The sequence below is a fragment of the Kogia breviceps genome, chromosome 1, assembly GCF_026419965.1.
Source record: "Kogia breviceps isolate mKogBre1 chromosome 1, mKogBre1 haplotype 1, whole genome shotgun sequence".
Lineage (NCBI taxonomy): Eukaryota > Metazoa > Chordata > Mammalia > Artiodactyla > Physeteridae > Kogia > Kogia breviceps.
In genome coordinates this window covers 200,993,646-201,099,193 of record NC_081310.1, presented here as the reverse complement: position 1 = coordinate 201,099,193, position 105,548 = coordinate 200,993,646, and the positions used below count along the sequence as shown (strand labels likewise).

General features: G+C 56.9%; 3 protein-coding genes across 5 annotated transcripts; 1 reads left to right on the top strand and 2 right to left on the bottom strand.

Moving 5' to 3' along the window:
* Positions 1 to 379: 379 nt before the first annotated feature.
* On the top strand, positions 380 to 3,482 carry PRXL2B (peroxiredoxin like 2B). 3 transcript variants are annotated; one of them, XR_010838560.1, is made up of 7 exons: positions 380 to 528; positions 749 to 953; positions 1,603 to 1,654; positions 2,206 to 2,269; positions 2,355 to 2,430; positions 2,738 to 2,824; positions 3,309 to 3,482. XR_010838560.1 is itself a non-coding variant. In XM_059065357.2 (7 exons), the coding sequence occupies exons 1-7, from the start codon at positions 466 to 468 to the stop codon at positions 3,333 to 3,335; spliced, it is 606 nt and encodes a 201-aa protein (XP_058921340.1). In that variant the 5' UTR covers positions 380 to 465; the 3' UTR covers positions 3,336 to 3,482. The 3 variants fall into 3 exon arrangements, 2 of the variants coding, with proteins under 2 accessions (XP_058921340.1, XP_066879027.1); XM_059065357.2 differs by having other exon boundaries at positions 2,706 to 2,824; XM_067022926.1 differs by lacking the exon at positions 2,355 to 2,430 and having other exon boundaries at positions 2,706 to 2,824.
* Positions 3,483 to 4,929: 1,447 nt separating this feature from the next.
* MMEL1 (membrane metalloendopeptidase like 1) lies at positions 4,930 to 46,504 on the bottom strand. Its single transcript, XM_059064804.1, has 23 exons — positions 46,354 to 46,504; positions 23,259 to 23,336; positions 22,490 to 22,549; positions 21,325 to 21,483; positions 21,068 to 21,148; positions 18,379 to 18,474; positions 17,892 to 18,010; positions 17,243 to 17,308; positions 15,493 to 15,627; positions 15,322 to 15,411; positions 11,110 to 11,246; positions 10,658 to 10,751; positions 9,163 to 9,291; positions 8,660 to 8,758; positions 8,173 to 8,256; positions 7,709 to 7,812; positions 7,376 to 7,434; positions 7,049 to 7,168; positions 6,450 to 6,583; positions 6,289 to 6,354; positions 5,623 to 5,718; positions 5,102 to 5,178; positions 4,930 to 5,029 (listed from the first exon to the last, which is right to left on the bottom strand). Exons 1-23 carry the CDS (start codon positions 46,502 to 46,504, stop codon positions 4,930 to 4,932), a joined length of 2,334 nt encoding a protein of 777 aa, XP_058920787.1.
* A 6,273-nt stretch (positions 46,505 to 52,777) lies between these two features.
* Positions 52,778 to 79,972, bottom strand: TTC34 (tetratricopeptide repeat domain 34). The gene is made up of 10 exons (XM_059039882.2): positions 79,779 to 79,972; positions 79,540 to 79,685; positions 75,440 to 76,264; positions 67,242 to 68,088; positions 65,560 to 65,785; positions 64,200 to 64,404; positions 63,173 to 63,339; positions 58,893 to 59,163; positions 57,896 to 58,110; positions 52,778 to 55,093 (listed from the first exon to the last, which is right to left on the bottom strand). The coding sequence occupies exons 1-10, from the start codon at positions 79,970 to 79,972 to the stop codon at positions 54,566 to 54,568; spliced, it is 3,624 nt and encodes a 1,207-aa protein (XP_058895865.1). The 3' UTR covers positions 52,778 to 54,565.
* Positions 79,973 to 105,548: the final 25,576 nt, after the last annotated feature.

The following is a 105,548-nucleotide window of genomic DNA, read 5'->3' as shown; positions in this document are numbered from 1 at the left end:
TGAGAAAACGCTGCATTCTCATGGATTTTCAAGATGAAACAAGACCAAGGGAAAAGCCCTTGGACTCCTCCACCAGATGGGACCCCCGCCGGAACCCCGGGACCCCCACAGCTCTGTCGCTTTTCACCCCGCACTCCACGACTGACCCCGCCCCCGGCCGGGCGCGGCACTCTGCGCAGGCGCACCGCGTGCCTGCAGCCCGGACGCCAAGCTCCGCCCACTACCGGCGACGCCATTGGCTGACGGGCTCATGCATATACAAAATGCGTGCCGGGGAGCCTACTTTGCTTACGGGCAGCTGCGGTAGGCGGGGCCGGGGCCGGGGCCGGGGCCAGCGCGGAGGGGTCGGGCCGGGGCGGCCGTCTGGGGGCGTGTCCGGGGCGGAGCTAGACCGCGCGCAGGACTGAAGCCTGAGTGGACTGCTGGAGAGCGGGCTTGCTGCTGGGATCCGGGGCGGCAGCCGCCATGAGCACGGTGGACCTTGCCCGCGTGGGCGCGTGTGTGCTGAAGCACGCGGTGACCGGGGAGGTGAGGCTGGACGGGCTCAGGGTGGTGTGTGCGCCCGGCACCTGGCAGCGGCATCCGAGGCCGGCGCCGGGGCACAGGGCGGAGCTGGGGGCGCAGGCTGGGCGCGCAGGCTGGGCGTGCGCGGCGCTGGCCGGGGGCATGGGGCGCGGGAGCGGGGCCGGGGGTGAGGACGTGCGCACGGGCGGTGGCCCGGCAGCGCCCCTCACCCGACCCGGCGCAGGCCGTGGAGCTGCGGAGCCTGTGGCAGGAGCAGGCGTGCGTGGTGGCCGGCCTGCGGCGCTTCGGCTGCATGGTGTGTCGCTGGATCGCCCGGGACCTCAGCAGCCTGAAGGGGCTCCTGGACCAGCACGGCGTGCGCCTGGTGGGCGTGGGGCCCGAGGCCCTGGGCCTGCAGGAGTTCCTGGACGGTGGCTACTTCGCGGGAGGTGCCTGCACTCCCCACCCTCCTCCCCCTGCAGCACCCCGCCCCCCGCCCCCAAATGCCCAACCCGCCCTGAGACCCCTCCTCAAACTCAGGGCATTCGCTGCCTCCTTCTTGCCCAGCCTAGGCCCTTCTTTCTCCAGGAGCGGCCTTGATAGGCTCCTGTGTCCCCCCCCCTCCCCTCCCTGGCTGTGGCCTCTACCCGCCTGCCCCAGATAAGATGTTCTTCCCACTGTGGAGGGCTCAGTTGTGACTCTGGCCTGCAATCCAGGGCAAAGGTCTTTACTGGGTCAGCAGCCAGTTCCTCGCCACCCCAGGAGCCAGATCCTGAACTTCCCCAGTTGCTTTCCCCAAGGAGTATCTGGGACCAGAGCCCAGGCTGCGCTGCCTCCCGACCCACGCCGCTGGACCCCTCCCCTCACAGAGCCCTGGGCCCAGTGGCAGAGTCCGGACAGGTCCTGCTTCTCCCTTTCCACCTGTACCTCTGGGCCTCTGCCTTTCCTCTAACAATGGGGACAGTCAGCCTTGCTTTGCCCCTCCTCGTCCTCGGTGGGCGAGCTGGGTATCAAGGGTGGACGGAAGGCCGGATGCAGAAGCGTGAGCCAGGGGGGCAGGTGGGCCTGGGGCACCCACCTGTGGCCTCTGCTTTTCAGAGCTCTACCTGGATGAGAGCAAGCAGTTTTACAAGGAGCTGGGCTTCAAGCGGTGAGCTGGGGGCTCGGGGCTTCACCGCTCCCTTCTTCCTCTTCTCCCCTCCCCCCTCTCCCCGGCCAAGCGGGCTCTGGGGGCACCCACTGCTCCAGCCAGCCCTGCCGGGCTCTCTTTTGGGTGCCAAGTGTCTATTATGGGCTGTAGGTTAGGCTTCTCCCCACAACTGGCTGCAGAGGGCACCTGGGCCTAGCACCCCAGTCAGGGGCCACCCTAGCCACCTCGGGTGCATCTGCCACCGGCTGGCTGCCTCCTCTGATTGGCAGTGCCAGCTGAGCCAGAACCCCTGCGCTCACCCAGTCCATACTCCCCACACCCGCTGTGGGGCCCCAGGCCTGCCAGCCCACAGGCTGGGTGCCCCGTGGCTCTGGCAGCCGCTCCTGGCTGGGCCGGCTGCTGGCCTGGCTGCCCCGTGCCTCCTGAGCCCCTGGTGAGATGGGCCGGGGCCTGCTCGTCAGAAGTGGTCTGTGCAGAGACTGGGGGCGGGCTCTGGGGCTCAGTCTTTGGTGAAGAGTCAGGGCCTGGACAAGCCGGCTGTGTCTTGGCAGGTACAACAGCTTGAGCATTCTGCCGGCCGCCCTGGGGAAGCCTGTTCGTGACGTGGCCGCCAAGGTTTGTGACGGCCAAGGTCGTGTGGGACGCTCAGGTGTAGGTGCTTCTGTCTAGGACTGACCTGGGCCTGCTCCCCTCCCCGCAGGCCAAGGCTGTCGGCATCCAGGGGAATCTCTCCGGGGATCTGCTGCAGAGCGGAGGGCTGCTGGTGGTGGCCAGAGGTGGGCCATCAGGGGCCACCGCATGGTCACGGGGTCGGGGGTGCAGGGCCACATACTCAGGTGGGAAGTTCTTGATGAACTTGACCCTGCCCTGACCCTCCCTCCCTCCGGCTTATTGATCTGGGCACAGTTACCCCCTTGGTGGAGTGGCCCAGCTTTGAGTGTCATCCTAGCTGGGCGGGCTGTGGCCAGAACAGCTCACTCATCTCAGTAACCAGGTGGGGTAAGTGGCCACACAGGGGCACCCTGACGACCCCGCCCCCCACCGGCTGCAGGTGGTGACAAAGTGCTGCTACACTTTGTCCAGAAGTCTCCAGGTGACTACGCCCCCCAGGAGAGCATCCTGCAGGCCCTGGGCATCTCTGCGGAGGTCTGTACCAGTGAGCCGCCCAAGGTGAGTCCAGGCCTGGGGCGGGCACTGCGGTAAGAATGCCCCCCCCCCCCCCCGCCAACTCCCCTGGGTTGAACACTTGCTGTGGCCAGATGTTGAGCTGGACCTTGCTGGCTTTAGGTGATTCTGGGCTCACATCAGCCCCAGGATGTCGCTGCCACCCCACCCTGCAGTGACGGGCCAGGGGCAGGGTGGCCAGACGGGCAGGCATAGCAGGGCACTCTCCAGGGGACAAGGGGCTGGTCAGAGGCTGCGAGGCAGAGGAGGGGCCCGTCCTCTCAGCCTGGCAGGGCTGGGGCTTGTCCCAGGTGGCCGTCGCCCACGTTAGTTTAGCACGGTGCTGGTGGCCCACCTCCTGTGCCCCGAATGGAGGGGACCGTCCAGCACACTCCTTCTCCCTGGGCCACAGACCCCTGGAGGGTGGGATCAGCTGCTCTTGGCCCCAGGGAGTGTGGCCAGGCTGATGGGGCCTCTGCTGGCTCCGCAGTGTGATGAGGAGGCGTGCTCAAGGTGAAGGCCCCGTGTCTCCAAGGATCTGGGCTGCGTCTCTTGCCCTGGGCACACTGGGAGTTGGATGTGAACGAATTCCAGAATCTCTGGGCTGGGGCTGAACTCTGCCTGGTCTGCAGGCAGCGATGAGCATTAAACTGCAGTTTCTGGACAGTGTTTCTTCATTGCCTCTGAATGAATCTTGCGTCCTTGGCGGCCCTGGCCACCCCGGCCTTGATCGCTCTTGGTTTCATCCAGGCCAGCGGGGCGGTCACGCATCCCGAGGCATCACCTTCCCCGCTAGCACAGTCGCTTTCCCCGGTGGGTTGGTGGTGGTGGACGCGCCCCTGCAGCCTCCCTGGAGACCTCAGGCCTTTGGCACATGTGGGTCAGGGGTCTGAGAACAGGTCCAGGGTGTGGGAGACGAGGGTGGGATGGGCTCCGTCTGATAGAGAGGAAAGTCCTCAAGCCCCAGGCGGGAGCCTGGCCTGGAGGGGTGAGGGTCAGAGCTCACGTCCAGTGGGAGCTAACTGGGTTTCCAGGGAGGAGATGGTTTCCATTCCACCCGCTGGAGTCTGGTGGACAGTCGGGGACTTTTAGGGAAAGGGCTGCTCTGCCAGCAGCTCCTTTACTCACGGGGGACTTGTCATATGTGCGCCCCGCTGGGGGTGGGGGTAGCCTGGGGGGAAATGTCCCGATGCCCCTGTCACGAGGTGGGGAGGTGACAAGCACCTCAAACCTAACAGGTCTAGAGCAGAACTCCTGTCCTGCGCCGCCAGGAGCTCTCTCGTCTGAGTTCAGATGACTTTCTCAGCACCCTCCATGCCCCCTGGTCCAGGCCTGGACAACCACAGGGGCCTCCTGGCTGGCGTCCCAGCATCCCCGGCCCCCAACAGAGCCTCTCTGTGGTCATTTAAAAACTCAGGGCAGGTGACAAGGTTTAACCCCTCACTGGCTTCCGGTTACACAAAACCCAACATCCAGATTCTGGGCTGCAGCTCGGATCCCCCCACCCCTCTCCTGGGACTCAGCTCCTTCCTGGGTCGGGAGCCCCTCTCCCTACCTGAACCGTCATCCCCGAGGGCGGGCATTTGGGGGCGTGTGGTCATTGCTGTGCTCCCAGCGCAGAGACCCTGGGGAGATTGTCGGGAGCGCCCTACCGTTGCCTCGCTTGGCCGCCAGCGGTCAGCGGCAGGTGCAGCGGGACAGTGGGGGCACTTCCTCAGGTTCTGTCGCCCCGACGGGCCGGCCCCGGGCCCTGCTACACAGACAAGGCCGCCGACTGCTTTAAAGCGTTTACTTAGCTCACGTCCGAAGCTCCCGGACATCTGGGGAGGACGCACTTTGGAGAGTGGGCGGAAGACCGATAACCGTGTCTACAGGGCTGCGGTGGTGGGCGGTGTAGATCCTCTCGGGCGGGCGCGGAGGGGGCTCAGGCCCGGGGGGCGCTCCAGGCCGGGCGCAGAGGCGGGGCGCGGCGTGGGTGGGTCGGGCGCGGGTGTGTCGGCCGCCAGGAGCGGGGCGCACGCCGGGTCCCCGCCGGCAGCACCGTCTCCGCGCGGACGGGACACCTCGGGTCGGCGGGCGGGCGTGGGCCGCGCAGCGCTGCTCGGTCTCGGCTACCAGACGCGGCATCGCACCTTCGGGTGCATGGGGGAGCCCCGCGCGCAGTGGAACGCGTCCGCGAAGGCGGCCAGGTTCTGCAGCGAGCCCAGCACCCTGCGGGTGGACGGAGGAGGCTGAGACGGCGCCGGCCCGGGCGCGGGGCGCGGGGGCACGGGGGCCACTTGCCTGTACTTCAGGGGGCTGTGGACGTCAGTCCTGATGGACTGGATGGCGAACTCGGGCCGGTAGGACCCGCACCACACCTGTGGGTGCATGAGGGGCGTGGCTGCGGGACTTGGAGGAGGGGCAGGGGGATGGGGTTCGGGGGCAAGGAGGACCAGAGGGGATCCTGGAGGGGGTGCCGCGGGCCTGGGGAGGCGGGCGCCCCTAGGGCTGTGGCACGGAGGGAGTGCGGCCTGGTTCCCCTCTGGGCACAAAGGAGTCCCGCCAAGACCCCCCTGCTCCTTCTTGGGTGGGGGGAGGGAAGCCAGCGGGTCGCCCCTCTCCCTCCACAGCTACATCTGAATCTTCCCCAGCTCCAACGCCGCCACCATCCTTTCCCTCCAGGAAGCCTTCCTGGCTCGCTAGTTCTGGTTCTGCCTGGCTTCCGGCCAGGGTGTCCCTGGAGGCATGCGTTAGTGGGGGCTCGCCAAGGAAGCAAGTGGGGAGTGGGTTTCCAGCCAGTGGGGCAGGGGACGGACTCCCACCTGTGCGTAGCCGAGGAAGAACAGCTGCTTGTAGGTCAGCTCCAGTCCTGGCAGCTGCTGGTCCTTGCCGCCTTCCGCCACCCACTTTAGGTAAGCCTGCAGGCACCAAACGGGTGCTGGGCCAGGGCCTGCCCTCCTGGGGGCAGCACCGGGCTGGCCAGGGCTCCGGGGTCCTTGGATCGGGGAGGGAGGGAGGTCTGGCTTCCGGGCCTCCTCCGGTGGGGGGGGGGGGGTCCTGCCCCTGCAGCGTGGGGCCTCTGAGAACCCCAGGGACCATCTGAGCACCGACCCCGGGCTCGGTGGGAGCCCACTGTCCGGGCAGCCCGCCACATGAATGATCGCCTGACACCCAGTGCCCGAGGCTGCTGGTGCAGGGGTGTCACCGAGGCTGGCGGGTGTTCAGTGACTGTCACTGCCTTACTTGGCACTGGACAGTGGCCTCCCCAGAGCGCGGAGTCCTCAGCTAAGGTGGAGGTAAAGTGTGGCCCCACCCGCCTCTGGCGGGCAGGTTCCCCCAAGGCTCTGCTGCCTCCCCGTCAGATGGAGAAGGGTCCCAGGATCTGCCTGGGCTTGGGAGGGGGTCAGTCCCTGCCGCGCTGAGGGGCTGTCCCTGCCTGGACCTGGTCGCTCCCCGCCCCACCTCTCGGGGGCCCTGCTTGGACGCACCTTGTAGGCCTGCCGCACCCCTCCATTGTCTGCGATGTTTTCCCCGAGGGTGCTGAAGCCATTCACCTGCAGGCGGGAGGCAGGATGGCGGGGGCGCCCGGGCTCCCCTCCTCCGCCCTCCCCCAGGCCAGGGCTGCGCTGCGTCCCGCTGTGCCGCTTACGGTCTGGTTGCCGGCCAGGTCCCAGGAGTAGTTGCCATACTGGTAGACCATGCACTCCGCCTGCTTGCGGAAGTGCCGGGCCGAGAAGTTACTCCACCAGTCCAGCATGTTCCCGTCCTTGTCGAAGTTCCGGCCTGGACGGGGGCGGGGGGCTGCCCACGAGGCCCGGCCTGCCCAGCGCCAGCCTCTGCCCCACGTCCTCCCGGGAACCCCGGTGTCTGGAGCTCATGTGAGCAGAGAATGGGCCCCCCGTCACGGGGCTGCTCGGGCCCTGGGGGACGGAAGGCTTCAGTGGTGTCCATGCCGTCCCCAAGGTCAGGGCCTGGGCTCTTGGGTCACAGGACCCCAGCGGCACTGTGGACTAAGGAGCCTTGCTGTGGCGTCCACACTGTCTAAACCCCAGGGGAGGGGAGCGCTGGACCCTGGGGACACGGGGCTGCCCTCAGGTTTCGGTGGTCTAGCCTCATGGGAAAGCCAGCCTCGCTGGGTGGCAGCTGGAGGCCCCTGGAAGCAGGCGGGAGCCAGGCAGGGCCCCGCGCAGCGGTGGGAGGGGTGTTTGTGACTGGAGGTGCAGCTCGGACCCCCAGGCAGCCCCGTACCGTTGTCATCAAAGCCATGGGTGATCTCGTGCCCAATCACCATCCCGATGCCTGCAAAGTTCAAGGCCTGTGGCTGCTCCTTGCTGAAGAAAGGGGGCTGGAGGATCCCGGCAGGAAACACTGGTGAGGAGGCGGTGGGGGATGGAATAAGGTGCGGTGGGCACACCTGTGTGCCAGGCTCGGGGTGGGCACACCTATAGGCGTCCTGTCATTTCACCTCACGGTCGGGGAGGTAAAGGTTATGATCCCCTGCCCCATCTTACAGAGGAGAAAACCGAGGCTCGGGAGGCAAGAGGGCAGGGCTCACGGGGGGCGGGGTGAACATACCAATCTGGTTTCGGTTTGGGGAGTAGAACGCGTTCACCGTGGCGGCCCCGGTGATCCAGCTGTGATAGACAAGTGGGTCATTCAGAGCCCAGGTCTCCTGGGCCTGCCCTCCAGGTCCCCCTACTCGGCTGACCAGAGCCCCCCCCACCCATGCACGGCGGTCTTGCCATGAGGCCAGCACGGCCAACGGCCAGGGCAGGGTCTAGGCCAGTCCAAAGCCCTGGCTTCTCCCTGGGACCCCACGAGCAGAGGGCGGGTGCAGCGGGGCTCTGAGTCAGACCCACCACCCTCCCCCGCTGGCCCATTCCCCCCCCCCATGCCATCCCCACTCACAGGTTTTGGTCCACCTTCTCCCGAAGCTTCTTGAGGCTCCGCTGGGCGCCAGCCTTGAGGTTCTGCAGTCCGTTCTCAAAGTACAGGTGCTCCGAGAAGTTCAGCTACAGGGGACGGGTGGGCATGCGTGCGGGGTCCTCGAGGGGCCCGGGGGTAAGGGAGGTCAAGGGCGGCTGTGGACTGGCCTCAGGATTCGCCAGGCAGTCCCAAATGTGGCCCACAGGCTCTGGAGGCAGGCGGACTAGGGGCCAGCCCTGGCTCTGTGCATTTGCTGGGCAAGATCCAAGTCCCTCCCAGCCATGGTTTCCCCACCTGTAATGGAAGGTGATGCTAGGGCCCCAGCCTGTGACCAGGCGGCTGAGTTACGGATGGGGTCCGCCTGCGGCAGTTGAGGGCCCAAGGCCCTCGGGGGCGGGTTGGGTTGGGGCGCGGGGACAGGTGGAGCTGTCTGGGGCGTCGCGCACATTGGAATACTCCTCGTCCAGGCGTGTGTTCCCCTCGTCCAGGATGTACTCGGGGTACCCGACCTGCTCCCGGATGCTCATGGCCTAGGGAGGAGAGGGGGGGCCGGTCCATGCCCGTCCCACGGTGGGCATCCCGGCTTTGTCCCCGCCACGCGGGTAAGGGGCTAAGGGCCTCGCCCTCCTTGCAGGCTGTGGGGAGGCTAATGGGGGCAGAACGTGGACGGGCTCGACCAGAGACCGACCTCCGCACCCGGCCGCCGGCCAGGGCTCTGGGGCCGCCGGGCAGAGCTGCGTGGCTGCTGTGTCTGTCACACTGTGGCCGTGGCCGCCCCCACCCATTGCCGGGGGGTCTCCCCTCTGCCCGCAGCCCCTTCCCGAGCGAGCCCCGCACCCCCCAGCCTCACTGTCCTCGTCTCTGGAGAGGGGGTGGCTGTGATTACCCTGCACCCCTCGCACTGGGGCCACCCTCTCCCAGCCTCCTGCCCACCTTCTCCTGGGCCTTCTTCTTGGATGACTCATCCATCCAGCTCAGCTCGTCTAGGCTCTCCACGAACACTGCCCGCAGCTTGTCGATGAGCTCTCCGACCTGCGGGGAGCGCGTGACCCTGGTGCCTGGCTGACCGGCACTGGGGTCTCTGCGGGGGGCCACTCCGAACGTGGTGGGCGCTTGGGGGCGGGATCTGACCCCCTGGGACACGGCCCCCACGGCAGCACTTTGTCCTGGGTGGGCCTAGGGCCTGCCAGGCCCCGGACTCACGCCTCGTACAACTTGTCCCCTTCCCGGGCAGGCCCGCAGGGCCGGGGGTCGGGGCCAATAGCTGTTGGGGGCCAGAGGCCTGGGGCGGGCAAGGCTTCCCCGCATCCCGCTGTGTGATGGGGTGCCGGGCGAACACGTGCTCCCCGGTACCGCTGAGCACACAGGCGCTGCTGGGCCGAGAGGTGCCACAGGCTGCTGTCCCCTGGCCCAGGGCGGGGTCGCCGGGCACGCACCATGTTCTTGCTGTCCCCGGGGAAGGCCTCCTTGACGTAGAGTGAGCCCACGGCGCTCTCCATGTTACTGTTGACGTAGCTGACGCACTCCCGCCAGCGCACCTCCTCTACCGTCGTGCCGTACAGCGCCTGGCACGTTTCATTTCACCACGTTTACCAATGTCTGCTTCCCTGGCCTCGGCCCCAGCGGGCCCAGGGGCCAGTGGGGGACATTGGTGAACTCAGACACTCCCTTTGAACACCGGCCCTGGTGTGGGAGGACCGGGTGCACAGTTTGGAGGGCTGGGCTCCCAGCCCGGGCTGACCCCGGGGTGCGGGTGCCCTGCCCGGCCCCGAGTTCCTCCTTGTCCCCTGTCCCTGGCACCCTGGCCTGGCTGTCTGGCCGACTCTGCTCTCAGGGACTCCAGCCCTACCCCGAAGCACAGGCTGGCGTTGACCTTGGGGGCCTTGTCTAGCTCAGCCGTGAGCCGCCAGCTGCCTGGGCCCCGGTTTTCCCATCTCCAAAATGACGATGAGAATGTCTGCCCGTCTGTCCCTGGAGACACAGGGCACACGATGGAAATGTGTCCCCCGTCAGATTTCTGGCCCCAAATCTCGGCCACCTCGGAGCTCTGCCCAGCATCTGGCCACACGTTCCGGGGCTGTGGGGTTTCCTGCCGCTGAGGAAGTCAGTGTGACTCATCCTCTGTCCTCTGAGCTCTGGGATTCAGCTCCCTTCTCCACGCTTGGCTCGTAGCGTTCTCAGTCCAAAACAGCAAAGCAGGAGGCCCGATGCCACAACCTGTTCTGCCCCCACCTCCCCGATCAGGGCCGGACCTCTGCCCACCCCACGTCCCTGGCGAAGAACCTCAGAGGCCCCCGACTCCCCCGTTCCTCGTCCCCCCTTCCACACCTCAACTGCCTATTGTCAGCGCCTCCATCTAGTGCCGACACCCTGGTCCACCCTCGCCCCACCCCCCACCGCCAATGATGGCACCTGCCTCCACTCGGCCTGTGCTCCCGCAGCAGCCAGAATGACCACACCAGGCGGGACGTAGGACTGTGGTTCCCACTCTTAACACCCCAGTGGCTCTCAGTGCACGTGGAATCCACATGCTGCTCTGGCCCATGGTTGCCTCCCCCTCCTCCCCGACCTCATCTCCTTCCTCCCCACGTGACCCTGGGGTCCCTGCCCCAGGACCTCTGCACCGGCTGTTTCTGCTCCTGGGAATCTGGCCTGGGTCATTAGTGCCTTGAGGTCTCCATGGTCACTTTCACAGAGAGGCTCTCCCTGCCCTCACCCCCTCCCCTCACATCCTACTTGCTGGTCTTGAAAGAGCAGATTGTGCTTTGTCGATGGCTTATTGTTAGGCTGCCCCAAGAGGGCGTGTCTCATGAGCCTGGATCACAGCTCTGATCCCAGGGTGGACCTTGGTGCTTGGCCCACAGCAGGGTATCAGGTCAGTGTTGTCAAGGCAACAGGCCAGGCTCGGTGCAGGGGCAGGGCATCGCTCACCTTACGGTAGTTTGCACGTGCATCCCTGAATCTCTGGCTCAGGCTGCTGATGAGGTCCAGCACCAGGCGCCAGACCAGGTAGTTCTGCATGGTCCTGGGGCAGGAGGCAGAGGGCAGCGGATAGAACAGGTACGTGCTGTTTGCCCAGGGAAGGGGTGTGGTTTATGGGCCCTTGGACAGCAGGCTCCACAGCAAACAGAGACTTCAGGGTGGTGGAGAAAAAATCTCTAAGACGACCCACAGATACATCCTGCCTGCCCCTGGATGACTCAAGGAGGGGTTCGCATCTCTAATGTAAGGTTCCACTGGCCACAAATATTTGACCCTGTCATGTCCCTCACGCCTCAGAGTAATGCTTTATGGGGTCCTCTCCTGAGAGCAGGAGCTGTTGGGTATGAGGAGAGAGCAGGGGAAAGATGCTGACACCTCTCGGGACCTTCCTTGAGCCTCACCTGGATGAGTAGACGTCGATGATGTCTTCAAGATTCTGGAGGTAGGGGATGCCATAGACCACCACTTCTTCATCTGGCAGCAGCTCGATTTTGACAGAGGATAGCACGGATTGTATGAAGAGAGTCCAGTTAAATCCCTGGAGAAGGAGGGAGTGAGGAGAAAGAGGGAAAGATGGAGAGGTAGACACAGTTCTTGGGCATCCAAGAAACCCAGCCCCCTCTAAAGAATACTCAAAAAATAAGAGAGAAGGTGCAGGTAATCAGAATCAGGAAAAAGGTGGGTGACATTACTACAGAGCCTACAGCGAAAAGAGATTATGGCAATATATTGGAAAATTCAAGTGTAATGGAAGAATTCCTGGAAAAACACAACTTAGCAAAAAATGAAAGAAGAGATAGAAAATATAAATAGTTTTGTATGTAAGAAACTGGATTATTTAATTTAAAATATTTCCACATAGAAATTTCCAGACTCATCTGACTTTTCCAGTGGATACTATCTGACATTTAAGGAAGACATACTGTCAATCTTAAACTTTCCAGAGAAGGAAAAAAGGGAAAACTCTTTCAACTTGATTTATGAGTCCAAGAATAACCTTCATACCAAAATAAGGACTTAAAGAAAAGAAAACAATAGGCCAGTCTCATTTATGATAATTGATACAAAAACTCTAAGCAAAATATTAGCAATCGGAATTCATCCACACCTATATAAAGTGGATAATGCAACACAGCCAAATTAGATTTACTCAAGGAATACAAGTGTGGTGTAACATTTGAAAATCAAATCAATATAATTCACTATGGTAACTGAATACAGAAGGAAAATCACACGGTAGTTTCAGTAGATGCAGATAAAGCATATTAAAATTGACTATTCATGAAAAAGACGCAGCAAATCGAAATAGAAGTTCTGTAATCTAATAAAAGGATCTATACAACAGCAGCAGTGGCAACAAACAAAATCCCACTCTACAGCAAACAAAATTAAATGAAAGCTTGCAAAATGTTGCAAGCTTTTCTTCTGAGATCAGGAGGGAAACAAGATATCTACTGTCATGACTTCAGCATTATGCTGAAAGTCCTAGCCAGTTCAATAAGACAAGAAAAAAATAAAATCAATGAGGATTAAAAAGGGAAGAAATAAAACTTATTTTTTACAAAGGACATGATTTTGTGTCTATAAAATATTAAAGGATAAACTATTAGAACTACTACATGCTTTGAGTAAAATTGCTGTATACAAAGTATTGCTGTATACTAGCAACAAACAATAAGAGAAATTGCAAAATGATACCATTTACAATAATATTAAAAAACCAAGCACCTGGGAACAAATGTAATGAAAGATACGTAAGGCCTTGAAGTAGAAAACTATAAAACTTAATGAGAGAAATGAAAGAAAACATAAATATGTGGAAGTAAATATATGGAAGTTTCATGGAACAGAAGACTCAACCTTGGAAAGATGAGGATCTTCCCCAAATTGATGCTTAGATTTCAAGCAATCCCTGTCAAAATCTCAGCAGCATTTTTTTTTTTTTTTTTTTGTGTGTGTGTGTGTGTAATTGACTAGCTGACTCTGAGTCTTGTAAGAAAATGCAAAAGATCAAGAATAATCGATTTGAAGAACAAAGTTGGTAGACATCAAAACTTATCACAAGGCTATAGCAATGGAGACAGTAGGTTCCGCCACGTGAATAGACAGAGAGACCAATGGAGCAGAAGAGAGTTCAGAAATACACACACAGGTACAAACGCACAGATCCGGACATGCACACAGGCACAAGTGCACAAAAAGACACTCGGTCTTTAATCAAGTTGGCACACAGCGCAATGGCTAATGGGGGAGTCTTTTCAATAAGTGGTGCTAGATCATCTGGACAGCCACAAGGAGCACATGAAACAATTCCTTCTCACTGTACATAAAAAATCAACTCAAGGTAGACTGTCGACCTAAACAACCTTGGCAGGCAAAGATTTCTTAAGCAGAACACAATGAACACTAGCCATAGAGAAAGGATCCATCCGTCTTTGATAAATTGGACTATTTTAAGCCCTCCTTTAAAAAATAGAACCGGTATGAAAGTAAACCAGCAGGCTGCCCACTGGAAAGGACATTTACTACACAGAAACTGACCACGGGGTCACATCCAATGTATCCAAAGAGCTAAAAATCAGCGAGAAGGCAGATATCCCAGTAGTACAGATGGGCAAGAGACTTGAGCAGACACTTCACAAAAGGGGGCCACCGCTGGCCAGCCAGCGTGAAGCAGTGCTCAGGGAAAGTCAAATCCAGCCCAGATGAAATTCCGCAACACGTTCATCTGCGACACATCCATAGATGGGCCAAGACGGGAGGAATGGGCCCCGCCAAGCATTGGAGGGGGTGCTTCACACACTCCTGTTGAGGCGTGTAAATCTGTAGGATGATTTTCGAACAACCGGTGTCCTAAGACCTGGCCACTGCATCCCTAGGTGGACACCTGACAGAAATGCTCGCGTGTGTGTGCCAAAAGACGTGCATGAGAATGAGTGTAGCAACATCGCTCAGAAAAGTCCAGAACTGGAACTGAGCCAGAGGCCCAGCAAGAGTAGAAGAGGAGCACAAAACTGTTGTGTGTTAATAGGGTCGATCGTACAGTGATCGGGACGAGTGAGAGGTTGCCGCTGCCCCAGCGAGATGAGATGGAATGACGCTGAGATGTAGTCTCGCCTACAGAATGTAGAAGAAAGCAGCGGCCCAGCGCACGCGTGTGGTGGAAGCCGGGTGGTGGCTGCTTTGGGGAGGAGGGCAGGGAGGGGGCTGTGTGGATGTGCTCACGTGTGGCAATTCGAAGCTCTAGAAACGCATTATAGTCCGGACACCCCGAGCCCTGGGTTCCTGCACGTGGCCACGCCTGCTCCGGGGCGTGTCCACGGTGCCTTCTGGCCGTCTGCGTCCCCCCTTCCTCTCACTTCCCACGTTTGGTCCATTTGCAAGCCCTGCTGGTTCTCCCTTCCAAATGAATGCACGAGCCACACCTCTCAGCACTCTCAGCACTCCGGCGGCCGCTGTCCCAGGCCCCCACCTGGTCCCGCCTAGGTTGTGCTGTAGCCTCCTGACCCGTCTCCCTGCTTCTGGCCCTCAGTCCCTTCCCTGTGTCCTCAGCAGCCGGGTTCTCTTCGCTATGAGTCAAGTCCTGTCCCATCAAAGCCGGTGCCTTCAAAATGGCCCCGGAGGCCCGACAAGGTCCACCCTCCCTCCCTGGCCTCGGCTCATCCCCGGCCGCAGGACCTTGGCACTCGCTGTTCCTCTGTCCCCCCCCTTGCCTGTCCTCCGACACACTCTGCGGGCCACACCTCTTTCTCCCCGACCCAAGCCCTGGGCGGGGGCTGCCTGCTTCGTTCATGGATGGAGTCGGTGCCAGAGCACGGCTGCCCCCTCAAAGTGCCCGCCTGGGAGGGGGCGAGCTGGCGGGCGGTGCGGGGTGGTGTCACAGCAGGCCAGCACGGAGCCGGGAAGGAGGCGCGCGGGGCGACGGGGCCTTCTGCAGCGCCAGGTGCAGGAGTCCTGGGCAGGGTCCCCCGAGTTCTCCCATCTTGTTCTGTGGCTCCAAGACACTTAGGTGTTCTAGTCACAGGAAGGAGCTTCGGGCCCTGCCTCTGACGGTGGGCTCCGTCCCCAGCTGCACCCTCTCCCTCTGGCCTCGGTCACCACAGTCAGCTGGCGGTGGCTAGAGCCACGTCCGGACCCTCCTTCCACAGGAGGAGGCCCCTCTGACTGCTCAGGGCAGGCTGAGTGAGTGCGGGGCCTTGCGGGGCGCAGGGCTGAGCTCCCCCTTCCCGGGCTGGGCCGCCCCTCCCCAGCCCAGGCCCCTGAGGCTACGGCCTGGCCAGCGGGAGGGGGAGGGTCCGAGGGTCCGGCCGTGGGGCCCTCTGTCAGGGGCAGAGCTGCGCTGGGGCCCCGAGCCGGGCCTGGGGACAGGAAGCCCCGGGCGGGGGGCCGGCCCGACTCGGGCGGGTGAGGAAGCAGCCCCTCGCAGGCCGCTCTCCCACTCCGAAGACTTGGGGCGCCACAGCAGGCACCTCACAGGCGGGTGGCCCCGCAGCCCCAGGCAGCCGGCTGACGCCTGCCGTCCTCGTTGGGTGACCGGTCCCGTGGGCCCTGCTTGGGGTGGGCGTATTTGAGGCTTAGGGGAGAGAGGCGGGGCAGGTACGGCTGGGGCTCACCTTCAGACCGAACTTGTTCTGGAGCTGCTCCAGGCCCATCCTGTGGTACAGGGCGGTGACGTCGCGCCGCTCTTCCTGGGGGGCCGTGGCCTGCAGCGGGGCGGGTGGTCACAGGGGCGGGGCAGCGGGCCTGATCCCCCAACCCCGTCCGCCCCCGCTCCGCGGCCTCACGTTGGCCAGCTGCGTCTCCAGCTCCAGCACCCGGGCCATGTCCTCCCGCACCAGGTCGTTATTCTTGGGGAGGTGCATGTCCGCGCGAATCATCGTGGCCACCGACACCATGAACTGCAGGTAGGCTTCCCGTACCTGAGCCAAAGGGTGCAGGACACAGTCTGGCGGCCTTAGCCACCTTGAGCTGAGGAGCTCAAGGAGCTCTCTGCTGGGGGTGGGGTGGAGCTCTCTGCGGGGGTGGAGCTCTCTGCGGGGGGTGGGGTGGAGCTCTCTGCGGGGGTGGAGCTCTCTGTAGGGGTGGGGTGGAGCTCTCTGCGGGGGTGGAGCTCTCTGCGGGGGGTGGGGTGGAGCTCTGCGGGGGTGGAGCTCTCTGCGGGGGTGGAGCTCTCTGCGGGGGGGTGGGGTGGAGCTCTGCAGGGGTGGAGCTCTCTGCGGGGGTGGAGCTCTGCGGGGGTGGGGTGGGCATATGCCCCAAAGCAGCCCTCCGGATGCTCATCGGCTTGGGGGTCCCAGACGGCCCACGCCTCCCAGACCAGGGGCCTCAGCGCTGGGACTCATGCTCCACGGCAAGCCGGTGGGCGGGGAGGCTGTGAGCCCCGTGGGTGGACGGCGCCTGCTCCCCAGACCTGCCGGATGGGCTGCTCGCCGACCCACAGCCAGACGCTCAGCGCCGGGCTCCCTGCTGCACCCCTTCTATGTGTGACCCCGTGCCCGAGCAGCTCGCACGGGACCGGAGACCTATTCCAGCGGACTGCACGGCTGCCTATAAACTGCGGGGCACACAGTAGGTGCTAGTAAAGGCCCAGAGCCATTGGGCGCCAGGGTTCAGGTGGGCCGCCCTCGCCAGGCTCGCCTAGGCCGGGCGTCAGGAGCTGGGTCCTGAGGCTGTGTGCCCCTCCTGGACCCGCCTTCTTGGGGCCTGTTTTGCCGGGGGGGGTTTCCTCGTTTGCAGGCAGGGACCACCGAGGCCACGTCTTCCCAGTCTCTTGGCATCAGGCGGGGCTGATGCCCCCAGGTCGGGCCTGGTCCCTGGCTGCCAGGCGTGAGTCCTTCCGGGGGCCCCAGTCCCTGCTGCTCTGAGTTGGGTTCCGTGGGCTGTTCCCCCAGCCCCACTGCCCGCTCCGCGGCTCCTTCTTTTGGCCACGCTTGTCTTCCCTCTTGGCTGGGCCCTCCCAGCCCACCTCCTCCACGAGGCCCTCCGCACCGCTTCCAGGCCGTGGGTCATGTCACCTCCTGTCTTTCAGCCTGCTCCCCGTCCTCCGCCCCGACCCCTCCTTCCGCAGCCCCTGGCCCTGTTCCGCGCGCCTTGCTGCTGTTTGGTTCCCCGTCTCTCTTCTCCTGGTGCAGGAGTAGGCTGGCTCAGGCAGCAGGCTCAGGGCCTGGGCGGCCTGCGTTCAGATCTCTACAGGCCACGTGCAGCGAGCCGGCGGTGTGGACCGCAGTCCTGCCCTGGCGAGACGGGGATGGCAGGGTGTGCCCCTCGGGGCTGCAGGGCTGAGCGGATCCCCCAGGGACGCCCCTACGATGGTGACAAAGGCAGGGCTCCACGTCTGCGCGTCCAGCCCTCAGCGCCGGCCTTGAGCCGCGCAAGTGCCCACAAAGGCTAGCTGTGGGGTTAGTGTCGAGCGGACACGCAGGGAGCTGGGCCACAGGCGGGCCCTGGAGTGACGGGCCGAGACGCCCGGAGCGGGAGGGGCCGGCGGGAAAGCGCCAGCGGGGGCAGGTCCGGCGTCGCGCTGCCCCGACTCACCTTCTGGTCGCTGCCCTCATGGAAGTAGTGCTCTCGGGACGGCATGCCCAGGGTTGGCTGGTCTATCTGGAGACAGAGCGTGGGAACCTGGGCATGGAGCCGGGACACCCCTAGCCTCGCCGAGGTGGGCCCAGCCCTCTCCCCTCCACCGCGCTGTGCCTGGCGGGAACGGGCGCTCCGTCCGGAGCGTGTGCAGGTACTGGGCCCCGGGCCCTGCTCTGCGGCTGCACTGCAGGTGGGCTGAGGGGTGGCCAGGGGCTGCGGGCCACTCACAGGGCCTTGGCCAGCCCCCCTCCCAGAGCGGAGTGTGGATTCCACGCGGGGTCCTTTGTGGCCTCTCTGTGGCCAGTGGTGGCTCTTTGAGGTTGGGCTTTCTGTGCTGGTGCCAAAGGCCCGGACGGACCGTCCCGAGGACCAGCTCGGCACCTGGGCCGCCCCTCTGGTCAGGACACGGGCCCCGGAAGGCCCAGCAGAAACCCAGACCGTCGGCTCAGGTCCCCTGAACCGCAGGTGTGGATGCTGGCAGGGCCCGGGGAGCATACGTGGGCCCCCCGCCCCCTGTGGTAACAGCTGTCTCCCCGCTGCCCTGCGGGAGCCCCCAGCCAGGCCCAGGGGACCCGGCGCCCCGGCGCCCCGGCGCGGCCCGTACATAGATGACGTGCCGGCTGCAGTTCCGGTCGTCGTTCCAGATGAAGAGGTCGATGAGGACCCGCCGGTCGAACTGCGCGCTCATCACGGCCAGCTGCTGCTCCAGCTCCCACCGGGGGCCTGGGGGCCAGCACCCCGTGCCGGAGACCTGCCAGGACCTGGGGTCCTAGCCCAGCCCCTCGCCCCACAGGGGATCCCGGAACTCTCCCCACAGAGCCCGCGGGGATCAACAGGGCCCTGAGGGCAGCGACCCCCCCCCCGCAACCCCCGCCCGAGTACAAGGAGCAGAGCCCACGCCGGGAGCCAGAGCCCGGGTCCTTCCCTATGGGGCTCTGGAAGGGATGTCCCTCTGCAGAGCGGAGGGGACCGGCCGCTGGGAGCCCGCCAGCAGCTGCTGCAAACTCTCCGGCTCGGGCCGGAAAGGGCTCTGCTCCCAGGAGCCCCAGGGCCAGCCGCCCATGCGAGGCTGCCACCAGGCCCTGCCTTACCTATGCTCTGGTTCCACTTGTCCATGGCCACTGGCCAGCCTCCTACCACCTCCAGGATGTCCAGCAGGGGCTGCGAGTCTCGCTTTTCTATCTCACCTGAGACAGGAGGGAGCGGCCGCTCACCCGATGCCCTGGCGGGGAGGTGGGGGGGGGCGGGCGTGACACCCGCCGGCACGTGGACCCGTGGGGATGCTGACGGCGGCGCGGAGCCTGACCCTCCCGGTGCCGACTCTGCAGCACAGGACATGCAGGGGCCTGGGAAGAGCAGAGACGGACGCAGGCGGGAAAGGGGGCTGGGGTTGATGAAAGCACAGGCGCCACCGGGACAAGGGTGTGGAAGGGAGGCCCCAAAGCTCAGAGAAGCCCAGGCGGTACTCTGGAAGGCCGGGAACAGGCCAGGGGTGGGGGTCCAAGCCGGCGCTGGGAAGCCTGCGTGCCCTCCAGCTCCAGCATCTGGTGGACTGAACTGCTAACCGAGCACGGAGCACAGCTTCCCAGCACGGGGGCGCCCAGGAAGCTTGGGCGAACTTGGCACAAGAACCCGCAAAAGTGGGAATAGAGCTGGCCCGCTGCTTTGGGGCGGGGAGGGCCTCGCCGGTTGGTCGCTTGACCTGGAGGGGGGGGCTGGGAGCGGAGGGGTCCAGGGGGAGGGGGGCGGCTTCAAGGGCGCCCTGATGGGGGCCGGGGCCTGGGGGAGCGAGAAGCAGGGTGTCCCACGTGGCTGGTGGGGGCACACTGGGCTTGCTTTCTTGGGTCCTGAGTCGGGAGCAGGGACAAAACCTAGGGAGCTGCCAGTGACAGGTCAGGTCGGCCGTCTCGGGCAGATCATTACAGGAGTTACTGTTTGGCTTCCTGGGCTGGTTCCCGTAGGTGATGGCCTGGCCTCCTGGCTGCAGACCGGGGGTCAGAGTTGTATTTTTATACACGGTCAGGCCATTGTCCTTTCGTACATTTGGTCTCTCAGGCCAGAAACTCTATACAGGTGGGAACACAGCGCATCTCCTTCACCTGGCAGGTGCTGGCCAGACTGGATCACGTGACCTCCTGTTTCCATGAGGAGGAGAGGAGTGTGCCAGCCCAGGACCCCATGGAGACACCCCGATAATGCTGAGGGCCCTGCAAGTCTTGCTATTAGGTACACCAGAAACAAACCCCGCCCGGCAGGAGACCCCCCGGGGAAACAGCCAACCTCGAACCCTGGTGCTGAGGAGGGGAAGCGGCCCCCAGAGCAACCGGAACCACAGGCTGGGTTTGCAGGCCCCTAGGCAGGTGCCTAAGGGAAGACGGGCCGGAGGGGCCCAAGTGTGTGACTCCTCTTAACAGGAACCAAAGCACTGGGAAACTGCCCCCACCCCTGCCGCACAACACACGCACACACACACACACACACACACACACACACTCAGACATACACACATACACACATACACACACATAGACATATATACCCATATACACACATACATACCATAGGTATAATGCCCATATACACACAAAACACATAAACACACACAGACACACATATACACACATACCGACACACACATACACACAAACCCACATATGCCCCCCCAGACATACATATGCACACACACACATATATGTACCCACATACACACATGCACATATAGACACACAGACATACACATAGACGTAATACCCATATACACATATATGTACTCACATACAAAAACGCATACACATAGACATACACACACACACAGGCATACAGACATATATATATGTATACCCAAACACACACACACATAGACATAATACACATATACATGTATACACATATACACACATAAACACATACGCATACATACACATATTCCTACACACATGTGCAAACACACACACACACTAGACACGCATTTGCGTCTCCACACACACACACACACACACACACACACACACACAGTAAGATTATCTCTTGATTCCGCCTTCAGTCAGGCTCCTGAACCTTCTGCTGGGCCCGTCACTGCACCTCCCGGTAAAATCCAGTTTTAGCGAGAACTCCGAGTGGCCATTTTAGCCAGAACTCCCCCCGCGCCTCTCGGTGGCCGAGCCGAGCCCTCGTCCCTCACTGTCCCCCAGCTGCCTGGCTGCCTGGCCGCCTTCAGCAAGAATCCCATTAGGTGAGAGTCGCCAGACTCGCCCCCACCCCCGCCCCATGGTTCCTGTTCCTAATCTAACATTCGCCGCGCCTCTCCTGCCCCTCGGCTACGAACCCTCACCTGCCCGCCTCGCCGTATTTGGAGTGGAGCCCGATCGCCTTCCCCTCTTGCTAGACGCCACTGCAGTGATGCCTGCACCTACTCAGATGGCCCTGAAGAGTCTGCCCTTTACCATCTTTACCGAGTGTCCTGAATAATGTTTCCTTCAAACCACACACAGGCACGCGCGTGCGCGCGCGCATTTTCCCTGGGCCTCCCAGGCAGACTCCGCGCTGCCTTCCTCCTGCCTGGCCACAGCGTGGCTGGCTGGGGTCAGGGTGTGAGCCGGTCCCGGGCAGCTGGCAGTCAGCCTGGACCCCGTAGGGCACCTGGGCCCGGTGGCCAGCCAGGCGGAGCACACAGCTCCCACCGGCACGAGTTTGGAGGGGCGCCCACTCCACCGTGCTCTGTCGCAGGGCCCTGGGGTCCTGGAACAGGGTCCCGGGGGGGCAGCTCCATTGGTCACTCACTCTCGTTCATGCAGGAGCGGTACAGCATCTTGGCCTTCTGTACCGCTGGCCGATCCTTGGTGGTAGAATTCTCCAGCGCCCCTGTGGGCAGAGGAGAAGCTGGACAGAGGCCTGAGGAGGCTGCTGGGGAGGTCCAGTCAAAGGTGCCCGTGTCCCTGGTGCACCCAGTGGAGGCCTTCATCCCAGGGGACTCCCTCTCCCCTGTGCCCACTGGCTCGACGGGCTGTCCCCACTCCTTCGGTGGAGGCCGCGCTCACCTTTGAGAATGATCTCCAGCTCATCCCGGAGGATGTCGAAGACGCTGTATCTCGAGTTGGTCTTGGGGATCACGTGCCGCTGCCAGCCCCCGCACGCGTACTGGTAGAAGTCGTCACAGGGCTCCTCGGACGGGTCCATGTTCTGGAGGATCCTGGCGGCTGCTCGTCCACGGGGGGTGCAGAGGAAGAGGGGAGATCCGGTGTGGACAGCCCGATGGGCTGTCGGGTATTCAGTCACGGCCCTGTGCCCTCAGAAGCGTTCGTCTCCCCGGGACCTCAGGGAGGTTGGCAGCAGGGCCTCCAGTTCAAAGGACCCCACTTATCAGCCCCATGAGCTTGGACCCCGTGACCTCTCCCATCCTCCACTCATACATCTGCGAATCCGGGATGCCTGTGGTCCCACAGATGGCCAGGTGTTGGCTGAGCCCGCCCAGCTCACAGCCAGTGCTAAGCACTGGCCCTGCCCCTGGAGCCCCTTTACCGGTCAGTGCGTCCGCGGGGGCGGGCAGCTCTCACCCACCACAGGGCTTTGTTTTCTGTTGGAGCAGATGGGTTTGCTCCCAGAACCCCATGTGGCAGGGACAGTGGGGCCCCCAGGTTGCCGGCAGGACGCTTCCAGCAGAGGTGGCCAGGCTGCACCCCAACCCAGCACCCTCCCTCGCCTTGTGTTCCACTTGGCTGGGACCTCGCAGGGGGCAGCGCCACAGGAGCCCATCCACTCGCCCAACGTGGGCAGAAAAATCACATTTCTGAGTTTTTACACTAGTGTTTCTTCATACCATTTTCACTGTGTTTTATCTGCAAACGATGGCACATGGTGCCCAATTTTAAGACAAATTCCTGGGAGAAAACTTGAGAGTGTGTGTTTGTGTGACCTTCTTTCTGTAAGTGCAGAAAAGAGCGCCTGGGGTCCCTGTGCTAGCTTCACTGTGGTCACGGGGGCCTCTGCAGGCAGGGAAGCAGCTTCCTGGGGGGCAGGGGAGGTGAGACACCCGCAGTAGAGTCCCTGCCCCCAGGCACATCCAGGGTCTGCCCACCAGCCCAATGCCACGTCTCAGGAGTGCGGTGGCTCCCCGTGGCCTCGAGCAGTGCGGGTGCCAGCATCACTGGGGGCCCCGAGCCCGCTGGTAGGGCTGTGGAAGGCTCGGAGGGAAGGGGGGCTTACCTGCCATCACGCAGCCAGGGGTGGTGCAGGTTTCGCCCGTGCCCTTGGGGTTTTGGATGTCTGCGGACAAGGAGCGGTGTGGGCACTCGGCGAGGATGATGGGTGCCGGCGGGGCTGGCGGGGGGTGGGCGGGGCACAGGTGGGGTGGGGAGGGATAGGGCGGGCAGGGTTAAACTTCGGTCACCCCCACCCCCATGGGCGGTCCTGCCCGGGCCCTGAGGGCATCTGGAGGGCAGCCTGCATCCTCCTTGGGTGGCCCAGGCCAGGGGCCTTAAGTGAGGGTAAGCTCTTTATGGCTTGACCCCTGCAGTGACCTGGGAGCCCCTTTACACCCTCTGATCCCCACAGCTGAGGGCTGAAGCTGGCCATTCTCCCCTCCTGCCTGTCGGCCCAGCCAGCGCTCACCCATCAGGCGTCACCTCCTCCAGACAGCCTGCCTGTGCTGCCCCGTCCCTGCACGCCCTCACTCTCTCCCAACCCCCCACCCCCTCTCCTGCTGGTTGTATCAACGTGCACCTGCCGGATCTCAGGAGCAGCTCCCTGAAACTGCTGGTTCCCAGGCGCCCAGGAAGCATTCTGCATCCAGCAGGTGCGCACGGCTGCATCCCTGCAACTGCCCTTTCTTCCCACGGGACCCTGGTGCCCTGGGCAGGGTCCCCTGTCCTGCCGCACACCCCGGGCCTGCGGTGGAACCCAGCCTGGCCATGTGGGGTGCCATTTCCTAGCACCCCTCCTGCTCGGGTCGTGTTGGGAGGGGAGACAGGGCTACCTCGGGGTGTTCGTTTTACAGTGGTCTTCTCTTCCTTTGAGAAGCAAAGCCGGCTAGTAAAGAGTAGAAGCTGCTTCCCTGGGGAGAAACACAGCACTCAGCTCTCCTGCCGCCGCCACTTCCCGGGTGCCTTGGGGCTGACCTGGGGCAGCACAGGCATTCTCCTGCAGAGGGGGATCCTGGGGGCTCTGGGGATTCCTTGTGTAGGACTGCGGCCCCTTCCCGCTGTAGTGAGGGCTTGTCACCAGGCAATCAAGACACAGGGGCTCCAGCAGAACTCAAATCTGAGCAGAGGGGGAGGCCCACCGGCCCTGGGGCCGCAGCTGCCGGGCCCAGAGGGGTCCTGAGGCAGGACCTCTTCCCCTAAGAAGTGCCCTCTGACATCCTCCTCTACCACGGGGTCATGAGCCTCACCCAGGCCAGGGTCGGCAGCTCCTGGGGTCTACCAAGACAGGGACGATAGGCCCCTTAAGGGGGAAAGGATGTCCTCTGGGGGGTCATTTTCTGACCCACTGGCCTCAGCTCCAGCCCCTCCACCTGTGTGGGCAGCTGAAAGTGCAAAGCCGCCCTCCCTCATTTGTCTACTACGTAGGGGGGCGGGCACTGCCTGGTCAGCGTCGGCCTGGAGGGGGTGCAGGAAGGTGGCGTGAGTGGAGGGAAGGGGGAGGGTCAGGTCCAGGGAGAGAGCCCACCAGGCCTGGCCACCTTCCCCACCAGGGAGACCCACGGAGAGTTGGGCAGGAGGGAACAGGGCCTCATCCAGGTCAAGGCCGTGGGCAAGCCTTGGGCCCGGTTCAGCCCGGCCCCTGAGACCGCAGAGGGGGTAGGAGGCCCTGAATGTGCTGGGTGTCCCCTGGGGGCCTGGCCATTGGAGGGAGTGTTTATGAGACGTGTGATCTGGGGGCGGCGGGCGGGGGAGGTGTTTCTCCTCCACCTGTTAGTGGCTGCTCTTTCCACCCATCCATGAATCCAACATTTGCTAATATTATCAACCAGCCCTGGTGCTGGGCTCTGGAGATTCAGATCTGAGCCCCACATGGGCCCTACCCTTAAGGGGCCCCCAGTCCAGTGGAAAAGGAGAAAAGTGATGCATAGATTGAGGCAAACCGTGGACGGTCCCATGGATCAGAAACAGAAATGCAGTGCTTGGGCTTCCCTGGTGGCGCAGTGGTTGAGAGTCCGCCTGCTGATGCAGGGGACGCGGGTTGGTGCCCTGGTCCGGGAAGATCCCACACGCCACGGAGCGGCTGGGCCCGTGAGCCGTGGCCACTGAGCCTGTGCGTCCAGAGCCTGTGCTCCGCAATGGGAGAGGCCACAACAGTGAGAGGCGTGCATACCGAAAAAAAAAAAAAAAAAAAAAGAACGAAATGCAGTGCTCAGTGGGTGCTACGTCTGTCTGCACCACGGGCATCTGCCGGTCTCAGCAACCCAGGGCCTCTGGACAAGGGCCACGCCCTCGGTGGAAGAGTGGACTAGGCATCTGAGCTCTGGCCAAAGAGATGGTGGGGGAGAAGGTGTCTTTGCTTCTGATTAGGATGCAGAAAGTCTAAGCAGACTGTGGCTACTACCTAACAAGGACAGCAATCTGGAGAAGCGACATGAGAGCTGAAGACATCAAGAAACCTGAGTGAACTGAAGTCCAGAAAGGGCCGAGCCCTCCCAGGACCAGAGGGACCTGTGGCTATTTCACCTGCAACCAGGGCAGGAGGAGGGGCAGGCCTCCTCCAGGAGGGGCATGGAGTGGGGGGATTTTTAACAAGCCCTTTGCTCCTGCCCGTGGGCTGGAGGGAGGGATTCGGGTTCCAAGGAGCCAAGGCTCTGGTTCTTTCTCTGGGGCCTCCCATAATGCATGGCGGTGATGCAGGTGAAGGCTGGACCAGGGCAGGAAAGCTGGGAGAAATCCTCCTTCATGAGGAAATAGGCAAATGTGACCCATAACCAAGAAAAAAACCCCAAAACAGTTCAAAGTGGATTCGTTGGTGACCAGATGTCAGAGTTAGCAGACAGTCTTTAAAATCACCATGATAATTAAGGTAAAGGGTCTTGTACAAAAGACGGAAAAATATGTAGATAGATGGTGAATTTTACCAGATAAATGGGAGCTCTAAAAAAGAACTAAATGGAAATGCACTAAAAAGAGTGCGGAATTCATTTTTTAGGTTTAACAACACACTGAATACTGCAAAAGAAAGTATTAGTGTCAGCATATATAGGTCAGTATCAATGATCCAACCTGAAGCACAAAGGAAAAAGATGAAAAAACTGAACGGAGAATAACATCTAAAGAACACCCAGAGCTGACATGGCAGTTAACAGTGAGAGACTGGGTGATTTCCCCTAAGACTGGGGACAGGCAGCACTGTCCTCTCTCATCTCTCCTATCCAACATCACATGAGAGGTCTTACTGGTTCAATATGACAAGAAAAGGAAACATAGGTAACACAGACAGCAAAGGAAGTAATAAAACTCTATTTGCAGATGACAAGGTCATCTATGTAGAAGATCCCAAAGAATCAAGCAAAACAAAACAAAACAAAACCTAAACAAAACAACAACAACAAAAAACTCCTGGAACGAATAAGAGACTATAGTAGGTGGCAGGATACAAGATTAATATACAAATTGCTTTCTTATATATTAGCAATGAACAACTGGAATTTGAAATGATCAAAGAAATACCATTTACAATAGCACCTAAAAAATGAAAAAGTTAGGTATAAATCTAACAAAATATGTACAGGACCTATATGTGGAAAACTATAAAACACTGATGAAAAAAATCAAATATGTAAAGAAATGGAAGGATATTCCATGTTCACAGACTGGAAGACAGTATTATTAAGATGTTGATTCTTCTTAACTTGACCTACAGATTCAAAATATTTCCAATCAAAATCCCAGCAAGCTATTTTGTATTTATTGACCAACTGATTCTGAAGTTTGTATGGAAAGGCTCAAGTAGCTAGAGCAGACAACAACAATGAAGAAGAATGAAGTTGGAGAGACACATGACTTGATTTCAAGACTTATGGTAAGGCTACAAGTAATCAAGATGGCATAGTAGTGGCAAAAGAAGAGACACATAGATCAATGCAACAGAAGAGAGAGCCCAGAAATGGACCCACACAAATACAGTCAACTGCCCTTTGACAGAGGAGCAAAGGCAATTCGATGGAGAAAGTATAGCCATTCAATAAATATTCCAAAAGGAAAATGGGACATTCAAATACAAAAACAAACCAAAAAAATTAGACACAGGCCTTATGCCTTACACAAAAATTAACTCAAAATAAACCACAGACATAAATATAATATGCAGAACTGTAAAACTTCTTGAAGAAGACAGGAGAAAATCTACATGACTTTGGGTTTGGTGATGACTTTTAAAATACGACACAAATAGCATGATCCATGAAAGAAAAAATCGACAAGTGAGACTTCATTAAAGTGAAAATTTCTGCTCTGTGAAAGTCTTGTTAAGAAAGTGAAAAAAAGAGCCACAAACTCAGAGAAAATATTTGCAAATACATATCTGATGAAACACTGGTATCCAAAAAATACAAAGAACTCTTAAAACTCAAAAATAAGATAACATAATCCCAATTAAAAAATGGGCAAAAGATATGAAGACACCTCACCAAAGAAAATTCACAGTTGAAAAGTAAACATATGAAAAGATGCTTAACATAATTTTTCATTAGGAAATTGTAAATTAAAACAGCAGTGAGATACCATGACTTGCCTATTTGAATGGACAAAATAAAAAACTGATGATGTCTACTGCTGGTGAGGGTGCAGAGCCCTGGGAACTCACTCATTGCTGGTGGGAATGAAAAACGGTACAGTTGGAACCGTTTGTTGTCTTGGAAGACACTTTGTCAGTCTCTTAAAAAACCAAACACTGTCTTACGATATGATCTAGCAACTCCATTCCTAGGTGTCTAGCCAACTGACTTGAAAACTTATGTGTACACAAAAACCTGAATGTGAATGTTTGTAGCCGACTTATTTATAACTTCAAAAAAACCAAAAAACTAGAAGCAACCATGATGTCCTTCAATAGGATTATGAATAAACTGTATTACATTTATTGAATGGAATTATTATTCAGCAATAAAAAGAAAAAAGCTTTCAAGCCACAAAAAGACATGGATGAATTTTTTTTTTGAATGAGAAGGTAGTTTAATGTCAAGAATATATATCAATAGATTGAAATCACCACATTTTATTTCTTTCATCTGTCTCTTTAAAAAATTGATAAGTACTTATATCGATCTCTCTTGTACTTGGCACTGTCCTAAGTCATTTACATATTTACTCCTTTAAACCTTCTGTTATCCCTGGGGGAAGGTTTATTTTGCTTCCATTTCTTAGGTAAGACTTTAACCCCCAGGAAAGTAAAGCAACATTTGCAAGTTTTTGTGGCTGGTCAGTGATGGGACCAGTACAGGAACATCCAAGGTGTGTGCTTGGAAACACTGCCCCATATTCACACTCACATTACGGATGAAAGGAAAAGAACCACGGACGTACAATATAGATTAAATCTCACATTACAGGTTAAAGGAAAGGAACCACGCACCTACATTATAGATTAATACCCACATAACAGGTTAAAGGAAAAAGAAACATGTGCTTCTCTCAAAAGTTGTAAAGAAAGCATATCTATTTCTAAATATATTTCCCAATTTCTTTTGCTTGTTTTCTGAGCTTTGTAGTGCATTTTACCATGAGGGAAATTTTAATTCTTATATAATTAAATGTATCTTTTTTTTGTAACTTAGAAAGGTATTCCTCATGAATAATTTACTTCAAGTCTCCCAGGTTTCTGATACTTTTACAGTTTCATTATTTTTTTACATTTAACTAGTTGTTATATCTAGAATTTATTAATGATAGCCATATTTTCCCACTTTTATTGAATAAGTTTTGCTACTGATCCAAAATGTACCTTTTATTTTAATCTCAATTCCCTTATGCTCTTGCATCTAATTTTTTTAACACCTTTATTAGAGTATAATTGCTTTACAATGGTATGTCAGTTTCTACTTTATAACAAAGTGAATCAGTTATACCTATACATATGTCCCCATATCTCTTCCCTCTTGCATCTCCCTCCACCCCACCCTCCCTATTCCCACCCCTCTAGGTGGTCACAAAGCACCGAGCTGATCTCCCTGTGCTATGCGGCTGCTTCCCACTAGCTCTCTATTTTACGTTTAGTAGTGTATATATGTCAGTGCTACTCTCTTACTTTGTCCCAGCTTACCCTTCCCCCTCCCTGTGTCCTCAAGTCCATTCTCTAGTAGGTCTGCATATTTATTCCCATCTTGCCCCTAGGTTCTTCTGACCATTTTCGTTTTTCTTTATTTTATTTTATTTTATTTTATTTTATTTTTTTTGCTGTACGCGGTCTTCTCTGTTGTGGCCTCTCCTGTCGCGGAGCACAGGCTCCGGACGCGCAGGCTCAGCGGCCATGGCTCACGGGCCCAGCCGCTCCGCGGCACATGGGATCTTCCCAGACCAGGGCACGAACCCGCGTCCCCTGCGTCGGCAGGCGGACTCTCAACCACTGCGCCACCAGGGAAGCCCCGTTTTTCTTTTTTTTTTTAGATTCCATATATATGTGTTAGCATATGGTATTTGTTTTTCTCTGACTTACTTCACTCTGTATGACAGACAGTCTCTAAGTCCATCCACCTCACTACAAATAACTCAGTTTCGTTCCTTTTTATGGCTGAGTAATATGTCATTGTATATATGTGCCACATCTTCTTTACCCATTCATCTGTTGATGGACACTTAGGTTGCTTCCACATCCTGGTTATTGTAAATAGAGCTGCAGTGAACATTGTGGTACATGACTCTTTTTGAATTATGGTTTTCTCAGGGTATATGCCCAGTAGTGGGATTGCTGGGTCATATGCTAGTTCTATTTTTAGTTTTTAAAGGAACCTCCATACTGTTCTCCATAGTGGCCGTATCAATTTACATTCCCACCAACAGTGCAAGAGGGTTCTCTTTTCCCCACACCCTCTCCAGAATTTATTGTTTGTAGATTTTTTTGATGATGGCCATTCTGACTGGTGTGAGATGACATCTCATTGTAGTTTTGATTTGCATTTCTTTAATGATTAACGATGTTGAGCATTCTTCCATGTGTTTGTTGGCAGTGTGTATATCTTCTTAGGAGAAATGTCTATTTAGGTCTTCTGCCCATTTTGGATTGGGTTGTTTGTTTTTTTGATATTGAGCTGCATGAGTTGCTTGTATGTTTTGGAGATTAAACCTTTTTAAGTTGCTTCATCTGCAAATATTTTCTCCCATTCTGAGGGTGGTCTTTTGGTCTTGTTTATGGTTTCCTTTGCTGTGCAAAAGCTTTTAAGTTTCATTAGGTCCCATTTGTTTATTTTTATTTTTATTTCCATTTCTCTAGGAGGTAGGTCAAAAAGGATCTTGCTGTCATTTATGTCATAGAGTGTTCTCCCTATGTTTTCCTCTAAGAGTTTGATGGTGTCTGGCCTTACATTTAGGTCTTTAACCCATTTTGAGTTTATTTTTGTGTATGGTGTTAGGGAGTGTTGTAATTTCATTCTTTGCATGTAGCTGTCCAGTTTTCCCAGCACCACTTATTGAAGAGACTGTCTTTTCTCCACTGTATATTCTTGCCTCCTTTATCAAAGATAAGGTGACCATATGTGCATGGCTTTATCTCTGGGCTTTCTATCCAGTTCCATTGATCTATATTTCTGTTTTTGTGCTAGTACCATACTGTCTTGATTACTGTAGCTTTGTAGTATAGTTTGAAGTCAGGGAGCTTGATTCCTCCAGCTCCGTTTTTCTTTCTCAATATTGCTTTGGCTATTCGGGGTCTTTTGTGTTTCCATACAAATTGTGAAATTTTTTGTTCTAGTTCTGTGAAAAATGCCAGTGGTAGTTTGATAGGGGTTGCACTGAATCTGTAGATTGCTTTGGGTAGTAGAGTCATTTTCACAATGTTGATTCTTCCAATCCAAGAACATGGTATATCTCTCCATCTATTTGTATCATTGTTAATTTCTTTCATCAGTGTCTTATAATTTTCTGCATACAGGTCTTTTGTCTCCTTAGGTAGGTTTATTCCTAGATATTTTATTCTTTTAGTTGCAATGGTAAATGAGAGTGTTTTCTTAATTTCACTTTCAGATTTTTCATCATTAGTGTATAGGAATGCAAGAGATTTCTGTGCATTAATTTTGTATCCTGCTACTTTACCAAATTCATTGATTAGCTCTAGGAGTTTTCTGGTGGCATCTTTAGGATTCTCTCTATATAGTATCATGTCATCTGCAAACAGTGACAGCTTTACTTCTTTTCTGATTTGGATTCCTTTTATTTCTTTTTCTTTTCTGATTGCTGTGGCTAAAACTTCCAAAACTATGTTGAATAATAGTGGCGAGAGTGGGCAACCTTGTCTTTTTCCTGATCTTAGTGGAAACGGTTTCAGTTTTTCACCATTGAGGATGATGTTGGCTGTGGGTTTGTCATATGTGGCCTTTATTATGTTGAGGAAAGTTCCCTCTATGCCTACTTTCTGGAGGGTTTTTATCATAAATGGGTGTTGAATTTTGTCGAAAGCTTTCTTTGTATCTATTGAGATGATCATATAGTTTTTCTCCTTCAATTTGTTAATATGGTGTATCATGTTGATTGATTTGTATATATTGAAGAATCCTTGCATTCCTGGGATAAACCCCATTTGATCATAGTGTATGATCCTTTTAATGTGCTGTTGGATTCTGTTTGCTAGTATTCTGTTGAGGATTTTTGCATCTATGTTCATCAGGGATATTGGTCTGTAGTTTTCTTTCTTTGTGACATCTTTGTCTGGTTTTGGTATCAGGGTGATGGTGGTCTTTTAGAATGAGTTTGGGAGTGTTCCTTCCTCTGCTATATTTTGGAAGAGTTTGAGAAGGATAGGTGTTAGCTCTTCTCTAAATGTTTGATAGAATTTGCCTGTGAAGCCATCTGGTCCTGGGCTTTTGTTTGTTGGAAGACTTTTAATCACAGTTTCAACTTCAGTGCTTGTGATTGGTCTGTTCATATTTTCTATTTCTTCCTGGTTCAGTCTCAGAAGGTTGTGCATTTCTAAGAATTTGTCCATTTCTTCCAGTTTGTCCATTTTATTGGCATATAGTTGCTTGTAGTAATCTCTCATGATCCTTTGTATTTCTGCAGTGTCAGCTGTTACTTCTCCTTTTTCATTTCTAATTATATTGATTTGAGTCTTCCCCCTTTTTTTCTTTATGAGTCTGGCTAATGGTTTATCAATTTTGTTTATCTTCTCAAAGAACCAGCTTTTAGTTTTATTGATCTTTGCTATCGGTTCCTTCATTTGTTTTTCATTTATTTTTGATCTGAGCTTGATTTATTTCCTTCTGCTAACTTTGGGGTTTTTTTTTTTGTTCTTCTTTCTGTAATTGCTTTAGGTGTAAGGTTAGGTTGTTTATTTGAGATGTTTCTTGTTTCTTAAGGTAGGCTTGTATAGCTATAAACTTCCCTCTTAGAACTGCTTTTGCTGCATCCCATAGGTTTTGGGTCATTGTGTGTTCATTGTCATTTGTTTCTAGGTATTTTTTGATTTCCCCTTTGATTTCTTCAGTGATGTCTTGGTTATTTAGTAGTGTATTGTTTAGCCTCCATGTGTTTGTATTTCTTAAGGTTTTTTCCTGTAATTGATATCTAGTCTCATAGTGTTGTGGTCAGAAAAGATACTTGATATGATTTCAATTTTCTTAAATTTACCAAAGCTTGATTTGTGACCCAAGATATGATCTATCCTGGAGAATGTTCCATGAGCACTTGAGAAGAATGTATATTCTGTTGTTTTTGGATGGAATGTCCTATAAATATCAATTAAGTCCATCTTGTTTAATGTATCATTTAAATCTGGTGTTTCCTTATTTATTTTCATTTTGGATGATCTGTCTATTGGTGAAAGTGGGGTGTTAAAGTCCCCTACTATGATTGTGTTACTGTCGATTTCCCCTTTTATGGCTGTTAGTATTTGCCTTATGTATTGAGGTGCTCCTATGTTGGGTGCATAAATATTTACAACTGTTATATCTTCTTCTTGGATTGATCCCTTGATCATTATGTAGTGTCCTTCTTTGTCTCTTGTAATAGTCTTTGTTTTAATGTCTATTTTGTCTGATATGAGAATTGTTACTCCAGCTTTCTTTTGATTTCCATGGATTTGCATGGAATATCATTTTCCGTCCCCTCACTTTCAGTCTGTATGTGTCCCTAGGTCTGAAGTGGGTCTCTTGTAGACAGCATATATACGGGTCTTGTTTTTGTATCCATTCAGCCAGTCTATGTCTTTTGGTTGGAGCATTTAATCCATTTACATTTAAGGTAATTATTGATATGTATGTTCCCATTACCATTTTCTTAATTGTTTTGGGTTTATTTTTGTAGGTCTTTTCCTTCTCTTGTGTTTCCTGCCTAGAAAAGTTCCTTTAACATTTGTTGTAAAGCTGGTTTGGTGGTGCTGAATTCTCTTAGCTTTTGCTTGTTTGTAAAGGTTTTAATTTCTCCGTCAAATCTGAATGAGATCCTTGCTGGGTAGAGTAATCTTGGTTGTAGGTTTTTCTCTTTCATCACTTTAAATATGTCCTGCCACTCCCTTCTGGCTTGCAGAGTTTCTGGTGAAAGATCAGCTGTTAACCTTATGGGGATTCCCTTGTGTGTTATTTGTTGTTTTTCCCTTGCTGCTTTCAATATTTGTTCTTTGTATTTAATTTTTGATAGTTTGATTAATATGTGTCTTGGTGTGTTTCTCCTTGGATTTATCCTGGATGGGATGCTCTGTGCTTCCTGGACTTGATTAACTATTTCCTTTCCCATATTAGGGAAGTTTTCAACTATAATCTCTTCAAATATTTTCTCAGTCCATTTCTTTCTCTTCTTATTCTGGGACCCCTATAATTCGAATGTTGGTGCGTTTAATGTTGTCCCAGAGGTCTCTGAGACTGTCCTCAATTCTTTTCATTCTTTTTTCTTTCTTCTGCTCTGCAGTAGTTATTTCCACTATTTTATCTTCCAGGTCACTTATCCATTCTGCTGCCTCAGTTATTCTGCTATTGATCTCTTCTAGAGAATTTTATTTTCATTTATTGTGTTGTTCATCTTTGTTTGTTTGCTCTTTAGTTCTTCTAGGTCCTTGTTAAACGTTACTTGTATTTTCTCCATTCTATTTCCAAGATTCTGGATCATCTTTACTATCATTATTCTGAATTCTTTTTCAGGTAGACTGCCTACTTCCTCTTCATTTGTTAGGTCTGGTGGGTTTTTGCCTTGCTCCTTCATCTGCTGTGTGTTTCTCTTTCTTCTCATTTCGCTTAACTTACTGTGCTTTGGGTCTCCTTTTTGTCGGCTGCAGCTTCGTAGTTGTTTTTGGTGTCTGTCCCCAGTGGCTAAGGTTGGTTCAGTGGGTGTGTAGGCTTCCTGGTGGAGGTGACTAGTGCCTGTGTTCTGGTGGATGAGGCTGGATCTTGTCTTTCTGGTGGGCAGGTCCACGTCTGGTGGTGTGTTTTGGGGTGTCTGTGGCTTTATTATGATTTTAGGCAGCCTCTGTTCTAATGGATGAGGTTGTGTTCCTGTCTTGCTAGTTGTTTGGCATAGGGTGTCCAGCACTGTAGTTTGTTGGTCATTGAGTGGAGCTGGGTCTTGGCATTGAGATGGAGATCTCTGGGCGATTTTCACCGTTTGATATTACATGGAGTTGGGAGGTCTCTTGTGGACCAGTGTCCTGAACTTGGCTCTCCCACCTCAGTGGCACAGCCCTGACGCCTGGCTGGAGCACCAAGAGCCTGTCCTCCACACGACTCAGAATAAAAGGGAGAAAAGAAAGAAAGAAAGAAAGAAAGAAAGAAAGAAAGAAAGAAAGAAGATAAAATAAAATTATTCAAATAAAAAATATTACGAAAAAAAATTTTTTTAAGTAATAAAAAAAAAAAGGACAGACAGAACCCTAGGACAGATGGTAAAAGCAAAGCTATACAGACAAAATCACACAGTAGCATACACATACACACTCACAAAAAGAGAAAAAGGGAAAAAAAAAATATCATTGCTTCCAAAGTCCACCTCCTCAATTTGGGATGATTCATTGTCTATTCAGGTATTCCAAGGATGCAGGGCACATCAAGTTGATTGTGGAGATTTAATCTGCTGCTCCTGAGGCTGCTGGGAGAAATTTCCCTTTCTCTTCTTTGTTCGCACAGCTGCCGGGGCTCAGCTTTGGATTTGGACCTGCCTCTGCATGTAGGTCGCCTGAGGGCATCTGTTCTTCACTCAGAGAGGACGGGGTTAAAGAAGCATCTGATTCGGGGGCTCTGGCTCACTCAGGCCATGGGGAGGGAGGGGTACGGATGCGGTTCGAGCCTGCGGCAGCAGAGGCCAGTGTGACGTTGCACCAGCCTGAGGTGTGCCGCTTGCATCTAATTTTAAGATGCTTCCTACTCCACTGGTTGTTTTGTCTACCTTTTGCACCGCCCTAGTCTCGAAGCTCCGCCACTGCTCCTCAGGCCGGTCCCCATGGGAGGCCAACATGGATGAATCTTAAGTGTATATTGCTAAGTGAAAGAAGCCAGGTTGAAAAACTACGTACACTGATTCCAATTATATGACATTCTGGAAAAAGAAAAATTCAGAGAGAGTAAACAATGATTGCCAGGAGTTTGGTGGGGGATGTGATGCAGGGGTGGTGCTGGTGGGTATGAAGAGGTGAAGCACAGGAATAGTTAGGGTAGTGAAATTATTCTAATACTGCAATGGTGAATACAATATATTAGGCACTTGCCAAAACCCACAGAACTTTATAACACAAAGAGTAAACCTTAATGTATGCAAATTTTACAAGAACATTTAGGAGGTCAGGGAATCCCAGGGTGAAATGCAGCATGAGAATCTAAATATATCACAGTGTGTGCAGTAACCTCACTAAAAAGGGGTAGAGGCACAAGGTGCTGAGCTAAATCAATTTGAAAATGCATAGAAAAACTGTAAAACTGAAGGCAAAGGAGCTGTATGCAGTGCTGTGCTCTAGTTGATAAAGTTGTCCCCCATGGGAATACAGGTTAACAATTCTGAAACCACCACACATGTATCTTGGAATTTAATAAGTAGGCAAATGGCTAGCAGAAGGCCAGGCACATTACTGCTACAAGGGTAGTTACAGATAAGCAAGGGAGGAGGTAGAATGATCCATGTGGTCATGGATTAGAGGTGGAGACATCAGTATAAACTCACAGTTAGCTTATAGACACAGATGGATACATACACAAATATTTATAGATCATCAGCTGAGAGTGACCAGAAGCAAAAACAACCCAAAAGCAATGAGCAAATAGGCACCCAGATCTTGGTTTCTAACACCTTTGTCCAAAAAAAGGAACCAGCGATCCTTGGAGAAATGATTGATTATGTAATTGGGGCAAGAAGTATACAAGGTGAACCTGGAACATCTTATAGTGCCACAAAGTAAGAAAGTGTTACCCTCCCCGCCAAACCCCAAACACACAATGATAGGGTATGTTGAACGGGCACAGAAGCCAACTGACAGAGCTCCCAATGGCCAAAGTTGGAACTATTTGAGCAATAAAATGAAGTAGTATTGTATTATAACTCAAAGTAAAAAATAAATATCCATGAGTCCGTACTGACAAATTGTTTTTTAAAATTGTTGAATAAATAAAAAATGAGGGTGGTGGTGGAATAGACAAGTCTTCCAAACAGAAGAATTCCAAATAGATTACATAGATACTCCATCTCTAAGGATGTGTAGTGTAACTCCCCACCCCTTAAGTGTGGGCTGCAAGTGCTGCCTTCCTTCCAAAGAGGACAGTGTGGAAAGAGAGGGGACAAAGATACCTATACAGTGGAAAAAGCTGACAAACACTACCTCAAGCCATGTGATCAAGGTTGAAATCAACATGGTAAGTCACTGAAATTATGTCCCCTTGGTCTGTAGGCTTCCTCCCCAAAACATCACCCCAGTCTGAACATCAGACAAATGAGAGACATTCTACAAAATACCTGGCCAGTCCTCCTAAAAACTGTCAAGATCATAAAAATCAAGGGAAGCCTGAGAAACCATCACAGCCAAGAGTCCAAGGAGATTTGCCAACTAAATCATGTGGGGTTCTGGGATAGAAAAGGACATGAGGGGAAAACTGAGAAAATATGAATAAAGCATGGACTGGGTTAATAGTAATACATAAACATTGGTTCATTACTTGTGACAGATGCATCACACTTATGTGATATAAGATGTGGTATGAAGTATATGGGAATTGTGTACTCTCTTTGCAATAATTCTGTAAATCTAAAGCTGTTGTAAAATTTAGAAAAGTTGGACTTCCCTGGTGGTCCAGTGGTTAAGACTCCATGCTTTTTCCAATGCAAGGGGCGTGGGATTAATCCTGGTCGGGGAACTAAGATCCCACATGCCGTGCAGCATGGCCAAGAACAAAAGAAAAAGGAAAAGAAATTTAGAAAAATTACTTTGAAACAACATGAGCAGAGGATCTGAGATCTGTGGAACCATATTAAATAGCTTAACATCCATGCAGCTAGAGCCCCACAGGAAAATGGTATGAGTCAGCAATCTTTGAAGAGATAATGGCTAATAATTTTTCAAAATTGATGAAAGATATAAGCCTACAGATCCAAGAAGGGCAGTATATCCCAAGCAGGCTGAATACAAAGAAAACCATGCATGCAACAGCATCAAGTCAAACTGCTGAGAACTACAGAGAATGAGATATTCATAAAAACAGTCAGAGGAGAAAAAAGACATTAATTCATGGGAGGCACTTGCCAAAGAAGAGTGACGGCTGGCTTCTCATCACAAACAATGGTGGTCAGAAGACGATGGAACAAACTCTAGAATGGATGCTTGAAGAAAACAAACTACCAACTTAGAATTCTATATCCAGCAAAAATGTAGTTAAAAAGTGAAAGTGAAATAAAGACATTTCAGGCAAAAGCTGAGAGAATTTGTCTCCATTACACAACACTCACTACAACAAATAACTAAAGAAAGTCTTCCCATAGAAAGAGCAGGTAACCAGTTGGGAGTCCAGGTTGGTGGGAAGGAATAATGACTAGGTCCAGAAAGGGGACCACAGGGTAAACAGGGTGAATGAAGCATTGTGAGAACCCAAACAGTTCATCTGATTGATCTGCTTCCAGTCTAGTCAGACAAAACCAGAAGAAACACCCAATACTGGGGAGGTAAGTTCATGCCTTCTCTATGCTTATGTCCCCCTCCCATTTCCTCCACTGCATTCCCAGCATGGGCTGCCATAACCTTCTGATTGGGGGAAATTTCTGAGATAAGTTCATCTGATGCTACAGCTCAAGAGTTTCCTGAGGATGCAGTGGGCTCTTGAGAAAACATTTCCAAAACTGAATGAGATGAGATCACCATGTTTGCGCACTTTGCCTTTAACTTACACCACCTCATTTGTGAGGGTCACCACCTCCATTTTTCTGATGAGAAAACTGACAGGCATGTGGGGTGATGCACCCACGGCCGGTCACTAGCGACTGACGGAGGTTGGACTTCCAGCACCCATATTCTCATTCAAAATCTGTTCTTCTGAGCAAGAGAAGAGGCAAACAGCAAGGCCTTTGACACAAAAGCTGAATAAAAATGACGTCTTCCTCTAATGCTAAAATAGGATCAACAGGACACACAGCAAACAGACCCCAAACAGGGATATTTCCCCCCCTTCATGATTCCAGAAGGGAGTAGACTTCCTTGTACGCAGTTGACATGTGTCTACTCTTGTTCTTTTTTTATATTTGCTTGAATAACTTTTGTAATATGCCAATTATTTTCACATAGACTCTCTACATTAAAAAAATAACCTGATATTTCCTTTGAAAGATCTGTTCTCCTAAAGGTTGGCCTTGATGTGAATAACTTGTTTCCTCTTTCTGTCTCTCTCTTCTTCCTGTCTCTGTCTCTGTCTCTTCCTCCGTAACAAAAGAGGGCTACAAAGAACTTTATTGGGTGGAAAATAACCATCCTCCCTGGAGAATGTATCAACACAGGCTGGTTGTCATGCAGGTGTGGGATGTGAGCTTACATGACCCTGTGGTCAAGGAAACCACAAGCTGAGAAATTAAATTTAGGCTGGTAGCATTCCCAGGTGCCTGATGGAAACAAACACACATATTGTCTGGAGGGAAACTTAGCCCAAGTAGCAAAGGATTCTCGCAGATAAAGCCAATTTGAACATGGACTGAGGTTTATGAAAAGACCAGAATCCATGAGTAAGAAACAGCAAACAGCAGGACTAGAACCCCAAGGATTCATATTTTGGGATTATCTGACCCATAACATGTGGAAGCTGGCATCAGAGGCCCCAAACCTCAATGTCTCTCTGCATCTGTGCCTTTGCACATGCCATTGTAGTTGCTTCCCCTGAAGGGGCAGAGAATATTTCCTCTCTCTCTCTCTTTTTTTTTTTTTTTTTTGCGGTACGCGGGCTTCTCACTGTTGTGGCCTCTCCCGTTGCGGAGCACAGGCTCCGGACGCGCAGGCCCAGTGGCCATGGCTCACGGGCTTAGTTGCTCCGCGGCATGTGGGATCTTCCCGGACCAGGGCACGAACCCATGTCTCCTCCATCGGCAGGCGGACTCTCAACCACTGCGCCACCAGGGAAGCCCTTTCCTCTCTCTTTTCACTGTGGGTTTGCCCCTATGGCTTTGGTAATAGAATGAGTTGGAAATAATGTACTCCAGCTCTGAGCCTAGGCCCTAAGTGTGTTTCCACTTGTCCCCATGAGCTTCTGTATGGAGAGGGACATGCTTGCTGGTCCTTGTAGGAGGATGAAATTCATGGAACAGCTGCCCCAGTGGAGGCTGACCTACATTAGCTGAGCCCTGAAGCCTACTGATGGATGTGTGTCTTGATAAATAAGTGTTGTTTTAAGCCCCTGAGTATTGGGGTGATTTGTTAGGCAGCAGTGGCTAGCTGGTGCAGAAATAACCCAAGTATGTTTGAATCATTGAAAGAAATAAAAATTAAAAACAAGGGCAAAGAAAAAATTGAAAAAATCAATTTGTAAAAGAATCACTTGGAAACTCTAGAAATAGAAAACATGAAATTGTTGAAAATAATTTTTCTTTAGAAAAAATCCAAAATGGATGGGTTAAGTGGCAGATACAACAGAGCTGAAGAGAGATTTAGTGAACTTGAATGTAGTGCTAAAGAATTTACCCAGAATGTGGGGCAAAATCAAAGAGATGGAAACTTTTCTCTAAAAGATATGGAAGATAGAGCGAGAAAAATTGAGTGCATATGTAATCAGAATTTTAGGAGAAAATAAAGATAATGTGGGAGACACAGTATTAAAAAGACAGTGGCTATAAGTTTCCAAAATTAATAAATGTCATTAGTGCTTGGATTCAAGAATCACAAAAGATGCAAAGCAGAATAAATAAAAAGAGCTTCATAGTTAGACACCTCATGGTAAAAATGCTCAGTACCAGGGAGAAAACAGCTCAGAGGGGAAAAAGTTCATCTGACAAGAAGGCCAATTAGATTGAACCAGATTTCTGAACAGCAGCAATGGAAGTCAGAGACAACGAAACTAAATCTTCAAGATATTGAGAACATAACTAAGCCCAGATTTGTGTAACCAGTTAAACTATCACTGAAGGATGACTACCAAATAAAGTCATTTTCAAGTAAACAAAAATGAAGGTTTATAGTTGAAAGAGTATTTTAACGCTGTGCTCCCCAAATCTGCCTGATCACAAGAAAGGCCTAACATGCTGGTTACAGTACAGATTCGGAGGTCTTACCCTATAAGATTTCTTGGTTCTGCCCAGGTTGAGTCCTGTTATGGACTAAACTTTTGTATCTTTTCTCCCCAACCCACCATTCCTATGTTGAAGTTCTAACCCCCCATGTGGCTGCATTTGGCGTTGGCACCTGTGAGGAGGTGAAGAAGGTTAAATAAGGTCATAAGGGTGGGGCCCTGATCCAGTAGGGCTGGTGTCTTATAAGAAGAGGAAAGACACCAGAACTTGCTCTGTCCACCACATGAGGACACAGTGAGAAGGTGGCTGTCTATAAGTCAAGAAGAGAGTCCTCACCAGGAACTGAATTGGCTGATACCCTGATCTTGGACTTCTAGGCTCCAGAACTAGGGGAAAATAGATTTCTGTTGCTTAAGTCACCCTGACTTATGATATTTTGTTACAGTGGTGCAAGCAGATGGAGACAGGGTCCAAGGTCTGGATTTTTAACAATTGCCCCAGCTTACTCTGATTATCAAGCAAGTTCAACAAATGCTGTGTCCTAATCAGTGTTTCCCAAACTTTAGTGCAGATGAGTTACCTGGGGGTTAAATGCAGATCCTAATCCAGTAGGCCTGGAATGGGCTCTGAGTTTCTGAATTTCTAACAAGCTCTCAGGTGAGGCCAACACCACTGGTCCATGGACACATTTTGTGTAGGAGTCTCCAAAAGCATGTACTTCAGAAAGAAGGAAAATGATTTCATAAGGGCTACCTGAGAAGTAGGAAGAATGATGAGCAAAGAAACTGATAAGGGACTTCCCTGGTGGCGCAGTGGTTAAGAATCCTCCTGCCAATGCAGAGGACACGGGTTCGACCCCTTGTCCGGGAAGATCCCACATGCCACGGAGCAACTAAGCCCGTGCGCCACAACTACTCAGCCTGCGCTCTAGAGCCCGTGAGCCACAACTACTGAAGCCCTTGCGCCTAGAGCCCGAGCTCTGAAACAAGAGAAGCCACTGCAATGAGAAGTCCACGCACCACAATGAAGAGAGGCCCCCGCTCGCCACAACTAGGGAAAGCCCGCACGCAGCAATGAAGACCCAACAACGAAGACCCAACGCAGCCAAAAGTAAATTAAAAAAAAAGAAACTGATAAGGACTTGGGAAAATCAAAATTAAATTGAGTATATTAGAGAATGTTGCCTGTGTGCAGTAAATAAAAAATAAGATAGAAACCACGGACTTACCCACAATAACATGTGGTCAGGGTGGAGGATGAGTCAAACTGTTCTAGATGCTTGTTTGGAAGAAATATGAAGATGTTGACTAGCTGAATACTTTAAGTTACATATGCATATAAAATTTCAGGCATATTACTTCTGCTTTCTGCTTATGACATCAAAAGCCAACTAGAGTATCATTCCCTTTCTAACAACAGGGAAAATCCAGATAGTCTACAGAAATCACAGCTTTTCTGGAGCTCATCGAGGACCTGAGGTAAGAGGGTGACCAGGAAAACAGAGTGACACGTCCCACCAAGCAGCACTGAGAACTCTGACAGGACCTAGGAGTAAGAGACAGTCACCACACAGGTGGGTAAGAAGAAATCAGCTAACATTTTAATGAATTCTTGAAGGCCAAGTGTGAGTTAGCTTGTCAGTGTGGAACAGCTGGAACCTCAACACGGGGGCATTTTGCACTCATTCACCAGTTATTTCCATGGATCCTTATCAGGTGCCAATGAGAAAAAATGGGGCAGGTCTCAGAAGACCAGAGAGTCCCCCTCCGTGGTACAGGCACGCAAGAGGTTATCTGCTTCTGCTGAGGTGCCAGTACGAGGCGTCTCCTGCTTGCCTGGACCCTCCTCTTGTAGGAGCAAGAGCTTTAAACCACTGAGGGGAGGGTAGTAAACCCTCTCACTCCCATGGACTAGATGAAAACCTACTGGCCCGGAGGAGAGTCAGACGTAAAATTCCCCTGCTCATGGGAGAGGCACAGGAGACCGCTGTGGGTCCAGGATCCTAGACTGACATCCAGCTGAGGTCTGCTGCCACTAGGAGAGGGGTAGGGGACTCAGGCATAAGGCAGAGTTTGATGGACATGGGAATCGGGGCAGGGATACCGAGACACCCCCACTCCAAGACTGAGATGCGGCCGGGACACCAGAGATCCCCCACCCCAGCATGAGCCAAGCACTACAAAGCAAGGGCAACCTACCATCTGTGGCGGGGCAGAGGCATGGAGAGAAGCCCTCTGTGTTGCACATTCAGGGACTGCTGAGAGCTGAGGCTGGAGCAGGAACAACGGGGAACCTCTGGCCCCCCCAGGCCCATTTCTCTAAGCACAGGTAATCATTGCTCACAGCCAGAGAAAGGTGAAGTCTGTGGTGCACCGAGGGTGACAAAAGTGAAAACAAAACCCCAGATCAGTTGACTCCTGACTAGATGGATTCCATCTCTCACACTAACAGAGCAACTGTGCTTGTTTCTGGGTGCAGATGCTGTTGACCTCAGTCTCTGCTCTTCCTCTGGATGCTTAGCATTCAGTAAAAATGTGTGACACACACATACACACACACACACACACAGAGGCAAGAAAAAACAATCTATTGCCATGAGATAAAGTAATCAATAGAACTAGACTCAGAGATAGCTCAGATATTGGCATTATCAGAGAAGGACTGCAAAATAACTACGGTTAATATGTTTCCATCTAATGGAAAAGGTGGATAACATTCATGAACAGACAAGAAATTTCAACAAAGAGATGGAAACTATAAAAAAGAGGGAAATAGAAATATCCGAAAGAAAAAGCCTGTTATGAGAGATGAAGACTTCCTTTGACTGGCTGACCAGCACACTGGATACAGCTGAGGAAAGAACCAGTGAAACTGAAGACTAATTAAGGTCAAACTCTTCAAACTGCATCACAAAGAGTAACAGAATGAACAAAATCTGAACAGGGCATCCAAATACTGTGGGATAATATCAAACCATCCCACAGATATGTATATAGAGTCTGAGAGAGAGAGAGAGGAGAGAGGGAGAGAGAGAAAGGGGAAGGAGAGAAATGAAACTCCTTAAACAAGATAGCTATTAATGATAAGAAAACAAAATAATAACAGGAAAGGAAATGTAATCCAACTATTCTTCATAGCTCAGCTGTGAAAAATACTCGGTAGAACTATTGTAATGATGCATATGGATTTATCCAAAAGCAATGATGTACCTATACTGGGACAGTGGAAGCCTGGGTGGCTTAAGGAACTAAATCTGCCTCCCATTTGGGATGTCAGTAACAATATGGATAGGAAATCAATGACAAATCTAATGTTTTATTATTAAATCTGATCATAAACAGCATGACAGACAGTTTTCTAAGTGTTATTGATGTATTAAATCATTGAACCCTCCAGTAAGCCTCTATGTTATGTTCCATTTTACAGATAAGGAAACTGAGGCACAGAGGTGCGAAGAAAACCTTCCAGGGTCACACAGCTGGGATCTGGGGGGGCTGTCAGATTCAGGAGCCTGGGTATTAACCACAGCCTTACGATGCCTCCCTGCGATCTAACACTGACAGTAAAGAGAGAAGGGTCCAAAGATGAGGCTTAGACACTCCAGTCCAGGGGTTGGCAATATTTTTCTGTAAAAGGCCAGACAATATATTATTTAGCCTTTGTGAGCCATATACAGACTCTGTCTCACCTATTCAACTTAGTGCTTGTAGCCTGAAAACATCCATGGACAATACATAAGTGAGTAGACACAGCTGTGTTCCAATAAAGCTTTATTTACAAAAACAGGCAGTGGGCCACATTTGGCCCACAGGCCATAGTTTGCAGACCTCTGCACTAGACAACGAATATGGCTCTTTCTGAGGAGCAGACTTCCAGGAGGCAGGATTGTGGGTGTAGGATTGTGTTTCCCACCCAAAGTTTTATTTAAAAAACACTCAATTTTCTGAAAAAGGTTTATCTATAACTTTTGAAATAAATATTAAGACAAAAAATCTAAGGTAACCATTAAAAGGATTAGAAATATAAAACCTTCAAGATAGTTGCAGGAAAACAGAGTGAAAAATAATAGATCAATCCAAAAGAAGGCAAGGAAAGAGAAAGAAGAGGCATCAGAAGCACAAAAGAACACAATAGAAAAAAACCATACATTTCTGTGTGAATACACATAGACTAAACCCTCCAGGTACAAGATGGAGACAAAATCCAGCTGTACACGGTTCCAAAAGACACACCTAAAGCTAAAGAGACAAAGTCTCAAAGAAAAAGGATGAAAAAAATAGAGAACAAATGCTAATTCATATCAGACAAAACAGAATTTAAAACAAAACATATTAAGGCAAAAGGCACTCTAAAGATATAAAGGGGCGCTACATAATCATACAGAGTGAAGATACACTGATTCTAAATTTGCATCCACATAATAATGTGGACATTTTTTTTTTTTTTGGCTGCGTCCTCGTCAGTGAGAGCATGGAGTCCTAACCACTGGACAGCCAGGGAATTCCCATAGTTTAACCTTAAAATACACAAATTAATACTTGGTGTAACTACAAAGAAAATTGATAGTTCTCTAGGGCAAGGTTTTAGCACACACATCTTTCAGTAATTGAAAGGTCAAGAAAATGGAAAAAAACAAACATATAGACGATTTGATTGACCTAATGGATGCATCTAAACCTCTGTCTGTGTCTCCACTTTCATCTAACGGTGTTGTGTGTACTGCACGTGCACGTGGATTATTTATAAAACCGACCGTGTATTAGCCTTAAAGCAAGCCTCAGCAAATACCAAAGAATCCATATCACATAAACCACGGTTGCTGACAAGGCAGTTAAATTAGAAACCAATTTAAAAAGGTGACTAAGAAAAAGTCTCCAAGCATCTAGCAATTTTAAAAAGAGAGATTTCTGAATAACTCCTAAATCAATGAAAAAAGCAACACCACCATAGTGGATGAGAAAGTATTTAAAAATAAATAATAATGCAGCATTTAAACTCTTCCACGGGCTCCATCAGGACCTGAGGCCAAGATCGGCTTGGGTCATTTCCGGGGGGTAGGGGCACGGGAGTCCTGCCTGAGGGGCCCTGGCAGAGAGCCCACTTGTATTTAGGGGACCACGAGGCGGAGGCAGGCTGGGCAGGGAGGGTCCCTGCTGTCAGGCTGGTACCACCTAGATGAGGACTGGGGTGGGGTGGGGGTTCAGCCCTGTCCCCCGGAAGCCTCTCAACCCGGTGTCTGCAGCCCAGTGGTCCTGAACAGAGGTTCCCTGGGGTCTGGGCTCTCCAGGGCTCTCCAGGGCTCTCTGAGCAGTGAGTGGTCCCTCCCCACGGCCCGTGCTCATGGAGGTGAAGTGTCCATCGACCCTGCCAGGAGGCCCGGAGGGGCCAGAGACAGCAGCGGCTGGCAGGGTCCGGCCAGGCATCTGGTCAGGTGGGAGCAGCCCTGGGCAGGGCCCGCCCACCACATCTGCAGGCAGCACCCGCTTCTGGTTCTCAGAAACAGCCTTGCCCAGTGATGGATGGATGGTCCCACCACAGCGCAGGTGGCTCTGGCCAGTGAGGGAATGTTCTAGTAACAAAGCCTGTGCTGCCCTACTGTTGGGGCCGTGGGGAGGGCTTCTCCTGCAGATCCTCCTGAGTTCTGAGCCCACCTGTCCACCACCCCCACCCGCAGGAGGAACCAAGTGCTGGCCCCCACCCACCATGTGCAGAAAGCAGAGCCTGAAGCCACGAGGCCCCGGGGACCCAGGCCTTCAGGAGGCCGCGAGCGGGGTCCCAGCAGGTTCTCTGCAGGATGGCCGCCCGGGAGGCGGCAGGCGAGCCCCGCTGGCTGGAGGGCTGCTGTGCCGCGGGTCCCCAGCGCTGGAGCGCGGGCTCCTGCTGCTGGGCCGGCCGGGAACTGCAGCGCCCTGTGCGGCAGGGGAGGGGAGGGGGCCGCGCAGATGCGGCGGGGGGGACCGCTCTGCCGCATCTCGGGAGTCCCGCGGTGCCCGCCAGCTCAGAGCCGGCAGAACCAGCCTTGTGCCAGCCGGCCGGCGCCTGGGCAGAGCCTTCTGGAAGGGCCCCGGGCCCCACAGGCCAGTGCCCCTTCTCTCCAGGCTGCAGCACAGCCCGGCAGCCCCCGGTGCCCCGAGCAGACCCCACGTGCCCGCTCGATGGCTGGCTTATCCACGTGGGCGGGCACGCAGACGGGACGGGGCCGAGGCCGCGTGGGGAGGAGGCGGTGAGCGGGGTGTCGGTGGCGGGCCCGAGGGGAGGGGCGCCCTCACTCACCTCTTCCGTCGGCGTAGAGGAGGCCCAGGGCGACCAGGGCACCTGTCACCAGGAGCAGCAACGGCAGCCCTCCCTCCAGGAAACCTCGGTGCTTCCGCCGTGCGCGGCCTGCGATCCCCAGCAGCCCCGCCGGGCTCTCGGCCTTTCGCATCGCAAGTCTCTAGACGCGGAAAGCGCACAGCTGAGAAGCCCCAAGACCAAGGCCAGGGGCGGCGTCCACCCAGCCCGGGGCGCCCGGAGGCCCTGCCTGAGGCTGGCGGGTGCGCAGCCCCTGTCTCCATCCCAAGGCCACAGCCGGCCTGTGCCTGTGAGCTTTCCTCTCTCTCTCCCAGGGCCACAGTCTGAGGGCCGGGGCTGGGGCAGGGCTGGCCTGCCGGCCCTGGCGGCCGTCCCTTCTGGAGGCAGTCCCCTCCGAGCTTGTTCTCTGGCCGGGGCCGCTCCGCTCCCAGCCTGCGGTGGGCACGCGGGACCCAGAGGCCCAGCTCCCAGGCTTGTCGAGGGGCTCCTGCAGCGGAGCCTGCCTGGGGTTCTTGTGCTGAGAAGCTGTGGGCCTGGGCGCATCAGGGACACGCTCTGGGAGGTGGCTTGGGCCACGGGGCTCCCTGCCCACTGTTCCTGCCTGGAGCCCAAGGGGTGAGGGCGAGCCGAGAATGACTGGAACCCACGCAGCGGTGACCACGCGGGCCGCGACGGGCCCCGCAGGGCGGCTCCAGGAGTCGCCTGGCTGGCGTTCCCGCCGCCTCGCCACCCTGTCACTACAGAAGGGTCGCCTTCTCCAGCCAGCCGGGCGGAGACCGCCGGGGGGGAGAAGCGGTGGAAGACGCCCCGGGCCGCTGCTGTGTGCGGGAGAGGGCGTGCCGCCCCGGTCACGTGGGGACAGCGGCCCACGGGCTGCGCTGCTCCCCGGTGCGTGTGAGCGAGCACGTGTGCCCGCGCTCCTGGGTGTGTGCGTGTGTGCTCGTGTGCGCGTCTCTGTTGCTGCCACGCAGAGCCCTGACCCAGAAACGTGCCCGGGCCCCGGGGGAGAGCTGGCTGCCCTGCCGAGCTTGTCCTCACACAAGCTCACACTCCTGACGTCGGGGTCGGGGTCGGGGTCGGAGCCCAGCCCCGCCCCAGGGCAGAGGGCAGACCCTGTGCCACCCGGCCGCGGGCAGGTGAGCGCAGCCCGGAGATCGCCCAGGGCTGGCTTAGCTGTTCTCACCTGCCAACACCTGTCCCGACTCACTGGGGGCTGAGCCCCTCGCCCCCTGCAAGTCCACGCTCAAGGTCACCTCAGCTAGGCCTTCTCCGGGTCCGGCCCCCACCTGCCCCCACACCGGACCTGCTTCACCACCTCACCTACGCTTCAGCCTCTACGGCCCTTGTTTCTATTTCTGTTGCCCACCGCCCCCTTGGGAACGTCAGGGCCGGGGGCAGGGGCCTCCTTCTGCCTGGTCCGCAGGACTTAGACGGGTGCTCACGACCTTGGCGGCGTCCATCGACGACTGTCGAATGAATGAATGGCCGGGCCTGAGCCCTGCCTGGCACTTGTGGCTCTGGGCTGACCGGCGCCTCCTCTCTCTGGTCAGAACTAAGGAGTCCGCCCATCACTCAGTTAATCTACTTCACTCCGGGGTGCTGGGCTGCCCGCCCCACGGCCTGGGAAGTGGGCCGGCGCTTGGAGAGCGTTCCCCCGGCCTCACTGCCCAGGAAAGCTGGCCCGGCTCACCTGCGGGTCACTCAGAAAGGCAGCTCCCCACAGGCAGGTCTCGGAAGGCTGGGTCCGGAGGGCTCCCAGGGGTGGGGCTGTGAGAGGCCTCCTTTGTGATGCGGGCATGGGTTCTCTGGAGGCCTGGACCGCCCCCCAGCGCTCACAGCGGGCAGGTTCCATCGGGTTTGGCGTGGGGGGAGGGGGCACGAGGCTCCCTGCTGAGCTGTGTCCTCGGAGGCTGAGGGCCCCGCCTCCTGCCCCTCCTCCCTCCCTCCCTCCGGAGTCCGAAGGGGCCTGCAAGGCTCCTGGGAAGGAAGGCCAGACTCCTCTCCTCACCCTGCCTCCCTTGCCCGAGAGAGGTCGGAACCAGAGAAGCAGCCTGGCCGCGGGGTCCTTTCCCTTCCATCTCCAGCGAGGCTGGTGGGTTCTGGGGGTCTTGCCGGGGTGTCAGGGGAGGAGGCGTCCCTGCTCATCAGATGGGGGTGGTCCCCACCCAGAGACACCCACATTCAGCTGGCGTGGGGCTCGGCTGCCTCTCCGCCCCTGGGGGGTCTCGAGGCTCAGACCCTCACCCCTAGGAGGCAGGCGGTCCTGGCTGGGGGACAGGAGGGGCCCTCCGGGCTTCGCAGAGCGTTAGGCAGGCGCCCCTGGCCCGGGGTGGGGGCCGGGCTGTGGGGGGCTCTGTGTGGAGTAGGCCCCAGTCAGGACCCAGATGTCCCCTCTTTGGGCCTGACTCAGTCATCAGTACGGTTCCGCCTCTGTTTCAGAATCCCACGGACGGAGGGATCCTCCCAGGCCCCTGGGACTCTGTAAGGGTGTCCGAGGCCAGGGGTCAGGCCACAGAGCCAGGGGTCTGAGGGTAAACAGCCGCTCATGCCAACCCCTCACCAGAAGGCCCGCGCTGGGTCTCGTTGGAATATTCCAGTCCACGTTCAGGTGGCCTCTTAGGTTGGCCGCCTCCCTGGGAGGAGGGCAGCACTTCAGGGTCTCAGATCCAGAACCCACCCCTGACCCCCAGGCAAGGCTGTCCTCAGCCCCCTGACTGCCCTGGCAGCCCTCCACTCCCCCGAACAAACCCGGCCAGAACGAGGGGCTGGCAGCCTGGCCTGGAGGCTGTCTGAGCTGCTGGCCTGAACGGGGATGAGGTCAAGGTCAGGGGACTGAGAAGCTGCAGCTGCCCTTCCTGGGAGCCAGAGATGGGTCAGGGTCCAGCCTGCCAGCTAGAGACTCCTTCCCGGAGTGTGACGGCCCTGGGGACCCACGCTCGATGCAGTGCGGCCGGAGTGGCCCCCGTCCCTGCCGGAGGCCGCTTGGATGCAGGGGCTGCCCGGTCTCCGGGGCTCAGCGGCGCTTTCCCACCCACACGGCCCCGTTCTGGGTCCTCCCCGTCTGTAGCTCCATCAGTGAAAGATAGAGACTTTGAGGGAGCAAGGGGCCTGGGGTCCTGTCCCGGCCTCCTAGCAGGTACTGCGCTGAGGCCGGCAGGTTCTGGGGGGAACCAAGCCTAGCAGTGCTGGCTGCCTTCCAAGAGAAGCTGGGAAGTGGGGCGGGGGAGTCCCCAGACCAAGGAGCTACAGAGTCCCGGCCCCCGCCGGGTCCCTAGACAGACAGCGACCCAGCTGCTGAGGACATCTCCCCCAGGTGGATTTTAGTCCTTTCTCCTAGGTGAGCTCAGGGGCCAGTGCGGGCTCCCTGCCCACCCCCCCGGTCTCTCAGGCAGTAGATGCGGGATGTGGAGGTCTGAGGCCCAGCCTCAGCTCTGGGGTCCAAGAAGGCAGCCCCCCCATGAGGGTAGGGGGTGGGCCTCCGTTCCCTCATCAGCCCTGGCACCATGGTAGGCAGGGAGTGGCCTCTGTTCCTGGGGCTACCCTCAGACGCTGTAGACGCCTGCCCTTTACTGCTGGGTCCGGTCCTTCCCTGCCCCGCGCTCTCGGGCTGGGTGGTCGGGGGCGGGTCCTGTCCTCTGCAGGAAGCCCAGCACCCCCTGGCAGGCGTGTTTCTGGGCCTCAGCGCGACGGGAACCGGACCTCTCCTGGCCCTGCCCATCCACACTCCAGGCAGGCACGAGGTGCCCCGCTTGGAGAAGACCTCCAGGCTGGAAGAGGTTAAATGGTTTTGAGGCAGTTGGAGAGCTGGGATGAGAGCCGGGCCTCTGGAAGCCCCCGCACCCGCTCCCTGCTCGCTGCGTCCTGAAGCCAGGCCTTGGGCCTCCCGGGCAGAAGGGAAGGGGCCAGGGCGGTCCGACTGTGCCCCAGGGCTCCGTCACTGAGCGCCCAACCCAGCCCCAATAGCTGGAACATTGGTCCCCTCCCCTACAAGGTTTGCCACGGAGTCAGAGGAGAAGACAGCTGTGCAGTGCCTGGCCCAAAAGTGTGGTTGGGAAACACCCGGGGGCGGGAGGGCCCGGGCCGAGGGCCGGGTTGCCTGTCTTGGAGCTCGGCTGCTGCTTCCGGGATCCCTAGAGTTATTTTACCCCCGTAACTAACTCTTCTTTGTATTAAATTCTCACTATTTGAATCACTGGGTGTGGTTTCTGTCACCTGAGTGGGCGCTGATGACACATAAATGGGCACTAGGAGTGGCCCCAGGAGGTGCCTCCAGAGATGGGGTTTGGGGACTGGTCTGCTTGTGCCCTTGGGCCTGAGGCCGTGGGAGTTGTGACTCGTGGCACGTGGTGGCTTTGGGAGTGACCGAGCTGCCACCGGCTGTGATGTGACAGCTGAACCTGGGCCTCGGGAGCTGAGGGCTGCCCCCACTGTTGACGGAATGACAGCAGCCTTGGGGTCCCTGGTGTCCCGGACACTCGCGAGCTCAGGTCTGCACTCAGCTCCAGCCACAGCCCTGAGTCCTCGTTTCTCACCAGCACAGGGCTGATGTGGCTAAAAGTCAAACACAACGTTTGATCCTGTGAGTAGTACAATTCCAGCAGCGTTGGCGCCTTCACAGCCTCACCGAGTTTCTTACGAGAAAGTTCGGGCATTGATTGGCAAGGAATGGGACCCTGAAACGAGGAATGGGATGTCTGGTCGGGCTCAGATGACGTGAGAACCTTGAACCCCCAGGGTCCTCTGGGCCCCTCCAGGGTCTGAGCGGGTGAGCCCCTCTTCACTATAAACCCTGCGAGAACCTCAGGTGGATCAGGTGCCTGGAAAGAGGATCCTCATTCTACCCAACCCCCCCAGCCCCTGTTGGCCCCAGACCCATAAGCAGGGTCCAGCCTCAGCATGCTCACGGTGGGTGAAAGTACGACATCTGTCCCAGAAGGAAATAGCACATCCACCCAGAGAATTTCAAGATATAATTAACTGACACAGAGAAACCTGAGGATTATGTGTGGGGACTGGGTCTAGGGGTGTCAGACCACAGGGGAGGGAGCCCAGCACTGGGCTGGGTTGACTCCATTCATATGGGTGCACCTGCCAAAGATTCTGAAATTGAGTGTTGGCTCACGGCAGCTGCGGGTAGTGACTCTATCTGGACTTAATGGTGGTCTGTAGCTAATGAAGCCGAGATGCCAAAACCTCCCTTGTGTGCCAGAGAGGAAGGAACGCACAGGCACAGGGAGATGACATGTTGGAGTGGACTTATCATGCGTGACCCGTGCCCCCGCTACAGACCCAGTAAGGGTCATGGGACTTACTTTCTCCTTAGGTCTATTTCTGTGATAAACTACATGAACACCTTTCCTAATTCTGAACCATCCTTGCATTCCCGTGTACGTTGCTTGTGGTGTGTTATTCTTTTAACGTGCTGTTGGATTCAGGTTTGTTGGTATTTCATTTAGTTGGGTTTCTGAACTGGAAATCTCTAAATGAAATTGGTTTGTGGCTTTCATTTGGTTGAGATCATGCTTTCTTCAAAAAAGAACTTGGAAGGGAACTGTATTCACTATCTTGTAATAAACTGTAATGGAAAAGAATCGAAAGAATACAGATATATACATATATATGTATAACTGAATCACTTTGCTGTATACCAGACACTAACACAATATTGTAAATCAACTATACTTCGATAGAAAAAAAAATAACTTGGAAGCTTTTCTTCTTTTTCTTGGCTATGAAGGAGTTGAAAGCAATTACGAGTTGACTGTTCTTTAAAGGCTGGCAGATCTTCCCTGACACCATCTGGAACTGGAGCTGCTTCGGGGAAAGCTCCCTAACAACCTTCTGTTTCCCTCCACGGTAATTTTCCTGTGTAATTTTTACGTCTACTCTGGAGTTAGTTTAGTTACATAATGTTTTCCTAGGAACCTATACATTTCATCCAGGCCTTCAAATTTATTCGCACAGAATTGAGAAGAGTAATGCCTTATGATTCTTTAAATTTCCTGTTATTTTGTCCTTATTACCTTAAAAAAATGTCTTTGTGCTTTTTCCATCTTTCTAGATTAAGTTAGCTCCTGGTTCATCTATTTGATTTGTGAAGAATTGTATTTTGGATTTCTGAGTTCTTCCATTTTTCGATTCCTAATTCATTAATTTCTGCTCCTATTGTTACTAATTCCTACCTGCTGATTTTCTCTATTTTATTGTCTTTTTTTTAACTTCTCAAGATGCGGATGTGCTTTATATTCATTGGTCAGTTATATACTCAGGGCGTGAACTTCCCTTGGGACACTGTATCCCTTAGGGGCTTCCCTGGACTGTTTTTGTCACTATTATTTTTTCCAATATTCTGCAATTCCAGATTTGATTTCCTGTTGGATCCAAGAGGTGTTTCACCTGCAGGGAATTTTAAAAAATTAATTTATAGCTTTATTGTCTTGAGAGTAGGTAATGCTCTCTATACCACATCATAAACATTTTCTTGGTAACCTGAAATGTGATTTTGAGAAAACAAGGTGCAGCATCTGCTCTGGGGGAAGAGTCTGATTTATATCAGACCCACCTGATCGTTCTGCTATGGAGGCCGCCCGGCACCCGCTAGTCCTTGTTCACCTGAGTGCACGACGGGAGGCTGGGACAACGGCCTCACGTGTACCTGCAGATGTGAGAACGACCCCCTACCCAGGTGGAGGTGCGTGGGGACGACTGGGGGCAGGGCAGACTTTGCCCGTGGAGCTGGGAGGATGCGCCCTTCTCTGCACGTCCCGGAGGCCTGTCTTCTGTTGAAGCTGCCCGGAGAGCCGGGAGCTTGGGAGTGGTCCCCAGACAGCCCAGCTAACTTGACTGTGACCATCTGTGAATCTTTGGACTTTTCCAGCCTCAGCTTGCAGAACAGGACGAGCTTACTTCAGCCTCCGGGGAGAAAAAGAAAGCAGTAACACACGTGAAAAGCTTCTGGGAGATGTGCTCGGTGGTGAGGGGCTTGACAGCAGTTAGCTCCACCTTCCCAGCTTCTGCCCTGGAGGAGGGGGGAGAGGAAGCCCCGGGCTGAGAGGCCCACTTGTGAGCAGTCCTGGCGCCCAGCAGGGGCAGGCGATGAGGCCAGGTGGCCAGGCTGCAGGCAGAGGGCTGCCCGCTGTGCCTTCTGTCGGGACACATCAGGCCTGGCTTCTCAGCCCCCAGCTCAGCAGTGAGCAGCCGGGGCTGGGAGGCACGTCGGGGGCTCTGCAAAGAGCATCAGGTCCTGGAGAGCTGTGGCGAGTCGGGCACCTGCGGGCTCAGCGTGAGGATCTCTGGCCTTAAAGGGAAGGACGAGGGCAGGACGTCTGGGGGGAGGACAGCAGGGGCGAACGCACCCCCTGGTCCCCGGCTTCCCCCGATGGCCTGTCCAGCAGTTGCATTTGGGAACAGGAGAGAAAAACGGCGTAACTCGGACCTGGCTTCTTTGAAACCCCTGGTGATGGGACAAGGGTGGGTGTCTCCGCTCCCTCCAGGAGAGGTTTTCCAAGCAAACTGTGGTGGGTGGGGGCGGCTAAGCTTAATCCACATAGGAAGCGCCTTGACACCAGGCAGCTTTGCTGGAGACCTGCCGAGGAGACGCCTGGATGCTCTACCCATCAGGGACCCCTCGGGGGGGGCGGAGGGCTCTGCATGGCAGGTGGCGGAGGAGGCGCTGGGTTCCTGGAGAACAGCCTTGATGAAAGCGTGGGTTTGCGGCCCAGCTTGGGAGTTTTGTCCTTGAGGGGGCCCAGGCCCTGCAGGAGGCTGGCCCGAACGTCAGGCCAGGGTCAAGGGCTGCTTCATAGCTGGAGAAGGTGCCAGCTGGGCTGGCACCGTCTCCCCAGGGCCACGAGGGGCCGGCCTGAACCCCATCCAACCTGCAGGTCCCAAGCCAGGGACAGGACTGGGGTTGCTCTCTGAGGCCCGAGCCCCACTTGGGGGCCAAGAGGGACGCAGCTTTGGAGACCAGGTTGCTGTTGAGGGGAGGGTGTCTGAGCCTCCTGGGATGGTGACTCAGGCAAGTGGGGAGCTCTCCGCTCTGCTTCCCGAGGCTGGCTGTCACCAGCCCACCCCAGGACGGGGGCAGGGGAGGGTGGGTGAGCACCTCCCCGATCCGGGACGGGGTGTAGCCCAGGTCCGGATGAGAAATGCTAACGACAGGGCGGCCCCACGGCTGGGCCTGGGGAGCGCTGGGTCAGTGGAGCCGGCAGCCCGAGGACGCCTCCCTCCGGATTCTCGCCTTCAGTCTCTTCAGGCCACTGTGCTCCGGGTCCACCAGGAGGCCGCCCTCGGCTGCCGTCCAGGCCTCTGTGTAGCGCTGCTCATCCAGGCAGTGCTGCGCCCTGCACAGGAGCGCGTGGGCAGTGGGGGCCCGGCCTGGCCGCTGCCACAGGTTGCTTTGGGCTAGGGCGGGCGCCAGCCTGAGGGCCTGGGCAAAGGCCCCCGCGGCCCCGGCCTCGTCCCCCAGGCTCAGAAGCAGGCGGCCCCGGGAGCAGAAGTCCTCCGCCCGTGCCTGGAGGTCACCGTCCCCTGAACCCTCTCGGAGCACGTGGTCCAGGTCGCCGAGTGCCCGGCCAAACTCCCGTAGCTCGGCTAGGCAGGCAGCCCGCCGGCGCAGGTGACAAGCGCTACCGCCACCCGCCAGGATGGCCAGCGAGCAGTAGCCCAGCGCCTGGCTGGGCCGCCCTGAGTTCATGAGGGTGTCAGCTTCCTGCGCTGCGGCCTGCACAGAGAGGACGGAGGGAGGCAGGTCAGGCCAACCCAGAACACTGAAGGCCCCCCACGGGCTGGCCGCTACTTGAGCCCCAGGCAGAAGCTGCCCGCTCCCTCTGGAAGGGGTGGGGGCGCAGGGCAGAGGCCACCTGCTGCAGTCCCTCCGCCCTGCAAGATCTCCCAGAGAAGGGCCCCGCTCAGAAGGCGCCCTCCCCCTTCGCACAGCCCTACTGCCCCACCTGCAGGCCCAGCTTCTCTTACCTGGGCGACCCCCTCCTTTCCCTCCCCTTCCCTCCGCTCTTCCCAGCCTCCTGCCCTGCCTGCCCTCCCGAGGCTGCCCTGGCACCGAGGACAGAAGCAAACACCGCCTCTGCTCAGCCTGCTCCTGAGGCTCCGCCTGCGCCCCGGGTCAGAAAAGCAGGGTCTGCTTTGCGCTACTGTGCTTCTCACTTTGCTAACCAACGAGCTGCTCCCGCAGGCCCTGTGGAGCCAGAGTCAAGGCCAGGGAGACACTCTCCGGGCGCCCCCTGCACTGCCAGCGCCTGCCAGCATGACCCAGGGGCTGGGGGTGCGTTTGCTCCCCTGAGACGGGCAGAGCGGTGCGTCCAGGAGGGCTCTGGTGGACTCAAGCCTCAGCCTTGCTGGATGCTGCAGGGCAAGGCCAGAGATCAGAGGGCGCTGTCCACCCTAGCACTTCTCTCCCCGCGGACAGCTGGATTGAGTCCCCTGCTGCCCCCGTCTGGATGGCGCAGCCCCGAGGGCCGATGCCTCTCCTCTGCCCCCCAGGCTCACTCTCCTTTTCTGAGTGTGACTGAAGCCCACTCTCCAAACCTGCCAAAATGCCTTACCTCTTCCCCCGAACTGCCCCGATAAATCCGCTTGCCTCATTCGTCTCCTCCTGCTCCCAAGAACCCACAGTGGCTCCCCACGGACTGAACGGGCACATTCCAGACCCTCCCTCTCCTGCTGACCCTCCCTCTTCCATGCAGCCAGGTGGTAGCAACGCCCCCGCTCCCCGCCTGTCCCCAGGAGAGCACAGGGCACCCAGCACCCGGCGGGGTGAACGCGTGGTCCCGTCTTCCCACCAGCCCGACCGCGCACACAGGCTGGCGAGAGGCCGGAGCCCGGGCTGGAGCCGGTTCGGCCCTGCTGGGCGACGAGGACCAGCAACCCGTCCTTTCCGTGCAGCGCCCTCCCCACCGGCTCTGCGTGGTCCTCCCGGAGCTGGAGAGAAAGGCGGAGCCACCCGCCGCGCCGCCGTACTATCGCCGGAAACGGGGCGCCACTACTTCCGTCTCACTTCCGGGTCGGCCCTCGTCGCCCGGCCACGGCCTAACGTCGAGCGAATTCTCGCGGCACCGAATCTGGGCTCCAGGCGGCCCTGCATAGTGCTCTCCTCCGGGCCCAGGCCGTCGTCTGAACGCACGGACACAGCCCTGCCCAGCCCCGCCTTGTGAACTCATAGACGCTCACCTAGCTCCCCGCTCCCAGCTTAGAGCCCCCCCTTCCCCCGCCTCAAGGTTCTGAGTCCCCAGCCAGGCCCCGTCCTCCGACAGACATCCCCGGGCTCCGCGGCCGCTCCTCTGTTCTAGGCCTCGTTAACGCGCTGCTTGGCCCCCTCGGCCCTACCAGGGCTGTCCCCCTGCATGACCAATTGCTCGCTTCACTCCTTCCGTCCGTAATGCTCATTTAGCCAACTCCCCTATTGACCCCCTCGTGGAAACAGTGCGGTTTTAGTTTTCCTGAAGGACCCTGAGTGATAAGAGCCCACGGAAGCATAAGGAGGTGAAATACTTGCCCCCCCCCCTCCCCGCGCAGGGGTCAGATTCACCGGCTGATGCTTTTGGCCCCTCCCTACTCCAACCTGCTGGTCCCTTCACCGCCCACCCCCTCCAAAAAAAAAAAGATTAAATTCAGCCACTGCAGGGAAAGCCACTGTGCAGTTTCCATTCCCCCAGCCCTGCCTCTCCTGCTCCTGCCTCCAGCAAGTGAAGGGAATAAGGTGGCCAGACCAGAATGGAGGACACCCTTCTCTCTGGCCCCCACCGCAAGCCCCTCCTCCTGCGCTCCACACCAGCTGCATTTTGCCCACTTGTTTCCTGAACACTCTGAGATCTTTCCTGCCTCCAGGCTTTTGCCTTGGCCTATCTGTCGCCGTGGTCTCGCCTCCAGAGCCCCCTCGCACCCCCCTGCCCTGTCTCGGGGTCTTCCTTACACTTTCACCCTCTGAAGTGAACTCGCCCTCCCCCAAAACGCCCCCCCCCCAAGTTGCCAGGGCCACGGTGCAGGCAGTGGCCCCACCCAAGGCCCGGTGGAGGGCGCGCTTTGTTCGTGTCAAATGGGCAGCGGAACGATCACCCACCCGAAGAGGCGGCAGCCGCAGCCCAACATGCCTTCGGGGTGGCCCTCAGCTCACCAGGGGCAGGAGCTGGCCCGCCACCCATGTGCTCACTGGGAGGGACACGCCTCTCCTGGCCTGACCTGGGGGTTGGGGTGGGCTTCCAACGAGGGCCCGGTGTTCCTGCCTGGCTCAGTCTGGCTCTGAGGATGGGGTCCCCTCCTTCTCCCTGACCCCGAGTCAGCCGTGGCTTATATGCCTCATGTAAAGAAGCCCTGAGGTCTCTGGGGGTGACAGGGCTTGAGCTGGCCAGATCCGGGTGCCTCCCGCTTGAACCTCCATCCCACCCCATGTCCAAGTGAGATCAGGCGCACGGGGAGGTCAGCGCTACCCAGAACCCCGGGCCTGGGGGGTCTCCCACCCGAGGTGCTGGAGAGGGGCTGGGCTGGGGCCTCCGTGGGGTGCTGTGCCCACCTGGGCGAGGCTCTGCCTCTCCGAGGCCTCCAGGAGATGCAGCAGGAAGCCGAGGTCCTGGGCGTCTGTCTCTGCCAGACGCTGCAGGTCCTGCGTGGCGGCCGGCACATCACCCTTCTTGAGCCGCAGCAGGCCACGCCGGGCCCGGGCCGCCTCTGAAGCAGGGGCCAGGTGCAGGACTTTTTGCAGGCGGGCGCCGGCCTTCTCAAAGCTGCCTGTCAGGGATTGGGGAAGGACAGTCAGGGTGGAGCTGGGGCAGGGGGGCCACTGGGAAGCCCAGTTCAGCCTTTCTTGGTGCCGGCTCTGGGAGTGGCTGGCTGATGGAGGGGCTCAGCACCAGAAGGAAGGGGCAGGGAGCAGAGGGGCACGGTGACACCATGTCGCTCACCCAGCACCACCTGATGACCCAGCCCCTCGACTCGGGGGCAGTCACTAAACTCTTTGAGCCCCAGGTGGGGTAGCAGGACTCTAAGCCCCTCACCATGGCCACTGCAAGGACCTGCTGTCTCTCCTGAGCAGAGCTGCACGGGACTAGAGCAGCCCCGGAGGCCCTGGAGGCCTTGGCGGGGGCATCTCACAGGCTGGGGAGTGGTGATCACAGGCCTGTGAAACGCAGGCTGTGGAGAGGTCTCCCTTTCAAATTAGTGCTGAAATATTTTCAAGATTTTGCAGGGAAGAGCGACACGTGTGGGCCTAAGACAATCTCACCTAGAACAGGGCACTCAATAAACATCTGCCAAATGAATGCGTGAGTTAATGAGGAGGCCTGAGCATCTGAGCCTTTTACGAAACCCCAAATCACTCCTTTGTCTCACCTCCCAGTGGGCAAAGCCACACGGAGGACCCACACGGGGACCAGGCCCTGGGATTTAGGGTGGAAGGGACCTTACAAGCCATTGAGTCCTGAGTCTCTTCCTCCCGTTTTACAGAAAAGGATCCAGGGGTGGGAGGAGCAGGGACAGGCACCCATGTTCTTCATGTCCGGGCTGACACATACCCACTGCAGCCAGCGCGTCTGCCAGGAGGATGTGCCAGCTGGGCTGCCCGGCATCGATTTCGATCAGGGCTTCCCCCGCGGCCAGGAGGCTCTGGGTGTCCTCGTTGCTCAGGCGGGCCCCTGTGTCCGGCAGCTGGATCAGGAGGGCCCGGCAGCGGGATGAGAGGCCCTGCGTGATGAGGGCCTGGACCTCTGGCTTCAGAGAGCGGATCTCAGGGACCGCCGTTCTCGGGCTGAGCTTCAGAGCCGAGAGGATGTCGTCCACAGCCTCCTGCGAGGGGAGGAGGGCAGGGTGGGCGACAGAAGTGGTCCAGCTGGGTGTCTGTCGTGTTCCTCTTGGTGCCGGGTGTTGGTGACACCAGAACGGGCAGATGGCCCAGCTCCTGCCCTCCCACCGTGGGGTGGGAGTGGGGGTCAGCCAACAAGAGGGCCCGTATGGTGAGCATTCAAGGAGGGCGCGGTGAAACTGGGGCAAGCGTATCAGAGTTCTGGACGGGGGAAACGGTCTGGAACCCCAGAAGGGCCACACTGATAAAGAACCCGCTATGGCACAGAGGTGGGCTTGGGCTGCTACCAGAAGGGCTATGGGCCAGGGGCTGAGTCTGCAGCTTGGAGTGGTGGGGGAGGAGTCTAGAGGCCCTGACTGTGCCGTGGAAGCACACAAGGCCAGGGGGGAGGCTGGGCCCCTTTAGGAGAGCCTTGACCCTGGTGAGTCCTTTGCATCTGACCTCTGACCTGGCCAACAGTCGGGAGCCATGGAGTCATCTTCAGGTCCACCCTCCTATTGGTTTTCTAGGTGTCTTTTGTTTTGTTTTTTTCCCTCCCTTTCTGCCTTCTTTTGGGTTAATTGAATAGCTTTAGTATTTTATTTTAGTTCCTCCATTGGCCTTTTAACTCTGCCTCGCTAACATTTTTTGGCAGTTGTCCTATAAGGTGACAATATGTACCTTTATTTTTTATTTTTTGGCCCTGCTGTGTGGCATGTGGGATCTTAATTCCCTGCCCAGGGATCAGACCCGTGCCTGCTGCAGTGGAAGCGTGGAGTCTTAACCCCTGGACGGCTGGGGAAGTCCCCAAAATATGTATCTTTAAAGACACCATTCCATTGTCTTCTGGCTTCCATTGTTTCTATGACAAGTCAGTCATTTTTTCATATTGCTGTATGTAATGTTTCTTTTTCCCACTGGCTGCCTCGAATATGTTCTCTTTATCTTTTGTTTTCAGAAATTTGATCAAGGTGTGCCTAGATGTGGTTCTTTTTGTGTTTATCATCTTGGGATTTGTTGAGCTTCTTGGAAAATTTTCTGCCATTATTTCTTCAAATACATATACATATATGCATATATTTTTGCCCCATTCTTTCTTCTCTGGGACTATAGTTATACATATACTGGACTGCTTGGAATCATCCCAGAGGTCACTGAAGCTCTCTTCATTAAAAAAAATCCTTTTCCGGGCTTCCCTGGTGGCGCAGTGGTTGAGAGCCCGCCTGCCGATGCAGGGGACGCGGGTTTGTGCCCCGGTCCGGGAGGATCCCACGTGCCGCGGAGCGGCTGGGCCCGTGAGCCGTGGCCGCTGAGCCTGCACGTCTGGAGCCTGTGCTCCGCAACGGGAGAGGCCACAGCAGTGAGAGGCCCGCGTACTGCAAACAACAACAACAACAACAACAAATCCTTTCCCCTGATCTGTTCTTCAGACAGGATAAACTGTATTGGTCCATATCCGCAATTTTACTAACCGTTTCTCCGGCAGTTTCCAACCAGCTGTTAAGTGCATCCGGTAAATTTAAAATTTTAGATATACTTTTCAGCTCCAGAATTTCCACTTGATTCTTCTCAATAGTTTCCATTTCTCTGCTAGGATTCCCCATCTGTTCACTCATTATGAAAAAATTTTCCTTGACGTTCTTCACATGTTTACAATCACTGTTTTAACATCCTTGTATGCTAATTCCAGCATCTGAGCCGTCTTGAGGTGGCTGTTCAGGATCAACATCTGTTTCTATCGAGTACTTAGTTTCCTTATTATTGGTCACACTTCCCGGTTCTCTGTGTGTCTAGCAGTTTTTGATTTGGGGCTGGACATTGTGGATGGTACATTGTACAGAGTCTGGACTATGTCACCCTCTCATTAAGGAGGTTGTGTTTTATTCTGGTGGGTCATTTTGGTTCTGCTAGACCCGGTTTTGTTCCTTGCGAGGGCAGGTCCATTTCAGTTTTGAACTTAGTCCTAAGATATGACCTTTACTTAGGATGTGGTCTCAGCTAAGTGTCCAAGGTATTCAGAAAGGTCTCTGCTCTGGCAGGGTCAGAATTCCAACATCTCCTGCCACGGGCGAGCTCTGCTGGGCCCCTGCATGTGCAGCCCAGACTCAGACAAGAACCACTTGGAATCCCATGAAGACTTCTCTGCACAGCCCCATGTTCTCCGTTGCCTTTCCTTGCAAATTCCAGCTACTGCAGCAGGCTGGAACCCCCGTCTCTGCCTCCTCAGCTCAGCAAGCTGACTGCCCCACCTCCTTGTGCAGTAACAGGAAAGCCTCCCCTGGCAGAAAGGTTATCGTGGGGCCCCCCAGGACTCCCCTTGTGTGGTCTGCCTTTCTCTCCACTGCCTGTTGTTCAGGGCCGGAAGACAGTTGTCATGTATTTTATCCAGATATTTTGTTTTCAGCAGCCCAATACCAGCTACCCTCTCCTAGCCAGCACTGGAAGTTTGCCTAGATACTTTTAAAGTCCAGGGATGGGGTCCTCCTGGAGCAGGTGTGTGGGGGATGAAGGTCTTGGAGAGACAGAGCCCTTAGATGGGTGGATGGAAAGACGGTCCTCTGCGATCCTTCCTAGACTATGACCGGGGCCCTACGTGACTCGGGGGCTGGCCAGTGGTAAAGCTGATCAGCTTGGCAAGTCCCATTCTGTGCTGCCTCACGGGGGTTCCAGCTGCCACATATGGAGCCCTCAATAGGGACCAGGCACCACGCTGAGTACGTGACAGCACTGAATAAACAACCCCCTCAAGGCTGAGCATTGATGGCCTTGAACAAGCACCCTCCCCCCCCTTATTTTACTGATGTTGAAACGAGGCTCAGAGATGGTACAGGACTTGATCAGAAAGTTAGGGGTGGGGGAGCAGGGCTCTGGATTCTGGAGCCCGGCCGGCGGGCTCAGAGCTCCTCTCGGTGAAGGGCCAGGGGGTGTGTGGGTGCTCGGCCTCAGCCCACCTCCAGGACGAGGAAGTTCACGGGTGTGACGACGTGGGGTTGCCCCTGCTCCCTCATCCTGACTCACAGACATCCAGGCTGACTTTCCCTGCCACATGCCCCGCTGCCCTAGACAGAGCAGCAGGGGGGATGTTTCTGGGGCACCTCTCGGGGGAGCTGCTGGCATGTCGAGATCGCCCAGGGGTGGGTTTCCAAGGGGTCCGCCTCCTGCAGCAGGGCTCTCCTGGCTGAATCCCATCTCTGTTTAATGGGCTTGTCCCTGAGAACTACAGGTGCTTTCCCAGAACAGGAAGGGGCCTGCAGAGGCTTGGGCTCCCAAGCACAAGAGTGCGCCCGGCTGGAACAGAAATCAGGCTGCCAGTGCCCTTGGGGGAAACACAGACCCCCTGACAGGCAGAAGTGCCATCTTGAAATGCTGTCATCCCAGTGGCATCTTGGATCATTTTTCCTTGTCTCCTAGGACTCCAGCCCTTAAGAAATTCAGAAACCTGGCAGGCAGGATACCTCTGGGCTGTACTTTGGCCCAGCGAAGCATCAGGGCAGACAATCGATTTCAGTTATTCACCAATGACATTGCCCTTGGCTGCAGAGTGCCCTTATCCAGGGCTGTTTGTTTGTGGCTGCACATCTTCCCCTTGGAAAGTATGTGCCCTGGGCCTGCAATGGGCCACTTCCCACCCCTGCGCCTGCACGCTGACCACCCAAATCCACAGGCCCTGTGTAGACAGCTCAGAGTGGCACCCAAGGGGACAGCGGAGGTCTCCTTACCGTAAGGTGGCAGCCCCCCTAGTAATCCTGAGGCTTTGCACATCAATCCATGCTGACTGAAGCGGTGTGTGTGTGGGGGCACGGGGACTCTGCAGATGGAAGGGAAAGACTCCCCCAGACCAGGGGTGTGATGGTGAGGCTCCCGTGAGCCCCGGTACAGGCGGGGTTTTGACGGATGACTGACGCTTAGACGGCCTGGCCCTGCTTCCTCTCTGCGGGGCGCTGAGAAGGAGGGCAGCGCCTACCCTAGGCACCCGCACGCGCCCAGCCCCAGGTGGGGAGGGCGGGCCCGTACCTTCTGCTGGTCCAGGGCCAGATGCAAGAGCGCCCGTCCGCACAGCGCCCGCGCGTTCCTCGGCTCAGCCCTTAGCACGGAGGTGAAGTCGAACATGGCCGTCTTCTTCTGGCCCAGGAACCCGTAACAGCGGGCGCGGGCGAGCAGGGACTCACTTGCCTGACTCCCTGGAGGAAGGGGGTGTGGCATCAGGACGCGAGCTCGGCGGCTGGGCACGGCCAGGTTCAGTGTGCCTGCCCTCATCCAGGAGTCACTGCACCCGTCCTGGTGCTCAAAGGGGCAGGGGGAGGGGCTGCAGCAGCTTTGGGGTCACCTGGGAGCTCACAGACTGCTGGCCACCCGCACACACCAGGGAGCAGCAGTCTGGATTGATCCGGGGGCCCTGGCTGAGGGACGCGGGGTGGCATCTGGGAGGGTTGGTGGACACTCAGAGGGGGCTTCTGAGAGGAGGGGGCACTGCGGCCGCATCTGAAGTGAGGCCAGGGGAGGGGCGGGGGTGGGGGTGGGGGGAAGGGTCCACGGGGCAGGTCACAGAACGGCTGCAGCCGTGAAGGTGCCAGGCCGAGAAGGCCCAACTCTTTGACCCTCCTGCGCCTAGGGCAGGGCGTGGTGGGTGGGCTGGGAGAGCGGGGAGACCAGGCGCACACACGGAGCCGCCCCCGCTATTCCTAAGAAGGGCTTAGGGGAGTGGGGCTCTCATCCCCCACGGATGGAGAGAGAGGGGTTGAGCTGGGAGAAGGGCCTCAGCTGAGTCTGGCCCTCCCACCCTCAGGGCCCTGGGTGCGCGCCATGGCGGCCCAGGTTTCAGAAGGGGTCCCAGCTCAGGTCCCAGCTGGTTGGGCCCTCTCCTAGGCGTTAGCGCGCTCCCTGCAGTGAGTGGCCCCGGAGCGCACCACACCCCTGAGCCAAGCACTCGCCCAGACTCCCCGGTGCCTGACCACACCCCTCCCCGCATGGCAGAGGCTCCCCTTGCCCCCGGGCACCTGGCACAGGGTGGGGGCCCCGGGGCTACGAAGGCGGCTCCTACCTGCAGCAAAGATGGCCAGAGAGAGGTAGGCGATGGCCTCCCTGGTGTGGGCCCTGCCCTCGGCGCCGCCCGGTCGCGCCTGCAGGATGGCCAGGGCCCTCGCGTGGCAGTGGCCCTGCAGCAGCTGGCGGTCCTCGTGGCGGAAGACGTCCAGGGTGGGCTGGAGGCAGGCCGTGTCTCCAGACTGGACCACCTTCTTCACCAGCTGCAGGGGCAGAGGCGTCACCACTGGTCCTCCCTGTGCCCCAGGCCAGACCAGTCCACCCCCATCCTCCGTGCAGAGGTGTGGCTCAGGGATGCAGCCCGCAAGGGCGTGGCTCGTGGGGGGCGTGGCTCGTGGGGGGCGTGGCTCGTGGGGGCGTGGCCCACGGGGGCAAGGACTGCGGGTTGCCAGAGCTGAGCACAGGGAAAACTGGGTCGGGAGGTGTGGGTCCCGCTCTGGGCTGCTCCTCTGCTGAGTGTCAGGAGGCTGGGTGGGGGGGCGGCCCCAGTGTCCCTAAGCCGTGCCTCCTCGGTGACATGGAGACCTCGCCTCGCCTCACGGGCCCATGCGCCACAGGTCTGAGAAGCTTGAGGAAAGGGGGCTTTCAAGTCGCAAAGTGACAGAGGGCCCAGGGAGTCCTTCAGAAGGTGCCGAGCAAAAGCCCTGGACTCAGTCCCTGCTCTGGGCGGAGCGAGACCCTCGGGGAGACAGAACTTCACAGAGGCCTGCCCGATGCTGCCCCCGCTGGCTGCACCTGTGTGGACACCGCTCCCAGAGCATCCTTGCCTCCCAGCCCTGTGGCCCAGCGCAGGGAGACCAGAACCCAGACCGGGCCAGGGCGGAAGAGGGAAGCTGACAGGCCCCGCAGCCCTGCCCCAAAGCCTGAATCTCCCCCTGGAACATCAAATTCTGCCACGTTCCAACAGGAAGCCCTCATAACACCCGAGGGAGGGGAGGCAACAGGGCTTGAGGGCCTGGGGCTCCTCTGCTCTCCCCCCTCCCCGGGACAGGGTCACCTCCAAGCCTAGTTTACTTGGGACTTAGCTCTGCTTACACCCAACTCATGGCCCTTTTTCTTCACAGCGCAAGAAAAGCAAATACAGAGCACCACTGCATGCTGGAGCCCAGCTGGGCCCTGGGGTACCTGCTGCAGCTAATTCTCCTGGGAACCTGAGAGAACGGGGCACAGATGAGGAGACGGAGGGTCAGAGAGGTGAGGCACCTGCTGGAGGTGGCAGACCGGGGTGGGACGAGCTCTGCCTGTTCTCAAGTCTGGGCTGCGGGGTGTTGGGCAAGGGCCGCTGGACGCCTGGTGCCCTCGACAGAGCTGTGCCCTGTGTCCGTCTGCCCTGCTGTGGCCCACCGGGGCCCCCTCACCTGACTGGCATTATAGGAGAAGCCCCTCCGGAGCTGCAGCAGGGCCAGCCGCACCAGCACAGGGGCTGCCTGAGGCCTTCGGGAGAGGGCCACCAGCAGGGCCTTGTGGGCGTCGTCCAGGCGGCCCAGGCGGTACAGGGCATCGGCCGCCAGGAGGCGCGAAGCCTCATCCTCCGTGTCCAGCTCCATCAGGAGCATGGCCAGCTGGTACACGCCACGGGCGTCCCTGTGGAGAGAGCAGCTGGGAGAGGGCTGACCCCTGCCCTCACCCCTTTCACCTGCCCAGGGAGGCAGGCTGCTGGCAAATCCTATCCCCTAAACCTGGTCCAGGCAGCGCCCTTCCCGCGGGACCTCAGAGACCAGTTCCTTGCTGGAAGGACCCTCGTGCCGTCCCCAGAGTACACGGCTGCCCTTTCCGACATGCAGCCCTCGGCCCTCACCTCCCATTCTCCCCAACCCTGTAGGGTAGGCATTTTACAGATGAGAAATTGAGGCTGTATGCTGACCCCCAGCCAACCCTGCCTTAGTTTTCTTTTCTGCAAAAACAGGATAAAAATGTCGGCCTTGCAGGGCTCAAGGGTGCTGGAGGCCGAGCTGGATATATTAACACCCAGGCTGCACGTGGAATGATCCTGGTCCTCTCTTGGGAACGAGAAGGAGCTCCCACTGGGAAAAGGGGCCAGAGCCTCAAATGTTACAGTTCCCAGAGAGAAAAGCTATAAAGGGCCCCACATCTCTGACAAGAAAGGTCCTCCTCACCATCAAATCAAAGCAATGCACGTTAAGGAACTAGGGGACTGAGGAAGCCTGCGTGCGTGCGTGCGTGCCTGTGCGTGCGTGCGTGCGTGCCTGTGCGTGTGTGCGTGCCTGTGCGTGCGTGTAGGGGCGAGGGGGCTGACGTCAAACATGCCCCCCCCCAGGGGGCCCTCAGCTCAGTGCTTTTAGCTTTGCTAAAACACCTTCCTGCCACCTCCCAGCTACCAGAGAAATGCAAGTCCAAACAGCTGCAGGTTCACCCACTGGGCTGGCAAAGAATTTTGCAAAAGGAGCGTGAGGGCTGGAGCGTGTGGACTGACGGGCAGGTGGGCAGCTCCAGAGTCAAGGGCCTCACGGGGGCTGTGTTCTCTGACCCGGGAGCTCCACCTCTGTCTCCATCTGTAGCGCAGAACATTGCATAGGCTGGAGATTACCCGGGATGCGTTATAACTAAGAGCAGACATACTGGAATGCCCGAAGGATTGATGGCACATTTACAGGATGAGCTATGGGGCTGCCCAAGAAACGTATCTAGTGACCAAAGAAGTGTTCATGGTCTAGGGAGTAAAAAAGGTGGGATGTATTTGCACATAGAGCACAAATTCAGTTTTGTGGACTCTCTATGCACAAGGAGAAACAACAAGGAAATGTAACAGTGGGATGACAGGTAAGTTCTATTTTTTCATTCCCATTTTTGCATTTCTAATTTTCTTTGACACCTAAATCCATCATGCATCCTGCCCTTTGGGACCGAGGGTCCTAAGATCCGGGCCCTGGAGCTAAAGCTGCCACCAAAGCTTTAAGGAAATCACCTAGCAGCTCCCTGCCTCAGTTTACTGTAAAGTAGTAGGAAACACACCGCGACTAACTTGGAGGAGACCAGAGTGAAGCAAGCAGCCCCCGGCGTGCACGGGTCTAGTTTTTACCCTTCCTGCGCAGCGCGGCTGTCGGTCTCCGCAGCCTTGCTCCTGCGGCCCGGCCCGCTCTCGGATCCCGGCTCCGGCCTCCGCTGCAGCATCCTGCGGCCCTCCTCCCGCAGCACGGTCATCAGCAGCCCCCGCTGGTTCCAGGGCACGTAGGCCTTTGTGACGAGCAGAGCTTCCTCGGGCCGCAGGCGGCAGGCGGTGACATAGTCCAGCGCGCCCAGGAACGCACTGCCCGCCAGCACCCGCAGCAGCCCGCGGCCGCACAGGGCTCGCACGCAGCTGCCGGGGTGCGGCGGCCCCAGCTCCACCACCGCCTGGAAGTCCTCCTGGGCGCTCCCCGCGTCGCCGGCGTGCAGCGCGCAGAAGCCGCGCAGCGCCAGCAGGGGCGCGCGGTCCCCGGCCCGGTCCCGTGCGCGGTCCCCGGTGCGCCAGGGCCGCAGCAAGCGCTCGCACAGAGCCCGAGCGCCCACCGCGTCCCCCCGCAGCAGCAGGCACTCGGCCAGCCGGGTGCCCAGTGCCGGGAGCGCCCCGGGCGGTGCCAGGCGCCACAGGACCCGGAGCGCGCGGGTCACCGGGGCCAGCAGCTCGCGGCCCGAGTCCTCGCGGAGCTCCGGGCGGCTCCGCACGGTCTCCTGGAAGCGCGCGAAGCCTACGTCCGCGGCCTCCTGCACCTGCGCCCGCAGACGCTCCCGGTCCCCGGCAGAGAGCACGGCCTCGAACTGCGTCCGCGCTGCTGAGGGCCTCTCGCAGAAGGCCTCGTGCAGGTCCCGGAGGAGGTCCTGGGCCCCGCTGTCCAGGAGGAAGGCCGCGGCAGCGCGGGTGACCAGCAGGGTGGCCCGACGCTCACCTGGGGAGAGAACAGAGGTGTTGGTCCTGCCTTTTGGGCCGCGTCCTCCAGGGGAGCCCCCGGCAGACCCCAGCCCTCCAGTGCTGGGACCTTCTGAAGCGTCTCACGGCGATTCCCTTGAGTCTCCCAGAAGCCCAGGGTATATGGCACCGGAAGGGTGAGTGCTGGCAGGAGGCCCTGAGCCCATCGGGGACAGAGCAGGCTCAGGAGGGGGCAGCCAGGGTGGCCTCCCCAGCGCTGCTCGCCACGTGGGTTCACAGCCGGCCCAGCCGCCCTGGACGTTTCGTCACAACACCCCTGGCACTTTCAGGGATGGATTTTAGGGCCGGGTTCTGCCTTCGGAGAGCAACCCCAGGTCGGAGCTGAGGTTCTGTGACGTTTTAGGGGCCAGGTGTCACGGCAGCATCTTTGTCTCATGCCTTCTTTGGCTACAGTGGGACCCAGGGCTTCCCTCTTTGCAATGAGGTCACCCCATCAGGTTCCGGAAAAAGAGGGATCACGCCCCCAATGCCGCTTCAAGAGCGGGGTACGTGGGGATTCACAGCATCTTGCAGGGCCTCAGTTTCCTTTTCTGCTTTATAGTGGGAAGGAGGATAGTCTCCATTCACGGGCCTGCGAGGAGTGAGCGGATTAATGTGTGTCCAGGCCTGGAACCAGGGCTGGTGGGTGGCGTCACTCAGTGAGCTTTCCCGCCAGCAGCGGCCTCGCCTCCACCGTCCCCGTGCTCTGTATCCGAGCAGCGGAAACGTGTGAATGGGGGCTTTCCGGCTGGTAAAGAAAGTCAAGCCGCCCCATCCCTGCCAGGCAGGTGCACATGCCGTTGCAAGAATCACAGACAACTCAGTGCTGGTAGGAGCTCAAGGTCAGGGGTGCCCACCCGCATGGTATTATAGGTCAGGGGTGCCCACCCGCATGGTATTATAGGTCAGGGGTGCCCACCCGCATGGTATTATAGGTCTCGGGGCAGTGCTGCCGGGGAGGGGAGTCCTCCGGGCCCGGCACGTCACAACGCTGGGCCCTGGACCTCCACTTCAGTGCCTTTTGCACGGACTCCTTCAGAACCTTTCCTTATAACCTGACTCAACAGCCGCAACAGTAATAAGCCTTCACACGGAAACAGGAGGGGGCAAATAACCTTCACGTCTGCACGGAAGCAAAGTTGCTGCTGCCCCGCCCTGTTGCCATTGTGCGAAAGTGTCACGACACAGCACGTAGCCACGTAAAAGAAGCATCTTGCACCCTGAGATCAACCAACCAACCGACAACAAGGTCACCCAGTCTACTCCTGGTGGCCAAATTTAAAGAAACTTTGAGACTTCCGTGTCATTTACTAAGTCCTGAAGAGAACACCTGTGTCCCTGACTTTTGCAATAGCTCATGGATCCTAGGGAGAGCCCAAGCGGCCTGGGGGGCCGGTGATTATTTACCCATATGGAAGTGTGTTCTCTGCTCTGTTTCTTTTTTTTCTTTTTGTTTTTTTTTGTGGTACGTGGGCCTCTCACCGTTGTGGCCCCTCCCGTTGTGGAGCACAGGCTCCGGATGCGCGGGCTCAGTGGCCACGGCTCACGGGCCCAGCCACTCTGCGGCACGTGGGATCCTCCCGGACCGGGACACGAACCCGCGTCCCCTGCATCGGCAGGCGGACTCTCAACCGCTGCGCCACCAGGGAAGCCCTCTGCTCTGTTTCTGAGACGCCAGTTGCTTTTTCATTTCAGTTGTGTTTTTCAATTCTGGAATCTCCATTTGGTTCTTTTTTTCCCCATAGTTCCCACTATCTACTGAGAGTCCACAACTGTTCATTCACTATGACCATATTTTCCTTTAGTCCTTGAATATATTTATAACAGTTCCTTTAAAGTCCTTCGTCTGCTAATTTCAGCCCTGGGATCATCTTGAGGTCGGTTTCTGTTGACTTCTTTTTCTCCTGACTGTGGCTCACCTTTTATTTTCCTGTCTCTTTGCATGCCTGGTAATTGTTTAAATTGTACACTAGACATCTGGTTGATTCTTTGTAGAGACTCTGGGTTCAGTTGTGTTCCCCTGAAGAGAACTGAATTTTGTTTTAGCCGGCAGTTAAATTGGCTAGGATCAAACTCCAAATTCTCTGTCTTCTTTATCGGACAGCAGCTGAAACCTCCATTTAGTTCTTGCAGCTTCCAGTTGTTGCTTTTTTAGGCTACCCAGTCTCTCCCATGTGTGTATAGTTCAGTGGTCAGCTGAGGATTTAAGTGCCTTTAATACACAGATTTGGGGTCTTACCTCCCTTCCCCCTTGAATGTGGCTCTCTCTTTTTCAGGATTTCCCTTCTAACTTTACAGTCACTTTTCTCATCCCCAATTTCTGTCATATGATATCTCAAGCCAGTAAAATGGCAACTTTCTGTCCTACATTTACAAAACATGGCTTGAGGAGGCAAAAAGCTGCAAGCTTTTGTTGTATAGAGTCTTCATCTTTTAGGGGTCTGTCTCCAGTTTCTCCCCGCATTTGGTCACTGTTCGGTTGCCAGATATTTGCATTTTATATTATGCCCCAATTTTATAATTATATGTGGGAAACACAATTTAGTCCAGCGACTTCACCATTATTGAAAGCCAGAATCTTTTATTGTTAGAATTAAAAATTTTGAAAATCTGGCGGTGGGGGAATATAAAATGCTATAATGCTACCCCACTGTTGTTTCAATTTTCATTTTCCTGATTGCTGGTAAAAGGCTCATTTATTTAAAAAACCTTGCTTGCCAATCTGGCGGGTAGAAAGTGGTGTCTCATTGTTTTAATTTGCATTTGTATCATTACTCTGATGTTGAATATTTTCTGCACGTTTATTAGCCATCTGCGTTGTCTCTTTTGGGAAGCGCGTTTGCCAGTTCTTGTACTGGATTTTCCCTTATTGACGCGCAGGAATTCTTCAAATATTCTGCGTACTCATCTTCTGCCCACTGAATATTTTGCAAATATCTTCTTCTGTTGTGGAGTCTCCTCTCACTTTCTATAGTTATGGGCAAAACAGAAGTTTAAAATTTTCAATTTAATCAAATGTATCAAATTTTGCTTTACTGTTTCCACTTTTTTTGTATCTTAAGAAGCCCAGCTGTACACAGAAGTCTTAAGATGTTCTCTCATATTTTCTCTTAGAAACTGTAAAACTTAGCTAGTCACATGATTCACCTGGAATTTACTTTTTTTGGCATGGTTTGAGGTAGAGAATCAGCACCATGCATTGGATAATGGTCCTCTCTTCCCCATAGATTTGCAATGCACACTGTCACATATTAAGTTCCAGACAACTATAGGTCTATTTCTAACCTCTCTATTGGTTTTATTAGTCTATCTATCTGTCCCTTAAGTCAGTATCCTTCTGTATTGATTAACATAGCTTTGTATTAACTGGTAGGGAAGATCCTTATACCACCACTTTCTTCTCCATCTTCTCCCCTCTCCCTCTCCCTCGCCGTTTTATAGTGTTCTCCATTAAGTCATATGACTCATTGAAAGAAATTATTTTCTTTTGCTACAGTAAATGGTGTATTTTAAAACCATAAGGTTTGCTAACACATACATATGGAAACTTAAAAAAAAAAAAAGGTTCTGAAGAACCTAGGGGCAGGACAGGAATAAAGACGCAGAAGTAGAGCATGGACTTGAGGACGCGGGGAGGGGGAAGGGTAAACTGGGACGAAGTGAGAGAGTGGCGTGGACATATATACACTACCAAACGTAAAACAGATAGCTAGTGGGAAGCAGCCGCATAGCACAGGGAGATCAGCTCGGTGCTCTGTGACCACCTAGAGGGGTGGGATAGGGAGGGTGGGAGGGAGACGCAAGAGGGAGTGGGTATGGGGATATATGTATATGTATAACTGATTCACTTTGTTATAAAGCAGAAACTAACACACCATTGTAAAGCAATTATACTCCAATAAAGATGTTAAAAAAATAAATAAATCTAAAGAAACAAACAAAAACAAACAAAAAAACCCATAAAGTTTCTATTTGTTGCTGGTGCCTATAAACATAAATACTTTTTGTATCTCCTGTTAAATTCTATTCCTATATCTAATACATTTTTGTTGTTTCTGTTGGGGTTTCTACATAGCTAATTACATAGTCTGAAACAATGGTTGCTTTATCGCTTCCTTTCTAGTCTTACATTTTTTTCCCTCGTTGCCTCGGCTAGCATCTCCAGAGCAATTATGGATAAACGCGGGAGTCGGCAGCCTCCGTGTTCTTGATTCTAAAAGATCACATTAAGTGTGATATTTTGGTAGGTTTTGATAGATTTTATCTTTTGCAATTAAGTAAGCTTTCTTCTGTTCCTGGTTGTTTACATTTTGGAGATGTTAAATATTATAAAATACTTTTCCCTAATTTATTGCGATGATAATATATTCTTCTTTCTTCCATTAATGAATGTAGTAAATTGTGTTATTACAGAAACATAAAACTATAAGTCTTGTATTATTTAACTCAGTTTTGGCTAAAGGATGCATCAAAAACCAAGGCTTTGACTCAGTATGCAGTTGTATCAGCTACTATTGCTGTGTGACAAGCTACCACAAAACGTAGTGACTTAAAACAACAACCATTTCTATTTGTCTGCGGTGCTTCTTCAATCTGGGCTGAGATGGCACTTCTTCTGTTGGTCTTACCGGGGGTCACTCCTGTGGCTGCGGCCACCTGGTGGCTCGACTGGGCAGGAGGGTGTAAGGTGGCCTCACTCACATGTCTGGGGCCCTGGTGTTGGCCGTGGGCTGAGCCTCCCTATCTGTGTGTGCCCTCGTGGTTCACTAGTTAGCATCTTTGCAGAGCGCTGGGAATGTTGCAAGAGGATGGAGGTGGGGCTTGGCCTCCAGAACCACACAGCATCACTTGCACTATTTTCTGCTGATCCCAGCAAATCTCAAGGCCAAGTGAACTCTGTTTCCATGCTGGGTGGAGCTACAACCATGGCTCTGTCTCTCACCTACCCCAGTAGCTCTTAATGAGGAACCTTGAACGAACTGGAGATGTGCCCTGGGGACTTTCAGAGGATAAGCAGTCAAGGAACTGAGGCCCCTGGGGGACGTGGGTTAAAGCTACTCTTGTTCTGCATCTCGTCCTTATACACCACCGAGTGTCCTTGTATGGCCACGTACTAAGAAGGGCTGAGCATATTCCCAAATATGGGAGGTTTTATTCGATGTTTCCAAGGACTTTGGATAAGTAACCTGGAGATTAGAATGCATTTGTAATAGGAATCTACATTTGTAAAACGTTTGTTACAGGAGAATTTATTTGTTCACATGGTAAGCCATGCTCGTGTGGGTGGGGATGATAAGGTGACTCCCAGTGACATAAGTGACTTTGTCCTAATGAATGCAGCGATCCATAGTGAAGGCTACCCTGTCCGCTTCAGGGCCCAGGTGGAACAGACAAGCCTCCTGCAGTCTCTGGGGGTGGGAGTGGGGAGCCGAGTTTTTCTAGAACACTGTTCCTCAAGGCTGCAGCCCTTTGGGGATTCTGGATTTCTGCAGGGGCTTATCTGGCCATTAAAGTGGAAGACCCCCTCCACCCAGGGGTTGCTGAACGCCCCCAGCGCACAGGCCGCTGCATGTTTGTGCTTTGGGCACCAAGGGTCTCTTTCCTACTTGGGATTCTCTGTGACTCGAGCGTTTCTAGGTAATTTATAGCAGGAGGGTTTCAGCGTATCTGGTCTGGCATATTTCCAGAAAGAAATTGGCCCGCTCAGTTTTCAGTTCTGTCTGGCCTCCCTCTCACCCTGGGGTCACCAACAGCCTCGCCCTCCACGTGGACTCTGCAGAGGCAGCTCTGAGCTGGGTGCAGCTCTGAGCTGGGTGCAGCTCTTTATCTGGCAAGCACCCTCTGTCACTGCCCTGCAGGCTCCTGGTTTCCGCCTGCTTCCTGTCCTCCTGTCCCCTTTGCTGGGTCCTCTTTTGGTGGAGAGCAGTGCGGTGGGCAGTTAGGAGCGCCCGGGGGTCAAATTCCAGCTTCTGTGAACACCTGTGTGCCCCTGGTGGCCCCACGGGCACGTGGGGCGAGCCTGCACCCTCATCCGAGGGTTGCTGTGTAGATGCGATGAAAGTGCGTACCAAGCCCGCACAACGGGTCCGCCCACGGAGTGAATGGCAGGGCCCCTGGCCCCCCACCTCCAGGTGTCCGGCTCCCCCACTCTCTCCCATGCTCCCTCCTGATCTAGACCTTGACTTTAAACCCCTTCCTTGTGTGGATGATCCGCAAACACCTTCTTCAGACCAAGCCCCCACTCATCTCGGGAGCTGGCTCATGTGTCCAGCTGCCTAATGACACATCCACTTGATGGGCTCAAGGGACACTTTTGGGGAGCGCTTAGCGGGTGACAACATTTTCAGGGCTTGATACACAATTTCACTGAATCTGCACAGCAACCCTCAGAAGTGGGTGTGGCCACCACCTCCACCTGCGCACAGGGAGCAGGGAGTGTGGCTGCAGGCTGGCGGGTGGCTCCGGCGGGCTCCCAATCACACGCCCCACTGCCCCCGCCCCCGCCGTGAAGCAGGACCCAGAGAAGGGGCCTGGCAGGAGCAGCATCTCAGACTGGGGGTGTCTCTAGCCCCTGATGCCCCCTTTCCCGTCCGCTCCTCCCCGGCCTCTGCAATCCAGTTGCTGAAGGCGAACTCTTGAAATCATTGCTGATCCTCCTCTAGGCCCCCGTCCTCTCCCCATCATTACATCTGGCCACAGTCTTGTCGTTTCTGTCTCAGTGATAACTCAGACCTGGACCGCGTCCCAGCCTCCAGCAGGTTCTGTTCTCAGTCTGGCCCCTGTGGCACATCCTGCGCGCAGCAGCCAGAGGAAACTTTAAAAATGCAAATCAGAGCACCTCACTCCACCGTTTAAAACCCTCCCATGGCTTCTTGCTGCCCTGAGGATAAAATCCAGTCTTTCAAGGCCAGGAGGGCTTAGCCACCGCTACTGTCTTTAGCATCTCCCGGCTCCCTCTCCCCCATCGCCGACCCCCCGCCAGCCATTCTGGCTCCATTCAGCGGCAAGGAACCCCACGTACTTTCTCACATTCTGTTTCTGCTGCCTGGAATCCTTCAGTCTCAGCTCAAACGACACCTCCTCCAAGAAGCCTTCCCTGACCATCAGGCTAGAGCAGCACCTCTCATAGTCCATTTTTCAAAGCACAGATTTCGTTTTGCTGCTTTTCTTGGTGCCACATAAGGTCAGGCGTCTTTCTGTTTCGTTACTGTGGTGTCCCCAGCCCCAGCACAACTCCCACCCCCGCCGTAAGCAGGACTTAACCACGCAGTGAAGCGATGGTGAGAGCAACCTTTGCCCCGACCCTTAGGGGGTGTGGAGGGCACGCCTACCTTGGGGTCTGCTGCCCGCTGAGGCGGCTTCCAGGGCCCGGCTGCAGGCCGCCTGGCAGTCCTCATACCTGCCACCTTGGAGCAGGGCTTCGGGTGACGGGGTGTTGCTCCAGGTGCCCACAGGGTCCAGGGCTGCCAGGAGTCTCCGGCAGTCGGTCTCCTGCTGGCTGGCACCGTCCCCAGCCTCCTGGCATCCCAAGATGTAGTCCTGGAGGGTGCTGACCAGAGTGGGGAGGTAGGGCTGCTGGTGGGTGTGAACGAAGGCCACCATCCGGTCGGCGCTGGCTGCAAAGGCTTGGAGGTAGTCGGCCACCCCGGCGTCCACCCGTGTCCTGGACAGGACCCAGGCCAGGGCACGGGTCAGCCGCAGCTCCAGACTCTGCTGGGAGTGGGCGTCCAGCAGGGCCCCGCAGCGCTCCACCACCTCCCCGTGGTGCCCGTGGGCCAGCAGGCCCGCCAGGGAGTGCAGGGCTGCGGCTGGGTGGTCGGGGCACAGGGTGGCCAGGAAGGCGCAGGCCAGGGTCCCCGTCAGAGAGACCACCGCCATGCCGTCCCAGTGGATGGCCGGGATCCGGCTGTCACCTCGGCACCAGGCCTCCAGCGTGGCCAGCACGGGGGACCCCTGGGCCCCGGCCAGGGCGGCTCGGACGCTCCGCACGGCCGAGGGGGCGTGGCAGCTGAAGGCAGCCAGGTAGAAGGCGGTGGCCAGCGGCGCCTCCCCCAGGGCCAGGTGCCGGCCCCCCTGCCAGCAGAGGCAGGCTGCGAGCTCCTGGGCTGACATCACGCCCACGCCGCAGATGGGCCCACGTGCGGTCCTCACAGCACCTGGAGGGGGGAGCGTGGTCAGTGCGTGGGTGGCCGGCAGCCCACCTGCCCTACGGCCCCCCAGCCCTGCTCCAGAGAGGCCTCCTGCCCCTCCCCATGGAGACCCCAGGGTCGGCACAGAGCCCCCGAGGGAAGGCAGGGTGAATTCAACTATTAAGGGGCATTGGGGGTGCCTGCCTTGCAGGCGTCTCCATGGCGCTGGGGCACGCCTCCCAAGCCAGACCCCCAGCCGGCTCTTTGCCTTGAGGCCTCAGCTTCCTCTTCTGCAGAATGGGCCTGCTCAGCAATGGGCCCTCTGTGGACATCTGACCCCGGGGGATCTGTGCGGGGAGGTGTTGGGTGGCCCTCACTCCACCCGATGCCCCTCCCTGCACACAGCCCCTCAGGAAGGCGGACCCCCTTCCATCAGTCCGGCTCCCACAGGCCTTCTCAACGCCTTCTCGGAGCTCTAAGTTTCTATCGTTCACCCAACCTCAGGACCACAGCCGTGCCCACCTCCCGCACGGGGGCAATGCCGGGGGGCGGCGGGTGCTGGGGTGGTGAGGGGCGCCTGGCCGGCTCTTGGGTGGCAGTGGAGAGCCACGATGGCCCAGGCCGGAGGGTCAGGTCTTGAGGTCACAGCTCCGGGACCAGCCCTGTCTCGTGCCTGCCCGTCCCCAAACCTTCTGACCCGAAGAACGAATTGCCCGTGGCCCTTTCTCTCCTGGATCCCAAAGTGCCTGCAAACAAGCCCCCCACCCGGCGTATGCTCTCCGACACACACTGACACACACACGCGCACACGCTCACACACAGGTGCGCACACAGGCGCCCCCCAATGTGCAAACGCGCTCACACTCGCCTGTGCTCCGAGGCCGTGCGGGGCGCGCGGGGGAGGGAAAGGCTCGAGCCACCACACCTGCCGGCGGCCGGGCGGAGGGGCTGTGGACGCGGCTCTGCCCGAGGGTCCGCGCGGCAGGGCTCCCAGAGGCGCCCACCGCCGCTGCGCCCGCGTCCGGAGGGCGGGTCCGTTTCCCGGGACACCGGCAACACCCCGGCGGCTCGGCGTCTCAGCGGCGCCCCCAGCGGCCAGGCGCGCCCCCGCCTCGGACCCCGCCCCGTCCCCCAGGCCCCCTGCGCCCCGCCGACCCTGCCCCCTACCCGTCTGCCCCACCAGAGCATAGGGAGGGGCGGGGAGAGACGCCACCCCAGGACCAGGCTCTGGGCAGCCTGAGCCCCTAGTCTGGGGAGGAGGGTAGGGGCTCTGGGGCCCCTGGGCGCCGGGCAGCAGCTGCCCGCAGTCTGGGGCTAGCCGCACACGCATCTATCACCCTCGCAGGCGAGGAAGGAGCTCCGGGGAGGTGCAGGAGCCCTGGGCCCCTGCCATCCCCAGAACTGTCTGGCTGGTTCAGGGCCCCTTTCTAGGGGCTGGTGCCCCTCCTGCAGGCTGCTTCCTAGGAAGCCGGTCCCCAGGTCGCCCCGTCCCCCTGGGTTCCTGTAGGTCTTCCTACTGGCCCTGGGTCTCCCTCCACACAGGCTACTCCCAGCTGGGCAGACGGACCAGAGCCCTGTGTGCACACCCAGCCACCCCCACTCCCAATGGCCTGGGCACCGCTCCTGGGCAGAGGGCCTGTCCCTTCTTGAGATGAGGCCCAGCAGGTGGCCCTAAGGGGCTGTGACATGCACCTGCTGGCCCAGGGTCACCGGGACTGCAGTGTAGCAGGGCCGGCAGCACGCGGAGGGGGTGATACTTTAGGACCCCCCCCTCCCAGCAGCAAGGAGGGTAAGTGTGAAGAGGGGGGCACGGCTGCTGGGGCCCTGGGGTCCCAGACGCCGAGCCCGGCCCTGGCAGGGGCCCCTGGGCAGGTCGCCGAGTTGCACGTCCCTGGAGACGTGGTCCTGTTTGGGGCTAGGGCCCCTCCCAATTCAAGATGCCAAGGTTCCCAGATGCCGGGGAACCCCGCTCCTCTGTGGGGCTCAGGGAACCAGGTGGAGTGCCCGCTAGGGCACTGGATGCTGTGGGGCGGGGCGGGCAGGGGCAGGGGAGGGGTGCTGCCTCTGATGTCCTCCCCGGGGTCCTGGCCGCTGGGGTGTGGCCCACCAGCCCTTTAGGGAGGGCTCCACGGGCACAGTCAGAGTCTGGGCTCAATGTCTGCAAGGGTCAGGCAGGTGTGGTCGGCAGGGCCTGGCCCCCGGGTCCAGCTCCTGGCCCGTTATTTAGCTCCTTGACATTCACAAAGGCACAATACCCGAGCTGAGCGGTGAGAGATCTCCCACGGTTTGGATTACTTTCATTTTATTACCCTAATTAGGCAAGAGCGGTAATGGAGCTGGGCTGTCACAGGGCTGTGGGAAGGGCCTGGGCGTGGAGGCGGCGGTCCTGCCTGACGTGCTGACGGCGCTATCACAGTAGCTTGACTGCTCCCCCGAGCCTCTGCCCTGGCACATGGTGCCCGTGGATCCTCGGGCACTGGCCGGATGAGCGCAGTGGCCTCGGTGGGCCAGAAGCTGTGATCGCGGCCCCTACCCGGAAGCAGCACACCTGGATACAGGTAACCCCAGGGCAGCTTTAGGATGCTGGACCAGGCGCAGGTAGCCTGTGTGCAGATGTGTGTTGCTTCAGGCCGTGGTGCGACAACCGAATCCAAAGGGCGGCCGCTTTCCCTCCGTTACGGTGGGCTGCCCGCCATTTCTGACCGGGTCCAGATGCAGGTGACTCGGTGCACTTGCCCTTCCCACTGCGGTGCCCCTCGAAAGCTTGACAGGCCACATCTCTGTGGGGAGTTTGTGACTCATCCACAGTCTTAGGGGCACATGGGGTGTCACCGTGATGGAAGCGTTAAGGCTGCAACTGAACATGCTTGGATGGATGCCCCGCGGAGCCAGGAACGGAGCAAGAAGCAGCCCTGAGCTGACGGCCTCCGAGCGCCGCTACCGCCCCCCACGAGGCCGCCCCAGTGTGTGCGGTCAGACCCGGGGGGGTTTAGGGGCGCCGCCCAGTCCCCGGCAGGGGCTCCCTACGCTCCCGGAGATGGCCATGAAATGGCCGCCCCAAGGGACGTGGGTGCCCGCGTCAGTCCCAGTAGGAGCACACGGCCCCTTTTGCAGAGACCGTCCTAGTCACACCCCTGACTGGGATAAAGGCCCGCCAGCTGGAGAGAGCGCCGAGCCCCCGCTTCCAGAACCGTCTTCAGTGTGAGCAGGAGAACGGCAAAGGAGTCGGAAATAGAAGCAGTTCATGAAAGTGGACGGTTGGTGGCGGCCTTGAGGCTGACCTTGCACTGTGTGGCTCTTACCTCCTTCGAGGTGGGGTGTGCCGGGCGCTCCTGGGCCCTTTTTTTGGAAAGACACGGAGCAGCGGGGTCGCTCGCCCGGGGACCAGCTCCCCGGCCCTGTGGGGAGCTCATTCTGAATCTTCACGAGCCCCTCGCCCGGGGGTCCTCTGAGAGGGACGGGAGGGCATCAGTTTACCCATCACCTCCACAAAAGCAGGTGTGTTTACTCACCCTGGCCCGTTCCCTGCCTTTGCACCTGCCTCCCCAAGGCCAGGCCTGATCCCAGTGCTGGGCCCAGGAAGCGGGAAGTGGGCGCTAGGTCTGGTCCCACTCCTGCTGTGGCCCTGCCCGCAGACTCCGCCGTGGCCCCGGGAGGACCAGTGGCTCGGAGGCTGCTGCTCCTTGGCCGGGGGCGGAGAGGCTGGGCGTCCTGAAGCCGGTGAGCTGCCTCCATGGCCGAGGCTCCAAGCAGGGGCCTTGGCCCGACCCTGGAGGCGAGCTGGTCTTGTCCACCCCGCACACGAGGGAGGGGAGGGTCCATGTAGCCCCTCCTGTCTCCCTGGGAGCTCTCCTGGGACCCCCCCCAGCCTACTGGCCTCCAACATGCCTGCCCCCTCCTCCCCAGGCACCAGCCAGGAAGTCAGGCTCCCTGCTTCTCCCTTTGGAAAGGGGAGCTCTTAGCAACAGCCTGTGACTGCACCCAACCCCCCCAAAGCTGACCTGGGGCTCTCAGGGGTGCTCTCCTCTCTCCCCAGGAGCCGCTCTGCTCATTTCTCTGGGCTCGGCGACCCCCCGCCTCCTGTGCTCCCCGGGGTGCTCTCTCTCCCGGCGTGTGTGAGCCACCCAGGGCCCCCCGGCTGCCAGGGCGCAGGACAGCCTGCCCCCAGCCCCCCGGCTCAGAGCAGCCCCTCCCTCAGCCTGGGAGGTTTACCTGTGCAGCAGTGGTCGGACGCCCCAGAACGCTCCGATCCCGCCGCCACGGGGACAGCGGCGGGATCCAGGGGCCCGGGGTGGGCCGGGGCTTGTTTGTCACCAGATGAAATTTCAGCTTCTCATCCCTCCTGCCAGATCGGCAGGAATCGCAGGCCGCACGGTCCGCTGGAGTCTGGAGCCGGGAGCCTGGGGCGGGGAGACCCCTCCTCTCGGGCCCCTCCCCCTCTCTGCTGACCCAACCCATGGCGTGGACCCCTCCTCTGCTGGCCTCGCCCCGAGCCTCCTGCCGGCCCAGCAGCCCTCAGGCTGGCGCGGGGACCACGCCCGTCCCGATCGTCATCCCTCCATCAATAATGTAGCAGGGGAGGCGCGCCCCCGCCTCTCTCCTCGCCCATCGCCCACCTGTCTCTTAATCTCAATTACAGCGGCCGTGGCTTTGCCAAGGGCGCCTCCGCCTTAGGGCCACCATTGTGGGTGAAGCTCTCGTTTTAGAAGGAGCAGGTGTGCGATGTTGAGGTCCTAGGCTGATGCAGAAGGCCCCTCTTTTTTATCAGGGAGGCTTCTGGGGCTCCCCTAAACCAACAGCTCCTGCCCCTGGGACCTGCCCCGCCCAGCACCCTGGTCGTTCGGCCAAGCCACACTGGCCCCGTTGCTGTGCCCGCCCCACCCCGTACCCTGACAAGTCGGTTCCTGCCCCAGGGCCTTTGCACTGCCTGCCCCTCTGCCGCCCCACGTCCTGCCTCACTTCCTCCTCTGACCCCCTTTCGTCTAAAACAGCTCGCGTGTCCCCTCTGCCCCCTCGCCTGCTTCACCGCCCAGCATCGCCCACTTGTCTGTTATTGAATTTTGTTGTTGGAATGTTGGCTCCAGCAGGACAGGGCTGCCACTGCCCAGCAGGCACCTACCTGACAGGTGGGAGGGAAGGGGGGGCCGAAAGAAGGAGAGAAGGAGGGAGGGTAGGAAGAAAGGAAGGAGTGAGGCCTGGCCCGGCTCCCTGAGAGGAGGCTGGCCTCGAGTCACAGGTCTCCCCAAATTCAGTACCTGAAACAGTTACCAGCTGCCGTGGCTGTGAGAGCAGATTCCAAGGAACCAGCTGCTTAACAGCAAGAAGTTCGGGAAGTTCTCCTTCCCCCAAAGCTGCCCGACTTTCTCCTTTACCTTTTTCCTTCCTCCGAAACTTTGTAGCCATCAGGGGATGGGGGGAGATTAATGGGCGGCGCCCGCTGGCCGGTTTGTGTCAGGAGCCTGTATTGGTTTGAACTAACGAAGTTTATCAACCAGGCTCTGGAAACTAATCACGCAGAGAAATAACACAGCAAAATGACTTTTCAAAATGTCGGTATAATTATCGTCTTGTCCATTACACTAAATGCCACCATTTATATCTGTGATGCTTAAGTATGCAAACAGTAATTAACGTGGTAATGAACTGGGGGCGCCTGAGCCTTCCCTCCCTGAGCTAATTTGCATGTTAATTATCATTAGCGACCAGGGAAACAAGTTATAAACAGCCTAATTAGCAGCCAGATCATTTTTACAGAAATCGCTGTGCACCTTGACACGTGAGCGAGCGTTAGATTAATGAAGTCGGGCCGAGCTGCCCTCCTGGTGGGGGCGCTGGGTGCCCTCATGGAGTCGGCGCCGTGATCAGACGCACTGCGGCTCGTTGAACAGGGGCGCCCCGAGTCTCAGGACGGTCAGGAAGAGCTGGGGATCTGGCCGGGGCCGGGTGAGACCGGGGCGGGTGGTCACCGTCAGAGAAGGTATCACTCTGGCTCTTGTTCAGATGGTAAGGAGGTCTTCACTCAGGACTGCAGCAGCAGGGGAGAGGGGTCAGGCTCCCGTCCGCATACAACAGGACGAGGCGAGTTAAAGCCAAAGAGCAGGACTGGGGAGGGGGTGGAAAATTAGAAGAGCGGACATTAAGGGGAGGAAGATTCTTGCTGAAGGGAGGCCAGGGCGGGGGATGTGAGGGTCGGGGAGAAGGAATTTGATTGGATATGGACACTGATCAGGTCTCAGGGCTGGGGGCACTCTCCCCTAACTGATTCAGGGGGGATTCTGGCTACCACTGGGCTGGGCAGGCAGAAGGCAGGGCCCAAGGACAAGGTCTAGTGGAGGACGGGGCCCCGGGAGGTCATCTGAGGCTCGGTCAAGAGGACAGTCTTTGTCAACACAAAGTCCAAATTCTCCAGGTTTGCACCTCCTCGGCCAACTGCAGGTCCTACTCCTCAGCAGCTCCAATTATGGGTCCAGCTCTGTGCTGCCTCTTGTGTCTTACACGCCCCTCCTGCCACAGAACAGCCCTGTGCGGGGGTGACCGTGGTGTCTGGTGAGCCCTGGGTCCCCTCTCTGACTGCACCGCTCTCCAGGGGCATTCCTGCCCCGGGGCCTTTGCACCTGCCTCTCCCGTCTCCCAAAGCACCCGCCCTCCAGACGCTGGTGTGGCTCGCTTGTGCCACTCTGAGTCTGTTAGGGTTCTCCTCCCAGAGAGCCTGCCTGGCTGCCCCATCCAGAACCCACCCCGTCACATGTTTTACTGTCTATCTCGCTGGCTGGAAGGTCAGCTCACCAGGGCAGGGACCCCCCCCCCAACCCCAGACCCCCATCTTCCCGGAGCCTGGCACAGCCTGGCACGCGGCAGGACTCAGGGACCCCTGGGGAGCTGGGGCCAAGTCTGGCTGCGTGGTTCTCCAGAGCAGGGCTGGCCCCGAGAGTGAGGAATTTACCATTCACGGGTCAGGTCTCTGTTGCCACAAGCCAGCTCTGCCATCGGGGCACAGAGGTGGCCACGAAGGTCAGCAGGTGGACCGGCTGTGTGCCAGTGAAGCTGCAGTTATGGACACTGACACCTACATCTCATTACTTCCCTGTGTCACAAACGACTACTCTTCTTTTGATATTTTCCAACCATTAAAATGTGCATAAACCGTTGAGAGCTCACAAGACCAGCCACTGGGCCAGATTTAGGCATTCTTTCATGCTTTCCTTTCCGTGTGGACTTTATTTTGTTTATTTAAAAAAATTTATTTATTTATTTTTGGCTGCGTTGGGTCTTTGTTGCTGCGTGCGGGTTTTCCCTAGTTGCGGCGAGTGGGGGCTACTCTTGTTGTGGTGCGCGGGCTTCTCATCGCGGTGGCTTCTCTCGTTGCGGAGCTCGGGCTCTAGGCGCGTGGGCTTCAGTAGTTGTGGCGCACGGACTTAGTTGCTGTGCAGCACGTGGGATCTTCCCGGACCAGGGCTCGAATCCGTGTCCCCTGCGTTGTCAGGCGGATTCTTTTTTTTTTTGTGGTACGCGGGCCTCTCACTCTTGTGGCCCCTCCCATTGAGGAGCACAGGCTCCGGACGCGCAGGCTCAGCGGCCATGGCTCACGGGCCCAGCTGCTCCGCGGCATGTGGGATCTTCCTGGACCAGGGCATGAACCCGTGTCTCCTGCATCGGCAGGCGGATTCTCGACCACTGCGCCACCAGGGAAGCCCATGTCAGGCGGATTCTTAACCACTGCGCCACCAAGGAAGTCCCCTGTGTGGACTTTAAAATCTGATTGGTTCCAATAATAAGCTGCATGGCATATTTTAGGTGGAGTAAAATTTTTTCTAATACAACTGTAGTTGATTTACAATGTTGGGTCAGTTTCAGGTGAACAGCAAAGTGATTCAGTTAGACACATATATGTATCTGTTCTTTTCCAGATTCTTTTCCATTATAGGTTATTACAAGATATTAAATATAGTTCCCTGTGTTATGCAGTGGGTCCTTGTTGTTTATCTGTTTTAGGGGGATTTTTTAATTAAATGTACTGATTAGCTCAGGAAGGCTGGCCAGTTTCATCTGGATCTTGCACATTTCTGAGTCACCCCGAGCTACTTAATCTTTTTTACCAGTTGCTATTTTACACAGACATTTTCTTCCATTGTAGCTTCGGGTGCGTTGTTTGCCTGTAAGAGAGCCGCGGGCTCCTCTGCATTAATTCTGACTAGGTCACGTGGCTGACTTTTCCCGTGGCTTAGAACAGCCTTTAACTGATGCTGGTGGACGTTCCGGCGCTGGATCATATGCCCCTGGCAGCACTTGGCTTTCTTTCCTCCTCTTAATGCCTCTTACTTCACTCCCCTGCCTGCACATCACCTGAGCTGCTGTCCGGTGCTGACCAACGGGGTTCGGGCCTCCCCGTCGAGCCCCGGCTGGATGGTCAGCGGTGACCCTGTCAGCGTGTCCCCCCGGGCAAGCCTGGGCGCCGGCCTCTGGGTTCTGCACCTGCTGCTTCAGATATCCCCACACTCCACGCGGAAGCTCCAGCCACACCTGCTCTCTCCCCAGCCCGCGGAGGGGTGAGCTGGGATACCTGCCGGCCCCGAGGGCATCCTGCCGCCGCTGCCCCTGCCACAGGGCTGCGCCCAGGGTCTGCAGAAGGGAGCAGCCTGAGGGCTGGGGAGCCGACACAGTGGACGGCCACCTCTCCTTCGCTGCAGGAGGGAAGGCCCCGGGCACAGGCCGCTGTGCCCTGGGGGCCTGACCTGGTGGCCACCCGCCTCCACTTCCCTCCCCGCTGCTGCCTGGTTAGATAGCAGCCCCAAAGCCTCCCCGTTAGGCTGTGTTTTCTGCAGGGCCCAGACCCAGGTGGCCCTGGAAGGCAGACCGTCAGGAAGACGTTTTGGAGCTGATCTCTCGGGGGTCTGGGGCCCTGGTGGGGCTCAGGCTCTCAGTGGGGGCGGAGGTGCGTGTGGAAGGTGAGAGGCCGGGCGTGCAGTGACCGTGGCAGGGACTTGAGCGAGGGTAACAGCGTCGATGGGTGACTGTGCTGTGACTGTGGCAGGACAGCCTCTGGGTCCTGTGCTGAAAGCCTCGGCGAGAGAAGGCTGTGGGTTTGGGTGGCTGATGGATGACAGGGCAGTGGACGGGGAGGGACGCCGTCTTACCAAGTTCCCTTGAAATGCGGGCAGACTCCGCTGAAAGCAGGCCCAGGGTGTAACGGTGGTGGCAGGGCTGCAAGGGCGGCTGGGTGCTTGGCCTCTGAGGGTCTCCGGTGACATGGGTGGGGTTGTGACAGATAGCAGAGGAGCAGGGCCCCGAGAACCCGGCTGGGGACACGCGGTGGGGGCGCCCGAGGCTCTGGGCCCGAGGGTCCCTAGTCCTCTGACAGCAGAGGCAGACCCTTGACCCCTAGAGGAGCACAGGCCCCTCCCCTCCCCTTGCCACCCAGAGATCTCATCTGAGGCAGGAGCCTTGCAGGACACCCCTCTCCCCTGGAGCCCCTCCCCCATGATCTCGGGGTGGGTATCGCAGGGCCAGCGGATGCACAGGACGGGGGACCGCGTGGGCGTGGACGCTGCGGGTGCTGGGCTAGGCGCGTGGGGTGTGAGGCTGCCCGTGTGGGTGTTCTCCCGCGCCTCCGGAGTCCACGGCGTCAGAGGCTGTCGGGCGGCCCCTTGGAGCGTGGGAGGAGGAGGTGCCAGCACTCGCTTGTGTGGTCCTGATGGGGTGGCTCTGGGGGGCGGGAGCGTTAGAGTCCAGGACGGCCCCCGGGAAGCTCCGTTCTCTACGGCAACCAGGAAACGGGGGTGGGGGAGGGGGTGAGAGGGTCTTTACGGAGAACTGTTCACTAAGTGTAGTGGTGGAATCGTGTCCCCCCAAAAGATGTGCTGGAGTCATAGCCTCCCCTACCTCAGAATTCAGCCGCATTTGGAGATGAGATCTTTACGGAGGTAACCGAGTGAAGAGGAGGCCATCAGGGTGCGTCCCACTCCAATAGGAGCGTTCTTATAAGAAGGGGTAAATCTGTGCACAGACACACACGCAGGGAGACGCCACGTGAGCGTGGAGGAGAGGGGGCGGGCGATGCATCTACAAGCCACGGAACAGAACGCCAAAGGTTGCCGGCAAACCAGAAGCTGGGGAGAGGCCTGGACCAGATTCTCCCTCAGAGAGTCCGGGGGCACCAACCTGCCAGCGCCTGGGTCTCGGACTTCCAGCCTCCAGACGGTGAGAAAGCAAAGTCCTGTTTAAGCCTCCAGGAAACAGGTGCGCTAAGGTTCTGAGTCGGGGGTCACGCGTGAGGGGTAGGGGCGGGGGTTGGCAAGACGCTTCTTCACTCGGGTAACCAGTGATGGGGGAGGTTCCGGACTGTCGCGGTAGGTGTGCTGGGGTGGTGCTGCTGCTGCGAGCCTGGCTCTGGGACCTCGATGCCCGTAGAAAACTCCAGAGCTGGGCAACGGGGCCATGTTGGCTCCCACAGTGGGAAGCTCCAGCTCCCCTCTTGGTCCCCTGTGCCACCCCCAGCGAAGGGGGGCTGGTCCTCTGGAGAGGGGACCCCCAGCACCACTCCTGGTACCTACGAAGCGCTCGGCAGGGACAGAATTTGCCGTGGACGCCCTGTAGGGTGCTGGTCCCACCTAGACAAGAACCAGCGGTGAAAGCCCCTCACGCATCTCCTCGGCTGGGTCCCCTGGTCGGCCCGGCTGTGGGGGGCTGCGGTCTGCTACACATGCCCTCCCACCTTGGAGGGACCCAGGGTGATGGCACGGCCCCATGTGGGACGTGCCGACATCTGTGTGTGCCAGCCTCTCTCAAGGGAAGCGGGGACGTGGTGACCAAGGAGCACAGGGGGACAGTGGCGGCCCCGACGTGCAAGGGGACCTCTTCAAGAGCACGGATGCCAAGCCCTCCACCCCTGTGCCCCCGAGGGCTAAGGAATGGCACTGGCAAAGGGCACACGGACCTGAGGATGGTCACCTGTGCTCTGGCCCCATATGCCTCTACCCGAATCCAGACCCTGCCAGGGCAGCCCCCATGTCCTTGGGCCTCTGGCCTCACCCTCAAGGCCGTTGAACAGAGGAGGTTCCCGGGCTCCACGGGCAGGTGAGCTCGAGTCACTGGATCTGGAATGGGGCCCCGAGACCCACGCAAGAGGGTCACCCCGGGGTCCTGATGCTGTGGGTGCAGGAGGGCCCCTTGGGGACCCCGCGGAACCTGGGGGCTGAGCGCACAGCATTCTCTGCGCCCTCTTGTCTGACAGTCCGGACCCCTTCCCCCAGGGTGGTGGGCACGGCTTCCTCGGCAGAGGGCCCTGATCCCGCTCTGCGAGCACGACCTCACCGGTGGGGTGAGGGCGGGATCCGAGCGCCTGCTTCCCGATGGGGGACAGTGGCCCGTGGGCTTCAGGTGTGGCCCCGTGACAAGCTCTGGCAAATGGGATGTGAGCGCACGTGCCCCGGGGCTCCATCAGGAGGAGCTGAAATGCAGGACTGGCTTTGCCCCCCATTCCTTCCCCCTTCTACCAGCTTCCTACAAAAACAGTCGCAGAAGAGGCAGCGAAAAACAACCTGAATTTATTCTACAGTTCTGGTGTTCAGATGTCCCAGAGAGGCTCATGGGGCTAAAATCAGGGTGCGGGCAGGGCGGGCTCCTCCTGGAGGCTCCAGGGAGAACCCGTTTCTTGCCGTTTCCAGCTTCTAGAGGCGCCCGCGTTCCTCAGCTCATGTTCCCGTTCTCCATCTTCACAGCCAGCAGCCCGGTGTCCTCTCCTCCCTGGACTCTGCTCCACTGTCATTTCTTCTCTTGGACTCGGGTCCTCCTGGTCCCTGGGGACCCTCGTGGTGACACTGGACTCACCTGTACAACCCAGGATAACCCCCATCCCAGGACCCTTCACCCAATCCTGTCTGCAAACTTCCTTTTGCCATGTCAGGTCACGTATTCATGGATTCCAGGCATCAGGGTGTGTACGTGTTTGGGGGGTCATTATCCTGCCCGCCACACCTCTCACGAGATCATCATGGCCCCGGTGAAGGCTACCCCTCGGCCTGGGGTCTGGAAAGAGAACGTGGGGGTGGTGTGGAACCGGGTGCAGCAGAGCTGAGACCGGCACAGGCTTTTCCAGGTGTGTCCTCTTCACCACAGTTTCCTGCTAAGAGCACCTCCACCCCATCAGACGGTGGGAACCCCGTTCTCCGATCTGGTCTTTGTCCCCAGGCTGAGTCTTAATCTGAAATCTTTTGCTTTTATTCAAGAGAAGAAGTTGCATCCTGGACCCCAGAATTTCTGGATGCCCCTTTCCCCCTTCTGTGAACAGACCCTCCTCTTGTGGTACCTTCGATCAGACGCAGCCGATTGAGGACAGCTCAGTGCCCAGGACCTGCCTCTGAGCCTCTTCCCCGGGGCCACGTGCTCACTGGGTGTGGGGTCTGCCCTCCCAGTCATCACAGGCTTCTGTTTCAGGGATTGTTTGGCTACGTCGTGACATGGTCTCCGCTCTTGCAGCCTCCTATGAGTTTTCCCTGCACCAAAGCCAATGTCACGATGCCGTCACGGTCATCATTCAGGTACCGCTTTCTGCATCTGTCAGCTTTGGCTGCAGCACAGACACGCTCAGCACCTCAGAGGCTCACAACAGCTGCCTACTTCTTGGTCACATTCCGTGAGAACCGGAGGGCAGGAGCCAGAGGCCGGAGTCCAGCAAACAGCACGTGCGCTCCGCCTCCCTCAGCTGAAGCCAAGTGGCCAGGCCCCAAGTCAGGAGGGTGGAGAAGCTCTGCCCGTGGGGTGCTTGGGAACTGGGGGGAAACAGATAATTGTGAACAAATAATACAGTCTTCAACAGGGCTTACATGAAAGCAATGTAACATGGTGGGGAAAATACAGGGTTAAATACAAGTAAACAGGTTTTCTCATTGCAGGACTTCTCAGAGCCTTTAATAGTCTAACGTGTTAGGACGTTCCTGAAGGGTGAACAAAGCCTCTGCCAGGTACCTTTAATCAGAAACCACCCCCCTGACCCACAGGACTTCCTGACGTGCTGCCGAGCCCATCTGGGAGATGCTGCAAGGTGTGATTTTGGAACTCACCACGGGCACCTTAGGGACCTCACGGGTTCGGTTCCAGACCACGGCAATAAAGCGACTGTTGCGATAAAGCAGGTCATGCGACGTCTTTGGTTTCCTAGTGCGTATAAAAGTTATGTTTATATTACACTGTTGTCTACCAAATGCGCAATAGCATTTTGTCTAAAAACACAAGTACAGACCTTCACCAAACAAATACTTTATTGCTGAAATGTGCCAAAGCAATTACAACCGTAACATCAGAGATCACAGGTCACCATAACAAATATAATAATAATGAAAAAGTTTGAGACACTGCGAGGATTACCAAAATGTGACACAGAGACATAAAATGAGCAAATGCTGTTGGAAAAATGGCATCGATAGGCTTGCTCGGTGCAGGGTGGCCACCAACCTTCAGTTTGTAAAAAGCGCAGTGCCTGTGAGGTGCGGTAAACCCAGGAGTCCCTTGCCCGGTGACTGACGGGATTCTCCGTAGACACCAGGGTCGCTACCGTCAGCAGGACCTGAAGCCAAGCGAGATGGCAGGATCCAGAGCCATTTTATTTCCTGTAGGAGCTGTGGTTGGTCCTGCCTCCGGGGGCGAGATGAGGCGAATCCAAGCTGAGTGAGAGGGTGCGACGGGGCTGAAGGACGTGACGATGGTGCCCAGTGCCCTCCGCTCGGGCTCAGAAGATGCTTCAGTGTTTCCAGAGGAGCAGAGACAGGTGCGGTGGTCGCTTCGGCTGCAGGAAGAGCCCCGCCCAGCAACTCAGTGACCCGCGACAGCTGTTCCTTTCTCGGCTGTATCACGTGAAGGCTTGGTTGGCCGCAGCTCTGCTGGGCTCTGCTGGTCTTGACCAGCTGGATTCCAGGAACGAGGCCAGCCCCAGTCTGAGCAGGAGTGGCCAGCTTCCCTAGGGGCACTGAGTGATGGCTTGATTTAAACCCACGGGCTTGGACTGTGAGACCAACCCTTTTTAGGGCTGGAGCCCACTGCATGGCGGCTATAAAAAGCTCGGCCGCTCGGATCATGGGAAAGGTCACTTGGGAGTGGGCAAGTCATCGTTCCCTGGTGAGTAACCATCTCTGTCCCCTCGGAGAACAGGAATCCAGCAAAGAGACGACAGTAAAGCAAAACTATCCACAGCTTATTGTTAAACTTAGAAATAATGTCTTTTTGGTATTTTATGCACTTGCAATCTTGAAGAGAATTTGGTGTGTTAGATTGTGCAACGGACTAGCCCTGGGCTTCTACTTTAAAATTATAAATAATTGATTCAGGTTTGTAATTTTAAGCTGAACGACATCAGATAGCTTTACTAAGTGTGAACAGTGTCGGAATTTGAAGAGAATTTAAAGATTTTTCTATATTTATCAGTTTAATTCATTGGAATTATAAGGGTTATTTAGCAAGTACTTGGGGAGGTTTGTTTCATCAGAATATGGAAATATTTTAAAAGGAAATACAATTTATTCCCTTATTAATGTCTAAAATGTTTACAAGCATTTACTTACTCTCCCTCCTTTAAAAATTATGGTTGCAATTTTATTTTCTTAATTTTTTATTTTATTTATTTATTGAAAAAATATTTATTTATTTGGCTGCATCGGATCTTTCGCTGAGGCACGTACGTGGGCCCTTTGTTGAGGTGCGTGGGCTTCTCTCTAGTTGTGGTACGCGGGCTCTAGAGTTGCCCTGAGGCATGTGGGATCTTAGTTTCCCGACTAGGAATCAAACCCGCCTCCCCTGCATTAGAAGGCAGATTCTTAACCACCGCGCCACCAGGTAAGTCCCATGGTTGCAATTTTAAAGTCAGGAAAATGATGGTAAGGTTTCTGCGTGTTACTCAAGAGCTTAAGGGAGAGCTGGATTTTAACTTTTTAAGGACATGTTTAACTTTTTAAGGTCTTTTTAAGGACAAAACCCTTGGGCTGGAGCAGCTGTGGTGTGCGGTGGGAGTGTGTGGGGATTAAAACAAAGTATGTTTTACAAAAAGTTAATGCATGTAAGAACAGCTGGACAAAAGCTCTTTCTGTGTCTCAATACTTTGAAAATGGTGAGGAGATTGCTGTTTCTCCAAATGTCTGTCTCTGACCCTTCTGTCTCCAAGTGAACCTGTCTGTATCAGTTAGCTACAGCTGCGTAACAAACCACCCCAACACGTGGAGCTTAAATAATCAGTGCTGACTATTGCTCACATCTCTCTGGTCAGCAGTGGATCAGGTAGGGGACCCTGCAGGCCAGGCTGTGTCCCCCCATCCTTGGGGGTTGGCTGGTTGTAAGCTGGGCACCTAAGCCTCCTCCACAGGCCAGTCTGAGCTGTTCTCAGGGCAGAAGCAGGGTGAGGAGAGAGAGAGAGACAGAGAGAAAGCACAGATCACCCAGGCTGCTCTGGACTTGCATCCTTCATCCCAGATCCAAAGGGTCAGGGGCAGGATTCCACCTTTGTGGGATGCTTGCAACACCAGCTTGCAAACGAGGCAATGAGGGGAGAGGTGAAAGGCCATGTTCTGTGGCCCTTGAGAAGCCCTCAGTTTTTAAGGGACTCCCCTTTTCGTGCTGGCAGCAAGTCATCATTGTCGTTTAGAGAGAGTTTCCTCTTTGTTCCTTGGGTTTCGTGTGGTCTGCATGGAGTTTCTGAGGCAGTTATACATGTATCACTCCCCCTGCCACATCCAACACAAGCTTCACCTCGCTGGGACTCCTCCTACACAGACGCTTTCTGCTGCAGCTGCATGCCTGCAGACTGGCCCCTGAGGGCGGCCGGTCTAGACTTCTGGGAAGCTCGGTGTGGGTTTCTTTTTGCATAAACCGAGCGTTTGAGTCATTGATCCTGACCTCATGATGTGAAAGGTGAGGTCTGGAATTTTTAGAAACACTGAAATCATGGCAGTACACCTGCACATCTTCCAGGGTCTTGGGTCTTAAAAAGAGTGTGGTATTATGGGATGCCAAGATACAGGGGTCCCGTAAAGCGGGGTTGCCTTGCCTGGGCCGAGCCTGCTGGTGAGCGGAGCCCCATCCTGTCGCTGTTTCTCCCCTGAGAAGCCCCGCCCAGTGCCTTCCCACGGCCCCAGGGGCGAGGCCCCCACTCCCCGCAAAGGCCGCACGCTCTCGCCTGCTGTGGCGGCTCTGACCTTGATCCCACAATACTGTGCCAGAACATCCGAGAGCGCTTTTTACTCTCGGACTCAAACAAAACCATGTCTTGAGCTTGTCTGGGCAGGTGCGGGGGCGCAGTGTCCATCTCTTCCAGGGCTCCCCACTCCGCGGTGTTGCAGAAGCCTCCAGGCCCTTCCTAACTCAGAGCTGGGGCCACACGTGCCACCCCTCTCTGTCCCGACGGGCCCTTGGGTGCTGACTGGGGGCCTTGCTGCTTCGGGGGCATCTCAGGACCCCCGTAAGCAGCACTGCAGAGACCCAGGCCCACTCACCCACTCCTCTGCCCTTTCTCTTCCTCCCTGGGATGCCCTGAGCCTCTCAGAGCACCGGAAACCTGGATGCTCTCTGTGCACGTGTGTGTGTGTGTGCTGTGTCTGCGTGTGAGTGTGTGGGGCTGCATTTGTGTGTGTACGTGTGCTGTGCACGTGAGCGTGTGTGTGCATACAGTACACCCATGTATCTACGTTCAGGTGGGTGCATGCACACACACGTGTGTAGGTGTGCATTTGAGTGTGGATGTAGATGAATCCACGTGTGTGTGAATGTGTGCACGCTGTGTGTAAATATGCATGTTTGCATGCGTATGCCCGTTGTACCTGTGAGTGTGCACGCGTGTGTGCGTGCGTGTGGACGCCCCAGGCTATGAGTGAGAGGTGACACCTGCCTTAACCTCAGGGGCTTGTTTTCTCCTCGTAGCCGTGACCCTGAGCTCTCGGCAGTCGATGGGCTCACGTGAATCACCGTGTGGAGGATTTCCTGGGGGCGAAGGTGTGCTGGCCATCCTGGTCTCCTCCCACGTGCATAGGCGGGGCTGGAGTGCCAGGCCAGAGACCTGGGGCCACGGGGTGGTCCTGGGAGCAAGGGGCTATGGGGCTGGGGGTTGGAGGTCGGGGGGACCTGGGGGACAAGGGGTGGGTGGAGGTCAGGAAGCTGGGGGCCTGGGGTGTCAGGAGGCCTGCAGGGGTGCTGACCCCATGCCCCCAGTGAGCCGGGCGTCTGGGAGGGGCGGGGGTGAGCTCAGTCTCGGATGCGGAGCCCTGGCTGCAGCCCCGCTCAGGAGCGAAGGCACGGTGGTCAGAAATGGTCCAGCTTTTGCCGTCAGGACAGATAAACAGTCGGCCCGCTGTTTATTTTTGCCGAGACCACCAGCCCTTCTCCTCAGAGGGGGGGAGTCGCCTGTGATGTGATGAAAGAAGCTCTTCATCTGCCTGGGACACAGCGAGTCCTGCGGGTCGCCCGCCAGACCTGGCGTCCTGGGGGGGCCGTCGGGGCGGAGCCTGAGACCTGAATCCTCTGAGCTGGGCTCGGGGTCGGGCAGGCCCGGGTGCCAGGGAAGGGGTGCTGGGCCGCCGGGGGCCTCTGGTGGTGTGGAGGCCCTGGACACCGGGTGGTGGGGTCAGGCCTTGAACGCAGAGCCCACATCGGCGAGGGCTTGGGGAAGCACCAGGAGGGGGATGGCTGGAAGGACGGCTGACCATGGGGGTGCGGGGCCGGGGGTGCGTTGCAGGAGAGACCCAGCAACCGGCAGAAAGGAGGCCACGGGGCGACCCCACGAGCCTGCAGCGGGACCCTCTTGCTCACCTGTCCCGCCCCACCTGGGCTCCCGGCCCCGCCCACAGCTGCTTTGGGGATGAAGTCTTAGGGGCGGGAGGGTGGTGCTGGGCCCCCCCCGCCTGCCAGAGTCCACCCCAGCTCCTCCTCCTCCCTGTCCCCAGTCGCCTCCCTCCCAGGAGCCCCCAGACCACGACACTGCAGAGGGAAGAGCTCCCGACAGGGCCGGCAGGTGACTCGGGGCCTGCGCCTCAGTCTCTCTGCCTGGGCTGTGGGTGGAGGGGGACTGATGATCCTGAGGCCCGTGAGACCCTCCCTGTCCAGAGGGGCGTGGCCTCTGGAGCGAGGGGCCCCCGCCCGAGCAAGCCTCACCTCGGATCACCGCGTCTCCCCTCTGCGCCTCAGTTTCCTTCCCGATAAAACGGTCTAACGAAGCCCCCTCGCGGCTGCGGCGGTCGGGGACACCGTCCCCCAGGACAGCTCAGGGACGCCCTGCTCGCGGTGACCGCTTGGCAGAGGCAGACCGTGGTCGGCACTGGCTTTGGGGGGCCGCGTCTGCGGCTCTGTTCAGCTGAAGGGGGTCTGCCGTCTGGGCCCCGTGGTCCAAGGCCTGAGCCCCGTTAAGGTGGCCACCCGATTCCTGCCCTGGTCATTGCACACAGGCGCCAGCAGAGGGGGCCCGCGCTCCACGCACAGCTCCATCCTCCCGGCGGAGGCGGCCTGCGGTGTGTGCAGGAGGCCGGGTGGAGAGGGTGGACCTCCGACGCACAAAGGCCATCTGCGGGGACTGGGAGCCGGGGCCTCGGACCTGGTCTCCGAGATGTCACCGTGAACGGGCTGGGAGGGGTGGGGGTGAGGGGCTGCTGGCCGCACGCCCTCCTGGCTGGCCTGCCCTCTGAGTGTCCACCCCTGGCCTTGGGGAGCTTGGTCAGGTAGACGGTGCACAGAGAGGTGTTAGGGCCACCCCAGGCCGCTCCACGGCGCGGGAGGGGAGACCCAGGCAGGCAGGCCAGGGGCTTGATCAAGGCCACGCAGCCTGCAGCTCTTATGGGTCTTGGACTGGCGACTGAGACGGAGACTGGGCCTCTTCCAGGCTCGGAGCACGGGGGTGGCCCAGGGGTGGCGGCGGGGCTCCGACCTTTCATGCCCACAGAGGTGGGCTTTCTGCGCTATCCTGTTCTGATCGCGGGGTTCTCGGTTCCGCTGGAACCCGCGCTGGAGCAACGTGCCTGGGGTGGGGTGGGGGCAGGTCCTCCCCCGCTGTGGCCTGCTCCATGTGTTCTGTGAGAAGCCACCTCTCCTGCCCGGGGACCGAGTGCACAGAGGCCTAGAGGGAGCCCCTCAGACCAGGAAGGAGGGCAGCCAGGCCGTCTGCCGAGAAGCTGGCACCACTGGGGCAGAAGAGACCGCGTAGCTGGCAGGGTCCTGAGGCCATGGGGACACTGGCTTGGGACCTGCCTCTGGCCTCGGGGAGACGACAGCCTCCACCCCCTGCGGTAAGCCTAGACTGAAGCAAGCTGCCTTTCAAAGCTGGCCAGGATGCCCTGAAACGAGCAAGAACGAGAACCCCTCCCCCATCCAGGGTTGACAGGGTGGGGCTGGGACTTTTGGAAATCGTCACAGCAACTGCCTTGAAAGCAGCAGAGACCCCGCTGCTGGGAATCCATGCAAAGGCAACGATGCGGGACAGGAAGGGGGGCACTGAGAACCTGGATGTCCCCCACAGGGCTGTTGATGGCGCCCCCCAAATGCCCACCACTGGAGGAACGGCTGAAGAATCGCTACGTAATCGTGGGATTCTGTTCAGCTAACAAAATGGGTTATGTTAAGAGGAAAAAAAGCCAGACTGCGTGTATTATTTTCCTGTGGCCACTGTAACAAATTACCACAAACCTAGTGCTTTAAAACAACACACATTTATTACCTTAGAATTGGGGGGGGAGGGGTGTCAGAGTCCTAAAGGTGTGACGAAACTGGGTCCCGCCCGGGGGCTCCGGGGAGCATCTGTTCCCTGCACCTCCAGCTTCCAGAGGCGCCCGCATCTCTGGCTGAGGCCCCGCTCGCCATCTTCAAAGCCAGCAGTGCAGCATCTCCCGATCTCTCTCGATCTCTCTCTGCCTCTGCTTCCGTGCTCACATCTCCCTCTCTGACTCTCACCCTCCTGCCTCCCTCTCATAAGGACCCTGGTGGTCACATTAGGCCCATCCGGTTAACCCAGGCTGACACCCCCCATCTCAAGGTCCTTAAGTTCATGCCGTCTGTCAAGTCCTGTCGCCAGGGTGATGGTTAATTTTATGTGCCAGCTTGGCTGGGCTTTGGGGTGTCCAGACATCGGGCCAAACGTGAATGCAGGGGTATCTGTGAGCGTGTGTCTGGATGAGATTAGTACTTCAGGAAGCAGACTGGGCGCAGCGGGCTGCCCTCCTTAACGTGGGTGGCCCCCGCCAATCCGCTGAGGCCTGAATAGAACAGAGAGGCTCACCGTCCCCTGGGGAGAGGGAACTCCTGTTCCCGCTGGCCTTCGACCCGAGACTGAAGTGACACATCACCCTTCCTGGGTCTCAAACCTGCTGGCCTTTGGACCAGGACTTACACCGTCTCTCTGCCGGGTCTCCAGCTTGCTGACCTTGGGACTTCTCATCATCCAGTGAGCAAATTCCTGGTGATCAACTCTTGCCGTGTACACATCCTATTGGCTCGGTTTTCCTCGAGAAGCCCGACTCGTACCCCACGTGAGCTGACGTAGTCACAGGTTCCGGGGCTGAGGACACGGCATGTTTGGGGGCCATTGTTGAGCTGAGCGCATGGGACACGGCCGTCATGGTTATGTCAGAAAATGCCAGAACCAGGCTGGCGGTGCTCATTTCTGGGTGCTGGGACCGCACTTGACTGCCTCCCTTCTTCTGGTGTTGTTTCTGGGGTTTTCGGTCTTCCTGTCTTCATGGGAAGGCTAAGTGTGCGGGTGGGGCATCCCAGCCAAGGGGGAGGCAAATGCCGGGCCCCCGTGGGGCGGTCCTGGGTGTGGGGCTGCCCCTGGAGCACCCACCTCCCTGGGAGCCGCGGCTGAGTCTCCCCCTGGGTCTGAGGCAGGACCCTCTGAAACCCCCGTGGCTCACTGTTCCTGCAGCGTGTTGCTGTGAGCAACGGGGAGACTGGCGGGGACGTGGCCCCAGAGGGTCCCCGGGAGAGGCGGCAGCTCGGACCGCTCCCGGGGTGAGTGGCCCACGCCGCGTCTGGGGCCAGTGGCGTGTGCGGCGGAGCCTCCCCCGGGGCGGGGGGCGTCTTTGGTCACAGGGTGACTCCGGCTGTGGGGGACACGGGTAACCTGCCACTGTGTGGGGGGCAGCGCGGCCCCCCCCCGGCCTGCCCTCTGAGGCCCAGTGCAGACCAGGCGGCTTTAAAGGAGCTGGATTCTTCCTCAGTCCTGGAGGCTGGGTGGCTGAGGTCGGTGTCTCAGGGCTGCTTCCTTCTTTGGCCTCTCTCCTTGGTGTCCCTGTGTCCTTACAGCCTGTGATTGGAATGTCCTCTTCTTCGGGGTCACGTGCCAACAGGTGGAGGCCGGGCGGGCGGTGGTGGGCATTTGCCAAGCGGTCAAGTGAAAACACTTCTGCGGAATTCCCAGTACTTCAGGGGCCGAAGTGATTCCGTTAACCGCTTCGTGCCAGCCCTCAGGTCCTCTGACGTCCCTGACTCCAGGGCCAGCTTTTCCTCTGTAAGCCCCCCTGCCTGTGGCCTTGGGTAGAGAAGTTCTCTGCCCTGTGATGCCACAGGCTGCGTCCGGGGGCAGCGAGGGGGCGGGCCCGCTGCGCTGAGCTGAGCGTGCGCCTGCCTGTGTGTCCAGGAAATTCGCAAAGTCCAGACCCCATGGAACAGAATAGGAACTCAGCCAGACGCCACTTCCAAGCCCTTCAGGGCTGGGTGAGGGACATATCGGGGTGTCCCGGGGCTTGGGACACAAGCCCCTGTGAGCAGGGTGCGTGGGGACCGCACGGTCACAGGAGACAGGATGGCACTGGCTTCCAGGCAGCAGGTGGGTGGACCTCTCTGCTGGGTGCGCCCCGTCCTCACCCCGGGAGAGTCCTGCTCCCTGAGCTGAAGCTGCCACCACACGCCCGCTGACAAGGCTGGAGTTTAGGGCATGGCCCTGCTTCCCCAAACCCTGTCCCCCCGGGATTGGTGAGGACTTTGAGGACAGCTTCTTCTGATCTTCAGTTACCCAGGCTGGCCACACTGCCTGGAGCCCATCGCGTGGTCGGCCATGGTTTAGGCGGTGTCGACTGGACTCGTGGGCGTCCCCCTCTCAGGTCAGCTGGGGAGCCCTTGGTCCCATCCTCGAGGAGCTGTGTGGGGAGGGGCCGGGGTTGTGGACACAGGCCTGAGCTGAGGGTGAGACGGTGGAGCTGTAATGGGCTAGGCCCCAACTGGCCAGGAGGGCGGTCTGAGCTTTGGGGCGGTGCAGGCGGGGTCCCCAGCTGGAGCTCCATCAAGGCAAGTAAACGGCCCCCAGGTGAGTCTGTCTGCTGGCGACCCCCACCCTGTCCCCTGCCGGGCCACCTGTGGTGCGAGTGGGGTCCAGCTCGGGGGCACTCATACCTCTCCCTGCCCTGGGGGGCTGGGGGCGCAGCCGCGTGCCTGACCCCTGCCCGGCGGGGCTGACGGACCTCCACGCTGGGGAAGCCGTACTCCTGACCGTCCCCTGTGCGCAGGCTGGCTGCGAGGTGCCAGGTCCCAGGCTTGGCCTCCAGATGAGTCAGCGGGCTGCGGGCGCACCCCAGAGCCCCCAAGAGGGAGACACGGACCTCCCGCCTCTGGGAGCGCCCACCTTCACTCTGGCTGGGCGGGACGAGGGAAAAGAGGATGCCCTCGTGAAGGTTCCCACCTCCCCAGGTGCGCAAAGGGGCGCTGTGACTCGGCCAGCTCTGGAGGCGGGCGTGTGGGAGAGGAGGGGGGTGAGAGGGAAGGCAAGCGGGGCGGGGAGGGAGGAACCTGCAGTGCTGAGAGTCCCGTGGCCTGGCTGCCCCCCCTCCCCCCACCGGCGGCTCGCGGTGTCTGTCGAGCCTCCTGGGAGCCGGGCCCGGGAGCCGTGCTCATCCAGACTTCCCTGGCCTGAAGGCGAGGACAGCCCTGCTCAGTCCACCCTCCTCCGCGCCCCCGACGGACCCTGAGGACGGCGCTACTTGGGGTCTGTGAGAAGGGGCCCAGGTGGCCCAAGGTGCCAGAACAGTGGCTCTGGGGACCCTGTAAGGGACGTGCCTTCAGGGCAGTGAGGACCCTGAGGCCCCGGGCGGGGGGGGTTCACTTGAGGTCACCCCACGGGGTCCCTGGGGCCTGAGCCTGGGTCCCGCTCCTCCCCCTGTGAGATCTTCTGCGCCATCGGCTGGTCTCTCTCCCGCCACCCAGGCCAGCTCCCGTCCCTGGGGGCCAGAGGAGGCCTCTGGGCGGGGGTCCGCTTCCCGGACCGGCACCGTCGCAGGGGGTGCTCCTCTTAACCAGCAGCACGTGTGCGTCCCGGCCAGCTTCCTGCGCATATGTATGTGCCCAGAGGACTGATATTTTCTGGCGACAGAAGAATTTGGCCCCTTTCCTCATGTGCCTGCCATGGGGGTCCCCAGCCCGGCAGCGAGGATCTTGGCATCTGAGTTTAGCAGACACACAGCCAGGGAGGCACGGGGGCGGCCTGTGGGCGGGGTGCATCCAGATCTGGGTGGAAATGCCGGGGTGGGAACGGTGGCGTGGACGCAGAGGTGCCTGGTGGAGGGGCCACGTTAACCACCAGGTAACAGATTTGATTAATTTTGTGCCTGGAGGGTTTTCTTTTTTTTTCTTTTCCCAAAGAATCAGAGAAAACAAAATATTTTTCTAATTAAATAAATCTACGGTGCACGGTAATGGAGGCCGTCTGTTGGCCTGTGACAGGGCGGGGGAGACGTGGAATAATGATTTTATTTTTTCATTAAATAGAATTATAGGCAGTTACTCAAAGCAATGCTGAGCCTAATTGAGAGAAACCCATTTCTTCTTAATTTACTTTCACGGTTTTGGATGATAAAAGAGTGTGTTCGTTGGAAAATTAAATAAAAAACACACCACGAGGACAGGGGTCTCTTTAGGTGCATTATTTGGTCCTTCCAGCTTTAAGTAAAGGTCAGCAGGCCCAGGTGAGAAAGCGGGAGACCCGGGCCTCGGGGCTTCTGCTTGGGGGTTTCGGGGTTGGAGGAGGTTTGGCGGCACGGAGACCCCGAGATCACCGGGCTCTGCGGGGTCCCGGCTCCCCTCCGTGGGACGCCCAGCACACGCTGTCCTGCAAGGCACCGACCTCCCAGGGTCCGTCCCAGGTCCCCTCGCCTCTGACTTCCATGGGGTCTGGACCTCCCTCTCAAAGCCTTTCTGCCCGCCAGACTCCTCGAGAAGTTGGCCGGCCCGGAAGTACGAGGCCATCGAGATCCCTCGGCCTTGTACCTGGGGTCTGTGCACAGCTTGGTCCGCATCTTCCCTGCCCCGCCCCCTAGGAGGGCTCCGCTCTCCAGGGTCTGTGCTGACCAGGTACCTCGACCACCTCCTGCGCTCGCGCATCAGTATTCCACCTCCTTCAGGCACGCCTCCCCCGGCCCCCGACCAGCCCCTTCCCATTGCTGATCCTGCTGTGCCCGCAGCTCCCGGGGCACCGCTGCACCAACACGGGCATCGAATGAGGATGTGGCTCTCTGGACTCGTGTTGAGCTCCTACGACCTCTGCAGGAGAGCCCTACGAAGTCTGGGGGGTGGCGCTAGACAGCCTGCCTTGGTGGCCAAGGGCGCCCAGTGCCGTGCTTCTGAGCTTTCTGCGATGCCGGGAACGGCCCGTATCCGCACCGCCCGCAAGGGCGGCCACGGCCCCGCGTGGCAGATGAGCATTTGAGATGCAGCGAGTGTGACTCTGGAGCTGGATTTTAAATTGTATTTATTTTAATTAATTTAAATTGAAATCACCACGGACAGCTAGTGGCTACCGTATCACATGGGAGTCTCTGAAATTCCGGCGACGTCCTCCTGCTTTAGATACAATCTTTTGACACAGAGAGGCGGTGCCAGGTCTCTGTGACACACGTTCCCCCTTCCCTGTTCCGGGGGCAAATAGCATTCCTTGGGTGAGAGGTGTATACAGTCAGACAAGCGCGAGGGTATTTACTTTTAATTGAATTTTACTTTTAAAAACATAAGGCAAAGTTCAGCATGTACAACAGTCTCCAGTGAGAAGCAAGCTTCCTCCAGCCCCCACCTGGCTGCCAGCCACCCCCGCCCCTACCTGAGCCACCCCAGCTGCTTCTCTCTAACCCCTCGAGTCGCCAGGAAGGGGTGCGGGTGCCCGTGGAGGACCGCTGCATCCTGGATGCCAGCTACTGAGCTGCCAGCGACATCACACCGACTAAAATCTCCAGCCCGGTGCTGCCTCACCACTGCCCCGCTGGGCTCTTCCAGGTAAGGGCTGGGACGAGGCTCCAGCCGGCGCTTCTGTGAAATCAGGGCTGCTCGGGGACACCCAGGAGGGATGGGCGCCACAGACCGAGGGCCTCCCTGGAGTTTCTCTGGGCATTTCTGGCTGTGCGCTCCCGTTCTGTCTGGGCTCTGAGCTGCTGGGACACGGAGGCCCAACCCAGCCAGCGCTGAGCCGAGGTCAGGGGCATTCGGGAGGGGAGAGCTGCTGCAGCAGCCCCTGGGCATCCTGCCTCCCAGACCTCCCCCTGCCCCTCGGCCCTGAGCGCCCCCTACTCCATCCTGGCTCCCGCCTCGAAGACCGGATCCCGGGGCTCGGAGCAGGTTCGGTGCCCTGCTGGGGTCTCCACCTGTGCCTGCTGCTGTGGCCCAGCGGTCACCTCTGGGAGAGGTCACTCCCCATGGGGCCACTTTGCTGGGAGGCTCTGTTTCCACTCACCGCTCCTGCTACTTTTTACACTAACTACTTCCCAGGACAGGCCCAGTGGCCGTGGATAATGGTTCCCGTCTGCGGAGCCTCCCAGAGCCGCTTTTCCCGCTGGCCCTCCCCTCAGCCTGCGCCCCCGGACACCCGGAGCCGCAGAACCAAGCTGCTCCCATCCCCTGAGGCGGCCTGAGCTCCCCGGGGGAGGCAGCATGGGGTCCTCACAGCAGGCCCTTGCCCTCACGGGACCTGGGCCGAAGGGGACCCAGGCTGGGCCTGCCTGGGTCGGGGTGGGGGGCCCTCTGAGGTCTCCCCAGGTCCCTGGCAGGAGGCAGACCCTTCACAGAGGCTCCTTACACAGGGCTGCTCACGGCCACCCACAGACACTCATTAGGCACCTGCTGGACCCTGGGGCCCGGGGGTGGGTGTGTGAGCGCGGCCAAGAGCAGAGCTGCGTGGGAAGTCCGCGTTCTTGCTTCCTTCCCGAGGGGACACGGAGGCTCTCCAGGCTGCCCCACCCACGGTTCTGTTTCCCACGTGAAGGTCGGATATCTGGCCAGGTTTCTCCTCGCACGCCTGCTGCGATCACAGCGTGGGCGGGAGGGCTCTGGCTGGGTCTGAGCTCGACAGAGAGGCACCTGGCCATCGACTGCTGATGCCTGCCACGGCTGTGGGCCGAGCGGCAGGAATTGTTTCTCGTCTTTGAGTCGGTGAGCGTGGATGCTGCTGAGACGCCCGCGCTGGGGCCGGGTCCCCAGCTCTTTTCATCACCAGCAGCACCTTTCCCAAAGTGTTGGTTGATTTCACTGAGCCCACAGTACGTATGGACGGGCACCTGTGCAGAACGGAGGCGTGTGTGTCGGGCTGTTGTCGGGGGGCAGAGGCGGCACGGCCCATCGGAGGAGAGAAGCGTGAGCTGCAGTCAGTGTGGGGGGCAGGGAGGCGGGAGGGAGCCGTCCGGTTTGCCGGTTGGCCAGCAGGTGGGATACGTCCGGCTGCCTGAGCTGAAGTGTGAGCTGCGGCCCAGCCTTGAAGCCACGTCTGGGGGCTCTGTACCCCAGTTCCTCTGCCCAGAGGGGCTAGTCAGGCGCCGTGGTGGTCAGCGCTCTCCCCTTTCTGGAACCCTCCTCCAGCAGCCCCAGCGCCCACCCCACCCTGCCGGACCCAAGCTTCCGAGGCGCCAGAGCCACGAAGGGGGTGAGGAGGGCCCGAGGGGCCCAGATGGCAAACCAGGGATGCCGTGCTGCCCACGGGCTCAGTCCACAGGGCGAGAGGGGAGGAGTGCTTTGGGAACCTTGGTGCCCTGGCGTCGTCCACGAACCCTCCCCATGGCCTCAGAGCCCTGGGGTGAGGCTGACCCCGCAGGAACGCCGCAGGGGCAATTACAGCTGGAGTCTGGCAGGGGGCGTGATGGATGGGGCGGCCGGCCTGCTGGGCCGTGACGAACGTCCCCCTCCCTCGCAGGCTCACTTTGGAGCTCTAATACTCCTCGAAAGTCCCATTTGTCCCCTGTAATCACAGCATTAAACTTTAATATCCAGTATTAATAAAACATACTCTCCCTAATACAGCCAGAAGAGGCTGGGAGCCAGCGGGTGTGAGGATGGTCCCCGGGTGACCGTCTCTGACGCTTTCCCGACGGCCGGGGGCTGGGGGCAGCGCCGACGGGGCACCAGGCCTCCTGGACAAGTATGGGGTGAGGGTGGCTCCTCTGAGGGGTTGGGCTGAGGGCCAGTGGGTCCTGGGGCCGCTCTGTGTGTCGCCAGCAAGAGTATGCTTGCCATGTGGGATTCTTTGTTTCTTCCCGATGGGCTTTATTTCATGTTATTTCATGTTCTTTTTGAGATGTCGTCAAACATCACAGCACTCACCCTGTCAAAGTGTACAGTCGGGGGATATAGCACCGTCCACCCTCCTTATTCACAGACTCGGTGTTTCTGGTTTCGCCTCCTTTCTGATGGTTATTTGTGGCCTCCGCATCCATCCTGTGGCACTTCTGTGGTCACCCACAGACACGTGGGGGGCCGTGAAAACTTTGAGTCACGAGTCACGTGTCCCTGGGTGAGCTTCGGCTCACAGTGGGGACAAGGGTCCTTCCCGTGGCCTACCTGGTGCCGAGTTTTCCACGTTTCTGGAATTTTCTTTGGAGATTTTGCCGTTTAAAGTGGCCTCAACCTGGTGCTGGGGCGCCGTGTGGCCTGCGTGTGGCCTCGTGCGGGCTGACACACGCGTGAGGGACACGGACCTGGCTGCCACCCCGCGTGCCAGCCAGGCAGTGTCAGCACCCAGCACCCAGCACCCGACGGGCAACCCTCCAACTGCCCTCGACAGGCAGGTCCAGTCCCGCATGGAGACCGGAGACCTGGGTGGATGGGGGTCAAGGCCCTCTACTCTGCCACCCCAGGAGCCAGGAGGGGTCACTGCCCTTGCCCGGCCCGTCCTGGGCACAGACGGCAAAGGCAGAAGCAGGGCCCTGGGGTCTGCAGGCTGGCCGTGGGCTGGGTGGTCAAGCACTGCTGACCCCGCAGCCCCCAGGCCGTGAGGTTTAAGGTGTTTATGGAGGCGGAGGTGGCCAGGAAGCAGGGGACAAAGAGGCCTTGGCGGGAGCAGCATCCGGCGCGGGACAGGAAACCTCCGAGAGTCTGGGCACGGCTCTCCGTTCCCTGGAGAGAGGGCAGTGGCGAGGAGAATGGGGGCTCTGTGTGCACCGGCCCCTCCCCGAGCCGCGGGCTGCCCCGCCCTGGGAGCGTGTGGCTCCTGGCCTGCATTCCACCACCTGGAGCCTTCCAGAAACTAGGCCTCCTTCTGGCCGGCGCTGGGATGTGTGGTTGAGGCATGAGGCCCTGGGGACCCCAGAGGCTCCGGGTTCCAAGACTGTGGGTTTGGAGAGGGGGTTTCAAGGCCGTGCCCTGGGGTGCCTGAGGGGCTGGTGGGTGGGGAGGGGGGACGGGGCTGGAGCTGGGCTGTGGGATGCCGGTGGGCTGGGGGAGTCCGGCCCCTGGGGAGCCATTTGGAATCAAGCTGGAGCCCCAAGGACCTGTGAGGCCATTTGGAGAAAATTGAGGGGGCCCCACCGAGGACGGTTTCGGCTCCCTGGTCCTTACCGTAGGGCATGAAACACAAAGCGAGCGGTCATTTTGGGCTATTGTTCAAACCACAGTCCTGCACTTGTGGTCCCACACCTGGCCAGGCTGCCCCTCCCAGCCTGGACCCCCAGGTCTGCCACCCTGGGCCCAGCATAGCAAGACCACAGAGTCCTGTTAAACCCATTCTTGCCCCTCTGACCCCCACCCCGCCCCCGCTCCCGCACTGCCAGCCTGTCCGCGTCTCTCTTGGCCTTGGATCGGATCCCTGCAGGATGCTGCACGGGCCATGGCTAGTCCGCAGCCACCTGCAGTGGTCTTCAGGCAGCGTGGTGGTTTCCGATGAAAAACTGGTGAAGCAAAAGGCTTCCTACACACGCTCACTAATGGGAAACTTAAGATTAATTATGATTTCCACAGAAATCCCATTATGCAAATCATAATCATTTTGTTCTGAAGGGCTGCACCAGGGCGCGAGGCCTGCAGCGGCCCGAGATCCATCTCCCCGACCCCCAGGGTGTTATCTGTTATGGAACTTTGTCAACTATGGGCACGGAGCCCTTGAAGCTTTTGCCTCTTT

Coding starts and splice junctions, on each gene's coding strand:
- PRXL2B (XM_067022926.1), top strand. CDS start 466: ATGAGCACGGTGGACCTTGCCCGCGTGGGCGCGTGTGTGCTGAAGCAC. Junction 529..748: donor AGCACGCGGTGACCGGGGAG/GTGAGGCTGGAC, acceptor GACCCGGCGCAG/GCCGTGGAGCTGCGGAGCCT. Junction 954..1,602: donor CGGTGGCTACTTCGCGGGAG/GTGCCTGCACTC, acceptor TCTGCTTTTCAG/AGCTCTACCTGGATGAGAGC.
- MMEL1 (XM_059064804.1), bottom strand. CDS start 46,504: ATGCGAAAGGCCGAGAGCCCGGCGGGGCTGCTGGGGATCGCAGGCCGC. Junction 8,257..8,659: donor AGAAGAAGGCCCAGGAGAAG/GTGGGCAGGAGG, acceptor TCTCCTCCCTAG/GCCATGAGCATCCGGGAGCA. Junction 5,179..5,622: donor TCTTCCTCGGCTACGCACAG/GTGGGAGTCCGT, acceptor ATGCACCCACAG/GTGTGGTGCGGGTCCTACCG.
- TTC34 (XM_059039882.2), bottom strand. CDS start 79,972: ATGGAGGCAGCTCACCGGCTTCAGGACGCCCAGCCTCTCCGCCCCCGG. Junction 68,089..75,439: donor AGCGGGCAGCAGACCCCAAG/GTAGGCGTGCCC, acceptor TTCTCTCCCCAG/GTGAGCGTCGGGCCACCCTG. Junction 55,094..57,895: donor AGAGGCAGAGCCTCGCCCAG/GTGGGCACAGCA, acceptor CTCTCTGTGCAG/GCCGCAGCGCAGGAAGCTGA.